The sequence below is a fragment of the Acomys minous genome (assembly GCF_964271855.1).
Source record: "Acomys minous genome assembly, chromosome: 11".
Lineage (NCBI taxonomy): Eukaryota > Metazoa > Chordata > Mammalia > Rodentia > Muridae > Acomys > Acomys minous.
In genome coordinates this window covers 111273595-111417773 of record NC_140492.1, presented here as the reverse complement: position 1 = coordinate 111417773, position 144179 = coordinate 111273595, and the positions used below count along the sequence as shown (strand labels likewise).

General features: G+C 46.4%; 1 protein-coding gene across 15 annotated transcripts; it reads right to left on the bottom strand.

Moving 5' to 3' along the window:
• Positions 1-37723: 37723 nt before the first annotated feature.
• On the bottom strand, positions 37724-135325 carry LOC311608128 (chondroitin sulfate proteoglycan 4-like). 15 transcript variants are annotated; one of them, XR_014782846.1, is made up of 15 exons: positions 135025-135325; positions 126629-126792; positions 122382-125951; positions 120236-120706; positions 117786-117962; positions 106850-107048; positions 102974-103105; positions 97829-97998; positions 86232-86415; positions 82467-84496; positions 73917-74128; positions 73249-73314; positions 72693-72840; positions 44640-44928; positions 43971-43987 (listed from the first exon to the last, which is right to left on the bottom strand). XR_014782846.1 is itself a non-coding variant. In XM_084800409.1 (12 exons), exons 1-12 carry the CDS (start codon positions 135101-135103, stop codon positions 56144-56146), a joined length of 7476 nt encoding a protein of 2491 aa, XP_084656535.1. In that variant the 5' UTR covers positions 135104-135325; the 3' UTR covers positions 55334-56143. The 15 variants fall into 15 exon arrangements, 4 of the variants coding, with proteins under 4 accessions (XP_084656535.1, XP_084656536.1, XP_084656538.1 ...); XR_014782844.1 differs by lacking the exons at positions 43971-43987; positions 44640-44928 and adding an exon at positions 37724-38523; XR_014782845.1 differs by lacking the exons at positions 43971-43987; positions 44640-44928 and adding an exon at positions 39941-41441.
• Positions 135326-144179: the final 8854 nt, after the last annotated feature.

The window sequence follows — 144179 nt, the reverse complement described above, 5'->3', positions numbered from 1 at the left end:
GAAATCATTCCAAAATGTCCTAGTGCCCATTGGACCAACCTTGGTATAAAATGTAGTTTTAGTTTCAAAGGTGAATTGCTGTGGAAATGAGGCTCAGTGGTAGAGTGCTTACCAAGCAGGTACAAAACTACGAGTTCTTTTTTGTTGTTGTTGTTGTTTTGTTTTGTTTTCTTGAGACAGGGTTTTTTTTTTCCTGTGTAGCCTTGGCTGTCCTGGACTCACTTCGTAGACCAGGCTGGCCTTGAACTCACAGAGATCTGCCTGCCTCTGACTCCCTGAGTACTAGGATTAAAGTCATGCACCACCATGCCAGGCTAAGGCTTTGAGTTCGATTCCCAGAATTAAAAAAAGAAAGAAAAAAGAAAGAAAGGAAGAAAGAAAGAAAGAAAGAAAGAAAGAAAGAAAGAAAGAAAGAAAGAAAGAAGTGTTATACTTTGCAGTTTTAAGTATCTGAGTGTGCCTGGATTTCAAGAATACAAAATAATGCTGAACTCAACATACATTTGGTCACCTTGACAGGGTCTGGTGGGCCTCACAATTTGCCTGAAGAGAGTGGTGGGAATAGAACCCCAGTAAATCATGTGACCACCAGTAAATGAGGAAAGGGCCCTCTTCAGTCGGGTGATCCTGCTTCTGGCCTCCTGTCTTCTTTCAGAGGCTGCCATTCAGGAAATAGTTTTGCTCTGGGAATGCCTCATATATTTGCTACTTGGAGAAAATACTTTTCTCCAAATGGTTTTAATTTTTTTTTAAAAAATGACACCCTTTTCTTGATTTCATGTGTATTTAATAGAGAGTAATGGTATGGGGGACATTGATCTAAACCATTATGTTTTTCTTTTTCCAATTCACTTCTTTTTTGTTTGGATCAACTACATTTTATTCCTCCACCTTTTTTTTTCATTAAATGGCTCACAATGTGGAGCCTTAATTTTTGCAAAATGTAATAGTTTGGCACCAAACATATTGTCTTGAATTGGATTTGACCATACTGGTCTCCTTATTGTTCTAATTTCTTATTTGTTTAGATGTTTTCTAAAGGTGGGTAGAATGCAACCAAGCTTGTATCTGTCTATCTGTCTGTCTATCTATCTATCTATCTACCTATTTATCTGTCTACTACTGAAACAGGGTCTCTTGAAGCCTTGGCTGTCCTGGAACTCACCATGTAGGCAAGGTTGACTTTGAACTTTTAATTCTCCTGTTTCTGCCTCAGAATGCTGGGGTTACAATCATGTACCATCACACCTGGTTTTTTGTGGTGCTGGGAACTGAACCAAGAGTTTCATGTATATATGTGAGGCCAGCGCCCTACAACAGAGCCACAGCTCAGCCTTTTTACCTTTTAAAGATGACTTTCATTATGTAATAGCTTCTTGCAAATTTTGAACAATCCAAACATTCCTTTAAATCATTTTTTACAATCAGGAAGCATCAGAGCTTGAACTGAGTGGAATCCTAATTATTCTCAAGGGCACAGGACGAAAGCTCCATTTGGCAAAGAGAAAAGGAAAGAGCTGGCCCAAGGACCCTGTCTAAGGCTCTTGTTTATGGAGGGCTCATGTCCACTAACAGGCTACAGAACTGTTTAGACTGTTAACGCTATAATATGTTGGAGGACAGAAGAGAGAAAATGAGCTAGGGCGTACTCACGATGCTCCCCAGTCCACACCCCTAGTCAAGTGACTTCAGAAGTTGACACTCCATCCATAACAATCAGTGAGGATTCCATTTACTGAATGAACCACGGTTTATTTGTCCACTCCCCTACTGTGTGGAGTGGATGATGAAGTTCTGAGTGCACGTGTGTTGTTGACATGACTGTCAAGGACCCCAGTGCTTCAGACAGGACGGGTGAGAATGGCAAGGCCTCCTCCCAGGTCATGGTCAGGAACTGCAACGGCCAAGTACGGGTGTTACCAACAATAGACCAGGCTGGCCTCGAACTCACAGCGATCCACCTGCCTCTGCCTCCCAAATGCACCACCACCGCCCTTAAAGCCTAGAAGAATTAGTTCTGTAACTTTGCTTTCCTTCGATGTTAAGTAGCCTGTTCTGGGCATTTTGAATCCCTGTGTAAGTTGAGAGGAGCTGACATCTTGACAATATTGAGAATTTCTGTCCAGGAACATGACATGGAATATGTCTCTATTTCTTAATTCAGAAATTATTTCATCCTCATTTTATAGCTTTCCTCATACAGATCTTGAGCACATCTATGTTAGATTTCATACCTAAATGTTTCCTGTGGGAGAGTGTTAATGTCATTGCAATGTGCTTTATATCAGACTCTACTTGCTCATTACCAGCAGGTGGGACGATTGATAGGCTTTGTGTTTTGTGACCTTGACGTAATTGGCCGTTAGTTCTCCTTTCTGTTGACTCCTTTGAACTTTCTACATTGACCGCCATGCTGCGTATGAACAATGGCAGCTTTGTACTTCCTCCATTTCACTTCCTGACTTACTTCGCTAGCTAGGATTTCTGGTGCAAAAGCTGAAAAGCAGGGTTGACAGGGGACGTTCTTGCCTTACGCCCGATCTTGGCAGAAGAGCTTCCATTTCCTCGGCGTTAAATATGATATTACCTTTAGGGTTCTTGCAGATGTTGTTTATTGAATAGGGAAGTTCTCCTCCATCCATATTTTGCTAAGGGTTTTTGTAGTGAATCGGTGTTGAAGTACGCCAAGCGCTTTCTCTGTATATACTGATGGGATCGTGTAACTTTTCCTTCTTAATGGATGTGATCCAATTCATTGATCTTTGAACATCAAAGTGGCCTTCATACTCAGGATAAAACCCACTTGGTCATGATGTCTAATTTTTTTTATATGTCGTTGGAATTTAAATACTTTTTAATAAAATTATTTATTTTATATGTATTTGCATTCATGAGAACTATTGGTCTATAGTTCTTTTTTCTATGTTCTGCAAGATACACACACACGCGCGCACGCACACACACACACACACACACACACACACACATCCAGGCCTGGTGTTTCTGTTTGGGAATGTCACTGTTGATTCAATTTCTCTAGCAGATCTAGGCTTGCTTGGATTGCCCATCTCATTTTGTCTGACTTTTGGCAGTTTTGCCGCTTTCAATGAGTTGGTCCATTTCATTTTGGTTATCAAATCTGTAGGTATCGCATCCACGGGCTTCCCTTTGTATCCTTCCCTATCTATAGACATGAAGTGATGTCTTCTCCATTTCTGATATGAGTGATTTATGTCATTTTATTTTTCTTAGCCTACATAAAGGCTTATTGATTTTGTTAATGCTTTTCAAACAATCTGCTTTTTGTTTGACTGTCTTTTCTATATTGATTTGTGGTTTTCAGTTTCACTGATTTCTGCTCTGACTCTCATTCCCTTTCTTCCAGTGAGTTTGTGTTGAATTCACTCTTGCTTTCTTCTTTCCTGAGATAGACATGGAGACTTCAGTGTCCAATCCTGTGAGTCCCTCAGCCCCATTTTTGCTACATTCCACTAATTTTGAAATGCACCTTATTTTAATTTAGTTCAAATTTATTTTTAATTTTCTCTTAGGATTCTTAATTTTGTCCATTTATTATATGTTGAATGGTTATTAATATTTAATATTAATATTAATAAAAACCAGCAGTTACTCCTTAACCAGATATATATCCAAATAACCACACAGAGAGGCCTAGAGCCTAGAGCACAAAGCTGTGCAATAATGACCCCATCCTAAACCTCCATGCTGGTATAGTTCCCCCACATTCAGATTCCCCACTTTATACTTGCTTTTCAATCATCTCCTAGGCCTGGTCCATTTCTCCTGATGTTTCCCAGTCTTCTCCTTGTGGCTCCATCCTGTCCTTCCTTCTCTCTCTCCTCCCCTCACTGGACTAGAATGCCCCTTCTTATTCTCTGTTATTGCTCAGCATTGACTAGTTGGCTTTTATTGGCAATACAGAGAACAAATGGTGACATGTTTACACAAACTTGAGACAGAAGATACTTAGAATAAACATCACAATGCCATGTCTGGATTGAAAACAGATAGTGGAGGAGAAAAAAATCATCATTTGAATGAACAAGGGTAAACTGTACATAGTCCACAAGAGCATTATGCCAACAATTATAGATACGTTGCTTATTCACTATGAATTTTGGTAAACTTTGACTTTTTATATTAGTTTCTTTTTTAATTACAATATAGTTATAGAGAAGACATTATATATTTTCTTTCCACATCAGTCAGGTGTGATTAGGTCCCATATGAGCTTGAGGAGAATGTGCATTTTGCCTTCAGTTAAATCTAGTTGCGTAGTACCGTTCAGTTCTACTAAGCCCTTCCTGACTTCAGTCTGCTGATTCTGTCCATCATTGATGAAGTCTCCAAACACCAAGGCAAATTCATCCCCGTCGTCTTGGCTCACACAGTCTCATGTTTTGATGCTGGTTGCTCTCACACGCCTTTAATCCTAGCACTCAAGAAGCAGAGGCAGGCGAATCGCTGTGAGTTCGAGGCCAGCCTTGTCTACAACGTGAGTCTAGGACAGCCAAGGCCACACAGAGAAACCCTGTCTCAAAAAACCAAAACAACAACAACAAAACCCAAAACAAAACAACAACAACAACAACAACAACAAAATAAAATAAAATAAAAGAATTGTCATCCCTTCTTGGACTGTTGACTCACTTAGGATGAACCTGCCTCTGCCCTGTAGGCTTCACTAGTGTATCAGGGTTTCCTGTTTTACCTCATTACAATGAGAAGGCCAGAGTGGCCTGAAGATGGATAATTCCTTTCTTCAGAGTGAAAAGCTAGAGGGGACCGTGACAAGTGTGACATAGAAGGCTCAGAGGGGTGGCATTTTTCTTTCCCTTCCCACATGTGGAAGACTTAATATAGGCAGAGTTGAGTATTTCCCTTCTCCTGGGTAGGGCAGACGCTGATAAAATTCCAGTCGGTTAGGCCCCAGGAAAATGGTTTCTACCCAGAGCAGGCTTTGTTCTGAGGAACAGAATGTGCATAGATACTTCAGCATGCTTCCCCCCTCACATCTCTCCTGGGCGTTAGACCACTGAGATTTTTCTCCAATCTTTTAGATGAGAGCCTGGTAGAATCTTGAAGTTTAACACTCACAAAAATGTAGCTACTGTTTCCTCAAGTTTTTAACTTTCATTTTGCCTACACCTGATCTATAGCAATTCACCAGTTACACCGCTCATGCTGACCTACTGAGCGTGTGAAAGTTTCCCCCTGTGGTTTTCTGTCATAGTCGAGGCCAGATTTTCTGTCTCTGCCTGGCTGTCTCCCATTGGGTGAGTGATGGCTTGCTTTGTAACTTCAGTTCTTTGAGGGAGGGGCTGAAACGTCCCCAGGGAGGAGGGGAACTGGGTTCACACCAAGGTTTGGTAAAATCCTGAGGGGATGGAGGAGGCGTGGGAGGAGAGACCCCAGCAAACGGTCTGCCTCAGACCAGTGTAGCTGCTGGGCTGCCAGGTTGGAAGTGTTTCTGGGTGTCAGCTGCTGACACAAAGGAACTAGAACGAAGGGCTGAGAAGGCCCATGGGGGGGGGGGGGGGAGGAGACATCTGTGTCCACTGCAACATTCAACTTCTTTGAAAGATCTGAGAAGAGTTTTGGGGTTTTCTGTCTGCTCACCTTAGTACTTATCTTATGAATGAAGCAATGGTGTCTAATTATCATTCACGCCAGCTTGGTATCCTGAAGCTACTCTGCTGAATAGATATCCATATTAATATCCATATTATAAGGCGAGTCATAATTCATCACACACACACACACACACACACACACACACACACACACACACACCAAGCACACACACAAGTGCATGAGGCAGTTGTATGCAGTGCAAATAACAGCCCCTTCCAGGTGGAGGGTGAGGCATCTGCGTACCTGACTTTCCCCTCAGGCATTCCGTTTTCTCTCAATGTAGAACACAGGCTATAAAAATCAGAGTTCTTTAGGTATGCCCTCTACCTTGACGGGGCTCTAATTCCTGTAGTCAGGACTCCCAGGAATGTGGTCCTTCTTTCTTTTTATTCCGTCATGGTTGAGATGAGGATGGTAGTAGTACACAGCATACGGATGCCTGTTTTTATTGCTGCGATAAAACACTCTGGCCAAGAGCGACTTGAGGAGGAAAGAGTTTGTTTTATCTTGCACTTCCAGTAATGGTTAATCTTTCATGGAAATCGGGGCAGGAACCTGGAGACAGGAACTGAAGTAGAGGCCCTGGCAGGGTGCTGCTTACTGCTTTCTTATATGCCTCGGGACCACCTGCCCAGCGGTGACGTCACTCTCAATGGCCTGGGCCCTCCCTCTGTCAGTCATTTATAGGCTTGCCCATAGGACAGTCTGGTGGGGGCATTTACTCAGTTGAGGCTCCCAAGTGACCCTAGATTGTGTCAGGTTGACATAAAACTAGCCTGCCTGCACAACGGCGTTTTATACTCCTTGCTAATGCGATGCCAGATGCTCTGAGGAGCGTAGGCTTTGGCAGGCAGAATGGAAAGACAGGTGGCACTGAAGAAAGAAAAAGTACCACAGCAGGAGCTAAGAGTTGCAGGATAACCAAAGTTAAGAATTTGGTTTAAAACACACTTCATTCTTTCATTTCCAGTTTGCTTAGGCTGGGCTCTGAGAACTCCAGAAAACCTCAGGAAAGCCCGGAATGCAGTGGAGAAAGGAGGAAACACTTATGGCTCCCTTTTCCTGTCACCTCCCGAGGAGGAGTCCAGAGCTTCACGGTGGACTTAACACCTCTTTTCTCCCGAGCTACGTCCTTGGCAGGGGCTGTGTAAACCCCTCTTCCACAAACAAAAGAAGCCAGGGCAGCCCGAGGAAAGTGAGGAGAATGCGTCCCTAAAACTGGAAGAGGATACAGCTCAAGGAGAAAATGGTCCCTCGTGAGAAATGCCGAAGCAATACAACTTGTGGAAGAGCGGGAAGGAAAAGGCCAGGAGGGCTGGGCAAGGGCGCAGCTTGGGGAGGAATTCAAGTTCAGTGAACCTGACTGAGTCCATGAAAGCAAAGAAGGATGAAAAACACTGGACGGGTGAAGAAAAGACAATAAGACCTATGGTCGAGAAGGCATGGACCGGTTGGCTCACTCCATCCTAACCCCACAACGGCATTAAGGGAAAGGACCTGGATCGTGCAAGATGATTACAGTTATTTTATTTTAATTTTGGCTGGCTCAAAGAATGTGCAGTTGAAGATGGCCTTGACTTCTCAATCCTCTTGTTCTACCACCCAGTGCTGGGATTACAGGCATGCGTCACCACACCCTGTTTTATGCGGTGCAGGCAGTGAGCGTGCCAGGCAAGCATTCCAACTGCACCGTGTCCTCCTGCCCACTATCGTTATTTCAAAAATGTAAATAGAATAAGTATACTATTATCCGCCTTCAGCTCTGTCTTTACAGCAAATTCAGAAGGTTCGGGAGCCTCCCTTGACCTTCTCAAATGATAGCCCACCAATGAGGAACAAGGAAAGAACCCACACAGACAATGATCCTGCTATAGAGAGAGCCTTGGGGGACAGAGCCACAGCCCGGGCATCCTCAGACTCAGGGTCAGTCCCCGCTTGGCCGAGATTCCTTGTTGAACCGAGGGCCACCCACCTAGGGTTCATAGGCCTTGCCTGGTGGTATACTGTGTGTGCCTTGATGCTCATTTCAGGGTGTGAATGTGATCCTCGAAGATAGGGAAGACCCTAAAGATGCTGTGCATCCATCCCTTGGTCCTCCCTGGCACATGGACCTGGATGCAGGCCTCTAACCTGCTTCATCCCCCATGTTTGCACATGTGCTTGCTGCCAAGCTGGGGCCACAGGGCAGTGCTCTCAGATCCGACACCAGGACATTCTACCTTCTTCTCTTTCCTTACAGGCTAACCCGGGGCCGAGGCAGCAGCTCTTCTGGGGTAGGAAGGATTGCCCTGCTAGACAGGAAGCTGGCACAGTGCTTGCAGCATGAGCTCAGGAAGGGCCTGGGCCTCCTGGCTGGAAAGTCTGAGGCTGGAGACTTGGACTAGGAGCCAGGAGCACTTTGGGAGAAGCTGCCAGTATCACTTACATACACACTTGGGGGAATTTCAGTTGTCCCCAAAGTACCTCTTAATTTGAAAACAATCAGGAAGCAGGTCAAAGGGACTCTCATCACTTGGCAAAGCATGGCTCTGTGTGGCCTTGGAGCACCCAGGCTGTGCTGCTACAGGCTCCAATTAGGTGTAAGAAATGGTTGCTGGTGGCTGGGGAAGGAGCCAAGCAACTCATCATCCCTGTCTAACCAACAGAAGGGGCTCCTTTGGCCCCAGGCACAGAAAGACCAAAGGCACCATTCATCAGACAGAGTTTTCCACGCAGGAGGGAGCCCACAGGTGCAGAGATAAATCTGCTCGCCCACGGCCCAAAATGATGTCATTGGGAAGGCTTCTGAAAGTAGGATGCGGGTGGCATAGCAAATCTGAGTGGCTGCATGGTGCTGAACAATTTCTGTGCATCTTCCCAGGCAGCAAGAGGAGGCCCAGAGCAGCTTTCCATGGGAACCGAAGACAGAGCTGTGTGGTTACCCTCTGCAGGCTGTCCCAGGGTCGGGTGGTGGTGGGGGGGGGCTCTTTGTCAGACAGCGGGGGTTCCTAGCTGTGTGAGAGTGGGTGGTTGTTTGAGATTTCAAACCCCAGAACCTTCAGCTGTAAAGATGAAAGATGATACTATATATCATATACAGTATCATTTATGTATCAATATAGGGAGATGACGGAAATGAATAAGACTATTCCGCTTTTGGGGAATGTCGGGCAGAGTTCAAAGCAGTTACGATCAGAAAGAAGTACATAAGTGACAAGCTGAGTATTGCCATCTGGCTGTGCCCAGCGCTAAGTCACTACCTGCTTGAGTTTTCAGCCTGTGCCTTGCTCTGAGGCTCGGTTTTACGGGCAGCATCTGAGTTATGAGGATGGAGATGACTCTGCACCTGTTAGACACTGTAAACAACATCTGCTCCGCACCGCTCATGAGGCACAGGCTGGTGAATAGCTTGCTCCTGAGGGTAGAGAGGGTGCAATCAATGAAGTTTCCAAAGCAAGTTGGGATTATAGGTGCATGTGGATATATTAAAATCATATTAAGAAAAAAAATAATAAAATCATATTAAGATCACTCATGTGCAGGTGTCAAAGGACCAGCAAGGAGAGAGTTCCTGACTTTCCCAGAGACTACAGTTTGGCCATGGCCCAAGTGATGATTAGCCAACTTGATGACCACTGTCTGTCTGTCTGTCCATTTGTTTGCTAGATCTTTATCAATTCACCACCCCACTCATCCACCTGGTCCTGGCTTCTTCAGCCACCGCTGCACCTCACTTTGGCACACTCAGCTCTGACCCTCTTCCAGCGGGGCTGGTTATTTGACCCCCACAGAGACACTTTCTGCATCTTTCAGCTTCTCCATTCCTCAGGCAGTTCTGTGTCCCCCTGAACCCTGCTGGAGCTTTACAGCAATTCTGTAAAAGAGACGTGGTGTACGTATAGCGATATATTCAGTGTGTGATGTTTGTGGGACTTGAGAGTTAGTATTCGTAACTAAGCCTGAATGAAGGACCTGTGTTTAGCTTGGAGAGAGGCAACAATTGGCAAATTGTTTCCCAGGAAACCACCATACCTTGTGAATGTACTGCTATTCACATGTTTTGACACAGTTGAAAGACACAGATGTGTTTGACTGACAGAGAACATCACGGCACTGACACTCTCTTAAGGCTCTGGGAAGCTTTGTCTAAAGTTTACCAAGAACATGGCATTTTGCAATGAGCCCAAGGGTTTTTACAATGCCAGGTGTTGCCATCAGCTGGTTTCACTGATGAAGCCAGGAGCCTTTACCTTTCCACGAGTTTCAGCAACTAGTTGGTGAAAGGAAGCCAGAGTTTAATCTCTGGATTCTTGACTCTCAACATATAGGCAGGCGTGTTCTTCAACAACTTTGTCAAGTGTCTTCTAAGCAAAAGTAGGAAAGGTGTAAATGTTAGAGGGAGACAGGAGGAAAAACCTGTAAATGTTGATGCTCCTTTAACGTAGAATTTCATGTCAGCATGGCTGACGGTGCTCTGTAGATCCATGGTGCTATCCCTCTTTTTCTGCCTTATGGAATAATTTGAGGTATCTTTAATGATCTTATAAAACTCACAAGTGAACCCATTTGGGCTTGGATTTAACTTTAGTTGGGATGATTTTAATTGTTTAATTTTCACTGCTTATTGAAAGATGTATTTTTAGTGTGTGCATATGGACACCTCTGGGTCTGGCCCTCATTACCCAGTATGTAATGCTAGTAAGAAGAGATGAAATCTTTAAGAAGTGGGACCCCTTGGAAATTGGGGGAGGGGATGCTGAAGGAAATACGAAGTCCCTGGCCATCTCTCTGCTTACTTCCTGGCCACCATGGAAAACTCCACCAGGTTTTCCACATCACCTTAGTACAGACCCAAAGCCGCAGAATGCGTCAACAGGCTGAAAGTTCTGAAATAAGATCCAGAAATTAACCCTTTTCCCCTCGTAAGTTGCCTTTCTTGGACATTTTGTCACTGTGTCTGAACGCTTACTAACACAACCATGTGGAAGGGCAGCCTCCCCGCTCCTCTGCCACGGCCCCGTGGGTGGGCTGTTCCACCAGGTGGCTCATTATTGACTCCTCCTCTTTGTCTACCATGTTCCTTGCTCTCGCCGTCCCTGTTTATATGGTGTCCCTTGCTCTCTTTTCATCTTGCCTCTGTCTCCAACATGGAGTCAAACGTCTTCCCATGCCCAAGGCAGGCCAGCTTTATGCTTATTGTTTGAAGTCTTATGGGCAACAAATACTTAAGCCCCCATGGTCCCTAGAACAAGTTTCTAAACAACAGCTTTCAAGTAATTAAACTTTGTTCGTGTCATTAGTTAAAGATCCCAGGTACTTTCTAAGTGTCTCCAGACACATAGTCTTCTTGACCTTCATGCGTCAAAAATTTAAAAAAGGGAGGGTTTTGTCTTTCAGGGCAAAGTCAAGGCAGAAACTAATGTCCATCTATCATCAGCTCAGGTCTGTTATGGCCAGTGTGAATGTCAGCACAAGCCCTACCAGAAACTCCGAGTTAGAGCATCTCCAGACAAAGGCTTCGAGGGCCACAGAAATTAGTTCCTGCTCACCATTGCTCTTGCTCTCACCTTCCTCCAGGGACTAGAAACCAATCCTCCAGATAAGATAGAGGAAGACGCATCTCTCCAAATCTGAGGGTTGCCTCTCTACCTCAGGTCCCTCCCTTCTGCTGCCCTTCTGTGTGGCCGCAAATATTTGCTGGCGTGACAGGCACAGCAGGGCCACACTCTCAGCTCAGGAGCTAGGGAAGGACCAGGCTCCACTGAGCACACTATGTTGGCAGGAAGGGGAAAGAGAATCAATCCCACTAGTGAGGAACTCTCAGACAGCAACACTTAGCCTAGGTGGCCAGAGAAAATGGTGTTGTCCTGAGTCTGTTAAATAAATGCATTTTGATCTTTCAAAATGCTCCCTGATCCCTGCCATCACAGGCACACACTTGAATTACATTGATATGCTTATTTTTACCTGAGGCAAGGCTCTTTTCAGAAAACTCTGCATCCCGCATCACCAGTGTGCAGAGCATCTCTAGAACCCTATCGAATGTACACTGAGGAGCCTGGCTGCCTTACCCCACAGGCAAGTTCTCTCTCTTTGCACTTTGACCTCATCCTTCCCTGGAACAACAGAAGCATGTGAAAGTAGGAAAATCTACCGTGTGTGTGTGTGTGTGTGTGTGTGTGTGTGTGTGTGTGTGTGTGTGTAACCCTAAAACCCTATGCTTTATTGAAGCCAGTAAAACAGGCCATAGTCAGTTAAATTTCTCCAATCCCCTTTTACTTTGACTTCTAAAACCAAAAACCATATCCAGCTCTCATTTTGCTAAAACCAAACACTAACCCAGCTCTCGTCTTACATGCCTGTTTTTTGTTATTGTTGTTGTTGTTGTTAAGAATAGACATTCCAGAATCTAGTGTTTGCCATAAAAACAAAACTTATTTGCAATACCAACAACAACAACAAAAAACCTAATGTCAACAAAATTACATTTAGATAGACCTAGAGAGAACAGGCAGGGAAGCATTAAGGTAGCTATCACAGCTGAAGTTCCTGACTGATGTAGCTGTGTGCATGTCTTTGAATGTAGGTTTATCTCATTAGACCCTACTGTCAGTGTTTGAGAGGGCTGGTAGAGCCACAGACCGAGAATTAGACTTCGATGCGATCAGCCCTTATAAAGTAACAGGTTTTTAGTCAGTGATTTGAGTTAGAGCAGCTTAATCCTATGGTGCACAAAAGAAATTAAGAGAGTTCCAGACACCTGTAATGACAGCACTAGAATCCGGGAGCACCAGCTGTAGGACACCCTCCAGGGCCACCAGCGTCATGTGACCCGCATCCCTAGTTTAGAGGCAGCCCTGCCATCCCCCCTGGCTGTTGGGGCTCCTGTAAGTAGAACCACCCACATTTGCTGAGAGAAGCGAGAAAGAGGTACACTCGGTTCTTAATAAGGTTTAAATGTCGTTGGGGACGGGCCATATGGCCAATGTTCTTCCATCTTGTCAGAGCCTAGGTTCTTATTTCTCCAACAGTCTGTCATTTACCAGAAACCAGCTGACCCTGTCATGGTTTGGCAGTTAGACACCTGTTGTGGTTTATTTTGGGGGACAGTCATTCTAAGACCCCCCCTAGCTCATAGTAAGAGCTACTCCTTTCTGGCTATAAACTAGCTTTTCCAGTAAGACTACTGGTAAAATCAGATTAAAGGCCAGCTGCCTGCAAGCAGCAGTTCCAGGAACTTTTTCCTGACTAGCCAGATCTTTTACAACTTCCCTTTCTCTCTGGAATCTCTTCCTCTTCTGTGATTATAGCAGCTGTAAAGGTAGACACCTGCTAGAGCATTCCAGAGTTAGGAATCCATAGCAACCCTTCCTTATGCAAATACCCATGCCCCTGTGCCTATAAAAACTCTGTGAAAATTTTCAATAAATGGGGCTTGATCAGAATCCAGACTTGCCCTCATTTCTTTGTGTCTCCTGTCTGACCCCCCCCCCCCACTTCTTTGCCCCCTCCACAGGTACCCATTGAAGACCCTGCAGGCCGAAACAAAATGCAAGCGTGTGTGTTTAAAGTATGCGTTGAGTATTTTCCGCAGTGAGAATTACGGGCAGCCACTAGATCCTCCCGCCTAACATATCTTGGCTCTTGGTGCTTTGGGTGTCAGGAAGTCACAGTCAAGGATGAGCAAAATTAGGGGATGAGACCGATGGGAAACGCTTGCACTGACACCTGGAGAAGTAATCATTAGGACATCTCCTGAGAGATTAGAAGACAGAACAAAGAAGCCCCTCCCCCTTAGATAAGATTCTCAAAGTCAGAAGACCCAAGAAGGTGGAAGGTCTAAATCCAAGTGAGGCGCAGACACTCACGTCCACAGAGGCGTGGGTGCCACTGGCTGGCTTGGGTAAGAGACTTAGCACACACAAGGCTGTGCAGGAGGTTTAGGAAGGATGTTCTTGAGACTGAGGAGAAGAAGGTGTAGGGTTGGCTGCAGCAAGAAGCTTTACAGTGTGGCTGAGTACCCCAATGGGACATGCAGTCAACTGTAGAGCAGTGGTTCTCAACCTGCGGTCTCCACTCCCATGGAGGCTGCATATCAGATATTTACATTACGGTTCTTTGTTGTTGTTGTTTTGTTTTTTGTTTGTTTGTTTTTTGTCTTTGTTTATCGAGACAGGGTTTCCCTGTGTAGCCTTGGCTGTCCTGGACTCCCTTTGTAGACCAGGTTGGCCTTGAACTCACGTAGATCTACTGCCTCTGCCTCCCGAGTGCTGGGATTAAAGGTGTGCACCGCTACGCCTGGCTTACATTCCAGTTCTTAACAGTAAGAAAATCACAGTTACGAAGAAGCAATAAAATTATTTTATGCTTGGGAGTCACCACGACATGAAGAACTGTATTAAAGGTTTGCAGCATTAGGAAGGCTGAGAACCACTGTTGTAGAAGGTGGCGTCATCTTCAGAGGAGCCTCGCATGGGGGGAAACAGGACAAAGATTTCATACTCTCGGGTCTATTAGTCATTGGATATGGGCCACCAGTGAAGAGAGACCTTAGCCTAGGCGCTCTCTTCATCTGAGGCAGAGAATGTGGTGGCTGATCGCTTGAGCTATCTCAGCTGTGTAAGGGATAAGAGTATCTTCCTCAAAGGAGGATCCAGGCTAACCACGACCACATCCGTCATAGCCCATTCATTGCAGTTCCCGACTCATTGTTTTGAACAGTTTCTTCAGGCAACTGCTCCAGGGTTCTAGCGGTCTCTCTCCCTAAATGAGCTTTAGTACAGGAAGGTTAATGAGATGAAAACACAGGCCAAACAAGTTCAGTTGGTCTTAGGGCCCAACTAATAAGCATTCTTTTCTTTTTTCTTTTCTTGAGGATTTCCCTGCCACTGACCTAGCATCCCTGCTGACTCAGTGGCTTACACAGACTCTGAAGAGTTGTGACCCTTCATTTGTTTCTTCTTTGTCAAAATTGGGGAAGGGCCACTTCAGTCCAGAAGGGACTCAGATGAATGACGCAGATGTCAAATACGTCCTCTGCGCCCCATCGTACAGCAACAGGGGTCAACCACTTGCCGAGGCAGTGACTCCTCTCTGTGCCTGCCTCTGCCTGGAAACAAGGAGCCTGCACCTCAGTCAGCCTATTACAGTTTCATGGGGCCCCTGAGCATAATCCCAGCAGTGCTGGACAATCTCCTACAGAGCGTGAAGGTAGAATTGTGAGGCTGTCCCAAGAAGGTAAGGGATGAGGATGTTACAGTCAGTGTTGATTGGTCATTGGATACCAGGCATCCAGGAAGTGCGTAGGATCTTAGTCAGGAGTTTCTTTTCAGCTGAGTCAATCCTTACAGAGGCAGATATCCCAAGGCAGCCAGTTGTGACTTCCCAACAGGCATAGGCCTTTCCTTCTTGAAAGGGCATCTGAGCTGTATATCACCATAGCTACTGTTTCTGTAGAAGTCAAGGTCAAATCCTGTGCTAGCTCTGTGTGGTTCTAAGAACTTAAATAAAACTTGTAAACTCTCAATAATGATGAATCTGATTTCCCATTTGGAATATAACCACATAGACGTAAGATTTTGTGTCACATTATGACACCAGTAGCAGACATTTTTTTTCTTTCTTTTCTTTTCTTTTTTAAAGTAAAACTGTAGAAATTGTTCAGCTTTCATCAACAATGATATTTACATTTTTTAAGTCCTTACTTTTTTTTTTTTAAACCAGAAAGAGGTTCAGCTTCAATGCCATCTTTGAGGATGAGATCATGAAAACCAGAGAAGCCAAGTGTTGTCTCAATGCAGGAGGCGATCGTTTTCAGGGAGCGGGGAGACAGTTCACATCCCCCTTGTAATTAGAGCCAGCACACAATCATTACATGAGAAAAGCCTCTTAGTGATAACAATGTAACCGAATCTGCCCACCGTGGGGTCATTTTCCTCCTCTGAAAGCGCCAACCACAATTAACATGGGAGAACTCTCAGAGTCAAGGTTACTCCAGCCCACACAAGAGGAGAGCTCTCCTCTTCGAGAACTAGTCACCCACAAATGGACCCTCATGACATAATTGGAATATAAAACTATTTCAGTGCCAGATTTATAGCTGTGAGGTCAATTTAAGCCAAGGAGATCTCATGTTCACAAACTGCTCTGTCTCCATTGCGACGCTGTGGTTTATAATAGAGCTATTATTAGCATCGACCGCATCTCTCTCTCTCTCTCTCTCTCTCTCTCTCTCTCTCTCTCTCTCTCTCTCTCTCTCTCTCACAGCTTCCCCACCTGCTGGAACCGACAGTGAGCTCCTCAGGCATGGAGCGTTCACTGTGGTCACTCTTCAGACCTCTCAACTAGCCCTCAAGCACTGCACAGTGTCACATCGCCTTCTCTGGGCATGGCTACTTCCTCAAGGAGACAGCGTAGATGGAGGGTAAGGACCTTGTCATGCCATTCCTAATGGGCCCCAGCACTAGAACCTTCTTCTAGACTAAGTGCTTCCTACATGTTTCTTGCTGGAATAATGATTTTATTTGACTTGGGTGAGAAATGATTCTTTTTTAATTTTAATTTTATTAATTTATTCAGATTACAACTCAATTGTTATCCCATCCCTTGTAACCTCCCATTCCTCCCTCCCTCCCGCCTTTACCCTATTCCCCTCCCTTAGGTCTAAGACCGAGGGGGACCTCCTCCCCCACTGTAAGGTCATAGGCTATCAAGTCTCATCTTGGTATCCTGCAGGGGAGGTGGTCAAATATGGGGCACCAGAGTTCATGTCAGGGACTCCCACGCTTGTGGAAGAAGCTGGACTGCCCTGGGTGTCTAGGAATGGGGGGAAGTCTGGCTTGTGGCTGCAGCTTGGTGGGACTGAGAGATGATTCTTATTGTTTCCCTAGCTCTTAGCACACTGCCTGGTCAAGAGTGGATGACAACTTTCATTTTGTCTGACTCAATAGGATCTACAACCATCTAAGAGAAACACCTCTGGGCCAGTCCATAAGGGAGTTACTAGATTGGGTTCATTGAGTGGAAAGACTTGCTCTAATTGTGGGTGGTGCAATGCCATGGGCTGGGGTCCTGGACTGAATAAAGAAGGGAAAAGTACTCATAGCTAGTGAGGTCGTGAGTCTTCAAGGAGGATTTGCTACTACCATTTTGCAGAACCAGCACAATTTGTTATCTTTATACCCACAGATAAGTGCAGCTATCACTCCTCATCAAAGAAGCTTCTCTCTACGGCAAGAGGAGACCATTACAGAAAACCACAACTGAATACAATGCAGAGATCACTGGACTGTGGGGAGCCCGGCACCTGTAGCACAGCCCCTGCCTATATCCATGGCTCAGGGAACAAAGAGCTGGAATACCAGGAAGTCTGCTGTGCAGCTGCCTCTCTTAGAAATGTTTGCAGAAAGAAGACCTGGATGATAATACCAACAGACATGCTAAGGTGGAAGGAGAAAATGCTCACACGGGGGAATTCCACCCCTAGACAAGAATTATAGGTAACCCCTATAGTAGCCCGAATTACCCCTTCCCAGGGCTTGAGCCCCACAATGGGTTATACAATGCTAAGTGGTCAGCCACAAAGCCATATCCACAGAAACAATGAAAGCAGACTCAGTAGGTTGTATTTACCTATTTGTGCACTATATATCTAAATAGATATATGACAACAGTAATAAGAGAGTAAGAGGTTATCAGTTTGAAGAATTGATGGGAAGAAACATGGGAGGGGCTAACAGGAAGAAAGGAAAAGGGGAAGCGATGTAATCTGGAGAAGGAGAGAGTGAGCTGGGCGTCAATATTCATTGCTCACTGCTTCCTGACTGCGGACAGGATGTGAACAGTCACCGTGTGCGCACACCTTCCCCACTGAGCTGAACTATCCCTTGAACTACATGGTAAAACGAAACTTTCCTTCCTCTGCTAAACTAATTTTGTCAGGTGTCTTGTTACAGCAATAAGAAACTTAAATAAGACAATTCCCTAAAAAAAAAACAAAACATTTTTTTAACTGAATGAAGAAGTGGATGAAAAGATAAACCATTAAATTAAAGCCCGGTTAAAAACACGGAGAAAGGAGAAAAGCATTATTAGCATATTTTTAACACAGAGGTACAGAAGACCCTGAATAGTTAGCGTGGCCCTTAGAATGACATTTCACAAAACCCTCAAACTGTGTTACAGAGCCATAGTAACCAAAGCAGCATGATAGAGCATGTGTGTGTGTGTGTGTGTGTGTGTGTGTGTGTGTGTGTGTGTGTACATATACATACACATACACACACAAATATATATGTATATATATTTATTTGTATCTGTGCAGAGGACCCAGAAATAAACACACCTAAGTTTTGGTAAACTCATCAAAAAGATACAACAGAGAAAAGACTGTCTTTTAAAACATATTGTGTTGGGAAAATGGGATGTCCAAACATGTAAAAGAATGAAATTAGAAGCCAGGCATGGTGGTGCACACCTTTAATCCCAGCACTCAGGAAGCAGAGGCAGGAGGATCGCTATGAGTTCAAGGCCAGTCTGGTCTACAAAGTGAGTCTAGGACAGCCAAGGCTACACAAAGAAACCCTGTCTCCAAAACAAAACAAAAAACCAAAAAACAAAGTAACAACAACAAAAAGAATGAATTAGAATGTCTCCTATCCTGGACACATACACAATTCAATTAAAAATGGATCAAAGCCATTAACATAAAACCTGATACTTTGAAGCTGCTACAGGAAAGCATAGGGAATATATATACTTGAAGAGACAGGTAGGCAATAACATTTTGAAAAAGACACAAATTGTTTAAGAATTGACAACTGACACATGGTGTTGCATAATTTAGGAAGCTTCTGTACCCCCAATGGACGCAACCACAGGAGCGAAGAGGCAGGGTGGGAAAAATAAACCACTGAAAAGCCATTATTTTGAACGCTTTTCTAAAAACTTTAGTAAAATACGCCACAGCCAGGGGAAACTTCTGACAGTCCCCGATGCACAGCAGTAAGCTGCATGAGCCTGCGTGCGCCCCAACTGCAGCGTCACAGGCACCAGGCAGCACTGGCAGCTTAGGATAGGTCTTCTGTCAGGGACCAGTGCACTGCCGGAAGTTGTGTGACCTTTGTCCTTATCTTCTGTTGCAGTTTTCTCATCTGCTAATGGTGTCACAATGGGGTTTTACTGCAGCCTGCAAACTTTTTTTTTTTTTTTGCTGGTTTAATAGCAACAGTAACAAACAGCTTTGATTTGCAGCCCTTGAATTCTAGGGATGCCAAATGTCCCTTCATAGCTTTGATTTTTTTATATTGATCATTGTTTATGCTTCTTTCATAAACGACTTACATTTTCCTTTGCCTGTATTTTCCCTCAGGGTACTCAGATTTTCCTTCTGACCATCAAACCTGTTTTCATTAACGATAAAGGCTGACGTGTGTGATGGCTAAAATTATGTTTTAGGTTTAAATTACTGTGCTTTAGAGATTCTATAAAACAAAACAACAAAACAAAATGCCTTTAATCTATAAACTTACTTGCCCAAGGATGGATAACTTCCTGGAAAGCTGGGGGCTGCTGATAACAAGTCATGTGTTTTCCCTTCAGTGGAGACACTTGGTTGTCCTAACTGCACAGATGTGCTTGATCACCGGTAAGTGGAAGGCACCTGGGAGGAAGTATGTCAGGATGTATGCTTGCCCCTGATTGGACGAAGCCAGGAAGTGCATAGGCCTGAGGGGTTTGCCTGTATTAGCTTCTCCTACCCCAATAAATCCCTGACTCTGGGAATCCCCGGTATGGACCTGGCCAGTATCTGTCATGCTGGCCAGCGTTTAATAAAGCTTGTTTCAAATTTGGCTCAAAGAGTGAGGTCTTATTTTCGCCTGGCAGGATTGAACACATGCTGTGAGCACGTAATGCAAGGTACTGCTTTAAAAACTGCGCTTTTCTTTTACATCTCAGAATGAAAGGGCAAGTATTATTATATCTATCTTAGATCTAGGGAAACTAATGCTTAGAGAGGCTAAGTGACTCTCAATAAGATCCCATAGCTAGACACAGTGGCAAATCCGGCCACTGTATCACCTCTGTATCACTGTGTATCACCGCTGACCAATGAGGGCGTGGCCAGGCAAGTGCTGCGCTTGCTCAGCTGTACCTAAGGCTAAGGCTCAGCTGGGGGTAGTCAGTTGGGTTGTTCTTCGTGAGCAACTGGGATAACTCAGACGTGGTCTTCAGCAACGGGAACCTTCCGCTCTTTGCTCTAGCCTCACCAGATTGCGGTTCCTAAATCTCTGCTCTTACCGTGCGGTTGCCAGCTCTGAAACCTTCCAAAGCTCTCCATGGCCGACTCAATAGGCCGCCTCAGCACTTCCGGCATCCTTCCTGTCCCGGATATGTGCGGCGCCTTCCTCCATTTTTCTTTACTTCTTCCTTAAACACTTACCAAGTGTGTCTGTAATGGGTCTCCACCCAGTACAGGAGTAAAAAGAGCAGCTGCCCTTGCCTTTGGGGGAACCTTCACTGTCTGAATGGCCATGTCCTCCCCACCGCCCCACACTTGAGTACCTACCTAGTGTCTCACTAGCTGCTAGCTCTAGCATTTCTTTGCCCGGGGCTTTTCTCACCTTGGATAAAGGGTTAGAAAAGTGTTTTATCTCTGCCAATATCATTTCAACCAATGACTGCAAAGTGCTAATTATTCTAACTTCCTCTTCCCTTAGAAGGGATAACTCTGAGGTTGGGGGGTTCTACACTGGATCCCAGAATTCCCCTGCAGAAGTTCCAACCAACTACACTTTGAATTGCCCAGGAAGGAATTTCCCTTTCCCCACCTCCACGCCCCCAATTTCCACATTCTTTACCAGAGTTTGCTAGGATTAACTTCAAAATAAACTACTAGTGCTTAGTGTGGCTTGGAGGGAACCCAAAATTAATTCCTCAGTGGCCTTGGACATTGTAGGAAAGCACAGATTTTGCACTAGGCTGACACGGGGTCTAAATCTTCTTCCTGCTTTGTAGACTAATCTGTGACCCTGCAGGGTTTATGAAGGGGACGACTTGGCCTTCAGTCCCATGTGAGGCTGAGATTGATAGGAGCACACAGATGTCCCCTGCGACAAATTTTGTCTTTTATAATTCCTTTCTCTTTATTCAAGCCCTCTCTTTGCCTGAAATGTTCTTCCACGCCATTTTTGCCCTTGGAAACCCCTTATTGGCCTCTGCATCCACCTTAGTATGAGCCTTTGAGTTTCAGGCTTCATTCCCCTACTGCCTGGGGCTCTGAATATTACACTCCGACAACCAGGCCCTGCCTTTAAACATCTTAAGTGTGAGTTATTAAAGAAAAAAAAATGGAGTGATTTTTTTTTCCTTTCCCAGGATCTCAAGACGTAAGGCAATCAGAAGGCAATCACCGGGCAACTTCTGCCAATGAACTGCTCTTCACCCAGACAAAGCCTGCCTCTGTGTTCTGTCCTGTCTTTTCTTGGGGGGTCCTGTTGGAAGGTGAGTGTTCTGAAAGCTTTATTCATGGCTGCAGCTCCTCTTTGAGGACTCTTCTCTGAGGAACAAGGAATCTGTTTGGCTATGGATGACGCCTGGGGCTGTTAAGGAAGCCGCCGTTAGACCCACCAGACTCCCTGCAGCTGACTTCCTGTGGTCCCCCTGCAGTTAAACATCCTCCTACAACCATGATAGGAGAAAGGGGAAGAGACATCTCAGGGCAGCCTGATGTCTTTTAATTTGTGTGATTTTTGTTGTTGTTGTTATTGTTGTTAACTTTGGCACTCGTCTTATGGAAATTGCATCTGTTCATAATATTACTTGTACACAAGGCTTGACTAATTGCCAAAGCCAGGAGGAAGTCTGGGTGCACAGCCCATGGCAGAGCTTAGAGGCAAGCACATTTGGCAGCTTCAACTCTTTTTTGAGAGTTAATCTCTTATTTCTGAATTGTGCATTTACATGTCTACTTCTTTCCTCATAGTGTCAAGACCAAATAATACCCCAGCCCAAAGTATCAAAATGTCACTTGTTCTCACGGCCCCGCCCCTCCTACACACAAGCGTCCCACTCCTTTATCACCTCATGTAGCTTTCCCATCATGTAGACGTTATCCACAGCTGAGTGTTCACATGACTATGGCTCCGTGAATACACATGCCACGGAACAGCTGCCTTGCACATTTTTGTCATTGCTTTACTGAGAAAAATCATCAGTTTTATTATTTGCTTGGCAAAGATCTAGGAATAGATGTGATCAGAAGTGTTGGAGTGTCCCTTCACAGGCTAAATATACCTCTGTTAACGTTGTCAATACATTGAATATCTTGTCAGTAGCAACTCAAGTATTCTCACCCAAGTCAAGGGCCTGACCTTCAGCTTCAGGCTGCGTGTTTGCTCTCCCTGTGTGTAAATGCCACCTTGAGATTCTCTCTTCACTGTAATCCCAAGGATTCTCGTAGCTCTCTTTCTGACCTTGACTGCTTGGCAGTATTATCATTGTTGTTCAGTTGACAGTTTGGCTAGATTTATACATTTCTCATAACTGTAAAGGCAATTTGCTGTTGTCCTTCAGCACCCCCTGAAAATGTTTAGGGTTCTAAAGCAGTTCCCTTAATGGAGCATTTACACAGGGCTGTTACTCTCTCTGGAAGCTGCTGGTAAGACACAGTCTCCTCTTTTCCCAGTGCTTTGAAATGCACTGATGCTGCCCCTTGCCATGGGGCCTACTGCTGCCCAACAGGCTTTCCCCATCGCCTTTCAATGTGGAGGGTTTTGTTGTTGTTGTTGCTGCTGTTTGCTTGTTTTTTTTTTTTAAACATTTATTTAGTTTTATTTTCTGTGCACTGGTGTTTTGCCTGCATGTGTGTCTGTGTGAGGGTATCAGATCATAGAGTTACAGACAGATGTAAGCTGCCATATGGGTGCTGGGATCTGAACCCAGGCCCTCTGGAAGAGCAGTCAGTGCTCTTAACCACTAAACCATCTCTCCAGGCCCTGTCAATGTGGAGTTTTGTGTTTCAAATCTTGTTCTATTTGTTAACTTCTTTCCTTTTCCTTTTTTTCTGGTCTATTTCTAGAGCCCCCTTTATTTAGATTTTGGATCGTCTAGATGGATTCTCTGATTTTCATGTTTCTTTACTGTTCTCACCAATGATTTTTTTTTTGTGGGGGGGTTGACATTTTTAATGAGTTTTGCATTTGTGTCATCAGCATTTTAATTTCTCCAAACTTGCATTTCTTCCATAATTAGCCTATGTTTTTGTGGTGTCTCTTGTTTGCTTCATGAATGTAGTAACCGGAGATGTGTCTCTGAGAATGACAGAGGGTCTTCAAGTTAGACGGCTCCCTTGTGTGGCTGCTGTCAGGAGACGCGAGACTCAAGGGGAAGAGACAAAGGGCTGTGTTACCCAAAGCAGCAGAAGTCAGAGCATCAGCATTTGTAGATGTTTGCTGAGCATCAACACCACAGAAGGACATGAAGAGGCCTAGGTGACATGGGGCCTGCGTGGGGAGTTAGTGCAGGAAAGGAGCTCCAAACTTGGGGAACCCAAACATTTTATAATAGAGGCAGCCTTTCCGACCTTTGTTCCAGAGCGAAGCAGTCCACTGTACATCAGATAAGTCCACCCTTCTCTGCAGGGGGACACACTTGCTGCGCCAATGCCTCAGACATACAACCACCCCTGGAGGGTTGAGGTCTCAAGGTGACAGACCCTCCAGAATTATCTGGGTGAGTACAGCTGTGATGAGTGAAATAAGACAGATGCAGATACCAAGTGCTATATGACCTCATTCATATGTATAATCTAAAATAGCCAAATCCACAGACAGTAGAGTGGAGGTGACCAGACGCCAGGGAAGAAGGAAAATGAGATGTTGGCCAAAGGGTGCAAAGTTTCAAAATAACAACTTTGGGGCCTCTAATGAGGATGTGCCAATTAGCTTGCTTGTGGTGGTCATTGCAAATATTAATGTATATGTATGCCTATTAATGTATATATTTGTTATGTAGAATTTGTAAAAACTGGAAAACGACACCATGGAGGAAGTAGGCTAGAAGTGGTCTGAGAACATGGATGCTCTGTTGAGTTGGAGTCAGTGACTGGATTTAAGGTTCATGAACTTGGAGGAGACACTGTATTTTTATTTGCACTGTTAGGAATGCAGCCATGTTCGCCAGTGTGCTGGTGGCTCCAATGACTGCCCGGTACTCACACGCCAGTGAAGTCTTACCTCACGTTTGTCCTGTGTGACCAATAGGACACCAGAGAAGTGATGCTCCTTACTTCTAAGACTCAGCTATGCTTTCTTTTTTCATTACTCACTTGGGGAAGCCAGTGGCCATGTCTAACATGGAAGAAGGAACTTGGGCCTATGGCCAACAGCTAGTGAGGAACTGTGTCCTTCCACGTGAATGATCTGGAAGCCATTCCTCCACTCTTCAGCTGACAATAGTCCTTGCCCACAGCTGGACTGCAATCGGATAGGTGACGCGGAGTTAAGCCACCTTGGAGTTCCAGACTATAGCAACTGGGACATTGCTCGACTATATCAGCAGCTAACATTGTCTGGGGCAGTAGATAACAAACAGCAGCCGTAGCTGCCTCTGTGACTTTGTCACTATAGAGATCACAGATCCTTTTTTGTTGGTTGCAAAGAGAATCAATTTATCTTTTGCATGTATCACTACTTTGATCAGAGTACAGATTAGTCTTAGTTTATTAATAAAGAGGAATATATATCACCTTATTAAAATGACAAGTGAATTTTTATGTAACCAATGTCTTTTATCTTTATGCACTTAGAGTTTTGCATTTGGTATGCATATTTTTGCATATCAAGTGAATTTTGATTACAATATGCATTTTTGCATATTACATGCAAAGGAGTCCACAAGCTTCACAAGAAAAGGCTAAGAACATTAGATTTGCAGGTCACGGTCTCTTCCTGTGTGAGGAACCAAAACACTTCCCAACGGTGTGGAGAGTTTCTGTACAGACTGAGATGTCAAGATCTCCCATGACCCCTCAGGGACACTTTCTACCTGAGCTGGGTGGGTTGGGAGCTTCCTTGGGAACAGTGGTTCCAGGAAAGGAAAAGCTCCCTCCGCCAGCAGCCTGGGCTGCTCTTGCATCTAACGTGGCCTTCCAGGCTGCCCTGCTTGACTGCCTTCTAGGCGTGAAGCCACCAGTGGAGCAGTGGAGCACAGAGGAATGAAGACAACCTGCTGATGGCCAGCGAGAGCCGGCAGAATGCACTAGCCGGACAGCAGGAGGAGGCACCCTTCCTTCCTCGGGCAGCCTAGAGGAAGAACCTCGGTGTGGGGTTCCCGTTTGGCATTTCCTCAGTGGAGGCCGTTGTTCTTCTCCCCTCCTTCCTCGGGAATCTGGGTCCCCGATGTCCACAGGCACCAGAACAGTCTCCAAAGCTCTCTCTGAGCCTCTCCGTCTTCCATTTCCCTGAGAGTTTATGCTCTTGAGTTAAGAGGTGCCAGGAGACAGACATTAAAGGCAGCTAGGAAATTTTGGCCCTCTTCCAGGCTCAGTCCCCTTTTGCAGATGCAAACATCAGGGCCAAGCTGGGTAAAGTGTACTGCTCCTGGGGTCAAACATCCTCCTTTGCCAAGATCCAGGCAAGAAGCTTGGTGCCCAGCCACAGTGGCCCTGGCAGACTGCTTGCCTAACAGGCTTGTTTTCTTAAGGTGGGATGCAGGGCTCAGCGCACAAAGAGTGTTGAAGGAAGAGCGAACACACCCAGCCACTCTGTCTGATATTTTTCCATTCTGTGAAATCTTTCTATACTTTTGCTCGAGGGAATGGGGGAGAAAATGGCCTCGGTGAGCCTCTGCATTTTAATTTTCTCTTTGTCAAAACAAATACTAGCTTGCCTCCCTGACCTTTCTTTTCCTCACTCCAAAACTTAAGAATGACTTAGCCAGGGCATGGTGGTGATCACCTTTAATCCCAGCACTCGGGAAGCAGAGGCAGGTGGATCGTTGTGAGTTCGAGGCCAGCCTGGTCTACAAAGCGAGTCCAGGACAGCCAAGGACAGTTCCCTTTTGTTTGCTTGCTTGCTTGCTTTGGTCCTAGGGATCCCAGACCCCTGCACTTGCTATATCAAGTACTATATCAAGGAGCTAGCTCCCTAGGTCCTACTTAAGATGTAAACCGATGCTGTACTCCCAACCCCTCCCCATTATGACTTCATCTGCTCAGGAGTAATGGGGAAGGTTGAGAAGTTGAATGTCTCACGGTGGATTTGTGACCATGATGAATTTGGAGGCTGAAAGGAGGGAGCCCCTTCTGGTGCCTCAGCTGGCCTTTTAGGTGTCTGAGGAAAACAGGGATATGTCCCTTCCTACTGTATCTCCACAGGCTGCAATGCTACTTGTGCACAAAGTGCATGAGGTAAGCCTTTGGTTGCTAAATGACTGCTGAATGACAGAGGCACAAAAGTTCCCTTCAGAGTGACCCTTGGTAGGGACACCACAGTTGCCCCTGTCTTCTCACTGACAGTTGAGATCCTAACTGATCCATGATAGCCTCATGATCACCATGCCTTTCTGGTACCAGAAATGGGGATCCAAGGAGGCTAGCGGGGTGCTGCATTGCATATGTGCACGTATCTGTGCTCTGTTGACCCACCCACTTTAGTCAGATTATAGGAGCTAGCCAGCTGTTGGACAGACAGAGGGAGCAGGCAGCCAGCTCCACAGCTGTGGTTTCAAGATTCCCAAAGCTGAGGGAGCACACGTTCTCCATCTCCACTGTCACACAGTCAAGTCTCAGTCTCCCACAAATAGGTAGCAGTTTTCAAAAGCTGCCCCTGGCCTGGGATTTTTCAATCAAGTATACTTCAAGCAAGCAAGCAAGCAAGTAAGCAGGCAAACACCCATAAAGCACCCCATTAGCAAGATGGTTTAGTGGGTAGAAGGGCTCGCTGCTGCTAACCCTGCTACGCTGAGTTCCATTTCTGGGACACACATAGCAGAAGGAAATAGTCAACTCCCACAAGTTTTCCCCTCACCTCCACGTGCATCCTGCTCATAAAAAATTTAATAAACACACACACAGAGGCCCACTATATAAGTACTTTAATATGCTTATATATTTTGAATTCTGAAGAGTTCTTATGAAAGTCAGACAGGGAAAACATTCTATCCCACCTTGTTTCCTTTTCCCCATCTCATCCTTGCATGCTAAGTTGATGAGCTCATAAATTGGGTACAGGAACACATTTTTGAATTTCTATAAAATCCTTGGAAGGTTATACCGGATGGAGCTGTGCAGCATTTTTAATTCCTGTGGCATGTTTGGAAGGGAAGGAAAAGCAGGAGACATATGCCACTAAGTCGTTTAAGATAGTGTGGTCTTGACAGTTGAGATGGAAAGGCATTGGCAGCCTGCTGTATTACACAAAGCGCTGAACATCATCTTGGAGAGTCAGAATTAACACGATAAATCTGCATGGCAGAGAGTCCATACCTTTGAAGAGTCCACACACAAATTATAAGGTGCACAGAAAAGGCTTATACAAGAAAGGACTCTAAAGCATGCAACTTTGGCATGAGCAAGAGCGAGTCTGGTGGAAGGAGAATGGGAAGAGTACAGAAGTGGGAAGCCCTGGGCTGGAGAGATGGCTCAGTGGTTAAGAGCACTGCCTGCTCTTCCAAAGGTCCTGAGTTCAATTCCCAGCAACCACATGGTGGCTCACAAACCATCTGTAATGTTATCTGATGCCCTCTTCTGGTGTGCAGGTGTACATGCAGGCAGAACACTGTATACATAATAATAATAAATAAATCTTTAAAGAAGAAGAGGAGGAGGAGGAGGAGGAGGAGGAGGAGGAGGAGGAGGAAAGCCGAGCACGAAAATGGATGGTGGTGGGCAGGAAGCCAACAACTACCCTGAACTCTCTCCTTTCTCGTCTCCCCTGCCAAAGAGTAAAGGAAGAGTTAATATTGTGGAAGAATAGTTTCTCAGGCAAGGCGGGAGGGGTGCCTGACCTAATTTCTTTTTCACTTTAAAATCCCTATCTTTACCTCCTTAAGTGGTTTTCCACATCCCTGCCTCCTTAATGACAATGAGGAGTGTCAAGATGAACTAAGGCCAGGAGAAGGCTCTCCACTGCTGTTTTGTGTTTCACCAGGAACCTAAACACAGCCTCGTGGCATCGACAAGCCACACAGTTCAGAGCAATGGTGCCTGGAAGGCACTGCCCAGCTCTCCCTCTCTTATCCTCCCAAATAACTGGTATTCTGGAGTTTGTACTTTCTTTGGCAATTAAAAAAAAAACTTTCCTGTTTTCTCTCTATCCATTATTTTATCTATTTTATTGCTGAATAACCCACCCCTCAGCCCCCTCCTCAGCGCCCCCCCCCACTTTAACTTACTTTAGCTACTGTTATTTTCTGACGATCTCTGTTTTACAATCGTCCCACATAGGACCTTACTGGCACTTTTACGGTTTCCTTCTTAACTCCTGCTTGAAACATATATAATATGTTAACATACATTATATGTGTGTTAGATGTATAAAATCCACGTGGGCATGCTTCACAGGAAACATCACCCCAGGCCCCATTGCTCACATCCTGTACTGGACCTTGGCCCCCCAAAGCTGGTTCAGCAATTGTCCTCTGACAGCAGATTCTATTTAAAGCAGCTGGAGCCGCATCCTGAGGATGGAATCTCTCTCTCCCCCTCTCTCAGCCTCTTCTGCTTGCTTGTTAGTAAGACGATGCACATGGCGAGGCTTTCAGAACTTTGAAGCATGCGCTGTGGGGGCAGCCCTTGATGCAGCGAGAGACATGTTTGCTCGTGCAGTCTTTGGACAGCAATTTACGGAGCTAGACCTTCTGTGTCAGGTACAGAAGATAGAGTGGGGAGAGGGTCGGGAGGGAGAGAGGAGAGAAAGAAGAGGGGACAGGAGGGAAAAGAAAAGAAGTGAATGGGAGAGAAAGGGGGATCACACAGTGCTTAATATCTTAGATTTGAGAACAGAACCAGTCAAATACTTATTTGACAGGCTGTAAAATTATTACTGGGCTCAAAGGCCCATTATACCATATAGTTGGGAATGGGCATGACACTGGTGTAACTAAGAACCAACGATGTGTAGGTGTTCACATCGTCAAAGCTAGGGATGGACAACAAGCCTGGGGGGAAGAAATCACCTGCCATGGCTCCTCAACTAAACCATACCGGTATTAAAGGCAAGGACTGGACATGGGAAACTTCCTCCAACAGACGCTGAATGGATGGTATTGCTTAGGAAACAATGTATGATGGGACTTCATTTACTCACACAATAATCCGGAGGTGTAGAGATGGTACTCTCTCGGACCTGCCCTTTGCGTGGGACTTCCCTCACTCAGGAGCTGGGATGCATGGAAGAGCATCCATCATCCCTCAAGGCCCAACACTCACTCTGTGTGTGATCTTTGGGGAGGAGCGTCCTTTCTTATGCTCCTTTGCCTTTCTTTAGGATGAAGTCTAGGGTAACAGGGACTCAATCCCACCTGGTGCCTCCTGATCCCGTGTGGCCGTGCCCTTGGAGAATAGGACCTGCACTGCCTGCTGCTGGATTCTTTCTCAGCTTAGTAAGGATCCATGGTTTTGCCTGTTGGCTTTGCAGGGCCTGTTACATCCATCCAGACTGTTTTCCCCAACTCTGATGGCACAGTTACAATACTCTAAGTCTAGTGGCCCTTAGAGTGACATCTGGTTCTTCCTGAGATTTGCCATCAAAGAGGAATCAGGAGATCCAGCTATGCTCTCTACATGCTCTATTGGGCTCCACCCGCTCTGGACTAAGCTGGCCTGCCCTTTGTTAGCCTGGGGCCCATCGCACAGAGGCTTGGCACTGCCTCCCTTTGTCTATCCATCAATCAGAAGGGTTCCACTTTTCCTCCCACCAGAGCCTCTTCCTGCCCAGGGAACACGCACGTCCCGTGGCAGGGAGTCTGTCTTTGCACTAAGTTGACCCCTGGGCATAGAGAAGTAGCTCCAAATAGGGTTCTTAGTCTGATGTAACCAATCCATTCTTTCACATAAGTGAATTTCAAATGTTTTTCAAAAAACTCTTATTCTTAAAGTCAGATGCCAACAAACCGGAAGTGTCAAAATTTAAAGAGATCAGTTTCTTAAAAGTTATGATTGCAAGCTACATGTATATTACATATCCCTCCCTCCACATCAAACTAGGCACCTTCATCAGCCGATTCGACAGTTATACTCTAGCAAATAGAAAAGAAACTTCTGCCCAAATTATACCTTATTCCAACTGCCTTGAGAGCTGACCGTCCTGGACCATTATTGGCTTATAAATATTAAAAGTGGACAAGTAGAGAGTCATCTGCTGTAAGATACTTGTCGGCTTCAATCCTGACAGACGGCTCTGTTGTTTAATACTACAGGGGACACTGTTTCCTTTTAAATGGAAACCCACTGGCTCTTACACCTTCCCAAGGTTGATGGAGCATGATCTAAAGATGAATCCAGATCATTCCGGTAGTAGCAGTCTCTCAAATCATACAGGAGCTCATGAACTCAAAGACTGCCTAAAAAAAAAAATCATGTTTACTGATTACTGTTTGGTGTATCTTTCCCCCCTTTCCCCCGCTGTATTGTATTGTGGGAGTAACCAGTGACTTTTTTTATTGGATTTGAGGTCCACTCCATGATATGGAACCCAGATCCGACACTACTTGTCGCGCCCTCCTGCCGGCAGGAACGACGCAGACACCAGGATCCTTCTCAATCGCGCTTTATTGGGAGCGCCCTTGAAGCTGAAGCGAAAGACCCCGAATGCCCGAGAGCATGCCGTTTAAATACAGTCCGTACGTGGCGTGTCAAAGTCTCATAGGCTGTAGTTGGATGCCTCATTAGCATACCCGCAGTGGAGAGGGCCGCACCTGAGTGCTTCATTTGCATGCCCCTGTTCGGGAGGGGTGCATTGAGAGGGCTTATATCTGCGCATGCACGGGAGTGGTAACGGTTGCCGCCATTATTGGGTGCGGCCGCGCCTTACAACTACTAAAGTGGCCAAACCCCCTAAGATTAAATAGGTTATGGGCGCTGGGCGAGAAGTGGGTTCTCGCTTCTTTTGCTAAATCATCACAGTGATACGATGACCCCGAGGGACATAAATGCTGCACTCATACCTAGCGCCTTGCTCAACCCTCGTCAGAGAAGCGTCTTCTTGCACAGAGATTCACAATAGGGCAAAGTAAAGACAGTAAAGTGACCTTGGAGCACTCAGCCCTAAACAGGATGTTTCTATCACACCCTTCCCCTCAAGCCTCTGAGTTCTATGTGGAAGAGGAAGTGCAAAGAGCCTGAGGTGGTTGGTGCATGACTCCAAGGAAGCAACATCTTCCTGTCATGACAAGATTGATACACGTGTTCTCTCACAAAGACTGTTACAGCACACACAAGACTTGTACAAGAGCAAGCCAAACAAAATCCCAGCGTGGAGAAGGAGACAGGGGTAGGAAGACCCACCCCTAACCAGGAAGCTACTAACGACTGGTGACTGCGGGAAGAGGGAAGGTCAGTTCTCTGCAAGGTGGCGCCATTGAGTATGGCAACCATGTAAGGCTAGGTCACCCGCTCAGGAGTAGCTGGACTAGGAAACTGAAGCTTCGTTTGTGAATGTATGTGTCCTTTTTGTGTTATTTAAGAGAGAGAAAGAACATGAAGTTGTAAGGGAAGGAGAGGAGTTGGAAGATAGAAAAACGTTATTAAATTGTGAAATTATTTAAAAAATGAAGACATAATAAGTGAGTACTCTGGTCAAAGAATCTAATCAGGACATTTCACAGCACGAGGAGAAGCTGGAGCTACACAGAAGTGTTAATTTGTGTAATGCTGCTCAGTCCTGCGCATTGCCCAGAGGCATTTGCCACACAGCCCAACTCACTCATTCTGGCCTTCCTACAGCAAGAGAGCTTGACTCTGAAATCGAAGTTGTAATGGAGTTAAGAGCTTCACGATAGTTCAATACCATCATTTCCTTTTGCAGCTGAACAAGCCAAGGCTTAGCAAGGTTAAGTGCTTCCTTAAGACCCACAGGCGGGGAGCAAGGTAGGAAAGTCAGCTTGGGTTCAGTCCTCCGACTGTTTCATTTCACAGCGTAGGCCACCAGTCCTCCTACGTAAAATGCGACTCTAATTTCTGCCACTCTAGGTCTCTTGTTGTTATTCCTACTTTTCTTTTTAATCTCTCTCTCTCTCTTTTTTTTTTAGAATGTCAGTGAACCAGAACCCAAACCCAGACAAAAGGCTAGGACACACTTCACACTCCCACCCATAGGAGTTGGCCCCTCGTCACCACCCGCCTATGAAGTCCTACTCTGTGTTATTGCTCCACACTGTCTGCTGCGCACTGATCAGAGCTTCAACACAAGTGGAGAAAGTCGAATCGCGCCGTGTTTGTTTGCCTAATGCTGCTCAGTCCTGGGCGTTGCCCAGAGGCATTTGCCACACAGTCCAACTGGGTCGCCTGCCTCACTCGTGTGCTGAGCAGACGCCCGCTGAACCTTGCGTACCCAAGATTGCTGTCTGAGCAAACAGGGCCTGTTTTTCAGGCCTGCTGAGCCAGGAATGATATTGTAGAAAATACCTTGATACCTGAAACTATTCGCCTGCCTTCTATTTCTCTCCCTACAGTAGTGTTTGTAATGATAGTTACAAATTTAAGATGTCAATGTTTGAAGCCGAATACCAAGAGGAAGCAGAGGAAGAGGAAGACGAAAGTATTTCCTTGTTTACATACTGTGAAAACCTTTATAGAAAGAAAGATTCTTCTGCCACCTGAACCTGCTTCCCATATTTTTATATGGGGGTCTATTTGCTTATTTGGTTTTTGACTGAGCAGGGCAGGCAGGTCCCATGTCTACGTTCTTGCTTTTCCTCCTAGACAGGCTGTCATCAGGGTACACCAGTGACTTTACTTAAAACATCACTTGTTGCTATGTCTACATTCCACGGAACTGAGATGAATTCCAGAGTCAATAATATGACACCATCCGCAGAACCCCATTGGTAAGCTCGGGCTGTCTTTGACCAGAGCTGCTTCTGTGACATTCCTGAAGCTTGCATGAGGTCCTCTGTCTGAAACCTCTTGCCATTATTCCACTAGCATGCTTCTTTGGAGCCTGAAGCAGAAGGTTCACACATTATGTCATACGTTAGAGAGGCTAAGCCCCAGAGTCACAGGGCCCATTTGCTACAGAATCCATACATTCTCAAAGAAGACTGAATCTAGAAAAGCGTGTGCCAAGGCACCCGAAAAGGAAGTGTTAATTGGCTTAGTCATAATCCACCTGCTAAACCACATGAGTCTCTCTGATGTCCACTTTCCAATCCCTGACTTATGTATTATGATAAGAACCAGTTACAATAACAGAGCACAGCCATCTAATAAGATGGGAGTCCAAACTAGTTTTAGATTTTGAGGTGGGAAGGGGGTTAGCGCCATGGGTCATGAGTGGTCCATCCACATGTGGTCCCAAGGGACAAATAGGCAGTGGCTTAGGAGTAAGAAGAGACTCTGCAGAGGGTGGGACAGCTGGTGCAATGCTTTCTCAAGGGAGCCTGTGTCCTGTCTCTTGTTCTGGTTCCCACAGTTAGCCTTGTTTCTGCTGAAAACAAGAAGCAAACTGCCCAAGTTACTGTACACAGCACACCCACAGCCACAGCCACAGCCACAGGACTAGGAACAGGTTACCAGAAAGAGGAAGAAACAATCTTCTCTCTGGAAAGTGTTTTATTTTAAAAGCCACAGGCCTGGTGTCTACTGAACAAAAAGAGAAAGAGTCTTTCTTCTCAAGCAACTCTGCACCTTTCAACTCAAAGAGGCTTCTGACATCACAGTTCAGATGGACACACAGATGATTCGGCTTCCTTGCCTTCAGCCTGGCCAGTGTTTCCTGGGAAGGAAATCCTTCCTTCATCGGCTCCATAAAACTCAAGGAGACAGGCAACAGCTACCTGCAAGTCTAAGAAGCTCTAAAGGACACTCAGCCATAAAGTGCCGTTCATAAGGCATGTTGGTGTTACTCTTGCTTTCAAAGCAGATTGCAGAATCAAAGCTCAGGGACATAGTTTTCCAGACCCTGGGCCACCGACAGCCTCAATGGTTAAACTCCACATAAGGAACCAGGTGTAGAAGCACAGAGATGTCATCTCTCATAATGGAGTCTATCTTTGAGAAGAAAACATAGGTGTGGTTATTAAGAAGAAAGAAGTTGCATATTGTTTACCAGGCTCAAGTCTAATGTGTTGGGTTAAAATTTTAGAAATGGTATTGGTATTAGAATTCTCAAATCATTTATTTGATACTGGGGGTGGTGGTGGTGGTGGTAAAATCAATAATAGCTCAGAGATTTTAAAATATATATCATTTGGGACAACCTGAGATTCACAAGTTTGGGGCAGTGAGAAAAATTTAAAAATTAAAAAAAAAATTTTTCATCTTTATATATCAGTGTGTGTCTCCTTGCTCTGTAACTCTTAAGTTACCGTCTCCAGAAATGTACTTAGAAATCCATTTGTAATTTACGAATGGAAGGTATTTTTAAGAATCGCCATCTGCTTCATAAAAATACCTTAATATTTAGAAACTAAATCATCTTCAAATTATGACTAAGTGCAGAGGATTTAGTGAATAACAGGCCGGTATTAAGTAAAAGTTGAGCAATTGCTTGTTCTAACTCTCTGTCTCTCTTTAGCATGCGCTAAAGAGGCGCTAAAGTTGAAAAGCTTTGCCTGAATACTTGTTATTGTAGTACTAATATTACAGAATTGATTAGCGTCATGTGCCCACATTCTTCTGCATTCAAATAATACAAAACAAAGAAGACATGGGTCTCTACCTTTAAGGAAAGTACTATAGGACAAACCTATAATCAATGCTAAACGACGAAATCAATTACAATGTAAGAGTTATAATTAGGGTTGGTGAGGTGACTCAGTTACAGCCCAGCCGCACCTGAGTGTGAGCCCCAGAGCCCAGATAGTAGAGAGAAAACTGCTGCTCCCACAAGCTGGGGCTGGAGAGATGGCTCAGCAGTCGAAAGCACTGGCTGCTCTTCCGGAAGACGCAGATTCCGTCCCCAGCACCCACACGGCAGCTCACAATTGCCCACAACTCCAGTTCCAGGGGGTCCGGCACCGTCACACAAGCGTACATGCAGGCAAAACACCCATGCACATGAAAAAAATTAGATAAATTGTTTTTTTAGCTTAAAGAGTTATAATAAGGTTATGTTTAAGATACTACAGGTAATTTCTAGGAATTGCACCTTAGGAAGTGAAAGTGGGGTTCTGAAGCTCCCCGTGTGGCGTGAAAATGCAGACAGCAGTTCACTTAGGGTTTTCATCTGACTTCTGACTTTAGATTAGCCACACGAACTTCCCAGCCCTACTGTCTGATGAATTAGCATGCAGGATTTGTATATCCTATTGGTCAACTGATCTTTTGATTGTTGACACCCTGTCTAGTGGCACCCTTAGCTATTTTCATCTCCAGCTTTCTGTTGATTTGTGTTGTCAAATAAATAAATAAAATCTTTTTATTTTTAAACTGTTGGTGTTGTGATATTTAAAGTATCTGAGCTTCTCTTTTGAAGGTAGGCTATAGTTGGATCTTTTTTTTTTTTTAAATAGAATCTATAAAATCTACCTTTAATTAGTGTGTTTATTCCATTTATAATTAGTGTGATGGGTGACATGGTTGAATTTAAATCTACTGGTTTTTTTTTCCTTTCTTTTGTCTCATTGATTTGTTGTGTCTTTTTTCTTCTTTCCTTTAGATTATATTTTAAAATAAATTTGTTTCATTCTATTTGTTAATTATGGTTACTTTAGAGCTCTTGTTATATATGTTTATTGTACATTTTCTCAAGTGAATCATATTCATATTTATGTAAGAACTTTACAAAATTATATTTCCATTTCTCCTATTCAAGCGTTTGTACCACGATTGTCACATAGTTCCTCCTATAAATGTCATAAAGTCTATAATAGATTTTAATTATTAAAAAAAACTCTAAAATCCCATGACAAATTATTACTCTTATCTCAAGTGGGTTATTTCTTAAAGATGTCTTATTAATAGAAAAAATTTTAGATTGAAAATTTTCAGCTTTTGTATGTGGGGAAATTTTACTTATTTTGGCTTCATTTTAAAGTTGTTTTTTTTTTTTTTAACAAGGTTAAAGAATACATACGTGGATGTGAAGGGACATGCTTGTAACCCAGCAGTGGAGAGGCTAAGGCAGGAAGTTCATGTCAGGTGGGCCACGTAAGAAGACACTGTCTTGAGGAATCAAACAATCAGAGTTTTGCTTTCAGTGTATGTTGAAAGTGCGTTCCTTTTCCTCTTTCTTTCAAGACTTTAAGATATTAGTCTACTCTGTCTTAGCTTGTACTTCTTCCAAAGAGAAATGTGGCCATTCCTTCGTTTCTGTGTTTACACCGCGCGTCTTTCTCTCTGGGAGCATCTATGACTTTAACTCCGTCAGTAGACCTGCATAATTTGATTTGTACTAGATGCAGATTTAGTTTCTTCCTGTTGCGTGTGTTTGAGCTTTGCTGAGGTTTCTAAATGTGTGAGTTTAGTTTTCGTCAAATTTGGGAAAATATTGACCAATATTGCTTCAAATGGCCCTTCATATGCCTGCCGCCACTCCTTGGCGGACCGCTTTCCTTTCGCGGCTGTTTGGTGGCTTGAGTTTTTCCCACAGTCCGACTATTGTGTGCTCATGTTTAGGCACTCTCTCCTGTCTGTGCTTTAGAGTGGGCGGGCGGGGCTGCCACCAGGTGCAGCAGTCGGCTAACGCGAACAACACTCCACTGGTCTCAGCCACATTGTTATAGTCTTCACCTCTAGGCCCTCGGTTCGCTTCTTTCGTATTTCCAGCTTGCTTAGCTTTTTCTCTTGGCTTCCTGAAACCATGAAATAAAACCATAGTGACAGTTTAAGCATTCTGTCCCGGTAATTCTATCTCTTGTCAGCCTTTTTTCTTGTTAGGATGGGTTACATTTTACTGTTTCTTTCCATATTTAGTCTTTAAAAAACAAAAAACAAAAAACTGAACACCGGACACTGATAACTTTACTATGTTGAGTACTCGGTATTTTTTTTTTTTTTATCCTTGTAAATGTGCTTGAACTTTTTCTGAATAAGGCCAAGCTTCTTGTGGGCAGTTTGAGCCTCCAGCTCTTGCTTTTAAGTATCATTAAGCTCAGTAGGAGCGCCATTTAACTTAAGGTCAATTTTCGCCCCATTATTGGAGCAGCATCCTTTATAAATCTAATTTTGTGCAAATTATGAGGTTTTTCATTCAGATTTGTTTGTATTCAGTGTGAGGACCGCCCTTTTCATTCTTCGGGGTAACTCTTTCCTTGGGCCTTGGGGTTTCTTCGCATGTGCACATTTACTGAATAGTCAAGGAGATGCTTGGGCCCCGTAGCTTTAAGTACCCCTGCGTAGCTGGAGTCCTTCCAGTGTTCTGCCTTGTAGGTGCCAGGCACCGTGAATTCCCTGGACTCCAGGCTCCATCTCTTCAGCTCAGCGAGACAGTTGGAACCTGCCTGGACCCTCCCACCCTGTGCTGCGGTCTAGGACATGTTCACTTACTTATGAAGAAGTGACGGGTAAAAAGTGAACTTAGGGAGACTTTAAAACAGTGCTTGTGTTTCAGAAGACACAGAAAGAAGACTCTGGAGTTAAAAATCAGAAAACCCATTGGAGTCGTGAATGTACATATGTAATATTGCAATACTAAAGAGAAAAATCAGTTCTCTGGGTTTCATTTCAACCTCCACTTGGGGCTGAATAAAGAAAGGATCAGCTCCCACACAGTTACCTATGATGTGCTATTGGGCTAAATATACACAGAAGTTTGTTCAGGCTTGAACTGCCACTGTGATAGCCGAAAGAAATAAAAACTAAAGGAATTAAAAGAACCTCAAAGAAATGCCATTTCACAAGGATTCCAAACACAAGAAACACACGCACGCACACACACATACACACACACACACACACACACACACACACACACAAAGAATAAACATTGCAAACAATTGCTTTTTGTATTTGACCATCTCGAAAAACAAAAAACAAAACAACAACAAACCAGAGATGATGATCTGCAATGCGCAGCCTGTGGTACATTAGTCCGTGGTGTCACTGTATCCAAACACCTATCAAAAGTGGAGGTGTCACAGTATTCTCAGCTCACTGTACGTTGGGCCAACTGTGAACTCGAGCTGCTGCTGTCCAAGTCTCTGTCACATGGCGGTTTGGGCCACCATCATATATAGCCTTTGTCAACCTGACACAAACTGGACTCACTTGGTCAGTGGGACCTCTGTTTAGGGATTGCCTTCGTAAGATGGGCCTGTAGGCAAGTCTGTGGGGGTAACGACTGGGGTAAGAGGCAGTCCACTGTGGGCAGCGCCATTCCTAGGCAGATAGTCCTGGGTTGCGTAAGACAGCAAGCTAAGCAAACCACAGAGAGCAAGCCGGTAAGCAGCACCCCCTTCTGGGTCTCTGCTTTAGTTCTATATCCAGGTTCCCGGGCGGACATCCTTCCGCGATGGACTGTGCCATGCAAGTGTAAGGTTAAATAAACACTCTCCTGCCTGTGCTGCTATAGGTCATGGTGTTTACCGCAGCCACAGAAGGTAACAGGCAGTGTCTGCACATTCGTGGAGAATGGTCTTCAGGAAAGTCTTCTCACTTCTCAAACTCTCTGCTGTCAGGCTTCTGTTGCTTTACTCACGACCGGGAGAGACTTCAAAGCCATCGCGTTTTCAGGTACATGTACATTTTGCTTGCTCATCTTTCCTCGTCACACCTGCTGGCCAGGGAGTAAACTGGATGGGAAGGAAGGTATATGAAGACACAGATGGGTTGTAGTAGTTGCCCTAAGGAGGAGGTGAGAGGTCTGGAGGATGGCAGCGTGTCAACTCCAAAGGCAGGAAGATCCGCGTTCACATCCTCAGCAACCAAGTGAAAACAAACAAACAAAAATCTGGGTACAGCTTCACCTGTCTAGCACTGGGGCAAGCGTGGTGGTAGAGACGGGTGCATCCTGAGAGGGTGCTGGCCAGCCAGTCTACTCAAACCGGCGAGCCTCCAGTTCCACAAGGGACACTGTCTCAAGGCAGTCAGTGGGGAGTGAGCGAGGAGGACGCCCCATATCCTATACCCTGCTTTGTCCTCCACATACACATGTATGGGCACACACTCACCGCATACACAAAACACATTCTCTCTCTCTCAATAAGTAAATAGTATTTTTAAAAGGATATATGGGAACCCTCGAATACCCTAGTCATTTCTTCATCTCCCTGACGCAGAGAGCGGGATTCCACCCTGCATTTATGCGTGTGACCAGATACAAGGTCCCTGACGCTGGACAGATGCCACAAATAACTGTCTGGGGGAGGAGGAAGAAGAGGAGGAGGAGGAGGAGGAGGAGGAGGAGGAGGAGGAGGAGGAGGAGGCCTCATTCGGGGCTGGGTGGGGTGATGTCCAGGAACGGAGTGAGCAAGCAGGGGCAGTGGCGATCTGACTTCAAAGCCCATAGCTTGTTTCGCTAACTCTGTGGGCTGGGTGGGAATGGCAGGCTGCTCCTTGGGTTAAGTGGGCCCCGTGTCTCATCCCTATTATAAGGAAATATGTACCGCTGGGAGAATCTTACCCCCTCATAAGACATTTTTAAAAAGTGGCTGGGATGATATGGTTAGGCTAGTAGGCGCCCTGCTAGCTTCAGATGTCAGGGTAGAGCATACTTATAAAATGACAGAGATTATTTCAACACACCAGTTTGGGCAAGAAGGAGTCTCCTTTTCCGTAGCGCACCGGCTAGACCAATCCCCCATCGCCTTTTAACCTGATCTGAAGTCACACAATAAAGAAAACCCCTTTCAAAGCTTGAGACAAACCTGGGCATGCTGAAAGCACAGTTGGGCCTGTTCCAGCCTTGTTAAGGAAGTAGGAAGATGAGGGGCCCTCCTTGGCGGCCTATAGGCCTGTTTCTGTTCTGTCTCCCACTAGGCTGGAGTTCTTTAGTCTGCTATTTAAGTCTCCCATCTATACTGCCCCCAGCGGCCTATTCAGTAACTGCAACTGTATCTTAAACAGTCGCCACTGAAATGAGATATCTCGAGCTGTGTATGGAAAACAACTTCAATAGAATGTTACAGTCAGAAACACATACAGTACAGTGCCGTTGTGACACGTTTTTAAAATAAACTTTGTGTAATTATGTGTGTTGTATTTACATATCATGAATAAATGTAAAGCAATAAAGAAAACCTTTTTGTAGTGCTTTCACATTCAATGACACTTCTTAATGTTCCAAGTGTTTAATGAGGGCATTTAGAACAGACAGCCAAGAACTAAAACTACTAGCAGATATTCATGTACCAGCCTGCCATATACTCAGATGCCAGCATTTGCCTTATTTTCTTTTATTCACAGTCAGAAAGTACTAGTATAGATACAACGTCCCTATCCCAGAGGTATTCACTCCCCAAGGCCAGCAAGCTTCTTTTCATGACTGTACATTTGAACTTTTATTATATCATATCATCGTCTCAATAAATGACATAGACTATTGCTTTATGTATTTGTGTAACAATTGGGAATTGTATCGTAAATGTCCCCCCAAAAACTGGCTGTTCTTGGTATGTTTTGAGACAGCATGGAATTGAGAGTATGTCCACCTGTTATGAGGCATGAAAAGGTTCTCCAAAGCTGTCTCACTAGTTAATAGCTCCACTGTTGTGGTATGAGCCCCGTTTTCCTATAAAATTACCCATATGCTTTAACATGATATCACTTCATTAGTTACGTGTTACTCGATGTTTTGGGGGTGCATTTAAAGACATTAAAACACGAACAACTAATTTTGCTGCACAAATATATTTCTATGTATTTGCTGCACAAATATATTTCTATATATATGATCAGTTTTGATTCACTACTCAGAGAGTTAGGCTTTTGGGAAATAAATTTTTTTTTATGAGACAAGAACATTAATAAAATTAACAACTCCTGAGTTTTGAGGAAAATGATAGAAGATGATCTGATAGGAAGCTAATGAGTACAGACTTCTTTATCTAATCTCTCTCTCTCTCTCTCTCTCTCTCTCTCTCTCTCTCTCTCTCTCTCTCTCCTGTTGTAATCACTTAGAGCTAGGCAATACATTGTATCCCAATCATAGAATTTGAAAATACGAAAAATATCTGGAGCCAAAAATATTTGGCACATACCTGTAATCCCCACAATTTACAAGGCAGAGGCAAGGGGAGCTCAAATTCAAGCCCAGCCCCAGCTACTTAGCAAGTTCCAGCTCACAGTGAGACCTACTCTCAAATTAACAAACAAACAAACAAACAAACAAACAAGACAGACATGCTGGCACTCTGGGGTACAGGACAGGTCAAATGTCCTAGGCTGCTGGCATCCAAGCACCCCTGTTGGCAGCTGACTGTTGGTGGTACCACCTCCTGAAAATGCCAGAAGGAATTCAGTTCACTTCAGGAAATTCTATGATGGGAGTCACCTGCGTCTCCCAAAGGGAATCGCAGTCTCATAGCTCAGAACCAAAGTTAGAGGCAATTCCTAGGTGTGCTCTGGAGCATGGATTCAACTGTGTGTGATTTCTCAAGTCTCTCCAAGTATGATGACCACATCTCGAGAGTCAGGGCTGAGTTTGTAGAAGAATATTTGGACTGGGTAAATATCCCTTACCCTCCTGAGGATGACACCGTTGTCAGAGCTCCTGGAAGGTAAACAGAAACACTTGCTGTTTCCTTACCTATGTGTTTCCCACAAATTGAAAATAAACCCGAAACACAGACCATAAAGAACATTTATAACCCATCAGCTTATTAATGTGCAATATTGGGGGGAAACGGCACTGATAAGTTTCAAGTTTCTCCTCAGTATGACTTTGGCGGCCTCAGAGACCCAGAGCCCTGAACAGCTTCGCTGCATTCAAGGGTTTCCTCTAGATCGGAATAGAGCTGGAGAAGGGAGTGAGTCTGCCTGGAGTGATCAATGACAGCGATGGAGCGACAGCTTCCCCATGCTGTCCATCATCCTCTCAGCATCAGTCCTGTGGTCTTCCTGGCACTCCCCAGCTGCTTTGTTTTTGCTGCGGCTCGTTTCTAAGATGACTGTAAACTACATACTTACAGTGCACACGGCACAAAGCAAGCGCCTCCATTCAAAAACGGAAGGATGAAGGCATAGAAAGAAAATATTAAAGTGAACAAATGCTGAAACCCTGAAACCCTGAAGACCAAACACCAAACCTTGAGTATCCAGTGCTTGTAGTGGTGGTAGCTGCTGCTGCTCCGGCTTGGTTACCCTTCCCCCACCCCTGTGCCCTCCCCCCCTAAAGCAACACAGGCTTTCTCTTGAGCCAGCTGCACTCTGTGCTGTGACAGTAATGCCCTGCTCAGCCCTTTAGGCACACAGAGGCCACTGTAAGCTGTGATAAAATGGGTCCAGGCTACATCTGAAGGTTGACTGCAGTGTAGGCGTCATCTTCACAGTTTCACGCTTCCAAACAGAGACTCTCACCTACTACAATTACCTGGCCTCAGTTTTTTCTTTCTTTCTTTTTTTTTTTTTTCTTTTTTGTAATCTTGGTGCAAGAGTCTGGGGACCACACTCATCACAAAAAGATTTTGCTTCCCCCCCGCCTTTCTACTCTCTGATGAGCATAGGCTTTCCAAACAAACTAAGGCTCACACTTATGGAACATTCCAAATGCCATAAACAGTCTCTTGGCAAATCTTTAGCCATGAGCCACTGTAAATTTTTGTTGCTGTTGTTTTTGTTCTTTTTTTTTGGGGGGGGGGGACAAGGTTTCTCTGTGTAGCCTTGGCTGCCCTAGACTCACTTTTCAGACCAGGCTGGCCTCGAGCTCACAGCGATTCACCTGCCTCTGCCTTTGGAGTGCTGGGATTAAAGGCATGCCGACAAGAGGGCACAGAGCCATTTGGCCTGAACTGAAAAACTCATGCTGAAGATGGTAGAGCAGAAAAATAAAAGAAGCCTGCTTCCATAACACTAAGGAACAGGAGCCAGCAACCTTTTTTGATGAAAGGACTATGTTTTGTGGACTGACTGGTCTTTGCTACAACTAGTCGATTCTGCCTTTTAGTGTGATGACCGTCACAGAGAATACGCAATCAGTGAGTTCTGGTATGTTTCAGCTCACATCCCACTGGGGTTTTATAGATAGGAAATAGGAATTTTTTTTGAGACAGAGTCCCCATGTGTCATGTGTCTCAGGTTGGCCTCCAACTTGCTTGGTTGCCAAGCTGCTTCTAATACCTTAACTTCTAATGCTTTGGCCTCTGCTTCATGAATGCAGCACATATGCCCCATGCATGCACCACACATGCACCATGCATGCACCACACATGCACCACCACCTTCCATTTACGCTATGCTGAGGGGTGAACCCAGGGCTTTGTACATGCGTGGTGAGCTCTCTACCAACTTAGCCACATCCGAACCCTGAAATGTGAATTTCTAATGACCTTCCTATGTCCCCCCCAAATTATACCACTTTTGCTTCACTGCTTTATTTCACTCTTTGCTGTAAGAGGGAGTGAACCCAGGGCCTTGAGCGTGCTAGGCAAGCACTCTACAACTCAGCCAGTTTTCACTGCTCTCTTTTCAACTGTTTAGAAATGATGGGCAATCCTTAGTTCTAAGGCTGTACCAAAGTAGACGGGTGACTGACTTTAGTTTGCTGTATGTTGGTTAGCCCAGTTGAGCACTATCCTGTCTCTGACAGCTTCGCCCTGGGCCTCATTTACAGGGAATAGCCATTTCTGTGTTGGTCTGGGTTAAGCTTGTGGTGACTCTGCAAAACTGGACATATTGATGCAACAGCTTTTGGGGACGCTCCGCCCATAAGCAATCCAGACCAACCCTGTCTGGGCTTTGGATAGTTCTCTGCCTTCAGTGGTTTTCTCCCTAAGCCTCAAAGCTGCACCTGTCATTGAGGATCTTTCTCGCACTACTAGAAGCTGGAAACAGAGAGTTTACTCACAAATGTTCATTGCAGTGGTCAGTGGTGCGGCTCAAGGCTCCTGGATTCTGCCCTACCATCAACACTGCATCCTCACCCAGACTTTTCTAGGATAGCCTGGTGTTGCTCCTGCCCTGTGTCATGGAGACCTTGCAGCTTTGGATCTACAGGACCGGCCCCTTCACACACTCCAGCAGTTCATAGATGGGGTGAGCTGACTCAGAGCCCTGGATCTGGGCCTGAGTGGTGATATCGCCTTACATGTGCACATGCATCTGTACACACAGAAACAGACAGACAGACAGACAGACAGACACACATACACCAAATAACTATACAAAAGGGTTACTTTGGATCTATACAGAATATCAGCACTTTCATAGTATCTAATATACAATAAAGACTGCTTATTCAGTCTTTATTGTTTACATTAATGCAACAGGACACCACTGGTCATTTCCATTACCCCGGTCCTTTGTAATAACAGAATAAACACTCTCTGGCTCTTAAAGAACCTGAGGACAGTCAGCTAATGTCTTCTACCTTGTGGATGGCACTTGACTATGAAGTAGCACTGTCAAAAGTGTCACTGTTAAGAGACACACCTTACCCTAAAATCAGCAATGAATCCGGCACATCTGTGCTGTGCAGTGAGGCATGGGCGGGCTGCAGTCCCAGCTCTGCTCTTGTTTGTTTGATAAAGACCCAGTATTGATTTACTCAGTGGGGGCTGCCAATACTTACCCTAAGGTAAACAGAACTGTGCATACAGAACGCTGGCCACCGCTCATTAAGAACCTAAAGTCCCAGGCACAAAGCTGGCTTTGCCCATTGGATGATGGCGTGGAAGAGCAGAGCAAAGATTCCAGATGACAATTACAGCCACGGTGCCAAGTCCTCAAACATAACCTTTTGCAAGACACTCACCTGGGTGTTTCCTTGGCTGTGAAACTCAACCATTCTTGAGTCAGTTTGCTAGAAAGCCACCACGGCCCAGCAGAAGAACACCAGGGAAATTTGTTCTGCTGTGCTCTCACACGCCTGATTCAAGCTAGCCTCCCTCTGATGGACGCATAGGGGTTGGGATGGCTGCCTGCCAAGGTCTGGCGGCTCCCTGGCAGCTCCAGCCTGGGCAGGCAAGGTATCACAGCTTAAAGGAAAAACAGGCCTCCTCTGTGAAGGCTATGAAAGTCTCACCAAAGAGCCTTTCTGCTGCCTGAGGAGGAAAGAAAAGGTAAAAGCAAAACCCAGTCAGTGGGACATAGTAAACACGCACAGTCTGTCCAACTCACCAACCCAGTTTGGCCAATTTAAAATTCCCCTTATGTAAATACCTAATAAATGACCAATAGGAGGATTTGTGTTTCCGTGAGCTACAGAGCTCTTATTTAGGGGCAGATTATTTTTTTAATTCAAACTTTTATTTTTATTTTTTCCTCCACATTCAGCAATTACTATCTGTGGCTGAATGTCTGTGGCCACATGCTCAGCTTCCTGTTTGTAAACGCTCCCTGTTTGCCGTGAGTCAGCAGTTTGTATTCCCACACAGAAGTGCAGCAAGCTGTGTCAAGGCCCAGGAGGTCCATGGGGGCTTTGTGAATGGCCTAAGAATGCTGGGCCTTCCAGTTGAAAGGACCCAACTTTCACACCAAGTAAATACACAGAGCTAAAATTAGTCAGTGAGTGGGGTTGGCAGTTTCTCACCTAGTTAAAGGCTGGACCACAGCCAGAAATGAACAAAGCCAGCCACTGTTTGATTCAGGTGTCAAAGACAGCTTTTAGTAAGGAGCAACTACTGCAATAGGAAAAAGGTATCTGTATAGAAATGTTCTGAGGGTTTCCTTCCTGGCTTGAGAGGAGACCAAGCAGTGTCTACCATCTTCTGTAGTCCCAATGATGAAGCAAAGTTCAGTTTCACCTAAGTGTCTGCTAAGGAACCAACGATTTACAGAGTGTGGGTGCCGGGTTACGATAAGAGTGTGGGTGCCCTCCCCCCCCCTTAAAAAGCAGTCACCTTGGAATGACTTCACTTCGCATGAGTGATGGTTTTGAAGAGACAGACATCCCTAACTTCTCAGCTGTGGCAGCTCAGGCCTTCAAGCATGCACTTGCTCCTGCGACAAGGCACAATGGGCACCCACTTTTAGATTTCTATGAGGAGTCCCCCAGTGCCGTAGTCTGCTGCCCAAATCCGCCACTACCTTACCTAGGTTCAGAGGGAGGAGAGTTAGTCACCATTTCCTCACAAGGGAGGAGGAAGGGCATGCTGTAGAAGACCTTGTGACACTGGCGACGTCACTGTGGTCTATGTTAGTCACTTGTGCATCACTGTGTCCCAAACCCGGCTGAAACAATTTCAGGGGGGAAAGACTAATTCTTTTCCTCTCAGTTTCACGGAACAGTCTGTCACAGTGGAGAAGGCAAGGTGGAGAGGCTCTTCTCGTCTTTGGTGGCCGGAGCATGGAGTAGCCGCTTGTTTGCACGGTAGCTGATCAGAAGGCAGAGAGAGCTAGAGACCGGGACAAGGCCTAGGCTACAGCCTCAAAGATCTACCTCTACTGACCCAGGTGAGCCAGCCTGGCTCCACCTCCGAATGGCTTTATAAGCTGGGAAGGGGGAGGGTGCTAAACACTCAAGCATCGGCCTGTGGGGACGTTCGAGATTTGAACAGTAACGTAGTTGGTCACTCTGGAAAACATAGCCAGTCGCTCCCCAGACTCTCAAGAAGAGAAGCATAAAGCACAGAATAATACACTGGAAGCAGTCACATGAAAGTTAGAGCGACGCGTTTGGGTAGTAGCTGCTGCGTTTAGCCCTATGTTAGCTGCTAACCCATGGACAGCATAGTTTAAGGACCTGCCCCTGGAGCTGGAAATAGATTTTAAATTTATTAAACTCTACACTGTAAGAGGCAGGCAGCTGAGAATGAATGGCCTGTCTCTCTATCCTTCTTTGTCCTCGGCCTCTCTTCCTCGAATGCAATTTGTCTCTTACCATTTTGTAAAATGTATGGCAAAAAAGAAAACAAAATATGGCCTACCTGTGTTAGCTGTGGGGGAAAAAAAAAAGGACCCGAGACAATCAACTTAAAAGGAGGAGGCATTACTTTTGGCCTGCGGTTACAAGGGCCGATGTGTCATCTTTACACACTGTTGTTCAGGGCTATAATAGAGCAAGCAACGGAGGAGCCGCTCTTTGTGTGACAGCTAGGAAGCCGAGAAGTGACAGAAATAGACTGAGGTTTTTATATCTGTTAGGCACTCTGCTTCAGTCTACCTACCTGTGATGTCATTGCTTACCTATCATGGGGGGGGGGCGGTGAGGGGATGCAGGGGGCGTGGCCCTGCCCAGGGCTATGTAAAAGGACAAACCCTCCACCTGGCCTCTCTCTACTCCCCCTTACTCAATCTCTCTCTCTACCTCCCTCTCTCTTCTTCTCACTCTTCCTCTGTCTCTGTCAGTCTCTCTCTCTCTCTCTCTCTCTCTCTCTCTCTCTCTCTCTGGGGTACCCCTCCCCCCTTTCCTTCTCACTCCATGCCGACTTAATAAACTCCTCTACGACGTAATATCTGACATCTGGTACCTTATTATCTTATTATCTGTTATCATTCTCTTATATTAATCATAAAAGTATCTCCTCCGAGGACACACACTCAGTGAGCTGACTTCCTTCTATTAGGCCCCACCTAGTCAAGGCTCCACTCAGTAGCACCACGGGCTGAAGACACGTGGGCCTCTGAAGGGACCTTCAACATCATAGCACTGCCTGAGGAGCTGAGGGAAGGAGAGACCTTCACAGCTGCTCTTTTTTTCTTTCTTTCTTTCTTTCTTTTTTTTTTTTTGAGGGGTTCAATACGTATTTCCAGTGATTCTATAGGGTAAGTGAAAGTCCTTACGAGTGTTTTAGGGAAAGCCACAATAAGGCAGCTTACCTAATGAAGTATAGTATGGCATTACGCATGGAGTCCACAGAGCCTTTCAACAACTCAAAACAGTTTGACCCAAACTGATTGAAATAGAGAGTGTGTCAAAGAATCTATGGGTCTTGTGCTGTTAGCTTAATAAAAGGTATTACTATACTTCATAGAAATAGGGAGAAGGAATGCATATACACATATGTAAACATACATATACATGCATACACAATCCACTGTATAGTACATACATTCACAGTTGGGTTAATAGGATAATAATAATAAAATTAAGATCAAAGAATACCCTTTCACAGAAGCTTCACTTCCTTCCTTACACAATTATTCTGCCTCTCATTAGTTCCTTCCATCCTGCCCTTTCCGGGTGATGCCACAGGCTGTACTGTGCCCCGGGGCCACCTCAGATCACCTCACTTTGGATGATGTCCTCTGGTGTAACAAGAGGCTTAGACTGAGGCAGGTTTGAACACTGAGTCCCCTTTGCAGCGGAGCACCAGGAAAAGGCAAGCACTGGAGCATTGCTTTTTGCAGGCCACTGAGCCACCCTTACTGCTAAAGGTCCCAGGCAGAGGTCCTCATTGGGCAAAACCTTTACTCCAGCCATCTACCAGAACTGCCTCTGTTCACTGCCAAGGCAGGTGACCTGTGAGTCACTGAATCCTCTGCAGCATGACCCCTCCTGCGGAGATTACAGGCAGCGTCTCAGTCACAGAATGAGCCTGGCCTATGAGATTAAAGGGACCACACAGGGCAGGTAGCAGCTTCCAGCTTTTTTGATGCTGTTCTTCATCATCCATATTAAATTCCTTCCAAAAAAGGGGGAGGGGGAGGGGTCTCCTCTCCGCTTCTGAGTAGCCTTATGCAGCTTTATGATGTGCCCTAACCTCCAGGCCTGCTTTGCAGCCCCAGTGAGAGAGAACAGGTAGGTTCGTCAAGACGATCTCTGTGCTTTCTTCCCTGTCCCCTTTGTATGAGGACAAGGACAACCTGAGAAAGGCGAATGTTGTTTGATATTAAAGACACTAGGTCAGGGTCAAGAGTAGGGGAAGAAATATGTTGAGCACAGAACCGTCACTCAAGTTGACCCACAAAACTAATGGCCTGTGACATAGACCAGGTGGATGGGTGAAGTCAGGAAGGGGTGTTGTCACCCTGCAGCTACCGGAGATGAGGTCAGAATCCAGGAAGGAGTGTTACTATTTATTAACTAGTTGTTAGACAATCACTTTCTATAGACTTTGACACAATGGTGAGTGCCAACTAAATTTTGTCTTTGTTAACCATGGCTTCTTTTTTTTTTTCAGTCCTCACAATGGAATACCATTGTCACAATAAGAAAATTATTATCGTTACTGGCAGTTTATAGATGGCATTAATAAGTCATTTGGCCTGTCCATGGTGATACAGCTGAGGTGTGGTAGAGTTGAAAATCCCCAAGTGTGTGTGTGACACACACACACACACACACACATTAGGTTTTACCTTATGTGGTAGCCAAGGGCAAGTCAATCCAAGTCTGGACTGACAGACAGTAAGGTAATCCTCAGCACTCTGTGGTCACTGCAACCCAGCCTTCTGAGCTTCTTACAAATTTTCTCACTACAGTCTGTTTTTGTTTATTTTTTCAACACAGGGGTTCTCTGTGTAGCTTTGGTTGTCCTAGACTAGCTTTTTAGACTACGCTGGCCTCGAACTCACAGCGATCCTGCTGCCTCTGCCTCCTAAGTGCTGGGATTACAGGCATATACCACTACACGCAGCTCTTCTCACTATAGTCTGAACTTTCATTTTTTGACAAAAGATTTACTTTCTCTGGATATCAATTTCATTGTATTTCACTTGCTCAAGAAAGTAATTTTTACACCTAGTCAAGCAATAATGACCCAAAGTATCAGGCAAGGTGGCACAGGTCTATAGTCCAGGCATTTAAGAGACTGAGGCAGGAAGATTATAAAATCATCCTAGGCTACATAGCGGGATCCTGTATCAAAAATAAAAAACAAAACAAAAATGGCCCAAGTAAGATTAGAGCCAAATATTGGAACTGTATAAAGACATAGGACAAGGCAGGCTGAACTATGGGATGGCAGAGGCCACTTCTGAATCTAATTACTGGTAAGTAGAAAAAGCCCCTTGAGTGGACTGGGGCTGGTCCAGTTCTTTTGTGTGATGCAGGCTTCCTCAGGACACTGCCTTGCTCTATCATAAAACTGTGAACAATGGGAAAATAAGAGTAATTCACTGGGAGGGGGGGGTGTTCTAATCTGATCCGAGACGTCCTTTGGGGGCTTTGGATTTTGCTCTCTGCTTGGACCACTCTCCACCCTCTCCTTCATTTGCTCACTGAACAATTCTGCATCAAAAGCTACCCTCCCAAGCAAAGCAAAGGTCAAACCACAACGGACCTGAAGCAATCTGGATAGCCACGTGACAAGCTCTTTGTTAGTAGGGTGATTTATCCCTCTAGAATGAGATGCACTCAGTGTCACATCAGTTTCCATTAAAGCGTTAACATGTTTCTTAAAAGGATGCAGCTTTCCAGCAGGACATCCGAAACTGGCTGCGGGATGGAAGTGTGTCACATGCAGTCCATCTGCTTCAGATTATGTTCTCCAAGGAGACAAATATCCAGCCCTCTGACTCCAAAAATATGTGTTGGTATTAGCCAAAAATACATTTGTTATTGGATTTATAAAAATGCAGGCCATGTGAAATATGTGGGGAGCATGCACTCTCATGAAAAAAATACTGACCAAAAGGAAAAAGAAAAAAAGGAAAAGAAAGAAGGAAAGAAGATATATCATGAGCCTCTATTTTTGAAATTGCATGACATTTAACACATGTAAAACTACATTTGAAAATTGTAGCTAGAGGCCATCTTGACAGAGTGACCATCAGGACAGGGACCCAAGCAGCAGCGTAGGCATCTCGGTTTCCTCTCCCAACACAAGTTGGCTTTTCCAGAGTCCTGTAGAGGAAGTGGCCAGGAGAAGCAGAGAGTGGAGGAAAAAGAAGATAACTTCTGGGAGAGCCTCGAAGGCAAAGAGAGGACAGAGGTGGAGCTCCAACTTCTTCACGACAAGACTGAAAGGGCAAGCCTACACTGACTGAGGACACAACACGACCGCTAGAGCCAAGACAAGCAGCGGCTGCTATGTGCAGGGCCAGACAAGGATCTGGTCACTGGTGACCACACACCTTCCCACAGCACGTGGCCCAGAGGATGTGCTCACTAGGCAGCAGCCAGCTCTCAGGTAACCCGGGTTCTCTCTTCACTCGTTGGCTTCTCTGTATCACAGGCAAAGGTGGACTGGGCATCTTGTCAGACCTCAGTTTACCAGCTTGGGAAAACAGTGTTCTTCTTAGGGCTGCTGAGAAGGTAAGACGGGTTGAGAGGGACTCTGAGTTCATTTCTTTAGTTAGGTTGAGAGTCCCACAACCTCAATGAGCCCAGGGAGGTGCCTAAAAGTAGAAAAGCCTAAATTGGCCAGGTGGTGCTGGTGCACGCCTTTAATCCCAACTCTTAGGAGGCAGAGGCAGGTGGATCTCTGTGAGTTCCAGGATAGCCTGGTCTACAGAGCAAGTTCCTGCATAGCCAAGGCTACACAGAGAAACCTTGTCTCAAAATACCAAAAAAAGGAAAGAGGAGGAATAGGAGGAGGAATAGGAAGAGGAGGAAGAGGAGGAGGAGGAAGAGGAGGAGGAAGAGGAGGAGGAGAAGGAAGAAGAAGAAGAAGAAGAAGAAGAAGAAGAAGAAAGAAGAAGAAGAAGAAGAAGAAGAAGAAGAAGAAGAAGAAGAAGAAGAAGAAGAAGAAGAAGAAGAAGAAGAAAAGCCTAAATGGAGTAAACACTGCTAACTCTTTCTCTTTTGTAACCACCCAGGACATGGCTGTTCCACAATCTGTTAGACAGAACCCAGAAGTAATATGGCAAATTTAGCACCTGAATACTAACCCGACATGGCTGGAAAGTCTGAGTGAAAGAGACACATTTTCTGTATTTCTGATAGTTTTATCCCTTTGGCTGCAATACTACAGGTTTTCATAAAGACATGATTAGAGAACTCTCAAAAAGAAGAACGCAAAGGGTGGCTAATTGACAACCCTAGCCCCGTCTGCAACCCCAGCTCTCCCTCACCATGCAATGCAAACAGAACAGCTCTTTCACCTAAGGCGCAATAGCAGCTCAGCTTGTAGGATGCATTTCCCAAAGCACATGTGTATTTTTTTACCTCTCAGTTGAATAATTAGAGTGTTTTAACAAGCAGAAGTCCAGACTTAAAGCTGCTTTCCAAAGGAGGGTACAAAGGAGTCTCCCCTACACCTCTCAGTGCAGGGGACCTAAGGACCAAGACAGCTAGCCCCAAACGGTGGCAATCTCACACCCACCATCACACGAAGCACCTGAGATATTTCTTTTTAAAAACTGAGAGCATTTACTTCAGTTGATCTCAGGTTTGGATTTGAAATCTACACAAATGTCTCTGTAGCAGAGAAGCAGAGAGTGGAGAGACATGAAACCAAGTCTCCCTGTTCCGAGGAAAAGACTGGGTAAAGTGTCTCACCACGAATACACACACACACATACACACACGTATACACATACACATACACATACACATATAGACACACACATACACACACACATATGCACACACATATAGACACACACACACACATACACATACACACACACATACACACACATACACACACATACACACACATACACACACACACATACGCACACACATATAGACACACACACACACACACACACACATACACATACACACACACACATTTGGCCTTCCCGTGTTTTTCTATAAATGCTAGGTCAGCTATATACAGGGTAGGAAGGAACTGGGTTCTTCCTGGCTCGGTCAAATGGTAAACACATGCATTTTCTTTACCACTTTCTGTTTCTGATCACTTTTGAAATACAGAGAAACTGAGGCAGTAGATTTTTGGGCCTGAGTGGCCAGTAATGCCACTCTGCTACCATTAATAAATAAAGCACAATTCAGTCAAATGTTTTTGCAGCACTTGGGGAGATCACGTGTATCCAAAAAGCTTGGGGCACTTACTAGAGCATCTGATCTCTTGGAATAGGGGCTGAAGAGATGGCTCAGTGGGTCATGAGTGCCAAATACTCTTCTCAAAAGACTGGAGTTGGTTCCTACCACCCATGTCGGCAGTTGACAATTGCCTGTAACTCTTGCTCCATGGCATCTGACAACTTCTTCTAGCCTCCTTGACCAGCTGCACACATGTGCACACACATGTACATACACACACACACACACACACATATAAATGACATAAATCTTTTTTAAAAACCCTCAGAATGGAAGGTTCAAGAATTTAAATTTGTACATACACATTAACATTTTATATCCACATTTTCACATGTTGTACCCTCCACACATGCACACTAAATACAGAGTGATGATCTCTTTCTTTCAGTCTGAGAATTGGTGTTACCACGCAGTATGCAAGTTTGCCCGATGAAAAGCTTTACAGGCGGCACAGCAGAAGCTGCCTCTGTCAGACACACTGAATAGGATTCTTCAGCAGAAGGACGGAACCTGCATGTGCAGCATCTGAAACACTGTCCTCCGTCTATATTACAGTAACAAACTGGTTTTCTTTGGTTTCTAGGTATAGCCTATGCTCAGACTACCTGGAGTTCTGAGGAGCTCAGTGGACCACAAGGAACAGAATGTCTGTTATACCCATAGGATATTCAAGACAGAGTGCGTTGTAATACGATGTGCTCATTCCATCACCTCACAGTAAGATCTACCAATATCAACTACTTGAAAATATGTGACAACCTGATTTCTATGCAATAGAGCAGTGGTTTTTTGTTTGTTTGTTTGTTTGGAGACATCTTGGCTTGTCATGGCTACATAGGCAGGGGAGGTGACACTGCCATTTAGTGGGTATAAACATCATACTATGCGTGGGACAGCTCCTTACATAAAGAATTTCACAACCTATAATATCAAGAGTGCACAGGCTGACGAATCTACATTAAAGTGCTCATCTGTGCATTAAGCCCTATATTTAATGGCACAAGGGAGCAGGAATGAGAAGAGGAAAATGTCAAACAAAGATGCCAAGGTTAGCTCCTGGAAAGCTCTGGAAAACTGAGGTTCCCATGTCAACATACTCTTGGTGGGGGACAAGGGTGCAGAGCTATTTTTGCCCCCTGCGCATGTCAGAGCCTGATGACACTGTCCCTGCTCCAGTTCTCTGTGTACAGACAAAGCAGGCTCCAGCACCGGCTTGATCTGCCTTCTGCTCCAGACCCAGACTGCTGGGGCAGAGAAGCCCAGAGACACTGTGAGAGGAAAACAGGAGCTCCGACCACAAAGCGGCAAGAGGGTCATCCACAGTAGGGCAGTTATTGCCTCACAAGTCTTTTGTGTCACCCCATCTTCTCTTAATAGAATTGAATACCACAGACCAGATAATTTATGAGGAATGAAGTTCATTTAGCTCATGGCTTTGAAAGTTGGGACGTTCAAGGTCCAGTGATTATAGCTATAAGGGCTTATATATATACATATGCATATATACATACGTATGTATGTATATCACAAGGGTTGTACGTGAAGAGACAGAACAAGTCAGAGAGAGGCTGCTTCAGTGTGGGAGCCATTTGGCTCTAACCTGTGAATACACTAATCCATTAATCCAGGTATACATTAATCCATTAATAACGGACTGGCCCACATGTCCCACCCTGCCCACCTCCAATCACCATGGCTCTATTCTCAAGTTTAATGACATGACTAGGGATTAAGCTCCCAATACAAGATGTTTGAAGGGCATATTGAAACCACAGCATTATGTCCCTCTCCCAATTATGTCTTTTTAGTATTCAAAATACATTCATCACCATCCCCGCAGAAGCCCTAAGTTTTAACTCATTCTAACACCAACTCAGAAGTCTAGACTTGCATGGCAGTCAGCTATGAGTAGGATTCCATGGATATGAGATAAATTTATCACAGCCTATGAAACCTAGCTATCTACTTCCAAAACATACAGGGTAGGCATTCCCAGTTGAGAAGAGAAGAGGTAAGAAGTGAGAAGCCTTATGTAAGTCCAAAACCCAACAGGAAAAGCCCACAGTAATGTTATTCAGCCGCCATTGGGTGGGTTGGTTCACACTCTGCTTTCTTGTGGACACGAACGGACAGACCTTCAGATCAAAGGTTCCAGGGCCCCATTTCTTGCTCGGTGCATCTTAGAGCACTCATAGTGAGGCCTGAGTCCCCAGCTCGAGGCCAGTTTCCTGGTCATACCAGGGGTGGTGTTACCGTTTAGCTCTTTTAGAATGAGACAGCTGGTATCAGATGGCAGTGGAGATGCGGGAGCTCCCCAGGCCTGTGATGATACCGAAAGTGCTACAGCTCCTTGGTGGAGCTGCTGTGCTAAGTGGGTCAAAGCCCAAGACTGGCTGGCAGGCAGGGGCTGGTGAGACACAGGGCCAGGCAGGTGCTTCACCGTGGTCAGCACAGAGCTGACAGTGGTGGGGCAGGTTCCAGCGGATGCCAAGGCAGTTCTGCCACCACTGCCTGCCCACCAGGAGCCCAGCAGTGGGTTCTTCCCCAGAATAAATGGAGTCTCAGACAATCATGGTGGAGGGATGGCAAGAAGCATGCCAGCCAGCCTTTATTTATAAACCTTGATAAGTGGGTTTCTGGGCACATGTGTCTTATTTGATTGGGCTAGGGTTGCCAGGATACTTAATCTACATGCAGCGGTACAATACCTCACTTACATGCTGTAGCACTGGGTCCTATCACAAGAAGGGAAATACAGTACTTTATTATCCTATGGGTGGGGGGAAAACTTCTAGGTATGGTTAAAGGTCCTTTGCTTAAAGCTGGGATCTCCTTAACATACGGTGGGTACTCTAGGAATCCCCAGGTGTTTGCTATCAGGAAAGAGTCAGGCCTGTAATCTTCCTTGAGGGCTATGTGACCTTTACAAGATCTGGGGTTACCAGATCAGGTGGCGTGAGAAAAAGGAGTCCACCATCATAAACCAAGAGCAAAATGGCTATCCGGAGATGTCAGACTTCAACTTTATCCAACCGCATTCCACACAGTAAGTATCAGGGCTTCACCCAAGAACCTTCCTTGACTCTACAGCCCAGTCCCCGAACACGGTGGTGTAATGGCTGGGCCCTCAGTACCTGGACAGCACCAAATGTATGGCTTTCCTGGGCTTGGTATGTATCTCAATTCTGGCAGTCTTGAGTGTTTTTTCCTTCGGCTCTCCCAGTTGAGTACTGCACACTGATAACTAGGGTTGTCAGGATACTTAACCTACATGCAACTCTAGGGGTTGGATGTCAGTCTTCCGGTGGCTCCACTAGGCATTTACCCTGGTGGGAGCTCTGGTCCAAGACCAGTCTCTTCTTGGGACTTGCCCAAGACATTCATGAATTCTCTGTGGCTCTTCTGTCTATGTTCTTACAGAATTAAGACCATATGGACATCATCAAAGTGTAGAGCTTATGTCCTCCAGCTTGGTGGCTTGAGTCACACTTGGGTCCCTTGGAGTCACATCTGGGGAAACTGGAGAACACAGCACAGAAACGGTAGTTTTGCCTTTGGTAGCTTTAGCAGCAAGTCCTTGGGGGACACCCAGAGCATGTCCCCCTCAAAACCGCTCTGTCCTCTGAAGCCTAAGGCCTATGATGGGAAGGGAAACCTCAGTGATGATTTCTAGGTCCCGTCTGTCGGCCTAATCTCCTTAGCAACCAGCTCCCCTTTGACTTTCCTAAAAGTGTCTCTGTTTCCCCGTGGCCAGACTGAGACTGTTCTTCAAAGGTTTCCACTTTGCCCATCTTTTAATCACGAAACTCTACCTTTTTGGGCATCACTTTGCTCCTCCACTTTTTCTGGAAGCAATCAGAAGTAGACGTGCAACAACAGCCTGGGTGCTTTGCTTATGAATTCCTTCTGTGCGATGTAAGTTCTACATTCTGGACAGTCCTAACCCACGGGCCAAGCTCACTGTAGCAGGCTCATAACAAGAGTGACCCTCGCCCCTGGTTTCAAGTCCTTTCTCCGCATTTATGTCTCAGGCCCTCCCCACAGTGACCTACACTGTTCATGTTTCTATTGTCATTATTGTGTCCGGATCCAGGCCAGACTCCTGGTCAGAACATGCCCTCCTGTAGTCTCTTCCGTAAAGAGAATGCCAAAGCCTGGGGAATCTCCAACTCCAGGTGCCTGGATTCCAGGACAGTAAAGCAACATTCTAACTTTTCCAAGGAAGTTCCTAGCTCCCAGGTTCCCAGGCTCCTTGGATAGCAGGAGGCTGCCAGTGCAACGCATCCTTCAAGCAGCACACACCTGCCTGAGAATTCCCCCTCTTCTCCTGCCACTAGGCCAGGGACCACTCACCCTTTCTCTAAGATAACTGAGACCTGCACCCCGCCCTGCTGGCCTGACCTTGCTTAGCTTCTGAGGTTTGGGGGGTGGGGGGCATTGGGGAAAGGAGAAGTGGATCTAAGGGAGAGGAGGGGTGTGGGGGACGGTCTGGGAGGGGGAGAGGGAAGGGAAACTGCAGTCCAGATATAATATATGAGAGAAGAGTTAATAAAAAAAGAAGGAAGGAAGGAAAGAAATATCTACACTTTCAGACATCCGCTGTCTTCTGAGCCGTTAAAGCTCCACTCCCAGCAATGGCAGCTTTATCCAGTCTGTTCCTTTAGATTTTTCCATTCTGTGAACATTACCCAGTTCCAAAACCATTGCACATTTTAAGGCATTTGCTGCCTAGTGAGCTTTCAGTGCCTGTAACTGGACACCGCAGACTGGTAAAGCTATAAACAATAACTTTTTATTCAGCTTATGGTTCTGGGGCCCTGGTGATCCAAGATCAAAGAATCTTTACACTCATGAGAGTTTTTCTGCAGAGTCTCAAGGTAGCACAAAGTGCTATGACATGCTGTGGTAAAGTAAACAAGGTCACTCGCTTCCTCTACCAGAAAGTTCACTGTAGGCATAAGGTTATTATGTAATTCAAATGCTCAACTCTGTTACCCCCTCCCCCATGTCTGGTTACAATCCTTGTTCTGAGACTCTCCTGTCTCAAGGTTGTGTAAACACTGCTCCCCAATTGTCCCCTGATATACCAATAAATCACCTTATAGCCAATTGCTCAGTGTGGGAGAGAATAGGGCTGCCAGCCAGGGGAGGAGGAGTTAGAGGAGGAAGTAGGGGATTCAGGTACGGGAGAGGTCCAAGAGAGATCAGAAGAAGGAGATAGAACAGCAGTCACTACAAAGTGCAAATGTCTCTGAGATGTACACTGGGAAGAAACCAAATTAGCGTAGAGAGTTAAGAATAGAGTAATAACTGCTCAGTTATTGTGTTGTGAAGCTTATTATTAAACAAATATAAGAGTCTCAAATATTTGTACGATAGATGAGTTAAGAGAGAAACAAACATAGTTATATAAAAATAACTTTTTTCTTTTCTTTTTTTGGGGGGATGGGGCGGGTTTCGAGACAGGGTTCCTCTGTGTAGCCTTGGCTGTCCAGGACTTGCTTTGTATACCAGGCTGGCCTCAAACTCACAGCGATCCGCTTGCCTCTGCCTCCCAAGTGCTGGGATTAAAGGCGTGCGTCACCATGCCCGGCCATATAAAAATAACTTTAACAGATCACTTTTAAAAACAAAACCACTTTCACAATAATCAACTGAGTCATCAATCTTTAACACTCCATTCATCAGAGCCCAAGCCCTCAAGACCTTGTTACTGCCCAAAGTACGCCTCTTCAGCATCTTTGTCTTTTTCTTTGCATTGCCACACTGTGTCCCCACTGCACACCTTTGCTCAAGAGCTCCTCTTCTTGTGCCAGGACCCATCCAGATTGGACAAAGGCCCCCTAACAACCTTCTTTTAACTCACTTATTCCACAAAGGTTCTATCTCCAAGCCTAGTCACGTTTGAGATACTGAGGATTAAGTGTCAACCATGATTAGGGGTAAAACAACTTAGCTGATAACAGGGACAGTCCCTAAAGCCATTTGCATCATTAGATGCCAGTGCCTAGTGGCTATGCATCAGATGCTTAATTGATTTTGAATAATATATATTTATATATGTTAATATTTATATGTTTATTATAGTCCTTATAATATTATATGTAATATCATATTATATATAACATTAACATACTTATATATGTTAATAATGACACACATATATGTTTTTGAATAATATATATAATAATACATACTTGAAGTATGTAGTGTGTGAAGAGTAAGCAACTTGAGCCCCACCCTCAGGAACCATGGTTGAGCCCAGAAGCATCTCAGAGTTACATCTTTGACTTACAATCAGAAGTAAAGAAAGGGCCGTGAGCCACATACATAGACTGGGAGGAGCCAGTGGTTCCTCTTGAACACTGCAAGCGTGGTCGTCTAGGGACACATGGAATTCATCTTTCCGCTGCTCACTAGCCAGCCCCGGGGCTTTTCCTTTAGAACGGTTTGACCTGATCTGTTCCAGTTCTGCAGGAAGTGACTTCCATAGAGCAAAAACACTTGGCCGAGACGCAGGAAGAGATGACACAATATTTTGACTCTAAGCTGTCCTATGTCAAAAGGCCGTTTATAGCTTTATGATTTGGTTAAAGAAGCTTCAGTTTAAGTTGAAAGCAACCAGATGTTACAGAGGGCTTATCCTGTACTGGAAATTCTTCTAAGGGGTTCGCATATAGTTTACTCTCACAAAAGCCAATGGGGCGAATACATTATTATCCCTACTTTATGGGTGAGGGATCAGAGGTGCAGGAGAGGGACTGGCTTACAAGAAGAGTATTATTCCTGAAGACCCTTCTGAGAATCTTAACCAGTGGTATTCGCAATAGGCTTTTTTGTTTGTTTGGGGTTTTGTTCAGAGTTTAGGATTGGCCAAGCGTTTGGTTTCTTTAAACTCGGTGTGTGGTATTTTTATTTGTGAGTTAATTAAGATGCAACAATTTTGTTTTTCATATCGATCTAGCCATTCACTGAATGCTTCCCATAGTTTTCCCACTCAGACCTCAAAGGCATTTTTTTTCTCTCCATTTCATGGGCGGATAAACGGGGCTCCAAGTTTGAGTGACATGAACATGATCCCAGATAGCCGAGGTGGTAGATCTCAGATTCAGAAGCTAGGCTCATTTCCCGTGCAGCTGACCAGAGGAAAGTTTCCTTTACATTCAAGTTAGAATTTCCAGGTGACAGGTGTCAGTTAGTGCTGCTCTCCAAGTACCTCTAGGAAAATAAGCAATGCGTTCTTTTCCCAGAACTACAAAATCCAAAGGGATGGGCACTGTGGCTGGTTATTTGTGTACTTTGTAGAATGCATGAGTCACAAGCCACTTTCTAGATTTTCTTTCTTTCCTTCTTTCTTTCTTTCCTTCTTTCTTTCTTTCCTTCTTTCTTTCTTTCTTTTTAGGCAAAGTCTTACCGCGTACTCCTGACTGGGCTGCCTTTGTCTCTTGAGTGCTGAAATTAAAGTCTCGCTAACACAGAATTTGCCATGTAAACCAAGCTGGCTTGGAACTCACAGAGACCCACCTGCCTCTGCCTCTAGAGTGCTGGGATCAAGGCCGTCACGATGTCTAGCTATTATTTAAAACAACAATATGATGGTCTAGTGCTATTCTACCCGATATGAAATATCAAATTAACATCTAATAATAACAGCGCATGCTCATGTAGGATCTGAGGAGACCAGAAAAAGCGCTGACTGGATCACTTGACACTGCAGAAACACGTGGTTGTGAGCTGCCGTGTGCCTGGGACTTCTCTTCTTGTTCTATTTATGAGCGATGCAAGAGTGTGTGGACTGAGATGCCAGATAGGAGGTGGGGAGAGATAGAAAGGTCTTTGTTTTTCATGTTTTTATGGAAGACTTGAGTAATCAGTTTATGTGCTTTCTTATATTAGTCATAGGGAAGCTGAGGGAAATAGATGCGAACAGTTTAGGACAGAGCTTCTCCAGCCAAAAACACTGGCTCAAAGCATTTGTTAAGGAAAGGTCTGTTGGTCAAAAGCAAGCAAGTTGCCTCAAACTTGGTGCCTAGGAGAGTGAAATACGTAGCAGCAGAAAGCAGGTGGTGGTTGCCAGAGGTTGGGGAGAGGGGACTTGGGTTGTTACCAGAGTTCTGGACTGGATGGTGAGGACTGGGCCACAGCAGCCCTCATTTACATAACGCCAAGCTGCTACCGTCCTGCTGAATTGCAGGATGGGCTGTCTTTTCTGCTTTGCAATGGACTTAGATTGAACAGTTTAACTAAAAGAAGTAAAGATACATGTGTTTGCTCTCACTGGCAGTTGATCTGGCCGAAGGGCGGCAGAGGCGGAGAGTGTCCCAGCTCTGTAGCTTCCTCACACCCAGAGCTGGGGGGGGGGGGGTGGAGAGGAAAAGAACTCCACCTTCTCCTCTTCCTCCGAACCCAAGGTTTCTCAAGTACAACACACTGGTGTTGATGCTCTAGGTGTTTCTCCATAGGTCAGTCCTGATGCGACATAGCCTTGCTACTTTAGTTGAACTCAGCTAGGCTTGGTGGCGAGCCCCTTTATCCACTGAGACAACTTGCTGGCCCTGTGGACATTGCCTGTACCAGCTGGAATGAGAGCAAGGAGAGACACACCAGGGAACAGATCCTGGAAATAGTCCTTCACCCAATTTCCACAGCTAGGCTTCTTTTTGACCACTGCTGACTTCCGTCCAACAAGCACTCTGCAGACCACAGCCTCCTATCCACACGCCTGGCATTCAATCCCTCCAGACAACTGGGTAACACTTCCAAATTGTCATTTTCTTTTTCTTTTTTCTTCAAATTTTCATTTTCTAAGCCTTCTAGGTTGTGATCAGTTTCTAACAATAAACCTGGCTGGGTGTGGTGGCAGTAGCCTTTAATCCCAGCACTCAGAAGGCAGAGACATGAGTTTGGGTTTGCACAGTAAGTGCTGGGCCAGCCAGGGCTACACAGTGAGGCCGTCTCAAAAAAAAAAAATTACACAAACAAGTAAGTACATATATAAATAAAACTGGGAAATTTCAACAATAATGAACTATGATGTGGCAAGTGGAACTAACTACTAAGTTCAGGATAGTTTTTCCATTTACTGCTCATAATGATTCTGGCTTCAATTACACACACACACACACACACACACACACACACACACACACACGCACGCACACGCATAAATTTGGAAATATGCTCAAATTAGCATCTCATGAATGTGTATACATCTATAATCTCTCTTCTTCTCTCGAAGACACTAAGGCAAATGAACGTATCCTAGGACAGTGTCAGTAGCCTGGGGGTCTGTTATCCTGTCCACTGATGTCTTCTAAGGGACACATTTGTGTCCCCATCCTGTGTGTGGGGCTCACTATTCATCTCCCACTGCAGAGCAGATGATGAAGAACTTTGGACTCTAAAAGCGCACACTATTTGTTATTGTCCTGATGGACAGCTTGTCTTTGTCCCGTAATGCCTGGAGCTGCAGTTGGGAGATGCTGGAGGCTGGGGCCTGAAGTGAAATAACGTTAAGCGTCACTCACTCCCGTGTCCCCTGGCTTTGGATCACCTGTATGTTGTTTTTATGTGGACTGGGTTTCCTCACGATGCAGAGGTGGGGTGTAAAGATCATTATCACAAAAGGAGGCTGCGTATGTCCGCGTCGCCCACCCCCCTCTTAGGTCATGTTACTGTTTCACAGTACTCTGTTAGCTGAGGTCACACAGCCCCAGACTCAAGGGAAAGAATGTCTCTCCTGGTGAGAGGCATGTCAGTAACACTGTAGCAACAACGTATGGGATGACGTAAACATGCCGGCTGGGAGCCTTTGGGTGACAGAACTGGACCTGTGACACATGTGGAGCTGATGTACATTTCCTACGGCATGATGGGTGAGTGGACCTGGGAGAAGAGGGTTCAATGGTTGCTAACAGCAGTGGTTCTCAACCTGTAGGTCGCAATCCTTTTGGGAGGGGGAGGAGGGGTTGCCAAATGACTCTTTCATGGGTGTCGCCTAACTAAGACCATCAGAATATCAGATAGTTACCATCCAGAAGAGTAGCAACATCACAGTTATGAAGGAGTAACGAAAATAAATGTATAGTTGGCGCTCACCGCAACGTGAGGAATGCAACGTGAGGAACCGTATTAAGACTTGCAGCCTTAGGAAGGTTGGGAGCCACTGCCTCAGGCCTTTGGGTGTGGCAGGAGAGCAAGCCGAGCTCTGGTTGCCAGGTTGCTGTCCCTCCAGCACCGGCAAAGGGAGACTGCTGACGTGGACCTAAAGCACCGTGTGAAGGCCTTCACAACTGCAGCACTTTCAAAAAGGGGTTAAAACCTCCTAACTGAGAGCAAGATGTGGGCAGTGCTGCAGCCCAGCGCCTCCCTTGGGCGTGTCCTGTTTGTTCACAAGTAGCCCTACCCTTGGGTTGAATATCTCCCACACACTCCACCCTGTTTCTATGGTGAATCTTGCTTTTCCGTCCTTAGCAGGACTTTCTCTGCCACCAGCACTTGACTAATTTTATTCAATAAGGTTGATGCTAATCTTCCTGGAAACAGAAGTCCTTCCCACTTGATTTTTCTACACATACTGCAACTTTCTGGTTTTATATCTTTCTATTTTTTCAAAATTACCCATATCCTTTGTGATACAGAGTTACACTTAAAAGATTTCTTCAGTGATTTTCCCCCCACAGCATTAAGGATGCTTCTGAGGTATAGTCTCAGCTGAGAAAACTAGCAGATGTGAACCACCTGTACGGAGAAGTGCCGGTAAGTGTTGAAGTGTTGAAAATGGCGTGAGTGAAGACCCTGGTAGCTTTGTCCTCTGAAGTTAGAGCACTTGTCTTGGCGCACAGCGCATGCGTTTCTAGGCATGCCCGTGGATCATTTCATTACGTCTCCAGCAACCACCGGGATTTTTAGGGTACTTGGGATTAGAAGCAACCCGAGGGGTCCACTGCCTCTCAAATCTCTCTTCCACTCTTGATGAAAAGCTAAAGAGCTCTTAGAGTGAAGAGCAATTTCTTCTCCTTGGTGCCTGCAGTGAAAAGTATAGTGCCATGGCTCATCCACAGAATGTGTTGGGGTCTCCTGAAGACGGTCATCTGAGCAGTGGGGACAATCTGGGGGAAATCAGATTGACAGTCTCCAGTTCCCTCCCCGTTTCTGGGAAACTTACAGGTCAGATTTCAGACCAGCCACATTCCACTGAGGAGGGTGAGGAGGCCAGCCTGAAGCCAGAAGTGGACGCATGTACAGCAGAAACAGCCAAGAGAGCTCATTTCCCAGGGGTTGGTCTTTTAGGAGCGAGGCGGAGAGGCTCCCAGTGGCCAGCTCACTGCACCCAGGCTGAGGCAGAAGGAACGTAAGAAAACTCTTGAGCCCAACTGCCAGGAACAGCTTGCTTGAACTTCAGTCCACCTTTCCGTTTTTGTGGGACTGAAAGAAATGCCAACCGGGGAAAGTTTCGGTTTTCACTCAGAATATGACGACGAAGCTGTGGACTTAGAGAAACTCTAGGAGGAAGTGGTCGAGGCTGCAATCCTGCATCTACAGTTTGCACAGCTGCAACAGGGAGTTTTCTGTGTGGCCTGCAGCTTGAGAAGAGGCGGGCAAGGCCTGACGTCAGCGCTGCTTCTGAGGATGAGCAGAGGTCCCACACCCTCTACCAGGACTCACAGATCCCCTTCCCACCCAACCCTGGTTTTCCAGAGCCTTCTGGGACGTTCCAGCTTTCTGCCTATGAAAGGCAAACCATGGCGCTGGCAGGGTGGAGGCTAGCGTTTGGGGCCTGCGTGACAGACATACCTCGCTGCAGGGCTGACGTGGACGGAGTTGAACAGACTTTGCAGCGGCTTGAGTTTTGGCATAAGGCTTACATTTCCATCTTTGCTTTGAGCTGATTTAGGAAGTCTCTCCCTCTCTCTTTCTCTCTCTCAAGTAGGAATGTATTTTAGATGTGTAAAGCCTGGGTACCAGACTCTCTTGGCCTAGTTCCTTTCAAACAAACTTTGAAAAACCACTCTGTGCTACTTGTGCCAACTTGTAGGCCACCCAAAATGTCTAGTTTCCAAAAACCTACCACTTGAAAAAAAAAAAGATTAGGCCCAAACATATTCAGTGTAGATTTTCATAGCAAGTGGATATGAATTCACTGGGATAAGTCGAGGACTGTTGCCACAGAACCTTGTTAGGGACATGAGTGTACGTTTGCCACCGTGGGCTCTCAGCTCCCACTCACTGCTTTTCTGTTATGGTTCTGCCTCTAATATTAGTTACTGCGTTTAATATTAGAAAATGATTTAATCTGTCAGGCGCTCCATTTCCTCTCTTGTAAAATGAAAAAGATAATTCCCTCAGCAAGTGGGGATGACAGTGTCAACGTGAATCGTGTGAGACAAATATGTTTAAATACTCGGGGGACAGATGGCTGGAGGCGGCCAGGGAACTACCAAGAGATGCGAAGACTTTAAACCTGATAGGACAGGTGGCTTCAAACTCCCCAGCTCTGTGGAGAAACAAAGACCCAACAAAGATGCAAAGGAAAGAGACTAAGGGGAAATAGCATTTTTAAAGGACTTGTATTTTATGGGGCTCGAATACTGAGGAGCGAAACCCCTTCTTACCTCTGTTCTCCCTCAGTTCAGTTCACTTTCTTCCCAGCACCTCATCATAAACAACTCTCGAAACCAGGGAGCTAGAAACAGAAGAGAGCAGTGCGTCTGTCTATAGACCGTGACTGATTTTGGGGTACATGGCTATCTGCCGCACTCTATCCTGGGCAACTCCACCACATCACTGCTACCTTTCACCACTGGGACCCAGTTTTCTGACCATTTCTCGTCATTGGTCCTTTGCCCCAGTCAAATTGGAATTTTGTCTATTGCTTGGAAATCACAGAGCTTTCCAGCACTGGGAAAGGTTAGGTAAAGGTGATGCAGATACGATGCACATACGATGCACATGTAAGGACAGGGGTGTGGGCTGGAGGCTCTGGTTTCTTATGAAAATACTACAACCCGAGTGGCTTAGATAAGAGAAAGTTCTTCTCCCCTGTTCTCAAGTTCAGCAATCAGGGTGCCAGTGGGGCTGGGTTCTAGGGAGGGTGCTTTTCCTGGGTTTGTAGACACCCACTTTCATACTGTATCCTCACTTGGCAGAGCGAATGAGAGAGAGCCCCAGGGAGAGCCCTCTGCTATGGGCACTAATCCATGAAGCAAGGGCTCCATCCTCAGGCCTACTTATTGCTGATTACGTCCCAAAGGCCTCATCTCAAAACACCAACGCACTGGCGGGGGTCGGGGGCAGGGGGGCTTTAAAATAGAATTTGAAGATCAAGGAGAGCAGCAGTTAGCTGTGTTTGGCAAGTATAAACAAAAGGAAAATTGAAAAGAGTCAAACAATCAATTAGTAAGTAAACTACAAATAAATGGCCATTATTATATGAAGAAATGTCATTCAAAATTTTGCACAAAGCAATGCAAATTCAGAAAAGCAAGGTTTACTGTAGCCTGTCAAAGTAATACGAATGGTGCCCATAGGCCAGGACAAGTCAGTCAGTCATTTAGGCTGGTTGATAACAATATAAATTCTTTTGCTCTCTCCATGAGATAATTGATTCATAGTTTGGAAACTTCACTGAATTTGTATTTTGATCTACTGCTTCTATTTATTCTAAAGGAACTGCAGCACAGCATAACAAACTTGTGCTGCAAGAAGGTATTTATAATATTATTCATCATAATTAAAAATTAATGTGAATAAACTAATGTGGTGGCTTGATTAAGAATGGCCCTTATAGGTTTCTATATCTGAATGCTTAGTTGTCAGGGAATGGCACTGCTTGAGAAGGATTATGCGGTGAGGCCTTGTTGGAGGAGGTGTGGCCTTGTTGGAGTGGGTGTGGCTTTGTTGGAGTGGGTGTGGCCTTGTTGGAGTGGGTGTGGCCTTGTTGGAGATTGTGAGTCACTTGGGGGGGAGGGTGGCTTTCAGGTTTCAAAAGCTCACACCAAGCCCAGTGTCGCTCTCCTTCTGCTGAGGATCCAGATATAGAACTCTCAGCTCCTTGTCCAGCACCATGTCCACCTGCATGCTGCCATGCTCCCCACCATGATGATAATGGGATAAGCCAGCCCCAGTGAAATGTTTTCTTTTATAATAGTTGCCATGGCCATGGTGTCTCTTCACAGCAACAGAACAGTGACTAAGACACCTCACGCACTAGTGGAGAATTGAAATGTAATATGTGGGTGATCTTCAAGGCACCAATCATCTTCAGCATTGAGTAAGGTGCAGACATCTGAAAAGATGAAGCAGATGCTATTGACACAGATGTCATCCTAACAATGTTAGGTGTGGTGGCATGTGCCTGTTAGCACATCATTCAGAAAGCAGAGGCAGGGGGATCACTGAAGTTCAAGGTTAACCTGATGTATATCTGGAGGTACGGAGTAAGCCCTTGTCTCAGAAAAACAGCAACAAAACAAATAATTATGGCTGTAGTGAAAAAAAAAATAAAGAAAATGCTCTAGTACCTTAAAATAAGATTAGAGTATGGAAGACTATGCGTCAAACTATTATAAAAATATGGAAAGCTATAATGTCAAACTGTTATATGTTAGAAAGATTTATACTTTTTAAAATTGTACTTTTCCTATTCTGTTTCTTCAAGTTAGTAACTAAATATATCAGAAATATATATTTTCAAAGTGGAATATAAGAAATAATGAAGTCTTTGCCACAGAGCATCTTTTGTTTTGTACGTGGGATGATGAACTTTTACCTCACCACACATTGTGACACAGACAGAAGCCCAGGGCTAGCTGTCTTGCTACTTGTGAAAACTGAGGTCATTCTCTTACTGGAATTTCTCACATTGTCTAGGTCATCAATAGCCGCAGACCCACTCTCTAACTGCCTCACATCCTGTCTCTTGACGAGTCCACATGCAATGAAACCACTAATGACAACTTTAAACAGCCTGTCTGAGGCTCCGTGAGGAACGCACGTGACACCGGGTGTGTCAGCGGCTGTCCACCCTCTAGTCTGTCTGAAATCAGTCACCATCAGCAGAAAAGGGCTCAGCCACCCAGCCTCTATCAGTGGCCCACACTGCGATAGGTGTACCAGGTTTAGTGCCAGGAAATCCAATGACATCGGAGCCAGTCAGCAAGAATTCAACAGTACTTCAAGGCTGGGGAGCCAAAACATCACATAGCTCCCCCACCACAGAACACAGACAAAAGTCCACCAGGAGATGCTCTGTCTTATTTCGGGGTCTTGTCTGGAGTCACAGTTGTACCCAGCAGGGGGAAGTGGCATGTGTTCAGTTGAGAGCCAGGTCCTGACAGGCCCACTGCAGGTGGAGACATAAGGTGGGGTCTTGAACAGAGGTTTCATAGAGAAGTAGCACTGGGTCTGTTCCTCCTGTCACTTTCTGGTGCACTTGTGAGAGGGGATGCAGCTGTGCTGAGGAAAGCCATGTGGCCATGGCCCGCCCATCCTTGGGAAGAGAACCAAGCTAGAGCACATGAGTGCTGCCTGACCTGGGCTTCTCTGAGTCCCCAGGGATGTCACTTCTTGCAGAGTGGAAGGGACATTCAACATCGAGCTGCAGTCTCTTCCAATATGGATAATTACATCTCTCTTGGTTTTTTTCAACAGAACACAGTGGTTAGGAACTCAAGGAACCAAACGGCTAAAGCTGAGGTCATAGCTCCAGTACTGTCAAGACATGTGTTCCTGGGCAGCAGAGGACAGAAGGTTTACTACAGAGTGGCCCCTGGGATCAGCTACTACGGAGATTAAAGGAACACCACAGGGTCTGGCAGTGGAAGTGGCTAGCTAGGTTGCCATCAGTCTCAGCAAAGCCAACCATGCAAGGACTGGGAAGCTGAGATGGACCTTGAGGATTTTATTCTAATGGCACAAGGGGGCTGAGCCTTGGTCCCTGTGTGGATTGATCATTGGGTGTGATACGTCTTAGGAAATAAGTATGTCCCTCTTCAACCAATATGAGTCCCATAACTGTGGTCTGTGTGATGGTCATACTCATGGCATCTGGGGCCATGTGTGCTTCCTTTTAGAAAGGGAATCCGAGCTGATCATTACAGCAGTTCCATTAGCTTACTATATATATGACCTTGAAAGCTTACTTTAGCCTCCTTATCTTTTACAAAGGAGAAGGCAGGTGCATTTATAGCAAGCTCTACATTGAGTGTTTGTCATCATTAAGTGAGAACACCTGTGTCGGGGCTTAAGCATGGAATGTGCCCACAGGCTTCTGTGTGAACACCTGGTCCTTAGAGGTGGAACTGTTTGGGGGAGGTTGTGGGATCTTTGGGACCCTAACCTTAGCTAGCAGACATGGCTCAGTGGGAGAGGGTCTGGGTAGGTAATACCTGTGTCTGGTTTCAGCCCAGGCTGTCTCTGCTGATCTGCATGCAAAACACGAACAAGCCACGTTCCAAGCATCTACCTGCCAGCCCCGCCCAGACTGATTCACTATGCCTGAAAACACTGTCATCGGCTGTGTGTTCAGAAACCATAAGGCACATAAATCCTTCTTTACAATGCACTGTTTTCCACTGGATGCCCTGCCACAGTGCTGAGAAACCACTCACAGTGAGCTGCAAGCCTTTCACTGAGCGCTTACTGAACACCAGGCACTGCTCAAAGTGGTAGTTTCTGGGTGCCCACCATGAGCTTCGTGAAAAAGACGATGCTGCCATTTGGGGAGTAAGTGGAATTATGCTGTGGCAACTTTACAGTAGACCAGAAAGGAGGCGTGGACCATGCTTGGGTCCCCAGAGGCCAAAATGCCTAACTCAAAGGGCCACATATTCCTCTTAAATATCACAACCAGAAAAGGCTCTAAGAGGCACTTTCTGTTACAAGTCTGTCCATGAGGTCCTTTTTAATGTAATTATATCGCACTGATATAATGGGGGACGGGGTGAAGATTTTTTTATCTCATATAAGGAATGGTAGTTAAACGTCCTGTCCTCTGAAATTTGTTCTTTAAATTCTGTTTTCTCCAAGGCTCATCTCTTCCTGAAGGCCCAGAAGGCATGCTGCTCGGGGAAGGACAAGAGGACAAGTGTGGCCTCACTAGCAGAGAAGCACTTGGGATGGGCTGTGTCATTCAGAACAACACTAGGGCTCATGGGGAAAGGTCTGGGTGGAGAACGTGGGATTCGTAGGAAATAAGGCAAAGGTTACATTGACATGACTCCTGTGTGTGTGTGTGTGTGTGTGTGTGTGTGTGTGTGTGTGTGTGTTTACATCTGTGCAGGTGTACATGTGAGTATGGAGGAAGGGTGTTGTATGTTCACATGCCTGAGGCTGGCCTTGGGTGTTGTTCCTCCGTACTGTCCTTCCTGCTTTTGAGACAGTGTCTCTCCCTAGCCTAGAACTCACCAGTTAAGCTAGCCTGACTAGCTAGAAAGCCCCAGAAATCCAACTGTCTCCTCAGTGCTGGAACTGCGAGTGAGTCATCACCCATAGCTTTTGGTTTATGTGGGCTCAGGGGATTAGATTTAGCTTGCACAGCAAACACTTTACCAACTGAGCTTTTTTTTCCCAGCCCCAGGAAAGACCGAATATTCTAATATTCACAGCTGAAGCTGTGCTGGTGACTAAATGGTTAACGGAATACTCCTGAAAGCCCAGAGTTTGTTGCTGGTGTCTTCCTCATAGCTGGAGCAACTTCCTGCCTCATCTTTTTAAAACAGAGATGACGATGATGAGGATGACTGTTTTCAGCTGACTTGCTCTTAGAGAGGAGGGTCCAGGTGTGCTCCGAACTAGCTAGCCAGTCACTGCCTGGACCTCACACTACGGGGCCACTCAAGTCACACAGCTTTTCTAGATCAGAGCACATGTGGCAGAAATCTGTTTTACACAGAAACCTCGGAGTATCCCCTTTCTTCTAGACTATGAACCCTGTTGTTCCTCTGTCCCAGCCCGACTCCTGACTTGCCACCCCCTGCCCGAGCCAGTCTCTCCCATCCTCCCATCCCTCCTTGATTAGCTGTGCCAGCCCCCTGAATGTTTTGCTTGAAGGTGAGCTGTGGTTTCCAATTCCACCCCAGCGCTCAGAAGAGATTTCTGACAACAGCTTCCTCGCGTTCAATGGACCGCGGCAACGGCAGCCTCAAAGAAGAAATCACTCTCATGAAAAGTGAACCTCACCCAGAAAGCAAAGTGGAATTCCCCCCCCCCCCATTGCACATGCACTCGAAAACTGTGGGGGACCTTCTTGGGTCCTTCAGGAGCTGCTCCTCAAAGCCCACTGTGGAAAAACAGGACCACCAGGGATCAGATGGGGCGGGGGTTTGTGAGGTAGACTCTGGGCTTCTAGACCTTGGAGAAAAGCTCAAGAAAGACAGGAGAAAAAAATGCTCCAGCCTTTCTCTCCTAAACAGTGTGAAAGGCAGACCCAAATGGGTCCTCTGTGGTTTACATAATTATACGCTTCTCCTCCTGTCCCTGTAATTCTAAAAGGATCTAGAGCTGCCCAGGGAAAGAGAATATGAGAAGAGAATATGTGGTGTGATGAAGAGAAAAAAAAAAAAGAATACAGTGACTCAACTCCCGTCAGGGAAGTGGGCCCCTCAGCTACAAAGCTGCTGTCTGTCTTGTGTGAGACACTTCCTGTATGCACCTCTGGCCATAATGCCTATTCTCCACCTGGCCCCTTCCCTGGGTGGGCTGGCAACAGACGCAGGCAGCCCCCTGAGTTCTGGATTGAGACAGGGAGTGAGAGCGTTTGCGAAGGGAGGAGCTTGCGGGGGAGGGGGAGGAGCTTGCGGGGGTGGGGGGAGGGGAAGGAGCTTCGGGGGTTGGGGGCAGAGGGGGAGGAGCTTGCGGGGGTTGGGGGCAGAGGGGGAGGAGCTTGGAGGGAGGAGCTTGCAGGGGGTGGGGGGAGAGGGGGAGGAGCTTGGGGGAAGATGAGAAGGAAGGGTAAAACTCGAGCATTAGTTCCCTGAGCCCCTCCCTCCTGTTCTTCGAGGTTGGCTGTCTCCTGTGAAAGCTGCAGCTGCTAGCAGCTGACCCAGAGAGCAAGCCTCCCTTGGCTCTCTCTGACAGAGGGGTTGCAATAACCTCCCACTGCTAACACACTTAACGTTCCCCAGCTCTGCTCACATCTCTACCAGGTCTCTTATTCCGTGTGCCCCAACTCCCCAGTTTGGATGCATCATGTTTCCTGCCATCAAACTCATTTTTATGATGGGCTGGGCCTGGGATCCAGTGTTTCTCAGACACCCTCAGTGTAATCCTGGAGAGGAAGCTAACACAGATCCAAACGCACCGACTTCCTCTCTAACTTGGAAACCACCTACGGGGGTCCACCTCCCTAAAGCCATATGTTCTCAGGGAGATCTCAGTGGCCTCTGGGCAAAGGGGAGCAGGGGGAAAAGGATGACACGAGGCCACAACCAAACTGTGAGTGGAGCAGCTCTACCTTGCCTGTTTTCACACATTTTAGAAAGCAAAGTCAAGATCCTGGAAAATGAAGAGGGGCCCCTGGACTTGTTGAGCAGAGGAATCTGCGTGTGGGCTTTGACACAAGTGCAGGCTCCTCCGCTGCTGTTTTAGGAGAAGGCACAGGAGGAGCACTCACTCTGCAGTGCCAGCCGGCCAGCCTCCCTCTTTCCAGAGCTGGCTCCTCCCTAGAATCCTGCTAAGGAGGAAGTGACTCCGCCTTACTCTTGGCTACACTGATGGACTCCAGGGGACGGCTGGCCCAGAAAGAATGAAGCAAAAGTCTGGGCCGAAAAACAGGAGTTTCCGTCTCTTGAGAATTTGGTCCAGATGGCTTTCAGCTGTCATTGCAGGACAGCACGCCCTGGGTTATCCAGAGCCATACAGCACAGGGTGAAGATAGCCAGGCCACAAGAGGCATCAGCATTTCAGGCTATGGGGAGGACAAAATGAAGCCAGTCCTCTGGCAAGGGAGTACAGCCCCCCACGCTCACTCACGTTCTCACGCACGGGCTCCGGCCTCAGTTTCCAATAGCTGTTCAGACCCTGCCATGCTGGGTGTTTCCTGCTATTCTGTGCTCTAAGAAACTCATTTGTATTTTTTCCCTCCGTCAGCAAATGTCCTTTTCTTGTACTATATTGAGGACTGCATAATAAAAAGAGAAGACAGGAATTATTTTGTTCAGGAAAATCCCCAAATAATACACGTCCAGGATAGGGTGGGCAAATATCACTTTAGCCAACTAGTTAAGGCTAATATTCCTATGTCACTTTAGCAACTAGTTGAGGCTAATATTGTCTTATATCACTTTAACCAACTAGTTAAGGTTAATATTCTTATATCACTTTAACCAACTAGTTAAGGCTAATGTTGTCTTATATTATTTTAACCAACTAGTTAAAGTTAATATTGTCATATCACTTTAATCAACTAGTTAAGGCTAATATTGTCTTATATCACTTTAATCAACTAGTTAAGGCCAATATTGTCTTATATCACTTTAATCAACTAGTTAAGGCTAGTATTGTCTTAGGTCACATGGGTATCACTCACCCAGTATCACGTCATGAGGGAACTTGGTCTGTGTGGTATTTCCTCCTCAAATCCATTATCTATAGTCTAATAATGAGAAAGTCCAGATCAAGACCAGAGAAGTATAGATCAAAGGACACTGTACAAAGCAGCTCATCAGTACTATTTATTTCAAGCCTGGGAAGAGACAGGATGACTAAGGAGAAATAGCCACCAAAAGGAACAGGTGTCTTAATTTAGATTTTAAACTGTAAAAGTGGTATGGTGGGAAAACTGGTGAAATCCAAATAACAGGTGCAGCTAGATAATAGTGTGCCAAGGGTAGGGATGGATATTTTGCTTTTTAATACTGGCATCATATTTATATAACATGTTATCTTAGAGCAAGTCATCAGGGTGTCTTTGCTGCCATGGCAAATTTGGAATTATTTTTAAGGACTACTAAGATTCTCATCGACTCTTTAGAAGCAGTAGAGAGCCAGTTTTGGGGGCGATGAAGGCAGGGACCATTGCTCAATCCACCCTACAGAACCGGTCCATCCAAGATGGCCTCCTTCATCCCAGGCTTCCCTTTCCATAACCAGCCATCATCCTATGCCATTGCCACCTCTGGAAACTCAGGGTTGCTTCTATTACTCCAATATTGCTACTTGTCATCAAAAGAGGTTGCAGACATCTCCTGTTTTTACCTGTCGCAGGCTTCTGTGTTCAGGAACAACTTATATATTAGCTGGAAGGAGGCTGGAACCTGGTCCTTGCTTTTATTCCTGAGTGGCAACTGCGCCTGGAAACGAAGGGATTCCCCAAACATAGAAAGGGGCTTCCAACGCTGGGTTGAAAAGGATGGATGTCCACAGCGGTGCATGAGGGGGCATCTAACTTGAACAGTCACACTGGACACCTCAGAGGAAAGAGATTGAAGATAGGCTGGTTTTATGAAAATAAATTAGAATTTAAAAACAGAGCAAGAGCATCTAGTCCCGCCCCCCTACCCCCTCACCCCCACCCCCACCCCCGTAGAAGGGGCAGGGTTCCTACAAATGGAAATAATTGCTTCATGTAAACATTATGTTTGAAAAGGCAGGCATGGCATATAAAAGGAAGGCTTCATTTGTGTGTGTGTGTGTGTGTGTGTGTGTGTGTGTGTGTGTATGTGTGTGTGTGTGTATGTGTGTGTGTGTATGTGTGTGTGTGTATGTGTGTGTGTGTGTGTATGTGTGTGTGTATGTGTGTATGTGTGTGTGTGTGTATGTGTGTGTGTGTGTGTGTGTGTATGTGTGTGTGTGTGTGTGTGTGTGTGTGTCTCCTATCACCCTTCAATGAGCCCTGAAACCTGTTTCCTGTTAGGGTCAGAGAGAATCCTTATACGTTTTCTGATCACATGTGCTTAATTAATGTGAGAGTAGCCTTAAAATGACCAGCCTTGGATACCAGTCAAATTTTCTTTCAAGCTGAAGGATCCCTGCCGCCGCCCCGGCCCCCACCCCCCATGCCCCACGCCCGCCCCACGCCCCTCTGCCCCCCCCACCCCCCGCCCCATGCTACCCTGTACAGTTTGGGCCTGAAGCCAAGACAGGCGAGTCTCTCTTTACTCACACCCCTCCCCAACTCATCCTAACCTCAGCTCCTTTCTGTAGACACAATTGGTAGACTGGGGAACAGAAAAGCTGCTTCCTGATTGGTGCTGACACAGGCTTAGACTCTGTGACCTCCTTCTGTCCATACTTAAGGCTGACTATCTGTGAGCACTTCCGGGTCTTCTGAAACCACATACATCTTCCATCCAGAATTTCTCTGTGGATTGAAGTTCTCTTGGTGGGGCAAGTGCAACTCTTTTCTGACCGGCCACTTTCTTTCTGCTCAGCCTCTAAGAATCTAGCAGCTCTACTGGTTTTTCTATGCATACGTCATAGGGTCTCTGTGTCCCTATGGATATCTTCTTAGACAGGACCTAAGTTGCCTTCTGGATACGCATCTTGGACACAGGGCACACTCATTAAAAGACCTGGCTTCCTGCTCGTTGCACAGCAGCAAATCAAACATTCAGTCCGTCTCTTACCTACCCCTTAGATCGTGCTCTCAGCCTCAGATGCACTAGAAACTCTTAAGTTCTCTATGGAGTCCTTTTCAAACTCGTGTCCCTAAGCTGGAAAACTGAAATAACACCCTGCCTTCTATCTGACCACAATAGGGTGAAGCTAAGCTCTCTCAACAGCAACAGAAACTACATAAAATATACAAATTCGTGGAAAATAAAAAACACACTACTTAATGATAATTAGATCAAGGAAGAAATCTAGAAGGAAATTTAAAAATTCCTAGGCTTGAGAGAAAATGACAACACAACACACCAAAATCTATGGGCACAATGAAGCATCCCTGAGAGGAACATTTACAGGGTTAAGAGGCCACACCAAAAATTTGAGGAATATCCAAATTAATAACTTAACTATATATCTTCAAGGCTTGGAAAAACAAGAATGGAACAGCAGATGGAAAAAAGGTAGCCAAGGTCCGGGCTGAAGTTAATGAAATAGAAACAAACAAAAGCAAGACAAGGACTCAATGAAATCAAGAGTTGGTTTTTAAAAAATGATTAACAAGACTGACAGACCCTTAGCTAAATTAACCAAAAGGAAGAGACAGAAAACTTGTAATAAGAAAAGAAGAGATGAAAATTGAGGTTTACAACAGACATCAATGCAACCCAGAGGACTGTAAAGACACACTTCCAAAGCCCTTATTCTACTAAATTGGGAATAAAAGAAATGGAAGAATTTATTAATATATGTGACAAATTTATATCCCCTATGGTTTAACTTACCAAAGTTATCAGCAATTAAGTTGACAGCATTAAAAAAATGTACTCAACCAAAAACGGCCCAGGCCTGAATGGATTTCTAGCAGCCCTTTAAAGAATCACTGAATCCAACACTTCCCAAATTATTTCATAAACTAGAACATTTCCAAATGCTTTAAAGCCGGCATCACACTGCTACCCAAAGCAGCGAAAGATACAATAAAACAGAAAGTTATAGACCCCACTCCCTGCAGAACATAAGGTAGCCTGGAGGGTCCTGGAGGGCCAGTGCATACCTTTGAGCACTTTCAGTGTGATCTCCATACCCTTCCCTAAGCTCAGTATCTTTCTGTCCAGTTTTAAAGTCTCCCCTTGTACCCTGGAACACCTCTGTGATTCTTAAAAATCACCAAACAGCTACACACAGGGCAGCATCGAGCATTCAGCCCAGGACTGTCTAGTACTGGTTCATTTATACCAGGTGCCTAATGAATACTGGTGGATCTCTGTGAATGCAAGCCTGGCCGGGGGGGGGGGGCATATGAGCTAGCCAACAGAACTCTCAAGAGAACATCTTAACCAAAGAACGCACCCTTCAGCATGCCACGGTGGCCCCGTGCCCACCTTCATCCCTGCAGCTCTTGTGCAGAACTGAACCCCACTTTAATTACAACAATTAAAAGACAAAAGAGTGTGATACACCCCTAAATTAAGGGCTATCACCTGACGCACAGCATCACCTTCCATCACCTCCAAATGTGTACATTTCAGCTCCAGAAATCTATAGAACCAGAGGGCACGGGAACCTTCCAACCCCACCTCACTAATGCCGCCCTGTGGAGACATGCATCTGGGTGTTTGAAGAGGGACCCCCCTAAAGGTCAGGGTTTGTCACAGCCTCTTGCTAGGAAAAGATATTTGTGGGCTGGGGTGGGGAGAGAAGCAAGGAAAAGAAAAGATAGGGGAAAGAACAAAACAAACAAACAAACAAACAACAACAAAAAAAACCCTGCTTCTAGCCCATCCCAGAATATCTTGTCGCTTAAGCAGAAATCAGCCATTCTTCTGCTCTTTGCCTCCAGAATGTATTTTCTCTCTTCCCAGACACTTGTTGATAAGTATGCGACTCATCGTGACAGAGTTGAAACTATTCAGTTATAGCCCCTCCTGTGGGAGGAGCCACTTCAACTGATTTTTTTCCATTCCCAGAACTTCAATTTCCAATGCTGAGTGGGGCTTTGCCAACTTTTTTTTTTTAATGCTTTCTTTGAGCCAGCACCAAGTGGTAGACATTGTTTCCTTTTAATTGACTCCATCTGCAAACCAGACTGTTCCAGAGCCTCTGGAAGGGAAGAAAAACCGTTACAAACTCTGTATTAATTACCCGATTAATCAATGGGCTTTGGCATCCGGATCTCACGCTGTCCTGGCTCTAGTGGGCATACTTGCAAACGAGGATGTGAGTTATTGCTTCAAGTGTCTCTTTACAACACGGGCATGAACCGCCTTTGTTCGGAGTTGCTAGATTAGCAGGAAAATGGGTTGAGGAGCAGACTCTGCATATGGCCAGGCTGGCAATCCTGGTTCCAGAGAGCTTATGGCTGAAGCCAGCAGACTCGGTGAGCCAAGGACATCTGGCTCTTCCTCAAAGAGCAGGCGTCGACCAGTCGAGGGAGAGAGAAACCCACTAGGGGCGCAGGCGTTCCTCTGCCTTGTGTGTGCCGTGTGCCGCACCGCTGGTCTGGGGGCTTGGGTTAGATCAGGGCCAAGAACAGTTCTGAGTTACACCTAGGTCAAATCAACCCCGGATCAGCACTCTTAATCTTTCTCCTTCCTAAAACGAAAATGCTAGAAAGGGGCAACTATATCAGCGAGAAGCCAGGAGACAGGAGAGTGGAGAGGTGACTTCTCAGCATTAGTCTAACAGCCCTGGCAGGAATGGGTATTGTAAGGAGACATTTGTGTCCCTCCTTTTAAACAACACACCCTCAGCAATTGGACATTTACCCAGGAAGCTCATGCTGGGAAAAAGGGAAAAGGGGGGGGGGAGAGAAAGGATGAATTTGGTGCTAGCCAGAGGGGAGCCTCTCTCCTAGAGAATGCTTACAGTTCTGACAACCAATTACAGAAGAGACTGGTCTCATAAACTCTGTGTGTGTGTGTGTGTGTGTGTGTGTGTGTGTGTGTGTGTGTGTGTGTGTGTGTGTCCATGCTGGGTGGTAGCTCCTGGCTTCTATTTGAACCTATACTTCATTCATGCCAGGGCCTAGAAGGTGGACTTGTAGAGCCACTGGACTTCCTGGTTTCCCTTCCTGACGTGGCCACACTGAATACATCTTTTCCTGCTTTTTCCTATTACTTTGTGTCCTTAATTGACATATTGAGAGCAGGTGACACCTTCCCACTTGTTAGGACTGCCAGGGCCCAGGCTCTGACCCCAACAGCTCCAGTAAATGTTACTTTCCATGGCCAGCAATAAAAGGCAAGGATGGAACGAAGGCATTAGTGGCCGTCTCTGTGCCCAAATGTGCCATGCTGCCATTAGGTCTGTATACTGTGAAACTGTTTCCAAAGCAGCAGTTAAAATTGTGCTGGGAGGGAAATGACCTGTTGGAGATTGGTCTAGTTGCTGCCCAAATGCGCAGACTCACGAACCCCAAAATGTTTGTAACCTTGCCTAGAACCTTGTTTCTGTTTGACCGATAAAAAGCCAACACACCTGGGCAGGACAAATGGGAGGCATGGCTTAGGTTTGAGGGCTTTTGGGAGAGTGGCTGGAAGAGCTCAGAGGAGAGACCAGAGGAGGAGACAGAAGGAAGGGCCTGCCACGCCATAAGTTAGGGGGAGGAAGACGCACATGGCTGGTGTGGATGGAGGATTTGACCCAAATGATGGTAATTAGCAAGTATTTGGGATTATGGATGGGAGGTAGCTTGCTAGTAATTATTAGAAGCAGATGGCATGGGATTGGGGCAGGGATCCCATACCTGGCCCCATATGGGATGTAGTTTAGGGGATTAATATCTGCCCTGTCCCAGGTTAACCAAAACTATTTTAAAATATAACAGGTGTCTGTGTTTCATGGATTGCTAGTGAGTTACAAAATGCTGCTGTAATAATATTATAGAGTTAATTATAACTATTATTAGGCCCTACTTATAAATTAACCACAAAGCAGTGACCCTTTGAGGGACAGGGGGAAGATGAGACCAAAAGCATTTTCCCATTCAAAAAAGTATATAAGATGCAACAGGCTTTGACCTTGCCTTTACCTTGTGATCGTCCCCGCCGCCCCTCCCCCACTGCCTCCCCCCACTGCCCCTGCCCCCACCCCCATCCCCGCACCTCCTGGATGTGTTCTAACTATTAATAGAAGGTATAATGTTTTCCTTTAAACAAAGAATGAACAGAAATGATTTGCCTGCCGGGTTTTGTTTGGTTTTTAACATATCCTTTAAGTAGAAACGACGTCACGTATGCCATTAGCCAGCGTCCAATTTACCGTGGCGTTTTCAGCCCCCGTCCCCATTGTTTTCAGCACACAGTTTTTTTTTGTTGTTGTTGTTGTTTTGTTTTTTGTTTTTTTGCCTAGACTTAATCCTTCATTGGGCATACAAGAAGCTGCTTCATGGTGACTCACCTGCCAGCAATACTGGCATCTGGTGCTGGATCCAGGTGAGTCTCTGTCTGGAGTAGGGACATGTTGAACACTTGGCCACAGCAGCGTACCTGGCCTCTACTGACTAAACGCAAAAGTCACCCTCCCTCCTCTCTCAGCCATTGTCAAATGCCCCAGGAAGCACCCTGGCCTTCACACATCCCTGTTCGCAGCCCATCCTCTTGTTAACAGGAACGCAGAAATCACTGTTTGCTAAACAGTGCTGACCCCTTGCTTGGACTCACAGGTAGTAAAGCGGGTTGAGTAAGGTTTTGCCGACCCCTCCATTTTGCATCTGGGTCAGATTCCTGCTTAGGTCTGCACATGGGCACGCTGACCACTCAAGCAGTGTCCAAACGCCAGTGAGGCTTTCCTTACCTGCCCCCTTTAAGGCAGAAGGCACATAATGGGAGCCCTAGGATATATTTTTTTAAGACAGGGTCTCACTATGTAGTCTTGGCTAGCGTTGAGCTCACAGAGATCAACATTTTTACAAGGTCCGGTTGCAGACTCCCAAGAAGATGCCTTAAACCTGCAGTCGCCTTGCATTCCAGGAACAACAGGCATCAGCCTCCAGCAGTAGCTACCATCTCATGGAAACCACAAAGTCCCCCTCAAGCAATAGGAACGCCTTGGAATCCGCTTGCAGACCCGGTCCTGAGATAAGGACCACACGCGCAGCCAGACTGCTTCTTTACACAGACCTCTCGTTCCCTGCTTTAGTTCTTCCTCTGTTTAAACCTATGAGACAGACTTGGGGGATGGTGCGAACCAGCCCCTTTGTCTGCCCTCCTCAGTCTGGCCATGCCAATGGAATCTTTCTCTGCCGCAGCATCTGTCTGCTCTTTAGTTTTGTTTCGTTACCGTTGTTGCTCTACATGTAGCCTAGGCTGGCCAGAGCTTTGCCACGTAGCCTAGGCTGGCCTCAAAACTGCAGCGACCCTCTCGCCGCCTCTGCCTTCCAAGTGCTGGGATTGCAGGCATATGCCACCGCACCCAGCTCTATTTACCTTTTTAGTTGGTGTACTGGGACAAATGGCTGAGCTTTCTCTACTGGGGACTCCCAGACTGGAGTCCTAAAACTGGTGCTATCTTTATCACTACAACACAGGCTCCAGACTTAAAAACACCATTCAACATGAAAAAGTGATGGCTCTCTATCTGAAAAAAAAAAAAACCATACCTTGGCGTCCCAGAGATTGCAATACCTAGAGAGTATTTTAATAGGCCCATCGCTGTCTGTTTATAGTCATTCTTTCCTCCTCCTCTCCATCCACAGTGGACCAGTGACCTCAGGAGAGATCATTAGTCACGAGGTCCCATCCCCACTGCTGGTGGTTGGTGGAAGGACAGAAAGGATGTGGTCTGGTTTAGGCAATAAGATATAAAAAGCAAATAAAACGAGGGGAAAGTCTCCTTGCGATAAAATAACTAGTACAAAATAAAGGTAGCTTCTTTAACAAGAAGCCACTGTGCTGTGTGATTCTGCCTTGAATATGTTCACTCTGCCGGATGTGCTGGCAGCCACCTCATAATTACAAGGAGCATGAGGATAGCAGAGCCTAGGGGACAAAAGAGCTTCCGCTCTTGATAATAATGAGTCCCAGAGCCAGCTTTGGAATGCTAATCTCCAGAAGGTTCAGTAATTGACATAATTCAACACACTTCTACTGCCTAAACCAAAGACTAGGAGACTGCATAATGCTTGGGCCAAATTCATGAGCTAAGAATTTCTTTCTTTCTTTTTACATTTTCTTAAAACAAGCTTTGTTTTAAGAAACAAAAGAAAAACAAATGACAGAGACCATGTGTGGGCTACAAACCTAAAATCTTTACTATGCTACTCTTCACAGAAAAACGTAAATCATATGTGCCTGCCTCAGTCTAAATCATTTGTGGGTGCACTGCAATTTGCACCTCAAGGCATTCTTAATATAAGTACTAAAAGCTTCATTTTACAGTTACAGACATTAATGTTGGCCAATGGTTTAAGTAGACAATTCAAATACAAAATTGTCTTTATTTCAACTTACTGTAAAGGGGTGCCAAACCAAGGCATCAAAAATTTAAAATATTAAAAAAAAAAAAAAGCTTTTAACACACATTTCTATACCTCGGAGCTTCAGATAGTATTTCTTGATTTTACAGATGGGAATAGACAACGATCCTTGATGAAATACAATGTATTTAATGACCATCCTCAAAGGAGGTCAGTTTGCCCTGCCGTGTGAACAAGGCATTTCCTGCATGAGGGAACCAAGCCTAGAAGAATCCACAGAAGAGAAGGATGACACATAAACATCACACAAACAAACTCACTGATGTAGCGGATGACATCCGTGGAGACAGATCCGGCACTTCCTGCTGACCCACTCAGAGTGAACCTTCCAGGAAAAGTGCCCAAGCCTTCCTCCTTTAACTCCAAGCCCCAGGTTAACGCCACGCCTTCCGGTAGGACCCTAGTGCTCTGTAGCACCCCAGTGCAGTTTCTTAACAGAAGCGTGTGTGTGGAGAATGCCAGGCCCAGAAAAAGCACCACTGCGGGAAGCCCAGGAATGCGGGGTTGGCCTCCCTCCATCCGATGCGCTTTCCTCCACCATTATAGCCCAGTGTGGATCTTAGCGCCGATACACAGCAAGCGGTCAACAAGAAAGAGATGGGGGAGGGGGGAGGAGAGGGGAAGAGAGGAAAGAGAGGAGAGAGGTGAAGGGGGAGAGGAGGGCGAAGGAAGGACGAGGGTGAGGTTGGGTGGGTGGGTGGGTGGGGGTTTCTCATTTATACCCAGTACTGGTTGTGTTTCAGTGCTGGGTTGGTTTGTCGACAGAGCTTGGCCATGTCAGGGTCCAGGTTCAGCCACGCCTCCCAAGGAGCGCATTTCTCTACAGGCTCCGCCCCTAGAGAGGCTGGCGGACCACACGGTGGGGGCCGAAACAGGCTGGTAGCATGGCAGCCATTGTTTCTAATAAGGGGTGTCACTGTGACCGTGGGGATGGCGCCAATCCTCTCTGCTCTACAGCGCGGCAACGGGGATTCGAGGTTGGTCTTTGGCTGGATAAGAGGTTTGTCCTCCTTTTGCCTCAGCAGCCAAACACACAGGGCCACCACAGTTACCATCAGGAGGAAGAACACCGCAGCCAAGGGTATGATGACCATCAGAGGGTAACCGCTCTCTCCGGGCTGCATGGCTCCCCCAGAAAGGGCTTTGGTGGCGGCATATGGCCACATGTCATCGGTGGGGAGGGCACTGCCATCCACGTTCGGTTCTTTGTCACCGAGCTGTCCCCAGGAATCTGTCCAGTGCCATCCGCTCTGGGTCAGATTCCCTGGAGTTTCTGTCTGTGTTATAATAGAAGCCGTAAGTTTTTCCTGAGAGAAAATGGAGGCCACAGGGCTCTCTCCAGTGACGAACAAAGGCACATCTGGTGTGAACGTTTGTAAAGGTAAGGGGTCTGGTGGCCCTATGGTAAAAGCCAGACAACCTGATGCTGGCTGCACATGGTCTGCACTGAGCAAGAAGGTGAAGGAGTCATTTAGGGTACAGGTGCCTGTTAGATTAGCAAACAGCTCAAGCACCAGCCGCCCTTGGTTGATGTCTGCCTGGGTGAACCGAGTGACCTCTTCCACCACAGGGCTGTCAACTGCTCTTCGAACAAGTTGTCCGTGCATGGGAGGCCGTATCACTTCAAATGCGGGGTCGCTATTAGTCCTCTCTGCAAGCTCGGTCGCATCTAGATCCTCTCTGCGCAGGCGGTGAGCCGCTCCGCTGGTGACTTTCAGGTTTGGTATAACCCGCAGTAGAGGCTGCACTCTGATGCCCAGTGTCTGTCCTGTCAGGTTGCTCTCTGTCGTAAACACTGAGAAGCACAGCTGATCTTCGGAGGCTGTGAGATTGGTCATGTGGTAAGAGAGCCTTCCAGAGTCCACATCCTCCTGCCCAAAGCTGGTGACCACCTGGCTTTCAATCAGCAAGTGGCCATTTTGGAGGGGTTGTGTTATCCTATAGATGATCCGGAGGCTCCTACCATTGGTCACCGCCGAAAGGTGGACACTAGTGACGGGGACAGTTGTCTGGCCTTGCGGGAGAAGCAGGTCTGTGAGGTTCACAAGAGTGATGGAGATGGGGGTGACATCCAGGTGGAAGAGCTTGTAGAGAGGGCGGTGTTCACCGTCAGTCACACTAAAATAAAACACTCCAGACGATGGGCCGCCATCTTGAATGAACCACACCTGAGCGTTATTGAGGTCGGCTTGTGTGAAGCGGTGAGCAGCAGTGTCTGGCTCATGAGCCATTGCTAAGAAGCCATTGCTAGGCTGACGGATGATCACGTACTGGATTTCGTTTGGAGGACTGTCTAGATCTTCTACGTTGAGGATTTCAGGCCCCACAACCGAGCGACTGCCCTGCAGGACCGTCCACCGGAGTCCTCTGGTCTTCAGTTCTGGAGGCTGGTCGTTCACCGGGGTGATGGTGATGTTGAATGCCTCTTCCAGAAAGCCAGCCTCTGGCTTACGGGCGGGCTCGCCCTTTGGGTTTGGCCAAACAGCAAAGGTAAAACTGTCAGCCAGTGACTCAGAGTCATCATGCAGATAGGTGACGCCAAATGCATTAACCGTGCGCTGGGAGAAGCTCGGTTTTCCTGTGGCAATGTTTCCTTCTCCGACCATAATGGTTCCATGGCGAGGGAGAGCCGTGACCTGGAAGCAGACTTCGTGGGAGGAACGCTGAGGCTGGGGTAGCTGAAGTAAGAGGTTGGAAGCATCTAGCTTAGACTGGTCGATGAGGACCTTACCTCCCTCCCTGAGAGAGGCGCCTGTGGAAACAGTTAAAGAACAAAGAGACATTTACTGGAGGCCGTGACGTTTCTCTCTCAAGTACACCTCTCAGTGGATTATTCTAAACACATAGGTCGCCCAAGCACCTAAATTAGCATACAAAAAAAAATAAAATTTAAACATAAACACACACATCCTTATGGAAACCAATACATAGGTCCCTCAAAAAAGAAAAACAACAACAACAACAACAACAACAAAGAACAAAAAACCTGAAACTCAAGCTATCATATAACCCAGCTGTACACTCTAGGGTGCATACTCAGAGAACTCTTGGCATTTCACAGAGTTAATGGCAGGTCTATATCTATTGCTGCCTTATTCACAGTAGACAGGAAGGGAGATCAGGCTAGACGCCCATCTATGGATCAAGAAAATGTGGTACATATAGACAGCGGAGTCATACACTGCCATAAGGGGGAAAGAAGGAGCGATGCCACTCAGGGGGGAAATGAATGCACGTGGAGATGATTTTCTTAGGCTAAATTCATGAAACTCAGGAAGATAAATGTCACACACGTGTGTGTGTGTGTGTGTATGTGTGTGTGTATGTGTATGTGTGTGTGTGTGTGTGTGTGTGTATGTATGTGTGTGTGTATGTGTATGTGTGTGTGTGTGTATGTGTGTGTGTGTGTGTGTGTGTGTGTGTGTGTGTATGTGTGTGTGTGTGGTATTGGAGGTCATGACAGTACAAAAGTGATCGCCTGAAGGGAGGTGGGATGTGGGGAGGACAGCACTGTACATGTGTCAGGAAGGCAGAGGTGGGAAGTAAACTGAGGCAAGAAGGCAACGGCTGGAGCATAGGAAAGGCGTAGGGAGGAAGTGGGGAGGAGACTGGTCGGGAAACACAAACAACCACTAAGGCAACATTTCAGGCAAGCAAGCTTTAAGACCCACACATCCACTTATAAGATGCTGATTTACTAACTTACCCATGGCTGATTTTCTCCTGCTATGGAGACAGGCACAGCTTTTAATAATTCTATTTCATTCACCATTTTCATTTCTATCAAGAGCTTTCAGCCACGGGGGTCATAAGGCTCCCGTTTGGAGGTTTAAAGAGAGTCTTTAAGGCTAAACTGCCGTTCCTCACCATTAGGCTCATGACAGGAAACACACAAGGGCGTACGAAGGAGTGACCACTGGCTGTAACTGTGTCCATCTTATTGCAGACGACAATATTGTGCGTGGCCACAAAGGAGGGTGGGTGGGTGTTGGAGTTGCTTTTATAGAACTGTGCTTGTTTCTCTTAGCTTATTTCTTAACCCGGCTATCACACAAATAATTGAGCCTCTTTTATAGTACAAGGCTTCACAACACAATCGTGAGCAGTTTAAGTCTGTTCTTAACCCTCTGTGCTATTTTGTCTTACTCCCAGCAAGCATCCCAGCCAAACTTATACTTTGTAGCTTTCCTGGGCTCCAGCTCCTTTCTCCTGGTCTTCCGGTCCTCGCCCCTGCTCATTGATTGGCTGTAAGCTGCTTTATTGACATAATCAGGGAGACAGTTGGGCAGCAGAGTTTATACAACATTTAGACAGTAAATTCTCAGAACAAAGTTTACAACAAAGCATGGGGGGTGGTGAGGGGTTAGTACTAGAAATCAGCATTTAAACCACACAATAACTTTATGCTTACAGGAGAAAACTCATTTCCGCTTTTTTTTTTCTCTTCTACTATAGACAAAGCAGTGCCCATAGCTTGGTGGCAGTACCTGTATTCGCAAGCAGCCTGCTTTGTCGGCCTGACTCATTCACTTCATATGAAATGGTAATCCGGAAATCCTCAGGGCCCAGTGCTGCAGGCGGGGAGGACGCTGTGAATGTGAAAGAGTCTTCTGAGGCCCACCCTGTCTTCTCAAGATCCACGTGCTGGTACAGTATCAGCCCTTTACTGACCTGGACGGAAGGATGAACAGTTAGGAGCCCCCTTCAGGGATAATACAAGGATCGACCCACGTTCTGATTGGAGGAGACATGCTCTTTACGGGACATACTGTGTCTGTGATCAAACTGCTTCATATGTTTGTGTAAAAGAAAAGAACATGGAAAATGTGGTGACTCCCTTTTCACATCTAGGAGAGTCTATTTCAAACCTGATCTAGTCACAGAAGAGAAGCACAGTGACCTGAGATGGCCATCCCCCTGAGATGAGGATCATCACCCTGACACAGCCATCACCCTGACACAGCCATCACCCTGACACGGCCATCACCCTGACACAGCCATCTCCCTGACACGGCCATCACCCTGACACGGCCATCACCCTGACACAGCCATCAACACCCTGACACAGCCATCAACACCCTGACACAGCCATCACCCTGACACAGCCATCACCCTGACACAGCCATCAACACCCTGACACAGCCATCACCCTGACACGGCCATCACCCTGACACAGCCATCAACACCCTGACACAGCCATCACCCTGACACAGCCATCACCCTGACACAGCCATCACCCTGACACAGCCATCAACACCCTGACACAGCCATCACCCTGACACAGCCATCACCCTGACACAGCCATCACCCTGACACAGCCATCAACACCCTGACACAGCCATCACCCTGACACGGCCATCACCCTGACACAGTCATCACCCTGACACGGCCATCACCCTGACACGGCCATCACCCTGACACGGCCATCACCCTGACACGGCCATCACCTTGACACAGCCATCACCCTGACACGGCCATCACCCTGACATGGCCATCACCCTGACACAGCCATCACCCTGACACAGCCATCACCCTGAGATGGCCATCACCCTCACGTATTTTTCACAGTGACCTGACATGGCCATCATCCTCATGTGTTTTTCTTACGGAAAGCGTAGACTAAGCCTCCTTACTTGACAGACAGCTTCAGCCGTTACTGGCTCGTACGGCAGGCCTTGTTTTATGTATCCGTGCTGCCCACTTTCTGCCCAACAGTCTCTCTGTGATCAAACCCTAGACATTACACAATCTCATCTATTAACACTTCAGGAAGTGTTCATACAATGTGACTTTCAAAAGCATACCTCAGTATCAACAGTATACCTCAGGGTTAAATACAACCAGTTCACAATGGCAAACATGCAGGCATATTTCTCTATCAACCTGTTAAAAAAAAAAAAAGCTAAAACGAAGACAAAACAAGGCAGCAATGGGTGCTGACCCCCCAGTGAAGTGCCACTGGGCCTGCATCTCACTGGACCTGTTTGACCACAGGTGGCAGATACCCACCTACTTTCTCTGCTGTGCTTGGCACAGCAGCTTAAGAAAGGGCTGTAACACTTTGGGTATCAGCAGCGGCTTGTGGAGCTCCCGAGTCTCCGCTGCCTTTTGGTACCAGCACCCTCATTCTAAAAGAGCTAAACTGTAACACTCTCTGGAAAACTCATTTTCCACCTCCCCCAGTGAGACCAGGCACCTGGCCTAGCACCCAGGCTTCGGGCTGTACCCCAGCACTCTAAGCTGCCCCCATGCAAGAAACAGGTCCTTGGGACCTTGTCCGGAAGCTAGCAGCACCAGGCAGGACCAGCTTGCCAGATGCGGAATCCAGGCCACCCGCCAGATGCCGAGCGACACTTTGTAAGGTAAATATTTTCCAGAACATGTTTGGAAAGCACAGTTCCAGTTGCTTTATAAGTATCTGCCCACCATATATAATGTTTATTTAAATAAACTGGTGTTTAATGAGCGAAGAATCTACTTTGAAACGGCTTTATAACATTTAATTGCCAAGTATATGCTTGTATCTTATTTTGCATAGAAATGAGGCAAATCGGGATGCTTCTTAGGTATGTATGCATTCAACAACAACACAGAAAACGCCTCTTATTAGAGCTCTACAGATTGCACCCCACAAAGCACTTTATATACTTCATTTAGTTTTGTTTTGCTTCAAGAAGCCTTTTATGTGCATTTGACAGACTGGGCAAAAGAAAAAAACTGAGGCCCTGCAAGTGGGGGAAGCCCAGTTCATACCTAGTTCTATACGACACCAGAACCCGTGCTGTTTCCACGACGTAAGGGTCGCATCCACGCTGTGGAACCCTGAGATTACAGACTACAAGGAAATTCATAAGATATGCTCTGCAACGCCAGGGGCCCAGTCATGGGGAGCGCTTGCTAAAACATATAACCAGGGCGAACAAATGCCACTTCGTTGTCTGGCCTGGCAGGGGCGATCAGTATTAAGGAGAACTTGGGTTGATTTGCAGTGCTTCTGAGGAATGTCTCATCCCACAGCCTGTGCTGACTATGCATTGCGATGTAAAGAAAGGCGGCACTGGGACCGGGGAGACGGCGTGTGGATCTGAGCTGGGGCGTCCACAGGAGAAGTCGGGAATGGTGCCATGCATTTGTAGCCCCCGTGCTGGAGGGGCAGAGGTATGTAGATCCCAGACATCCCAGACACTGGCCCCTTAGGCTAGCCAATCAGTGAGCCCAGGTTCAGTGAGAAACCCTGCCTCAGAGGATGAGATGGCGGACAGTAGAAGATGACAGTCAACATCCACCTCTGGCCTCCACACATGTATGCACGGTCACGTACATATACAGTCACCACGTGTGCGCACACTCATATACCACGCATGACAGCAATGAGGGAACATTCCAATTCTACACTGGTGTCTTTCTTTCTTTCTTTCTTTCTTTCTTTCTTTCTTTCTTTCTTATCATGTAGAAACATGTAAGTCTCTGGGAAGTAGAGGGTAGGATAGGAGAAAAAGGAAGTTGTTTTTGTTTTTCCCCCATTCGATCAATTCCTGACTGGAAGCCCCAAGGAGACCAGCTAACACTGTTCATAAACATGGAGGCAGAGAGCTGAGGGTCACGATTAGTGTCATCCACTGCACGGAGCTTGACTCCCCCTGACTCTCTAAAGATGCAATGCCTTCCCGGCCTCCCCCAGCTTGCCTGACCACAAGCATCCCTTGGCCTGTGGCCACAACACTCCAACCTCCTCCTCTGTGGTCAGTGAGCTTTTCCTCATCTGTCTATGTAAGTCTCCTTCTGCCTCCCTCTTGAAGAGACACATGTGACTGCACCTGAGGCCCGCCTAGATAAGCCACACCACTCTCCCAACCCTATGGCTGTTAACTGCATCTGCAAAGTTGGCCACAGAAGGGAGCATTCACTCACAAGTGCCCGAGACGAGGACCTGATATTTTCAGAGGCTCCTACACTAAATCGAGAAGCCCAGTGCTACCTTCTGCTCTTTCCTAGTTATAACCCTTCCTGTGGCCTCATTGATTTTTTTTTTTTTAAGATCTACATACTTGGAGTGGCATAAGTCCCTGAATGGCTGGGTTGGTCTCTGCAGCAACCTACTAGAAGGAAAGTCTCCTCAAGGATTCTGGAAGTGTAACTATTGCTTTCTCTCACATGGATGATTAAATCTTTGTTTTATATGTAAGAGTCTCTAGGGAGATCTTTATAATAATTATTTGGGTGTAGTATTCTCTTCCCAGTCTCTACCTAGAGATTTCCAAGCATTATCACTTAGGAATGTCTTTTCTGATCATGGCTACTAAGGAGAGTCGGCCACGCTTTAGGCAGCCCGTCCCCTGGAGATTCTGTAGCCATAGATGCCCTGTGCGGCCCGCATCTCTCATCTGTTGTGGGAATCTTGCCCAGCTGCCCTCTATAGCCATGATGGTGGTCCTGCTGGTGGAAAGGGATTTAGGTCCAGCGGGATGGATCCTAGGCTCTGGGAGCCATAGCCGTGAGAGAAGACATCTCGAAGGCTCTTAGTCACTCTTCTAGTTTGGTTTCTGTTGTCATGATAAAACGCTGACCAAAAGTAACACGGGAAACAAAGATTTTGTGTGGTTTTTAACATCCACGTTGCAAAGAGATTGTCTGGCTTACACTTCCACATCACAGGCTCTCATCAGAGGAGCCAGAGTTCAAGTCAGGAACTTCCTGGCTTGCTTCCTAAGGTTTGATCAGCCTAGGGGTGATACCACCCACAGTGGTCTGGGTCATCCACTCTACATCAGCCATCAATCAGGAAAATGCCTGACAAGCATGCCTACAGCCCAATGTTATGGAGGCATTTTCCCAACTGAGCTCCCCTCTTCTTAGGTGTTAGTTTGTGTCAAGTTGACAAGAACAAACCAGCAAAGCCGCTGTGTCTGCGGTATTGTGTTACAGCGGCCCCGAGAACTGACAGAGCATTGTTGACTACTCAAAGCCGTTCAGGCCAAGATCCATCAGCCAATTTTAAGTCTGAGCGCTGAATTGGTGGCCAAGTGACAATACAACAATCACTACACGTGGAAACCCCTCTCCACATAACTCAATTAAGTGTAATGCAAAACAAAATTGCTGAAAGGAAAACGCTGGTGAGAAACAACCACGCGTGACCAGGGTGACGGGTTGCCACTGGAGCAGTGAGTGCAAGGAGGCCGAGGATGAGTGAGGCAGGGGCATGGATGGTAGGAAGGCTGGGCCCTCCCTACTCAGCGGATTGAAAGACAAAAGCCTAATGAGACATTAAGCTGATTTTACCCTGTATTATATTATAATAAATTAATTTACTTTGGGAAATGTGTCTATAATTCTCTAAAATACATATATTACGAAAGCAATACGTTTGGGAGGAGGCATAATTAGACAACATTAATAACCCAGAATGGCCTTGTAATTTTGTAAATGTGGTCCTAGAAGACCATTATCTGCGCAGAGACCAAGACAGACGGCATCCGGCCCGCAACGGTACAAGAGCTGAGATGCAATTACTGCCTTTGTGGAAAAGAAAAGAGGCCGGCTGTTATAAGCCTCAGAGCCAGCACACGCTGCTGTTTTAACGACTCTCAATTATCTCAACAAGCACTGGAATGCAACTCACTCAATTAGCTGTGAGCTCGACTTGGAAGCCATCAGCTGTTTTGTGGGATCTGAGGTGTACTTCACTCATGGGTTCTTGGGAAGGGACAATAATGTCTCGAGGGTGAGGAGAGCTCCCATGCGGGTCAGTGTGATGGTTGCCTTCTCTGTGGATCTCCACCTTCTCATTCTACAGGACACGAGATACTCAGCAAAAGCTCAACCCACTTAGGATTTGATGCTGTAAGACAAGGTGGCCACTTGCTTATCTTGGTAGGCTGATATGACATGGATTGAAATAAATAGTGAACTTACTCTAGGCTAAGAAAATAATGTTGGGCAATGACCACAAATATTTCCTTGTGGTTATTTTGCCAGAGTATATTAAACATAATGCAGTTAAGATTTTTCATGAGCTACTTTCCCCGATAAGTACTGACTAAAAACGGCCATTTCTGTTTATCCATCACAAGAAAGAAAAGTCTATGTTTTATATGCAAATAATGCAGTACTTTTAATCTTTACCCCATACCCCTGAAAGGTAGAGAGCCAAGGACAAATTAATCTCCTCAGTTAAAGGGTAAAAGAGCACTCAGCCATCAACTAACTGCCTACAATGTCCCTATTGAATGCTTGGCAGCTCACTTGGCTACAACTGACTCTTGAGTAGAAAAAGCTGGTCTAGGAAGTCTACTTGTAATTAGCCATCTGGGAAGTTACACGAGGCTAAATAGTACAGAACTCTTCCTATGACAGAAATCACTTCCTGAGTGCTATCTTTTTTCATTTTCCTCCCCAGCACATTGAAGAAGCCTGATGAAAGCACACACGTGCTAATCCGGATCTTCACGGAGGATTTCAGAGAAAAGCATCTCACTCTGTTAAACCTCAAGCAAGGACTCCTGCACCGACTGAGCAAACCCCAGCACGAGAGCAATGCCTTCTGTCCTCTCCTCCACCAGCTCTGCCCGTCACCACCTTGCTTCCCAGATGTCCTAAAGTGGCTAGAGGGTACGTCTGAGCTACCATAGGATGACTGGGGACGCAACAGGGTACCGTTTGATAGAGGCTGTGCCAAACAAGCCTGCCATCCATTTGCAAGTGGAAAAGAAGGCAGTGTGTGTGGAAGGGGCAAAAAAGAAAGGTGACTTCCTTCCCTTTCTCAAGTCACAAGTAAAAAATGTTGATTTCTGGGCATAAGCTAACCAGGGTTGGAATGCTTTCAGTGTTGTTTGAAGCATGCATGTGGCATAGTGTGTGTTTGTGTGTGAGCACATACACATAAGTGTGTACATGCTTTACCCCATGCTTGTGTATGTAAAGGTCACAGTAGCATGTCCCACATCCTCTCTCTCTTTCCACATTATTGCCTTTTCAGATGGGTCTCTCACTGAACCAAAGCTTGCCATTTGGGCTAGGCTTACCAACAACGCACTCCCAGGAGCCACTGTCCCCGCCCTCTCAACGCTGGGGTTACATGGACACGCAGATCTACCTAGCCTTTTATGTGGCTGCTAGGGATGTGAACTCAGGCCCTCACACTTGCTCACATAGCAAGTACTTGTACGGCTTGAGCCATCCCCGCTATCCCTGGAATCCACCCAGATTAATGAGCATTTGCTGTCTTAATGGGTGATGCTCCTTTCTGTTTTGATAGATGTTTAACATTTTGCTGTTTAGTCATCTTGCTTTCATAAAAGCACATGCTATAGTTTGGATCTGAAATGTCCCTCAAAGCCGCACGTGTTTAGGTTTTGTTCCCTGGCGCTGGTGCCATTGGGATGCGTGGAACTCTGAAGAGGTAGAGAGAGCGTTGAGGGTAAGTTAGGTGACTGGGGATGCGCCTTTGAAAGAGATATTGCAGCCTTTGCCTTTGTGTCCCTTCCTGACCTTCAGGAGGGGAGTATTTCTCTACCTTGTGTTTCCTGCCAGGACGCCCTGCCTCTCACTCCTCAAAGCAAGTGACAGCTGAAAAGGGCCGAAGCTTCAGAAACTATGATGAGCCAAAATAATAAACCTGCTCTCCTCTACAACCATTCTTCTCAGATACATTGTCCCAGTACCAGAAAGCCCTTGAACAGTTTGTGTGTGTGTGTGTGTGTGTGTGTGTGTGTGTGTGTGTGTGTGTTGTATGTTTCAGAAAATAAGTCACACACTGAAACATCAAAGTAAACTATGACCCCAGAAAGAGCCAGGATTTGTATTTTGGGTTTTATCCTCCCACATTTTTCTTTGTATTCTTCCTCCTTCACAAACCACATTATCGACTTTCATTATGACGGTTGAGGTGGAAAGAAGTGACAGACATAGACATTTAACCCCATAAAAACTCTGAGACTTGTCAGCACTAGCCCTCGGCTGCCCCTTTCCTCCCAGCACACCCCTCTTGCTCTGGCCCAGGATGGAAAACTGGTCCATGAATGAGCCTTCTTATGTTTTTCTTATTCTCTCATCATCCCTGAGGGAAGTGCATTTGAGAACACCAGGAACTCTCTAAAGGAAACAATAAGTGGGTCACAAGGTGAAGCAAGTGTCACTCTCCTCTGATGACCTCATTGCATTCACTAAATGAGTGTAGCACATTAGGACAAACATCAGCCAATTCCAGTGTAGCAGAAAATTGCCTTCCCCTGGGAAACCTCTCTTAAATATGAGGAATAGAAAGGGACTTTTCACTTTTTTTTTTTAAGGACAAAAAAATACTAAGCAGAAGCCTTAGCTACCATCTAATGAGTGTTTGTGACCCTCAGGATGTCCGGTCACCTCACCGCCCATCTTGAATACCAGCTGGACTTTCTCAGTCATCCTGACGCCAGTTTGCAGCTCTCCTCATTGAAATTCTTCAGTGTGGGCCACTGAGAGTTACCTTAAGCAATTGCTCTGTGGTGATCACCTTCCCTATAGGGGGCAGCTAATGGAGACTGTGTGGCTGACCCCACTGATCCGCACACCCACCTGGACCATGCAGATAGGTCACATGACTACATCTAAGTTACCATGTGGCCTCCTGGAACAAGCTCCTGGCTGCTTTAAACTCATCCGCCCAAACTCCCCTTGGAAAAGTTGCTTGGAAACACTGGGTCCAACAGAAGCTTGGCCTTTTACTCTGTCTTCCTTCACTTGCTTCCTGACTTTCTATGCATATGGTCTTTGGGTGTGCCAGGTACCCCTAAGATGTATAAGTAACATGATATTTCTAGTTTGTGTCTCTCCTGATCACTGGAAGAATGTTTTCCATCTCAATGAGCCTCGTTGAGTGCAGGAAACAATGCTCCGCATTTTACACCCATTACTGTCTTATCTGCATTTAACCACTTAGGAGAAAGCCATGGCTAAGTTGACAGGATCCTGACCCTAGAATCCAGAGCCCTGGGCTCAAGTCCTGGCTGTGTGTACATGAGTGCTCTGAGTCTGCAGGTGGAGAACAAGAAGATGACAGATGGCCACGGACAGTGCAGGTAGAGAGGAACAAGATGACAGATGGCTACGGACAGTGCAGGTAGAGAGGAACAAGACCACAGATGGCCACGGACAGTGCAGGTGGAGAGGAACAAGACCACAGATGGCCACGGACAGTGCAGGTGGACAGGAACAAGACCACAGATGGCCACGGACAGTGCAGGTGGACAGGAACAAGACCACAGATGGCCACGGACAGTGCAGGTGGACAGGAACAAGATGACAACAGATGGCCATGGACAGTGCAGGTGGACAGGAACAAGACCACAGATGGCCATAGACAGTGCAGGTGGAGAGGAACAAGACCACAGATGGCCACGGACAGTGCAGGTGGACAGGAACAAGACCACAGATGGCCATAGACAGTGCAGGTGGAGAGGAACAAGACCACAGATGGCCACGGACAGTGCAGGTGGAGAGGAACAAGACCACAGATGGCCACGGACAGTGCAGGTGGAGAGGAACAAGACCACAGATGGCCACGGACAGTGCAGGTGGAGAGGAACAAGACCACAGATGGCCACGGACAGTGCTCCACACGTGGTGTACATGGATAGATTCCAATGGTTATTGCTATGATGCTTCCAATTTACATCTTTCCCATCAACAGCTATGTGATTTGCCGAGTCACAGAGGTGATCTAGAGCTCCTGGTTTTGTGCCAAGAAGCTTCTGCACACTCACAAGTAGTCACTAGTAGGTCTCTGATACCTAAATTATAAACTGCTCTCTACATACCACACAATAAAGGCACCAGAAGGCTGTTGTGTGGAAATTCTATGAACTATACATATATCTGAGATGATGTTTTAGGATTATGTCAGGGGTGTGCCTAGTGTACAAAGCCAGACACACAGCCTTTGTACACAGCCTTACAGACGATAAAAATAATTTCTTCTTTGTCCTTTCAGTCTAAGTATTTAACCAGACCTCTGGGATGGCGGGTGCATGGTCAGCGGAGGAGAGGATCATGGGAAGGAAGAGCCAAAGACTGCATCCCTCTGATCTGCAGAGTGAGACAGGGCATTTCCAGACTGTAGCCTGCCCACGTTTGCACAGGGAGCAGCAGTCTCAGATGCCCTTGGGCAGCACCGAGCCACCATACAACACTTCTCATACCTGCCAGTGCTGACACGTCCTTCCTATCTGTTCACAAAGGGGGAAGAAATCAGGAGGGATGGGAAAAACATTAACACCTGAAAGTAGCTGGATTTGATTCAACCAAGACTTTGCTTGCCGGGGGGACCTTACATTATTAGGCTTGGCGTGTTAATTTCCTATTTACAAACGTGTTCTATTTTTAAAGTGGTTTGTTTTCATTTTAAAAAAGCAGAAAGTACTCTTGGCTTCTGGTATCACACACAGTCTTCAGTGTGCATGTTAGTGCACTGTGGCATTTAGAACATTGTTCCAAATATTCAGCGCCTCTTCTGTGTATCTTATTTATCCACCATGCCGGCGACAGGCTACCTCATGTGGCCTCCTTAGGCCAGTGAAATGTGAACACAAATGACATTCTAGAGCACAGCAAAGTAGCCCCCTGCGCCACCATTGCCATCAGCACAGTGACCAGAGAGAGGCTGCCCCATTAGCTAGATCCCGAAGACAGAAGACACGAGAAAACAGACCGCGGCCAACCCCCGCCTGGTCACACAGCGCAAGTGGGAAGGGCATTATGGTTGTTATGAGAAGCCACTGGGACTTGAGGGTGTCTTGTCATCGCAGCAGAAACGACTTAATTCTAGCTACTACACTCACTAACACTTTTTTATCTTATTGATCTTAATCTAAAATACCACATATTTGTAATCAAGAGCTGTGAGAAACAATACTTTAAAATGCCCACAATCTTTAAGAATTGGGGCTACTTTTATAGGAGTCGTATCACTCTTGTTAGTATTCAAAAGGCAGACTGACCCCAGGCATGTTTTAATGCTTCTGGGCACATCTGAATTCCCCACACACAATGGAGCTTTTATCCTAAGTTTTGTGTTCTGGAAAAAAATCTGCGAGCCACAGGCATTGCACTTCTCCTTTCCAGTGTCACACTCAGAGCGCGTGCTGGCCTCCTGATCCACTCCCTCAAGCACACACAGACAAAGACAAATGAAAAGCAAAAATCACATCCACGCTGTCACACCACACAGGAAGAGCTCAAAGCTTAAGAACTCTCTATTTCCTCTAAACTTGATTTTGAGACTTAAGAAAGTTCTTCAGTTACACAAAGATATATAGCCAAATAAACCATCAGGCCCGGTGTTTCAGGACAAAAAGAGAATAGCGAATGACAAACCAAAGGAATGCTTAAAGACTTATATTTGGGAACATCACTTTTAGAAAATGAAATAACACATAAGCAAACACGTCTGGTCCACCCAATTCCTGGCTGGGAGGCAAAAATATTTTTTGGAAACCATGGATCTTGGACTCGGGTACCAGTGAGTTAGAAACACCCAGGGTATAAGTTCCACATACACACAAGAATATAATGTCATAGTGACTGTAAATATATACACACTTTGGACTTCCTCTTAAAGGGTCCTACTTAAAAAAAAAAGGTTTACTTGTTTTTATGTGTGTGTGTTTGTGTGTATCTGCATGTGTGTGTGTGTGTGTGTGTGCAGTGCATGTGTGTGTGCATGTGAGTGTAAGTACATGGCAGAGTCTCTTGGAGACGGAGCTACAGAATGTTGTGAGCCACTCGACATGGTGGGAATTGAACTTGGGTCTTCTGTGAGAGCAGTGCTTGTTCTCAACTGCCCAGCCACCTCTCCAGCTCCAAGTACTTAAAACAAACAAACAAACAAACAAACAAATAAACAAAACCTGGTTACTTTCAGAATTTAAATTAGCATAGTGTTTTCAGACACCTGTCTTTAGGTTGTGTTCCCTACAAAGAGTCCCATTTTAAATGGAATGCGGAGTTGCCTGGTTTAGCAGGATGAGGATAAAAGGAGGTGCCCTCCCCACTCAGACGTGGGGGCCCGGCCCGGCTCAGTGGCACAATACGGATGTCGGGGACTCACCAGATGTTGGGTAAAAACGGAAACGTCCTCCGTGTGGTTGTCCGGGTTCATCTTCAGCAGCCTCCCCAGTCGAGGGGAACTGACAACTGTAAATGTTACAGTTCTGTTTCCTGCCTTGTCGTCATTGGTCACAGCTCTCAGGTCATGAGGCGAAAGTGGCTTTGTGGAACCTAAAGTTAAAATATGCACATAACTACAAAAGACACAAAGGCGGCCAGTTCCTCAGACTCTGTAGACCTCTGAGAACTGCCAGGAGAGTGCACGGATAGGAGTGCGGACGGGAGGGGGGGGGTAGCTGTACTCCAAAACTGGGCAACAGGGGCCTAGCGAGGCCTGGAAGATCTTCTCGTAGGCGTGATTTGCACCTGAGCTACAATAAAAAACGAGCTCCTCAGGGCTGCTTCTCCATATCTGTTTGACTCCCTAGAGAAAAGAGTCCATGCCAAATAAGACCTCTGTGGCTCAGCCCTGTGTGTAAAGAAAACTCCGATTGTGAGGTGCTGGGAACACAAGAGACCGCTTCCTAGGAGGGTGGGTGTTGGCTCCTAAACAAATACAAGGCATCCCCTAGGCCTGTATCACAGGCCACGCAGAGGCCAGGCACCCCCTAGGCCTGTATCACAGGCCACGCAGAGGCCAGGCACCCCCTAGGCCTGTATCACAGGCCACGCAGAGGCCAGGCATCCCCTAGGCCTGTATCACAGGTCACGCAGAGGCCAGGCACCCCCTAGGCCTGTATCACAGGCCACGCAGAGGCCAGGCACCCCCTAGGCCTGTATCACAGGCCACGCAGAGGCCAGGCATCCCATAGGCCTGTATCACACGCAGAGGCCAGGGTTTGGGATGTTGAAGTACTCTGAACCCTGTCTCCTTCCTTTCAGTTCCGACGGGGGGGGGGGGGGCAGGTGGCCACTGATGCCATTTCCTCTTTATCGTGACCAGAGGCACAACTCAGGAGAGCGATCCTTTGTCGATGAACCTATAGGAACTTGCTTCTGTAGCATTACAGAAAGCCTTTCTGGGTTCCTTCCTCCAACATACAAAACCAACATTCCTTGAAAAAGAGCCAAGCACAATTTGGATAAACAAACAAACAAACAAAAAAAAAAAAACTGCAGCCCAATCCCACATGGCACCACTAAAGCGAAACAAATAAAATCTATGGTAGAATTCAATGTGAAAAACTGCTATAAAACATTTCCTTAGAGAATAAATCATAGAGAAGGAAACAGAATACATGTCAATTAAATATATATAACTACCTTCTGTGTGTACATATGCATATACACACATACACTCACATTATACATACATGTATGCAATAAAATTAGACACACTTAAACATTAAAATAAAATACAATACAAATATACTTTAAATAGATTACTTAGTTCACACACACACACACACACACACACACACACACACACACACACAATTTCATGTAGAAGTACAGTCCTTACAGTAACCGTGTTAAAAAACTGACATTCAAGTTTGGCAAAGTCTAGAAGCTACAGTTAGCCCTAAGGCATTCACATCCTATGTGTTCTAACAATTACTTGGCTTGCCGTGCAAATGTTATCAGTATGAAGCCGGAGCTGAGTGTCTAAAGGAGCCAGTGCAGAAACTTCCAAAGTCTAATGAGCCTTGAGCTATGAACCAAATGTGAATTCAAGTTCTTAAAGGTTTGATTTTGTTGTGTTGTTGTTGTTGTTGACAACTTTTGCCAGACTGCAGTACTTCCTCAACCAAAGAGATTAAAACAGGTAACAGTAACATTACTAAAGAATTGTTATGGCTATGAACTTGCTATGGTTTTGTCGTTATTGGTGTTTGTTTGTTTGTGCATGCCCACGTATATAAGTAATGCTTAGGAGACAAAATAAACATCTTCCCTGATGTCCTAGCTCAGGGAGCCAAAGTTGTATAATGAGGCCATCCTGGAATGCTGGGCTGCACATGGAGCCAGGCTACTTCATACAGGCTCTACACTTGGGACCGGAACTGCTACACTGCCTGTAGGGCTTAAGACTCTTGCTAGCTGTGTGACAATGGAACTTCCCAAGTCTCCATATATTTCACCTGCCAATGCCAACAGAGTCTCTCTGTGTGTAGCCTTGGCTGTCCTGGAACTTGCTGTGTAGACCAGGCTGGCCTCAAACTCAGTGATCCACCTGCCTCTGCCTCAAGTGCTGGGATTAAAGGCAGCCACCACCACTGCCTAGCCAAAAGTTGTGTTTCCATACATTATTTCATTTTAATTTTTAAGATAAAAACATGATGTAATTAAAAATGCTATAAATATGGGGCTGGAGAGATGGCTTAGAGGTTAAGAGCATTGGTTATTCTTCCAAAGGTCTGGAGTTCAATTCCCAGCAACCACATGGTGGCTCATAATCATCTATCTGGTGCCCTCTTCTGGCCTGCTAGCTACATTCAGGCTGAATACTGTATAAATAATAAATAAATATAATTTTAAAAATGCTATAAATATATGAACATAGAGTACCAGGGTCTGAGTGTCCAGCTTGTAATAGGAGTTGACTTTCTACTCCTACAACAGCTCTAAAGCAAACTACACTTCTACAAAAACCATAGGCCCTCCCGGTATTTTAGAATACAGAAGAAGTTCTGAACACACGGATCTGCAGTTGCTGACACTGGAGGGCCATCTTGCACCACACTTCTGAGGCAGGATGCAGTGTGCCTCCTCACGCTTACAGGGCATGGTGCAACAGGACGAAGGTGGGGACTTCCAAGGAAGATACAGAATGACATCTCCTGCCATCTTACAACTTCACACGCAGCAGCTGGGACAGAGCCTTCCGGTAACTGCTGAAGAAGCCATGCTGAGCAAGGTTCAGGTGGGTCCCTGGGTGGGGGACGAGGTGACAAGAGCCACAGGAATCATGCTCTTGCTAGGCACTTTAATATACAACTGGCACCCCCTGCTACTTGGGAAAGCTAACACAGGCCAACAGTGAGAACAGCGGGACCAGGGGACTCCTGCGGTCCACCTGACGTCTAGGACTTCTGATCCCACAGCTAGGAGGCTTCATCAAACACCACTCAAGAGAAATGGATTTGAAGATCCATCCTCCTTCTTCCTGGCTGAGAGCTAGAACAGGAAACAAGACAGTGGAGAGAGAGAGAGAGAGAGAGAGAGAGAGAGAGAGAGAGAGAGAGAGAGAGAGAGATGACTAAGAATATAACTGAGCTAATAGGCCAGAGAGGGTTTGCGAAAGTGAGGCCAACATCCGATCCCAGTAGTGAGCTTCTGAGACACACTTGGGGGGTGGGGGTGGGGGTGGGGGAGGGGGGTAGTGAGGGGCGGTGGTGGGTGTACCATAGCAGGTGTAAGGCTTGCTAGAAAACGAAACATTTATCAGGACTGTGGCCAATAATGCACACAAAGCTGTAAAAACCGTAAGTTTGACACAGTCTTCTGAAGGTTAAAAAAAAAAAAAGGAATTTGGCCGCTTTAATGTATTTTTTTCCCAGACATATTGATTCAGTAAAATATCCACCAGAAACCCAGACGTGTCTAAGCTAGAGCGGCCCCGCCCTTCCTCTAATACAACTGTCATTAATTATTAAGCCAGACCCTGCTGGTCTAGATGAAAGGTACTTAATCTTCTGCAGCAGCCAGAATTAGCCTAGTTTTGGAATTTTAAAAATAGATTACCACGTTTTTTCGATTACTAGGATGTAGCTGATTATTTATTTCTTAAGACACTAAATGCCTTCCTAATTGCCTTGGTTGTGGTGGTGGTGGTGGTGGTGGTGGGATTTATAGAGAACGGAAAAAAATAAAATTGTATAATATTAGAATCATAGGTGACGTATCCCTGGCTACATTTTGAAAGGTTTCTTTCCACAGGATTAGAAGCCTGAGGACAACTTAAAACTCGAAGATGCACATTTAAGGGCTGGGGATACAGCTCAGCACTAGCAGGCCCTAGACTTAACCCTCAGCACCACCGCCAGCATCACAGTGAAAGTTAACAAAAGCGGCTCCAGCAGTTACTGTGAAAGCAACTGCAGAGTGCCATTGTCCTTGGAGTCTCTTACAGCAGCAGGAGGGCTCGTTCTAACCCTCCCTGCCAATTCTGCACTTCCTCTTCAGGTCACAGAGCCCACAGGTACCTAGCTCCAAAGCACCAAGATGCTGGCACAATGTCCTTGCCATTGGGCACATCTTTCCCTTTCCTCAGAATGTTAAGTCAGAGGGGCTCACAGCTTCTTCTCCATCAGTCTGGCTAAGATTATCGGGAAGCTGCCGGCACTAACAGAAAACACTGGCAAAGCCCCGGGGGGGGGCTGCAGAGAAGCTTTCCATTCAAAAGCAGTTTGAAGAAAGTAAAAAGGAGATAGGGACGTGGCTCAGCTGGTGGAGCGTTTGCCTGGCATATACAAGGCCCCGAGTTCAGTTCCCAGCACCGCCATGTAAACAGGGCAGGGTGGTGCAAGCCTGTAATTTCAGTCCTTAGGAAGCAAGGGCAGGATGATTCAAGGTCATCCACACATAGTGAGTTCAAGGCCAGCCTGGGCTACTACGGAAGATGTATCTCTAAACAATAGAGATCTGGGGCCAGGAAGGTCTCTAGGAGAGAAGAAGGGAAATGCATCTGGACAGTAAAGACAGCCCCTTCCATGATTCCTTCCCATGGCTCTTTTCAGCCTTCCTTTTCTGGGAAAAAGGAAAAAGGAAAGACAGCAAAGTGCTGAGCGCCAGCCTTGCTGCTGTCAAATTTCTGCTGAGAATTCTGTGAGGGACGGGGGGAGGGGGGGGGACGGTGGTGGGGATGGGGGTGGGGTCAGTAGATGTTGCCAGACTCATTCTATAGTAAGAGACACTACTTTATGTCATACAAGTGGACTTTCTTCTTCTTCTTTATATTTTTTAAGATTTATTTATTTATAATGTATACAGTGTTCTGCCTGCCTGTTCCCCTGCAGGCCATAAGAGGGCACCAGATCTCATTCTAGATGGATGTGAACCACCATGTGGTTTCTGGGAATTGAACTCAGAACCTCTGGAAGAGCAGCTAGTGCCCTTAACCTCTGAGCCATCTCTCCAGCCCTGGACTTTCTAATTAGATAGGAAAACACTTGACCCAGCCCCAAACACTTGCTCAGCCTCTTACCTGGGAAGATGCTCAACCCTCTGTTGACTTCTAAGCTGATGATCAGGGCTCGGGCAGTGACACTAAAGATTTGTCGAGGTGCAAAATTCAAACCATCAGTAACCTGAAAATTAAAGCCTCCGGACATCGCTCCTTCGAAAGAAGAACATACACCGCTGGTCAGTTTGCCCATCCTGAAAACGCCACCCACCCTCACCCCGTTTCCTTCCATGGCCCCCTGAAAAGTAAGCCGCAGCAACTGTGTGAGGTGCTCGCTAACCACTGAGCTCACTGAATCTAATGCAGCTGCTTGCACATAACATCTGGATCTGTAACAGACAGCCTGCAAGGCTGGGGTCCCATAGACTGCATCACCCAGAGATGTCACAGCCTGCTCAGTTTGTGTACCGAGGCTTCATGATGGTCACACACTGATGAAATCACTTCTCGGAGTGTGTCCCTGACTTTAAGTGATGCTTGACTTGTGTTATTGACAAGCAGCAAAGTTAAGACATCAGTAAAGGGTGACACGCAGACTCTCTTGACCTCCGATACATTAGACAAAGTACAGATGTTACCACTGAGACATTTTGAAAAAATTTAAATATACATATCATTTGTATTTTATTATTTTAAAAAATCAATCCATATCAATAAAGAAATGCATGCCCATAGCCACACAAATAATTTTTGAAATTTTTGGTTAATAAGGAAAGGAAATGTTTAACATCTTGCAACTACTAAAAGCAGTTCCACTTTTAATGAGATATGCAGAAGAGAGAGTGGGAGGATTGCAGCTCAACCCTGCATAAAGAACCATAGGCAACCATATTTGACCATGTCCCCTGGATGGGGAGACCTGGTGACACTCAGAGGAAGGATAGCAGGCTACCAAGAAGAGACTTGATACCCTATGATCATATACAGGGGGAGGAGGTCCCCCTCAGTCACAGTCATAGGGGAGGGGAGTAAGGGGAAAATGGGAGGGAGGGAAGAATGGGAGGATACAAGGGATGGGATAACCATTGAGATGTAATATGAATAAATTAATAAAATATATTTAAAAAAATACAAAGAACCATAGGCAACTAAGGAATGCTGAGAGCTGGAGAGATAGCCTTTCCCAGGGGAGAGCACACTCACTCGCTATCCATACCAAACAGTCATCTCTGAAAACACATATACATATATGCAGGTAACAATGCAGGTAACAATGAAAAAAAGAGGCCATAATTTTTTAGGAGAATTGATAAGGGTATATGGGACGTTTGGGAGGTGAGGATGGGCTAGGGGGAAATTGAATAATTATTTTATAGACTCAAAACCTAAAAGAAATTGACTAACAAAATCTATCTCAAGCTAACATATTCTGAGAGTGAACGAGACAGGAAGGGAAAGACCAGGCCCTGCCTTCATTAAGGACCTGCAAGGAGCTCCCACTCCCGGCTTCTGTCAGAGACTAGTAAGACAGCAACGTGGAAAATCAACTTCTGTGCATCACTGAAACGGAGATGGGCCAGCATCGATCCCGTCCCCTGGGGTGCTTTACCAGTCTGAAGAACAAGGCTAAAGCAAGATGCGGGGAGAGGTGGCCACATCCCCAACACTCTTTGAAAATGTCCATCTAGCAGTAAATCAAAAGCCCACAGGCCCTTAGGAATGCGCTATGTAAAAATGTATCTTGGTTGCCCTAGGGGAAACAAACAAAGTGAGGGCTGAAGGGATGTGTGGTCAGACTGCAATTAGACACGGATACTCCCTTAATAACACAGATTGGCATGAGGGAGGTTGATGATTGATGTCTTTTAAGCCTTAGATAAGCAAAGCTTAGCTTCCTCATTAGGAGTCCCTGATTCCTCGGAAGAATGTTTACAGGTGGTAATTTTTTTTTTTTAAACCAGTCTATCATAGGTCACCACTAGAGACACAGAGAGGAACAGAACAAGTGTGCCTAACTCCTAACGGGGCTTGCAAACACACGCTTTGCATTTTGCTTTCTTTTCTAGAAACAGCTTTCTCAAAGTTGTACTTAATGAAAACACAAAATTAAAGAGAGAATGAACGAATGCCTCTGCCCCTAGGAGTTCTGGGAGTACCTTGAGAATCCAGAAATGAAATAGGGACGGAGCCAAACGGATCATATCGAATCAAATGCAGAATGTTATGCAGAGGAGCAAGTGAGTTCAAAGGAAGACAAGGAGAGAACGGAGCATGTAGGCCGACCTGTGGGTAATCTACGGCAGAGCTCTGAGTTTTCCCAAGGGCGCTGTCGGGAGGGCACGTGGACGGAGAGTACTTGGCTGCATCAAACAACTTAGGTCATTGTGTGGACTGGTACATTAAATTAGAGAGGAGCACGTCGAGCACTTTGCAAACGTAAGATGCTAAATGAGATTAATTAAACCTTTCGCCTTTGTTCGGGGCTGGTGATGGGCAGATGTACGGCTGAGCTCAGCAGCAGCCATCCGCAGCTGGGCCCCAGTTGCTTTGGGAGTTACCAGCTTGTCTCAATATCCATTTAGGAAACATAATGAATTAGTCCTCATGTTATCCTGGCTTCTACCCTCTCTTTCATCCCTTTTTTTTTTTTTTAAAGAAGTTATTTTTCTTTATCTGCTAAAAGCAAATATTGACCTGGTGGCTGCCAAGTCAATCAACCCAGAGAGCTAAGCGCTGTTTCCACCCTTCACTGCAGCCTGTAACCCCTGTCTTCTCGACGGCCACACCCTGCGGAGAAGAAAGACCAGTTTCAGGGTCAGGCCAGGAAGAGCCCTTCTGAGTCATAAGGTTTTTTTCATCTCAAAATGGAGTCATGACTATGCGGCTCAGAGGGCTGAGGAGAACTTGTGAGATGCCATGTTGGGTATGGCTGCGCCTAATGTGCTGCCTGACAAATGGAAGAGGTTTGGGAGAGTGCTGAAATAAATCTTTGCCGCCCCATCCCCCCCAGCTCTGACCACTACAAGACAGCACCCACATGCTCAACTGTTTTCAGATGCTTTGGGGAGCCTGCGTGTTAAGTGCACAGATCATCAGGACACCATCACCTGAATTTAGAAGGTGTCCTATTTTTCTTTCCTTAATAATATTTGCAAAGAATATAGTTTAAACTAGGAAAGATGAGATCTGCGCTTTCCTGGGTCATGCTTCTTCCGCAATGCCTTCTTCCAGCTGCTGCTGACCCTGGTCCTCTGACAAGGGCAGACTTGCAACAAAGCCAGGACACCCTGGCAGAGTTCCCCTGGGTCACCACTGCATCAGATTTCCAGCAAATGTTGTCAGTATCGATTCACTGGTAACTAACAGGGAGCAGAAAGAGCCTTCCAACCAACATCAGGGTCTCTCATGAGTGTAGTTACATTCATTCATTCAAGAGTACAACCCTTGTCCAAAAAAACTGCTTCGCTCGCTCACGTATCCTCAGCGTGTACAAAGTTATCACCTGGTGCATACCTGGTTCTATTTCTTAAGCACCTACTATGTTCCAGTCACTGTTTGAGGGGCTGAGGATACAGGAGACTCTGCCCTTCCTTAGGATGCTTATTGTGGCACTGTTGTGGGGAAAGGCGAAAACCAGCAGTTCCAATCTACACTAGTCTTCCAGACAGGGCAAGGTGGAGAGTCACAGAGAGATGCTATGACAGTTTGTCTGAGGAACAGGCTTTCATGGAAGGCAACTGGCCATCCATGGCCTTCTGAGTAAGCCTCAAGGGCTGCACAGGCAGGCTCTACTGCTTTTATTAGCTCTCCTAAACACGTCATTTTGAGAAAAAACACAGAACTTGGGAAGTTTCTATGTTCTGCGGCTTTCCAGTCAGCAGCTCTTAGGTATGACAGCCACACATCACTTGTTGCTCAAGACACATGTACGTGACACTGTTTTGCTCTGTGACTTACCAAAGTGCACAAACACGAGCTGGCCCTCATCAATTTGAGCCTGAGTGAAGTTCTGGATACTTCTGCCAGGAACGGACTTGAAGGCCAGATGTCCATTGCTGGGAGGGGTGACCCAGTAGACCAAGTCCTGTGGGGACGAATCCTCATCTTCTGCACACAGGTCATTTCTGGTCACCTCGGTGACAGAATTTGCCCACACCTTAAAGGGAAGAGAAGCAATTCCAGTGCACCTTCACAGTCAGGACCCTGGGCCCATGTGAAAAGATGAAAAAACATCAAAACAACAACAACGAAACCAATTCGCCAGAGGATTTCAGGAATGGAGTTACTTTTTAACACATATAGGTGTTTTGCCTGCAAGTATTTTTGTGCACCATCTACATGCGTGGTGCCTATGATTTAGATAAGAAGTTAACTAATAATTAGCTAATTATTTACTTATGGTTACAAAGCACCCTGTGTGCTGACCATATGCTAAATATACCACATGGATTCTCAGACAGTGCAGCATCTACTTTGTGAGCTTGGTTTGAGGGTCTCTACTCAGTTAAGTAGCTAATGGCCTCACCAGCTTTTAAACAGCCAAGGAGGAAAATGCACATTGCACATTTGTTAATCCCCTGACTCCTCCTGTCTAACATGAAAACAAGGGCCCAGTTTCTTTGTTCTTGTGCAGTTTGCTGTACTGATGGTTCACATCTGTAACCCTAGCTGAGAAACATGGCTGCTTGCCTCTTACTGTTATGGCATCGCCTAAGGACATGTGTGTGCGTGTGTGTATGTGTGTGTGTGTCTTGCTCTCTCTTACCCCCATCTCTTCCACACTTTGTGTGTTCAGATTTGTGTGTGTGTGTGTGCTCGTGTGCACGTGTGCACAGATGTGTATGCATGTTCATTTCATGCAGGTACACACACGTATGTATACATGTGTTGGCCAGAGGAAAACCTCAGGTATCTTTCTTCAGGTCAAGCACTTTATTTTTTTTTTTAGACAAAGTCTCACTGGGACCTGGGGCTCATGGATTAGGCTAACTGTCCAGAGTGCTCTGAGCACCTGCCCATCTTCACCGCTCTAGCACGGGGACCGTGGCTGGCCGACCGTTGTCTGTGGGTGCTGGGGACTGCAGTCAGGTCCTCACACTTGCGTGCCAAGCACTTTACTGACAATGCTTCCACATCTTAACCCAACAGTTCCCCAAATTTGTTGCTCATCCACCATGTGCCAGCAAATATTTTGGATGCTTGCACGTTAGCACCGACTAAAACAAAAGGAGCCATGCCTTTATGGGTGGGACCTGCACTTCAGCAGAGGGCACAAAAGAACCCAGAAGAGAGGCAACAGGCATAACAAGAAACGAACAATGTAGTGAGTTATAAAAAAAAAAAAATCACTGCACCAGGAAAAGGATGAAACCAGGTAGGGTTCTGGGATGTGGGATGTTAAAACAGGAGGGTCAAAGAGAAGCCATGCACATGTGTGCATATTCACGAGCGGGCGGGGGGGGGGGTAGAAGGAATGGTGGAGAGGTCACCACTTCACGGCAGGAAGAAACTAAGCAAGAGAAAGGAGAAGAGGTGACGTCTCAAGACACAAGAGACGGTAAAGCTTGCACTGTCAGAATGCTAGCTTGTCCTCCATGGCAAGGGCAGAATCCAAGTAGAGTCTTGACCTGGTGTACAAAATATCCAATCCACCTGGCTTTTATGTCACGACGATCTGTAGACACAGGGAGACCACTCAGTGGGTGACGACAGGAGGGGAGGCTTGGAGCCACAGCAGGACGGGAAGTGGTCCAGTTCTCGGTGTCTGCTGAAGGCCATGAGGACTTGGACATGAGAGGAAGGAAAGGCAGGGCACGGACAGCGCATTAGGGGCCTTGCCACTGAGAAGGAGACATTCCCCACCGTTGGAAGAGGCACAGCTTCATGCCGAGTGGACGAGAGAGATCTGTTGAGTCTAAATGATTTGAACCCTGAGTCTCATCATATGGAATCAGAATATTCTAGACTCAGGGACTCACAGGATGTGGTGGTTTGAATAACACTGGCCCCCATGCCCTCGTGTATTTCAATGCTTAATCACCAGGAAGTAGATGATAGGATTGGAAGGTGTGGCCTTGTCGGAGGAACTCTGTCACTGAGGGTGGGCGTTAAGGTTTCAAAAGTCAAGCCAGGCTGTCTCTGTTTCTCTCTGTGTACCTCACTGTTTCTCTCCTTCTGTCTCTCTGTCTCCCTCCCTCCCTCTCCCTCCCTCCCTCGTTCTCTCTCTCTTCTCCTCTTACACCCACCCTCCCACCCCCTCTCTGTGTCTCTGTCTCTCTCTTTCTGTGTATGTGTGTCTGTTTGTCTGTCTGTCTCTGTCTCTGTCTCTGTCTCTGTCTCTCTCTCTCTACTGCAGCTACTTCTCCAGCGCCATGCACGCCGCCATGCTTCCCGCCATGATGACAATGGACTAACCCTCTGAAACTGTGAGCCAGCCTCCAACTTAATGCTTTCTTTTGTAAGACTTGCCTTTGTTGTGGTGTCTCTTCACGGTGACTAAGACACAGGATATTTCAGTAACACCCAAAGCAAGCGGCTTTATCATTCACTGAGCTTTCACACCTCTGTCTATGTTTTCCTTACAGAACTATGTGCACACCCTGAAGCGAATGCCCCATCTTTACTCTTAGACTAGCACTGTACCTGCTTCTATGCTTTTTTAGCAGAGCATCTAAGACTTCACTCCATTCAATGGACACACTGCATGCTCAAAAGGAACAATTTTCCTCAGCAAAAGAAGCATTCTTTTTCCACAGTGACACTTCATGTCCCATGTCATCTAAACGTCACAGAAACAGAGTTTGGATGGGAGTTCAGAAGGCATGTAGGGTTTTTAAAAGTTTCATACCAAGCCTGATATCCAGACAATAAAAATCATTCAAATTCTACCTAAAGTTCCATCTACTGATAGCAGGGAAAATCCTCATTTGTGAATGATCCCTTAACTTTGTGAAAGTTGGCAGCTATGGTCATAAAATAATTGTACATTTAAAAAAATCCCCATGTGCGTGCGTACACACACACACACACACACACACACACACACACACACACACACACACACCAGAACTTACACATACAAGTTTGTGTTCCATTCTACAAGCCTACTGTGGTAGTCTGAATGAGCATGGCCCCATAGGCTCCTATGTTTGAATGCCTGGTCCCCAGTTGGTGGAACTGTGTGGGAAGGATTAGGAGGTGTGGCCTTGCTGGAGGAGGTGTGTCACTTAGGGAAGGTTGTGGGATTTTTAAAAGCCTACACCAGGCCAAGTTGCTTTGGTTTTTTTCCTCCAACTTGCAGATCAGATGTAAGCTCTTAGCTACCGCTCCAGTGCCATGCCTGCCCTGCATGCCATGCTCCCAGCCATAATGGCCTTGGGCTCACTCTCTAAAATTGTGAGCAAGCTCCCAATTAAATGTTTTCTTTTGTAAGTTTCCTTAGTCAAGGTGTCTCTTCACAGCAGTAGAAAAGCAACTAAGACAGTTACTTACTTGAAGACTAACACATGCCAAGAACAATAGCACTGCTCGAAATTCTAATTCTTGTGTTCAAATTATTATTATTATTATTTTTTTTTTTTTTGGTTTTTCGAGACAGGGTTTCTCTGTGTAGCCTTGACTGTCCTGGACTCACTTTGTAGACCAGGTTGGCCTCGAACTCACAGCAATTCGCCTGCCTCTGCCTCCCGAGTGCTGGGATTAAAGGCGTGCACCACCACGCCCGGCCCAAATTATTTTCTTTTCCAAAACCATTGGATTTTGTTTTTGTCCAATGACAACCAGGGTTCAAGTCACTGTCTTGGTATTTACTAGTATTTATTAAATAAAGATTATATAATAAGATAACATATATAATATAATAACCTAATATAAAAAAAGCATCCTCAGGTCCACATCTTTTAATTTCTCTTATTAGTAACAAGGAATAGTGGGATTATTGTGTATGTTGCACTTTGCACAACCTTACCTGAGACACAGCAGGCCTTTAGTAAACACTAGCTTTGTGTTGCCCGTTATCTTCATGAGATTAGGCTCTGAGGATGAGACATTATTGGATCTTGTCTTGTGGTGCTGGGTGGCAAAGCCAGGCTCGCAGGTGGTTTTGAACTGTGTAGTGTTGATGTTGGGAAACAAACTCCAGCCTTCGAGAGCAGCAAGTGCTCTATCTACTCAAGCCAGTGTGTGTGTGTGTGTATGTGTGCGTGTGTATGTGTGCGTGTGTATGTGTGCGTGTGTATGTGTGCGCATGCGTGTGTGCGCATGTGTGCATGTATGTGTGTGTATATGTGTATGTGTGTGCATGTGTGTGTATATGTATGTGTGTGTGCATGTGTGTGTATGTATGTGTGTGTATGTGTGTGCATGTGTGCGTGTGTGCGTGTGTGTATATGTGTGTATGTGTGTCAATGTGTGTGTGTGTATATGTGTGCGTGTGTATTTATGTGTGTGTGTGTGTTTAAACAGTACTCAAAAGTTGGCCCAGTTATGGCAATAGGACCAAGTCTACTTCCTACCACACACACTGGATATTTTGCTTAATTTCACAGCATCCATAACAGGATGAGGCATTCACCTGTTGACAACTGCAATTACTGGCCATTTCTCTCTCACCATTCAGAACACACTCACTGAAGACTTTATTTTAGCAGCAAGCTCTAAGGACATCAACTTTTCTATGTCTATTGGAAACACAAAATTAACTGCGTGTTCAAATTACTAGGTGTTAGGTTTAATTTAACTTGTTGGAAGGGTGCAGTTTCTATAAAATATATAAATTGGCCTGTTTAACAAAATTCCATGCCTACCAGTCTCAGGCTTCATATTTTTTAATCATTGCATGTGGCCTATTTTTATTTCTTCAGGAATAATAATTAATTTGGGAGTGTGCTACCATTTCTTTTCCTGTAAACTTGTAGACACTCATGTTTTTTCCAGTCAGGTATATGGCAGCGCTGTCGAAGCGGATTTCCCACTGCAGTTCCTCTATGGCTAAGCATTGCTTTCTGCCTTTCGCCTCTGGGATCTGCATACCATCTTCCAAAACAAATGGAAAACCTGTCACTTAAAACAAAAACCACCCTCGGGTCTTCATTTCTATTCACATCCAATTTAGTTCAATTTGCAGCCCCATTGCTTCAAGGGCAGCTTGGTTCAGTGCCCGGCACTGGGTCATAGCAACTTCAAATAGGGGAGAGAGGAGAGACAGCAACGACCTCAGACTCCAATTCAGATCTGAAAGTGATCCAAGGCTCAAGAAATAAGTATCTGAGAACAAGCAACGTGCCCCCGGGGCAGAACACCTAAGCTCGTCTCTGCTTGTGTAAGGAAGGCCTAGTAATGACCCAGCATCATCCAAGCTCTGACACCAACATTTCAAAACCCCAATCTTTGTTTCAGATTTCAGGTTTCAGGGGAGTTACGCTCTAACTAGCTGCCCTTCTGTGTGGTACCCCGTGACTGTGACTGACTTTTGTAGCCTTGACTCTCCCGCTGTGCCTGGCTCAAGTTCAATTCCCAGCACTGTACAAACATGCAAAGCCGAGCCAAGCCAAATAAACAGAAAAATAACTAAACGGTTCCTTTTTTTTGGGGGGGGGAGGGGTAAAAAAGAAGCCAAAGCATTATAGTATTATAGTACAGTATTTTGGAAAGTGGGAAAATGAAGCCCCCTTGTGGCCAGAATTTTATGTGTCCTATATAAAAAAGGATCACTGGCCATGCTTAAATACAAAAGCACTCTTAAGAATGGATTTCAGAGCAGAGGAGTCCCCTGGGATGCCCTAACCATGAGTCTGGTTTGTCCACGCACAAATGACCCCACTCACACCACCAAACACCCTGAGAGATGGCCCTGCAAGGCCTGCGGCTTAAAGTCTTGTCACTGCAGGAGAGCTACACCACAGGAACCTCTGAGGCAGAGAAGGCAGTGCTCAGACACTGGCTCTGAACCCCCACCCAGAGTCCAGAAAGCCATCGGGGACTCTGCTTTCTCCACTCCCACGTCCTTCTCCAGAGCAGCCTCTGGGTGGATACTCATGCCATCCACAGGCCCTGACAGGAGTAAGAGGGATAGGGCCAGATAAGATCACCTGAAGATGATATAAAATCTGGGTCACTGATGTGGCTCAGGAGGAAAAGGTGCTTGCTACCAAACCTGAGGAGCCGAGCATGACCCCTGGGACTTACATAGTGGAAGGAGAAAACCAGCTCCTTGCAAGTTGCCCTTTGACTTCAAGACTCACGCATGTGTGTATACCCCCTACCCCAAATAGATAAATGTGATGTAAACACACACACACACACACACACACACACACACACACACACACACACACACACACACAAATCTTAAGGCCTTGTGGGAGTCACACTTTGCCTTTTGTCCCTGAGTCTGTCTCCGTCTAAGTTTGTTATTTGGGGAAGTCATATCTACTGTCCCGCCCCACTGCTACTCTCTACAGCCAGTGCACGCAGCGCAGAAGTAGCCCACTTCTTCTAACCCTGACTCCCCCTCCACATTTAAGGTGTGCATATACCCGGGAAGCTGCCTACTCTTCCTACTTCCTCCGGAGCCCTGGGCTCCACTGTAACTGTGAAGGAGGAAGCAATAGTGTTCGGCTGTTAAGATCTCAAGCTCACAACCTGATTCTGCTACTTGCTATCTCCCTGAAGTGCCCTCCCTCTCCCCTCCCCCTCCCTATCTCGGCTAAGATTCTTCTGTGCTATAGATTCCTCATCTGTAAACACAAATGATACCCAATAGAGTTTGTTGAAGACTTATGTTACGCACTGAGCCCAATACCAGGCACAGACTAAATACACCGGAAGTATTAGCCACCTTGTAAGTGGGAAGGAAGTGGTCATAATCTTCACCAATGAGCTGCTCTGAAATGCAGAGAAGAAATGTCGTTGTCAGTAAATGTCACTAAATCTGGGGAGAAATGGCCTCATATCTGCTACTGGAAAATATACTCTTGCGGTTATTATTTTAATTTAGTGCATATGCTTTCCACATTTACTTCTAGAAAAGTGTTGACAGACGCAACGATTCTTTAATATTATTGGCACTTGATTCACGGAACTCCCTGCAATATGGCCAATACACTTAGTCTTTCCATGCTAATTTGTCATTGTTACCAGACAGTCTAGTGGGAAAGACAGAAATATTTTTAAAACAAAAAACACTGGGAGCAGAAAATAATAGTGTATCTCAGATTCCATGAACTGCCTAGACAGGCTTTCTAAGTTAAAAGGGCCAACTCCTGATGCTTCTTGGCTCCTTTTCTAGCTGAAATTGAGACTGATAATGGATATTATTACTGTGCTTTAAAATATCAATGCACAAGACGACATTGTTCTAAAACCTTCAGGCTGTCCCTCCCCCGGTCTCTCTGGTGTGTGTGTGTGTGTGTGTGTGTGTGTGTGTGTGTGTGTGTGTGTGTGTGTGTGTGTGTGTCCCCTCAACTCTACCTCCTTTACTTAAATTCTTGTTTGTTACCTTTCTTCCTTTGTTGTGACCATGACTTTGGATGACCACAGCAGTCCATAGAGTGAGATGGCCAGGCATAAAAGAAGATGCGTCCTGGTCACCATCCCAACCTGCTTTCTAGCTGGAAGGGCAACGAGCAGGCAGGGTTAACTCGGCTGGCAGAGCTGAAAGGACGACACGTCACAAGGAGACTTCAAAGCTGAGGACAACAGGCAGGCTTTGCCGCCTGGCAGACGGCGGACCGCTAATGTAGCAAAGAACCCTGACCATGTCTGTCCTGACAGTGTCTGTCTGTCCTGACAGTGTCTGTCCTGACAGTGTCTGTCCTGACAGTGTCTGTCTGTCCTGACAGTGTCTGTCCTGACCATCTGTCCTGACAGTGTCTGTCTGTCCTGACAGTGTCTGTCCTGACAGTGTCTGTCTTTCCTGACAGTGTCTATCCTGACAGTGTCTGTCCTGACAGTGTCTGTCCTGACTGTCTGTCCTGACAGTGTCTGTCCTGACTGTCTGTCCTGACAGTGTCTGTCCTGACTGTCTGTTCTGACAGTGTCTGTCTGTCCTGACAGTGTCTGCGCAGTGGCGTGCTGGTTATTCTAGGTTGGAATAACTTTGTCATGAGCCTATGGTGTCAGTCTCCAGGAGCTCAGGATTTAGCGATTTCAACAGATGATCTCCTAGACCTTGACTCGAGTCATAGAAGATGAAGTGTCAGGGCTGAGGTGATGGCTCCGTCAGTGAAGTGCATGCCACACACGCATGAGGGGCCTGAACAACCCATGGCACCTACATACAAAGACAGGCCTGTCTGGCATGTGCCTGCGATTCCAGCACTGGAGGCGAAGACAAGAGAATCCCCAGTGCTGACAGGCCAGGCGGCCAGGCTGGTCCGACTCCGAGCTCCAAGCCAGAGAAAGACTCTGCCTCAAAAAATGAGGAGAAGACGCGGTTGGAGAAGATACCCAGTGTTGATTTACATTCTACGTATACACGCCACACAAATGCACACAGACAACAGACAGACAGACAGACAGACAGGCAGGCAGGCAGGCAGGCAGGCAGACAGGCAGACAGACAGGTCACATTTTTCCAGAAACAGACAGAATAATGGAGGGGGCACTGCTTAGCCACATAAAAACATCCGGCTTTGCTAGCTTCATGGCTTGCAAGCCTTTCAATTACCCAAAGTAGTTAACATGTTTTACACACCAACTAGTGTATGTGTACGTGTGTGTGTGTGTGTGTGTTAGACACAGAATATTTTGGCATTACATATTCTGTTTCATTTAACACGTATTTAAAATACTGATGTAGGACCATAGGACCTGTTACCTCCAGACCACTCCCATTATAGGTAGCAGGAGTGTGGGCTCTGCTCGGACTCCCCAGGCTCAAATCCCACTTTTACTAACTATATGGCATTTGTCAAGTGACTTGACCTTTCATTGCCTCAAATATTTATTGTAACCCTCCTCTGATGATACGAATTAAGGAAAGAATTAAATGAGAAATCATTTAATCAGTTAAAGTTGAGCCTGACACATAACAGGGGGTGGGATTGGGGCTGGGGGGCAGAGGGCAGGTGGGGATGTGACTCGCAAATGCCGACTGCTGCCCAGTATTATCTCTGGAAACCAAAAGAACAACACAGCATCATGTTGATGGGTCCTTGTGCTCAGATATCAACTCTCAACACGGAGCTAATAGTTATCATCCTTTTTCTCGCACGAGATTTTGTCGGCACGCGCCAGGCTTACTTCAGCCTGCTCACCTTTGTTCTGGAACACTCCTGGGCTAGTAAGGCTCTTCCCTCTAATATGCATACAAATGAACCATCCAATCAGCCCACTCCTCAGGAGTGAACAGCAGACTCTGCTCCCTAGCGAGGTCCACTTATAAGCCTGGCCCTTGACTGGCACCTGGGGCTGCTAACCAATTTAATACACTGGCTCAGAACATTCCCCGAATGATAACCGGGACTCGCCGTATCTGAAACTGCAATGTTATCCATGTGACCGACTCCTGCTTTTCTCCTGGGAGTCTGGGATTTGGGTTCTTTACCAGGCAGAAGATGCCGGTCGACCTGACCACTCCCAAAGAACATCTTTGCCACTCGGCAGCTAGTGAGCTTTGTGGTAGAAGCCACTTTGCATGTGTTGTCACAACTCACAGGGCCAATTGGCTGTGTCCCGCGTGACCTCACTGGAAAAGCACTCCGGGGAGCTGACCTAGTTTCCTCTGGGCCCCACCCCGAGCGCTGCTTCTCTCTGGTGATTTTGCTTAACTTGTTTCCCTGAGATAAATCTTAGCCACAGCGTGACAAGTCCTGCCAGTCCCGCCTAGATGAGGCCTTGGTTCCCCTAGCACTCATGCCTCCATTAAAAAGTCCTGTCCTCGGAGAGGTCTCCCCTCTCTGACAGGAGGGTGTCATCCTGAGTGGTGGAGAGACTTGGCTACTCCTCCCTTAATGACTACACTCCTTGGGAGGGCTACAGGTATAGAAGGCAGGTCTCAGTGAGCATCCAGGAAGTGTAAACTTTTACAGCAGGGTTTAGCCACCATTGATAGCTACCATTTTTAAAAATTCATTCATATTACATCTCAATTGTTATCCCATCCCTTGTATCCTCCTGTTCCTCCCTCCCTCCTGCTTTCACCCTATTCCCCTCCCCTATGACTGTGACTGAGGGGGACCTCCTCCCCCTGTATATGCTCATAGGGTATCAATTCTCTTCTTGGTAGCCTGCTATCCTTCCTCTGAGTGCTACCGGGCCTCCCCATCCAGGGGACGTGGTCAAATATGGGGCACCAGAGTACATGTGAAAGTCAGACCCCACTCTCCACTCACTGTGGAGAATGTCTGGTCCATTGGCTAGATCTGGGTAGGGGACCATTTCTTTCAGTAGGCAACAGGTCTGTTCTTGGAGGACTCTCTACAAAGCAACTTCTGTGGAAACTGCTCCAGAAAAGCCTGGGTTGTGGGGGAGAGGGACAGATGTAACTGAAGACAGGAGTTCTAGAAGCTTCACCGGCCAATACATAGTGTTCTCGGGGAACAGGGTAAAGGCTGCAAAGAAAACTCAAACTTAAAGTTCCAAAGGCCTACGTATTTCCTCATGAAATGCAGAGGCCGAGGAACTCACCAAGCTGTGAGACAACAGAGGCACTAGGAAGCCTGCTCCCAGATCACACCACCTCCAATGGTACCACATGTTCAAACTGCAGCTGGCTTTGAACAAACGCAAGACTGGCTACCTAGACTAGCCCCTGGCGGGCTCCATGGTTGCCGGCACAGTGGGCCCATTGGTCCTGGAATGCTTTGCTATTTTACAATAGCATCAATATAAATCAGAGCCGATCTGGTTGCCCCAAAGTTCTTGTATTAAATCAAAAGCATGCAGCACTCACCTGGAGGATGTTATTGGCTGTTATCACTGGGGCCTCATCATTGACAGACTCAACAAACACAAAAAGGGTCCGAGGCCGACTCTGTTTTCCAAGCTCGGAGCTGTTTGCCAAGACGGTGAGACTGTCCAGCAGCTCCTCGCTGCCACTATGAACGTAGTGAATCAACTCCTGCTCCACCTGAAACCAAAACCAGACAAAAGCATCAGGAGGTCCTGAGCTATTTAAGAGTCAAAATAGAGTTGAACATAAGCAAACAAGCAAGCAGCATGCATTTAGTTCTCTCTGCTCTTGATTATGTATGTGATGCAACGTCCACTGTGACTCCCCTGCTATGGTGGGCCATAACCTGCAACTGTACACTGAAATAAACCCCTTTCTCTCTAAATCATGTTTTGTCAGGGTAATGTTTATCATAGCAACAGAAATGTCACTAAGACAACCTACTACCTCCTAATCTTAAGCCCTCACCTTCACAACAAAATCATAAGTCTCTTCACCTAATATGCATCTCCTGTGGATAGATTATCACAGAATATACACAGTCTAATTATTTTACCACAGAAGATCTCTTCCATAGTGATAAAGCAAATGTAAATATTTACTTTTATTCCCATTTTTATTTTGATTTTGAAATGGCCACTGGGTGATTTAGTTATTCATCTTTGATTTGTAGTAACCAAAATCCTCAGCAAATTCCTTTCCTCTACTGGAAACACGGAAGATGACCGCTCAGCACCAGACATCAGGAGAGGGTTTAAGCCGAATGGAAATTTACCTACAGTGAATATGACCCAAACACAACGGCAAGAACTCCCAATGCTCCAAAGGGCTTGCTGGAGCTCTGAACAAGTCTCTGAGGCTGTGCTTGCTTTGACAAAATTTAGCCAAAAATTTTAGCCGCTGAACTTTGCCCATCCTTGTGGTGCACTTCCTCTGAGCAGAGCCTTTTGATGTTACAGGGGTGTTCCTGACAAGGGTTGAAAGGTCCAGTTAGGGCCTCCAAGGAAAACCACGGCCTCTCACACAGGCACAATGAGAATTTCTTTGGAGTTCAGTGGGTAGAAGATTCCAAAATAACAGGCCTCACCTCAGATTCCTAGAATAACGCTGTTGGCTACTTGTGAATGGAGAGGGACTGATGACAAGATGAGAGGACTCAGGGGGAAAAGCTCTTAGAGACACCGACAGTGCGCACTTCTAGGACACTCTACCCGGAGAAATGCATCACTTCCCCCAAATTACACCCCCCACGAGGAATGCATCCCAAAATCTCATACCATTTAACGATATTTGGCTGAAAGCTGAGGAAAGGGTGTGTCCATTCCTAGCTTCTGAAAGCCAGAAAAATATCTGCTGATCTGACAGAGGTGCCGGCACTTTCTAGCTCCTGTTTCAGCTTTACTCATTTTTTTTCCTCTAGTACTAACCTTTATTCCATATGCTATGAATTTCACACATTTCTTGTCTCTCTGCCTCCCTCTTTCCCCTGGAGAGAAAATTCCACAAGGACAGGGGTGACTGTATGTTTGGTTCACTGCTATGTCCCCCTCACCCAGCTCTAGAAGCCCAGACACAAGATACTCACGAACTTATTTGTTTTGAGCATTTTTTGGTTTCTTTAAAAACACGGAAATATCATAGGAACATGTTGTTGTTGTTGTTTTTAATCCTAGGTGCTTTATAAGGGAGACCTCCTGGCTAATTTTCAAAGTTTAAATAAAATGGTGGAAATCATTCATTTATTCATGATAAGAAAGCAAAGTCTAACAATAAGACCAAAGCAAAAAAAAAAAAAAAAAAAAAGCAGAGAGCAACCTTGAGTTGACTTTGGTTATTTTATCTGCTCTCTGCGGGATGTATCCAGCCTGCTGATTACCAGGACTGAGTCACTCTGGACACTTGTGACCCATGTTTAGCATATAGTACATCCTCTGTAAAACACCTGGTGATTGGACAAAGGGATACATGAATGGAAAATCCTCACCAAAGATGAAATAGCCCAACGTTCCAGGTATCAGTGAGAGGGACAGGGCGCTCTTGTCAAGGTCCACAGTCAGGATGACACAGTCAAAAGTCAGAGTAGGAGAATGTGACAAAAGACCAAGCCCAGGGGAACCTGCTCTGGGAACAGTGCCGCACACTGCGTGCTCAACAGAGCCAGGACCTAATAGGAGTTCCTAAACTCAGGCCAGGGAAAAGAAAGGTTGAAGTGTTTTTAAACTACAAAGGTCCCTCCTGCTCAGGAAGCAGACACCACCATTGAAGATGCTTAGGCAACGTGAACATGCTCTCTGCAAGGATTCTGCAGACAGCTTTCCAGCACCTTGTGGAAAGCTGGCCTCCAAGGTCCCAATCACACCCACAGCCCGTTGAGTCTAAATGATAAAGCGCCCATCCCAGCCCGCCTCTGGCACAGCACACACTCAAATGCAGCAACTGAGACTGAGTACCTGCTTCCTGGAAAACTTCATTAGCTTTGCTCTCGGAAACCTCGAACTCTCAACATAGCCATGCCTCGGTGGTTCGAGGAGAACAAACTCACAGTCAAGACTCTCAAAATGCTCGCTTGGGATTTGGAGGTGGGCCGACAGAAGGGCTTCCGAGCCGCCTTCTTGAACTGTGAGATTCTGCACCTCCAGGGGTATCCACTTCGGGATGATGTCCAAAAGCATCTCCACTCTCCCGACAACCCGGGAGTCCTTCGTCATGTCTAGGGTGAAGTGGTCCTTTTGCTGGCCGGGAGCTGTCTGTACGTAAAGGACACAGCCCTCGTCGAGATTCTGCTGGGTGAAGGTCAGGGGGGACTTCCCATCTGCGTCCACGCTGACGTCCTCTGCTGTGGATTTTTGGAGGTACCCGTGCCTTGGTGGGGTTCTGACGATGAATACTGCCTCTGAAGGAATATCTCCTTCATGCCCAGCCTTGCGTTCACAAGCACAACAGGCAGACACAAGAGTAAAAGCATATGAAGGAAGAGCTGTTAGAATCATCTAAGCCATTGATGAACCAAACGGCTCCTCTTAACATCAGCAAGTTGCCTACATTACAAGCAGGGCTGTTACACAGCTTAAGGCCAGGACTGATCTGGGGGCCCATGCCAAGATTTGGAATATCATCCATCCTGGTCACAAAATCAATCAATCAATCAATCAATCAATCAATGTTAAGGAACTAATGGTCAGTGGCACTTGAGTAGCAATGAAATATTTGCACATACCATTAAAAACCCTGGATATTTTAAATAATGTAGGTAAAAGAATTACATCTTATAAGGAGAGGGCTGGAGCTTGTATAGCACCTAGCATGTGCAGGGCCATGGATTTGATCCCTCGCGCCACGGCAGGGGAATCATAGAGGAAAAAAAAAATCAAAGATGGTAGAAGGAAAAGTAATTGACTCACTAAATCTCACAATTGTAGGGGGAAGGGCTTTCTTCCCATCTTTAGTTCTACTTTCACTAGCTCAGCGTTTCCCATACTTTTTCATTTTATTGATTCAGCAAAGTCCCATTTCGGAACTGTATTTGCAATTCAATTACAGTCACAGGGGAGGACATGCCCCCTTGTGGTGAAACATATTACCTCTGTAAGCTCAAAGAAGAATTGTGAAAAGCTGGTGCCCTCTGTTCCCTTAGCCAAAACTCTCTATTTACTGAACTGATCGTAGCTCAGACTCGTCTCCGGCAGCTCCGGTTGCACCTGGAAGCTTGCCTCAAGCCCCCAAGGCAGAGTTAGGACAGCCTGCCTGTCAAAAAGTACAACTTGTGCATCCTGCACCCCACAGGAGATTCCTCTAAAACAGGAGCCTGGTCAAACTCCTCCACAGGACTGTGTTTCAATGCGTGGCTCTGCTCTCACCCTGGACCTACTCCGCTGGTCTAGACCAGTTTTATCCATCAGTTTCAGGGAACTGAAAGGAGGCCACATGGAGAAGTCAAGAGGAGACTGTGCAGTGGTGCCCTCTGCTGCTTGGAAAACGCTTTCTATGTCTGTTACTACTTCCTCCCTTCGTAGATTAACCCGTATCAACTGAAACGTTGCTAGTACTGCTGTTAGCAACAAATAAAAACAAAGATCCCTTCGTGTACCTTATACTTTGCCCCCTCAGTCCTAGTTCAGACTACACTAAGCAAGGGCACACACATGACTGCGAATGTAAACACGGCTTTCAAATAAGGCTGAACATTGCGCAGATTCTATTTCCAAGTGTCAGGAAACTGGTAGAATCAGACCGCAAACCTCCTAACTTTTCATCTCAGTGACACATAAATATGTATAGAAGTGTTCGTGAACACATACACACTATTCCCAGTGCCATGAAACACACACACACACACACACACACACACACAGAGAGAGAGAGAGAGAGAGAGAGAGAGAGAGAGACAGAGACACAGAGAGACAGAGACCGAGAGAGAGACAGAGAGACAGAGAGACAGAGAGGCAGAGAGACACAGAGAGAGAGCCAGACAGACAAAGAGTCAGACAGAGAGACAGAGAGACAGAGACGGGCAGAAATGGTATTCTTAGAAGCAAACGAACAGGCCCCTACTAGTCTAAGGCAGGTAGAATGCTCCGTGCTCTGGGCTTCCCTTACCTGGAGCCTTCCTCTACTCAGTTTTACTGTCTCCCCTTCCTCAACTATAAGGTTCTTGCTGTGCAGAATCTGAGTGTAGGGTTGGTGACCCTCCAAGGACACCTGAACACAGACGCTCACATCCAAGTAGGCGTCTTTAACATGCACTGTCAGGTTAAACATATCGAAGTTGCCGTCGCCACTGTGCCTGTAAATCACGTGTCCCTGCCTCAGGTCGTGCTGGGAAAATGAGTGAAACACGGAGTTGTTGACCAGGAGTTTGCCGTGTCTTGGCGGTTGCACGATGCGGAATTCAAACTCACGGTCTGTTCTGACGTCTTGGTTTGTGGTGACGCTCAGGTTGGCTGCTGTGAGGCAGCCGTCCATCCCCCTGCGCACAAGCAGCCCTGTGTTGTTGACTACGTGGAGGTAGGGCTCTGAGATGCTGACTTCGAGAAGGGACGACGTGTAATGGACGCCATCGGTCACAAACAGCAGGAACCGAGCGGAGTCTGGACCACCGTGGTGCCGGAAGAGCACGCGCCCTTCCCGTAGGTCCTCTTGTCTGAACTGGTAGAGCTTCTGAGTCGGCTCACCCGCTTTCACCAACTCTCCATTCGGTATGCCGCGCCGAGTGTACAGCAACTGGCCGTCATCGAAGTCTACGTCAGGGTCATGGTAACGGAGGTCAGCCAGTGTGAGTAAGCGCTGGCTGTCCCGCGCGACGTGAAAGACCTTCTCCACCACACGCACTGGCTTCTCGTCATTCTTCAGCTCAACAGAAACGCTGACTTTGATCTCTGTGGACGTGTGCTCGGGGTCAAGGCTCCTGACCCCTCCCTGCTGGCCCAGACCCATGGCAGAGGCCAAGACACAGAATTCATCGCACCGGGTCTCAGAATCATCATGGACATAGATCAGCCTTCCACGCACTATGTCTTCATCTGTGAACTCAGTGATGCTATCGCCACTTCCCAGGGAAGTGGAAGAGCTGGCCAACTTCAGTGCCCCGTGGTGGGGACCCTTGGTGACTTTGTACTGGAAGACATGATTGTCCAACGTTTGAACAAATAATTCTGATTTTGTAATGACTGTCCGTTCTCCTTCTTTTACAAACAACCCAGTGTTCGTTAAAATGAAATGCGCCTGCATCTTATCTGCTTTGAGGTTTATCTTGAAGAGATAATCTCTTGATTCTATGTGTTTTACAACAATTGAAAAGCTAAACGTATCCTGTGAGTCTCCCCCGGGCCTCTCCTGAGGTTCATAGCTTACCTTAGAGTCTGTAATGTTTTTTTGACTGAAAATCGAGCTTGTTTTAAGAACTTTATTGCCAAGTAGCAGTTTCCCTTTCTTAGGCGGAAGCAGTAATTTGAAACGTATATCCTGGTCGGCTACGTCCACACTCCCCGTTGCAGCCTGCAAGTGACCAGGCCCCAGTACTTTCTTATTAGCGCTGCTAATCTCTAGGGGAGTATTTTTCAGAAGTGTCAATTTTAGCCACTGCACAGTCACAGGGAACAGGAACTCTTTGCTTACTCTTCCTTCTACGCTAACTTTAAACTTGAAGTGATCCGTCACGTTTTCATGCTGTAGTTCTTTGGATGAACTACAGTATCGGATTCGACTCAGGCCAACAGAACGCTGAGAAAAGGCACTAACTTGTTTCCACTCCCCGTTGGATCCCTGATGCTGAATTTGCCCAAACAGAGGTGGAAGAGTGATCTCATAGCGAGTGTGCACCTCCTGCGGCCTACCATTCGCCTTCACGGATAAATCGCTCTGAGTGATGAGAGCGCAACCTCCTTGTGGCACCACCACACCAGCCCCGTCAGCCACTTCAAAGTCCCAGGGAACAGCCATCACCCGCAACACCGCGGTATTGCTAACCAGCTCACCATCAGTCGCTCTCAGAACAATCCGAGCATTTCGGCGACCCCTGTGCACGTAGAAAACGTGGCCGTCTTGTAAATCCGCGTGTGTGAAAACACTGATGGCTCGCCCAGGGTCCTTGGCACTTTCCAAAAAGCCAGCATCCGAGTTGAAGTTGCTAAGAACCGAAAAGCTGAGATGCCGAGAATCTGTGTCAGGGTCTAACGCCTGTATCACGCTGGGGGTCAGGCGTTGCTTAGTGTTCTCAAAGAGAAGCAAGGGTCCCTCTGGGAGCTTAAGGTATGGGGGGTCGTTCACTGGAAGGACAATGACGCACAAGACCCGTGGGACGGAATCCTGCAGCTGGGATGGCACTGCCTGGTTGCTACTGAAGAAGACCCAAAATGTAAAAGAATCTGTAGGTTCTTCTGAACCATCGTGGACATACCACACGCTCCCACGCCTCAAATCTAGCATGGTGAAAGTCCTCACCATTTCCCGTGCAGGCCAAACATCTACTTGAAGGAAGCCGTGGGTTGGCATTTCCTGTATTTTAAACACTATCTGAGAGCCATTGATGCCCAGATCCATAAAGTCCACGTTCACTTGTATATGCCTTTGTCCCAGCAAGGCTCGCCCGCCTTCTTGTACTTCCAAGTTATTCAAAACCAAAAAACTGCCACTTTGATTTGCCAGACAGGAACCAGCGGTGGGAACTGCAGGAGAAGGGGATGGCTCCGGCCGGGCCAGGTCTTCCGCCATCACAGAAGGGTTTGTTCCATGCGTAGCCTCACCGCTGCACCCAACAGAGATGTCTTTGGAAATAAGGGCATCCTTCAAGGCTCTGTCTTCTGAGTTGACTTCCAAGGCTCTCAGGCATCCTTTCAGAGAGATGCCTCGAGCAGATTTCCCAGGCACAGACACAAGTGCTAACCCCCGCACTGTCTTCCACATCCGGTCATCCAGGCCTCCCACGAACAGGGGGCCTTCAGACGCGAACCCTTGGCTCTGCAGAGGCAGTGCTGCCCTTACGCCTTGTCCATCTACCACGAGGTCCAGATGCCTCCCCGTGACTCTGAGTTGAACAGTGTGCCACCTGTTGTCGCTAACCGAGATGAACGATGAAAGCTGTGTTTTTGTTCCGCCCCTCCCTACGTGAGCCGTCAGTAGGCCCTCGCGGATCTCCAAGGCAACAAAATCACTTCCTCTACCAAGCTGAAACAGAAGCAAGGCTTGCGGGGTTCCTGTTCGCACAGCAAATCTCAGTAGCCCTGCCGCGTGGACCTCCCATCCTGGGAAGGCGACATAGGACCTAGAGCTGAAAAAGCTAATGGCCTCATCCTTCCCGGCAAAAAACGCATCGTCACATCCCAGTGACACCTCGTAAACCTTCTTAAAACCGGGGTAAGACCGAAGGGATGCCAGGATCTCCCTCTGGTTAAACACCACGCCCTTCATGCATCCTCGGAAGTTGGGGGTCTTTCTGTCCAGGTAAGGGACACTGAGTCCCCCACGACCTCCTACATAGATTCCATGGTGAAAGGTGAAGCTATGTGTCTCACCAGCCAGTTGGCCAGCTGTCTGGTGATGCCTGTCAACGACCAAGGACACGTTACCCTTGCCGTAGTACAGCACCACCGAGTGCCAAACCAAATTGTCTACGTGAAGTCTTTGCTCAGAAAGGAGGATTTCTTCGCCGGCACCCACATTTATTTTCACCTGAAAGAGACAAGAGCCATGATTAACGAACCTCATCAAGAATGTTCTCGTAGGATTTTATTGGGGCTATGGAGTTGCTGTGAATTAGCCCCACTAAAACCCATGGTGAGGCTTAAATCCCGACCCACCGGTGCTGAGGGGCACTGGGGCCTCAAATAAGCCATTAGGTTGTTAAGAGGGGGTCAGTGCAATGCCGTTCTGGAGAGTGAGTTCTCTTGGGGAAATGGACTGAGACATAAGAGGGGGTTGTTAGGGAGCAGGCTTGCCTCTTGCTCTTTTTCCTCCACCATGAGGCTTTCGCCAGAAGCCAAGCGGACTCTAGCATCATCCTTATACCCCAGAAATGAACCTATTGTCTCTTTCCTTTATAGATTACCCAGCCTCACGTTATTTTGTTATTGCAAAATAAAGGAAGGACAAAAGCCAGGGAAGGAGGGAGGGAGGGAGGGAGGGAGGGAGGGAAGAAATAAATTTGGGCATGAAAACCTCCTATAGTTATTGAAGTGGAAAAAAAAACCTTCAGAGTCAGAATATTTAAGACATGCTGGAAAAACTGGAGACAATCCCACCCTAAATAAATGGTATATCGCTTTATTCTAGTGAGAAACATTTTTTTTCTCTTTTTGTGTTCTCTAGTAACCGAGTGCTTAAGTATTTTAAATATTCTTTAAACATACCTGCAGTATTCCTGACAGAAGTTGTATCAGGCAGTAGTCAGTTTTTCCAGCTGCAAGAAAAAGTAGGCCTTGCGGCTTGCTAGTTTGAAATCTTAATTGGAGCGACAGCTCAGAGGAGGCTTCGGTGATGCTGAGCGCCACGTAGCTCTCGCCGTAAAAAGACGCTGTGGGGAAGAGATGCACAGGTCAGGATATTTGCTGTACGATGACTATGTTTTCTGTTCTCTTCCTCTTTACTGACTGACTCTGCTGAAGAAAGCCACCTTGCCAAAGGCCACGGCTGCCTCCTAGGGTGTCCCACAGGCCCTGAATAGATGTTCAAAGGCTCAGCTTTCTCTGACCCAAGTCAGGACAGCTCTGAGAGGTCTCCTCTTCATTAGAACCCTCCAAAGGAGCAGCCAAGGCTTTCACTGACACCGAACAGCAGCTCAGATTCCTCATCCACACAAGTCTGCCCTGTTGCCCTCTGCAGGGGCTGACTCCAAGCTCCGTTTAAGAAACTTCTTGAACGTTAAGTTCCATCTCAGGCTTACCTAGCGGGTCCCCTGAGACAGTGACTCTGGGAGGGATTTGATGCTGACCCACCCTCAACTGAAATGACACTTAGGGTGAGTGTGTCACTGTCACAATGGTTAGGGCCCAAGAACCCCCAGCAGTGATGCTAATGTTCCTCTGATCATGGACTGAGTAGTGAGAGACCATGTGCTAGTCTCGCTGTGGAACACTAAGCAATAAAAACCAGAAGACAAATACAACCGTGAGAACAGTGACATTGGGTCGTGAGTGACGAGACTGGAGTGTTATGAAAAGATACACTGGGAGAGGCCAGTACTGATCATGAACTACGACATATTCATCTCCTGCAGTGGGGCAGAGGAAGCTAAGACTCATTCCGAAGAACCAGTCATCGGAGTAGCCAACCTCAAAATGAGCTCGCACCAACGAGGCAAAGGCTCTGGTCGGATAAAAGCAGGACACTGCTGTGTGAAAACTAGGTATCTGGACTGGTGAAGTCAGGCATCTTGGCTCCTAGATGCCCTGTGCCCTCTGAGCCCACAGATGTGGGTTATTCTCTTACTAAAGCTAGCACCTCAGAGTTTGCAGAAGCGTTTCTTCCCAAGTGCTGTGGACCTCTAAGGATGGACCCTTTTGCTCCTGTCAGCAGCTAGGGCAAAGGGCAACTCTCAGCACAACCTGCCTGGGGTCATGGTCGGCTGGACATGGGATGGATAATACACATGCAAAGAGGGTGTCCATAGGATTACCTTGGGTGTCTCAATAAATACATGGCTGTAGTCTGTCTCTCGACCTCTCACTGTCTCTCTGTGTCTCTCTTGTCTTTTCTGTTTCTCTGTCTCTCTCTCACTCCACCCAGGCTTTCCCTGTGTAGCCCTTCCTGTTCTAGAACTAGCTCTGTAGACCACCCTGGCCTCAAACTCTGAAATCTACCTGCCTTTGCCTCCTAAGTGCTGGGACTAAAGGTGTATAGCACCATGCCAAGGTCAACAGTGGGTCTCTTTAACTCTGATATATATATATATGTATATATATGTGTATATATATATCTATATATATATACATACATACTGATATATGACATGAAAGTAGAAAGGAAATGGGGAAAAGGAAGGAGAGAAAGACAGGGGAGGAGAGAATGTGAGAAATACACAATATACATGTATAAAATTTTCCAATTAAATGTACCATTTTGTAAAAATGAATATATAATAAGTAAAGAAACACAAACAAAGACGGGTGTGGCAGCACAAGGAACTCAAAGGCTCAACAGCGGCAGAAACAAATTCTTACTAATGATCTGAACAGACACTCCTCAAAAGAAGAAATGAGACACATGAAAATGTTTGATGTGACAGGCGACTTGGAAAGTTCCAATTAAAAACCAGAACATCGTCATCTTACCCTAATTAGAACGACTGTCACCAAAACGGTAAACAAGCTGCGGTGCTAAGTACAGGCAGAAGTCAAGCAACTTTCGTAGGATGCCGACAGAGATGTAGATTAGGGCGGTCAGTATGAAAACAGTAAACCAGGTCCTACCATAAGACCCAGCCTTCTCTTCTCAGAGCAAACATCCAAAGGGATGTGCGGGAAAGCAAGGAAGGAGCTACACACACGCCCACGTTTTCTACAGAACCAGCTGAGATTAAAAACCATCAGCAGGCAAATGGATAAGTGAAGTCAGAAAACTGCAGATAACTGATGGATGATGGACAGAGATAACATTTAGATACACAATGCATTACTATTCAGCCATAAAATTAACTACAGCAAAACGGGTGGACGCAGGGAACACTGGGTTAGTGAGATAAGCGGATTCTCTCTCCTATGTGGAAGTCTTCTTTCTTTTGTCATTGTTAATATAGGAAGGGGGTGACTAGAAGCAGAGAGGTAGGAGGGTAACGGGAGACTGGAGACGGTCAGTACACACTGTAGGCACCTATAGCACACATGGCTGATGAGTAGTGAACAAAAATTACATGCAAGAAGTCAATCGGTGTCAGTAAGTATATTAATGAGTAAACTCATTGTTAGAATATAGAGCTAATGTCATTAAGATGAAGCAAGCCATCATGAACCTCCCACCCAGCTGAGTTTGCTCCTGCTGAACGCCCCGCACATCCCAACTCTGACAGGCGAGGAGGTTGTGTTGTTAAGTATTCAAAGCCAGGAAATGTTTTCTAAATCATAAGATCTCCTGCTGCGATGACAAAGTAACACTCACAAACAATATCCTTACATATTTTCCAACGTTTCACCTCTCTGGCACTAATCAATTCCAGTCCCAGCTGGCGGCCAGAAAATTCCATCGCCTCCAGAGAAAAACAAGGAAGTGGAACGTCTGGTTTGACAGTGAGAAGCCACTTGATGTCCTGGATTACCTTGGACTTGACCCCATCTTTTCAGCCTCTAAGAGAGGCCTCAGGATAACAGTAAGAACAAACAGGAAAGCAAGTGAAAACAGTTCCTGGAAGGGAAAGAGATGACCTGGGGGGGGGGGGGGGGCGGAGGCAAGGATGCAATGTCAGTCTCTAAAAAGGTCGAACAGGAAGTAAAGATGCTGTCCTAGTCCTGCGTGTGCTGAAACAAGAGCTCAAACGCTTAGTGCCAACCGGTGTTTGATAAGAAGGTAGCTAAAACACGGGGCTCCTGGAAAGCAAGGATTACGCTGACCTGCAAATTCCCCCTTGAGACGTTTAGTTATAGTTACCTTAGAATTGATTAGAACTCTTTCTTCCGAACTTCCATCCAAACTTTCTAGCTTTTGGTTTCATTTTGGTTTTTTGTTTGTTTTGTCTTGGGTTTGGCTTTGGCTTACTGTTTATTGTGTGCTTAGCTTGTGCCATGTATCGTCAGGAGCAGAAGGAAAAGGCTTAATCTAACAGCTCGCTGCTTATCTAACCTAAAAATGTGCCCCAAAGAGAAGCGTGCCCAGCTGGGCGGTGGTGGCGCACGCCTGTAATCCCAGCACTCGGGAGGCAGAGGCCGGCGGATCTCTGTGAGTTCGAGGCCAGCCTGGTCTACAAAGTGAGTCTAGGACAGACAAGGCTACACAGAGAAACACTACCAAAACAAAACACACACACACACACACACACACACACACACACACAGAGGGGGGGGGGAGGGAGGGAGGAGCATGCCCTTCAGTGGTGGGGACGGAAGAGTGGGAGCTGGAGTATGAGGGAGCAATCAAAGCAAAGCATGCCTTTCTCAGGTCCACAAAGGAACAAAGATTCCAAGGTAAACACAAGAGGCTGTTGTTGTCTTAATTACTTTTCTTTTTCTAGGAAAAAAAATACCCGGGGGGAAAGCAACGCAAAGGAGAAAGAAGGGATGGAGATATACGTCTCCCATCCTGGCAGAGAAGACATGGCCACAAGCAGTGACGGACACCGTGGTGGCTAGCTGGTCACACTGCAGCCACGCTCCGAATGCACAGAGCGAAAAGGAAGTAAGGCCAGGCCAGAAAGCCTCAAGGCCTGTCCCAAGAAACACAGCTCCTCCAGTGAGGCTCCGCCACAGCTTTGCCAAACAGCACCACCAGCTGAGGACCAGCTGCCTGAACAAAGGAGCCTGGCGGGGAGAGGTATGGGAGGGAAGCTGGGTGGAGTGAGGCATTTCACACTCAAAGCACAAGGGCTAATCAGGTGATCACAACTGCTATTGATTAGGGCACAGCTGAATCACTCAGCCTGGCTAAAGGACCCCAGTAGGGCTTCAGGCCAGACCTAGGAGATGGGACCTGAGGAAAGGAGAAAACAAAGAAAGTGACCGTACAAGGGACTGAAGGTCTTGCTTGGCTAACTGCCCTACATGAAGGGGATGGGACAGATATACCTGAAGCTGCAGCAACCTGAAGGGTGAAGGAGCCAATGGACAAGCGATGGAGGGGCTGCCTTCTCCACATGAAGGGGCAGCTAACGTGCCTTTACAACACGAGTGGCCTTGACAGCCACTCCTTTAATGGCCTTTATAAAGCCCTGCTTTTTAAAAATCTGTGCCACTGGTTATTATCTGGCCCCAGTGACATGCCACCCCAAATGGAATGTAAAATGCGGAGATCAAAAGCTTTGTTAGTCAGGCCACTCACTGCCTAGTTCTCAAGGCATAGAACAGATTCTGGCACACGTTAGACTCATTTATTAAGAGCGCCTCAGAAATCAGGACTCTACCAAAAGAGGGTTAGAAGGGAACCAGTTAGGGAAATGACACAACGAGGCTGTAACTCAGAAGGCAGCAGTACTGAAACACAGGCGCCAAGGGGCGCCAAGAAACAAAGTGAGCAGTGAGCGAGCTCAAGAGCGGGTAGGCAGCAGTGGGGGGGGGGGGGGGGAGGGGGGGGAAGAAGAGGCTGAAAGGCAATCCACGTCGAGATTTGGGGTTTGGATGAAACTTACTGAGATGGAGACCTGGGTGAAAAGACTTTTGTGCTTTGAGTTGTTGACGCACACACAAGCTTGGGAAGCAAACGAGCTTGTTAAGAAGGCTGGAGCCTATTATGTAAACAACGGGAAGCAATGCGTAGCTTACAGTGTGGAGAGCTGGGCGGGATTCTGTATTTTAGAGAAATGGGTCTAGAGGCTCTGTGAACTACGATATAACATAATTAAAGAAGTCCTTAGGAACATATTTCAGATCTACTTGTCACCGAAAATTAAAATGACTTTTCTATATTTTTAGTATCTGGGGCAATGTTATGTCTGGCCTTAGTTCGGATGTGGTCTGTACCCCCACAATGGTTCCTGCATTGGGGAAGCTGGCCTCTACAATGCCAAATAGATGACAGTAGCTTTAAAAGGTGGTGACTAGTGGGAGGTATCAGGTTACTTAAGGCATCACTCCCAGAAGAGATTACGATGGTTCTGAGGGAATCCTTGTTAGGTCTCTGGAGAGAAGTGTTCTAAAATGCAAGACTAGCTCCGCCCTGGACACGCTCTGGCTCCCCCTTGCCCTCCTGCAGGCTTCTGACACGAAGCCAGGTGCCATGATTCCCTCACCAGAGCCAGCACCAAAGTCACGAGCTAAAGAAACCTCTCTTTCCTTAAAGCAAACTCAGTCCCCCGGCTGTTTCCTTATAGCTATAAAAATTCTTCCAAACAACTCAAGATACACTTAAAAATATGCAAGCAGCAGCAGTGTGAAACAACGGGTCACCTGGCACATTACTTCTTGGACAAGCGCCCAGTTGGTCTTGTTAGAACGCAAAAAGAAAGTAGTCAAAATTAGAAATACTGAAAATAAATGAAAATAATCCACTGATAACATGGATCTAATGCATCCAGTCATCTTCAGAAAGTGGCCAGTGACAGTACTATGATTCACAGATAGAAAGGCCTGAGTCGTGTGCACCAACAGGGCTTCTACTAAAAAATATCTACTGCCAGACAAAGCCGGCTCCTGCTACGGTGACTTGCCAAGCTGACCAAGAACAGAGCTCACCCTGGACAACTCAATTGTTCAAGGAAACACCCTGGATTATACAAGGACACAAGAGGGAAGACTGAACTCAAATCATACACATGGGAACTCAGGGAAACAGCCTCAAGGCTGGAGGGATGGCTCAGCAGTTACAAGCATAAAGTGACCATCCAGAGGACCTGGGCTCAATTCCCAACATCCAACATACAGTTGTCTGTAACTCCAGCTCCAGTGGATCGAATCCCATCTTCTAGCCTCGTCTGACACCAGGCATACATGTGGTAAACATACGTGCACGCACGCAAAAAATACTCCGCATCTACTCATGACTGTGGGAACTTGGACCTGACTGGGGTGGGAAGGGAAAGAAGAAAAGACAGACAGACCAGCACACGGACAGAAAGCTGGGGTCAGATTGTCTGGGCTCTCTACTAGAGAAACCGTGGCTCGCAGAAGCTCAGTCAGTAGAGAGACGCAGTTATTGCACATAGCTGAACATGGAGGCAGAGTTATTCCAGGCAGATAAACAAGGAGGTGGGGTTTGCGGTATTAGCAGGAGTAGTCTCTGTACGGGGACTACTGTGGCCCAAATTGTGGAGGGGGTGGGTGGGCTGTGGTGGGCATTTTCAACACATGCACATATCAACATCCACACATGAGCCAAAGAAAGGCTTTACCATTCCCCTCTTAACCTCACCAAAGGGATAGGGGAAGCCTTTGCCATTCCTGTATGGATCTGAGGCGCTGGGGGGTCCTTGACATGGTGAAACCCAAGGGCTTCCTCTTCTCCTCATACACATAAAAATAAAATAATAATAATAAAAAAATATTCTTCCAAGTATCACGAAGTAGATTTTGGCCTACATTATGTGACATGCTGTCAAGGCCATGGATGAAGAACATGCATGGTAAAGTGCATGCTTTGGAATTCTTTGTTGAACAAAGAAGCCACACTCGGAAGCTAAAATGAATACACGCCCTACTGTCTCCTGCCCCGAGTTAACTGCATGGGAAGAGGAGCGGGAAGTAATGGACAGGAAAGGAAGGAAATGGATGTTTACTTCCCATTCTCAGCCGGCTGGCTAAGCAGTTGCTTTAGCTAAGTCTCTCTGACGTCTTGTTACCCTGGCAAATTTAAGGAGGCAAAAGCAAAACCCAGAGAAGGAACCGCGAAGAGTTTGAAGCCCCTGCCTCGCGGGGTCCTACGCCCCGAGCTTCTCATCGCCCCCACACTCTTACCAGCTCTCTGTCTGAGACCATCTGGGCTCTGTCAGAGGCCGCTCACTGCTCTTTGGGGTCACTCTCCTCTTCGACTCACACCTGTCCCTTCAGTCACAGCAGCCATGGGTCTCCAGCCCTTTGCCACACTCACCCTTGGAACCAGGCATAGAGAGGCAGCACAGCCTACAGATGAGGGTCTAGGAAATAAAGGCGAGGAAGGAAGAAAGAAGAAGAAGAAGGAGAAGAAAAGAAGAAGAGAAGAGGAGGAAGAGAGGAGGAGGAGGAAAAGGAGGAGGAGGAAGAGGAGGAGGAGGAGAGCTCTTCTAAGCAGCCTCCTCACCACCTGAACTAGAGGCAGAGTGATTCTTCAAGGGCCTAGGTGGCTCTTGGAGCTTTACTCTAAAGCTGCCAGTGACATCATGACGCAGTGATCCCGTGCGCGTCGCCGTGACAGTGTTGTTTGGCCAACCTGATAATGAACTGAAATCTTCAGAATCTCAATCAAATATTACAGGCATACAATGCCTGTGACTTAGAATTTCTTTTAGGTTAAAAGAAAAAAAAAAAGTCTGGAAGTCTTTTAAATTGAGGGTGGGAAGGCCCAGGAATTGGGGCTCAGTCTTGTAAAAGACTAAAGAACCACGTGCTTAGTAATCAGGAAGGTAGGCAAAACAAACAAACAAACAAACAAAAAACCGCCATGAAAAAAAACGAAAACACTTTTTGCATTTGGGCTCAGAAAAGTTAAGGTCCCTCTACGTCGGGGCTTAAGCGATAATGAGAAGCCAGGGCTCAAAGACAACCCCAGATGAACTGAAGACACCTCAACTCACTGCAGGTCGCACGCGACCAGATAGCTACAGGGTCGAACTTGAAAAGGACCAGCAGGGCCGCCCTCAATAGTCCGCCATTCCGCTGGTCAGATGGCCGACCTTAAAATTCCCCGGAGTTCGCGGGCGAGGAGGTGGGGCGCAGGCCCGGGCTGCGAGTTACAAGTGGTCGGCTGCAGGGAAGCCTGTGCGCAGGGCCGCACCGCGTCCTCCGCTTCGCCCAGCTCCGGGACGCACGCGGGGCCTGCGCGCGCCTGGGGTCCGGAGAGCCGCGTACCCCGCGTTCCCCACGCGCCCCGCCGTTTCCCCGGCCCGCGCTGCCCACGCAGGCTGCCCACCCTCTCCACGCAGCGCCCTCTGGCCTGGCTCGCCCTGGGCTGGAAAGGGAGGTTGGGGGACGCATACCTCCAAGCGCCCCGCGCGGCCCGCACAGCCCCAGGCAGGCGGTGAGCAGCACGAGGCTGCGGGCCCCGGGCCGCCCCATCCCGGCCGCGCCGAGCTCTACCTGCGCGGGCCGGTGCCCGCCCGCCGAGCGCCCCACAGCCTGGCGAGGGGCGGCGCCCCCGGCCGCGCGGCCCGACGGGGAGGGGCACTTTAGCAACCTGCAGCTGTTGCACGGGATCAGGGCGGGTCCGCCGCCAGGGTGAACTCAGAAAGGGCTAGATTGTGGGCTCCAACGCCACGCAGGCGACAGACGGGACAGGGGATTGGTGGCCCTCTCCCCGCTTGCAGATCTAAAGCTCAGTGTGTTTGAGCGGAGAAAGAGAGAGCTCTGGGCAGCAGGCTTGGCGGGGAGGCGGGGTCCCAGTCCCTAAGTTAAACCTTTGAATTTTTGGAGCAGCTACCAGTCAGAGTAATTAAGACCTAAGATTTGATACGCTACTCTCATTTCTTTCCTCGGGAGCCGTTATTATAATAATTCACAGAGAGGAGAAGCCCCCATACAAGTAGAGTCCAAGGAGATGGTTTGGCTGGAGGATTCCAGGGCTTTCCGAACCTGCTTCTTTCTCTGTGCTACGTTTTGCAATGCTGGAGCTTGTCAAAATGCCAGCTCTCCGGCTACCAGAACGGTCAATGTTAGTCCCTGCTTTGTCCGTAGTAAAACCAACGATGACTTCATTTCCCATCTGTTCCCTTTTTAGTTCCGTAATAAAGTGCTTTTTAAGCATAGAATCACATTTTGACCTTTTCTGCAGCCGAAAATCTGTGAGGCCACTGTTCCACTTCTAAGAAAACATGTTTTGTCTACCCAGCAGCCTTCCACGATCCTGGGAACCTCCCCCTCCACTGGGCACTCTACTGCCTACCCCACCATGTGTGGGAAACAGGAGTTGGCATCCACTTCTAAGAACCCCCCTCTGTCATGTGACAGGCTGTGGAGGGAGAGGCAAGGGGCGCTACTCATGACCGGAGGCGGGCCAGTCAGTTTCTAATCTGAAGATTTCCACAGAACGCATCTAAGGAGGGCGTGGGAGAAGAAACTATGGGTAGCTCCCATCTCTGACTTTTCCAGGAAGCTAGTGCACAGAACGAAGACGGGATGTAGAAAAGGGCCGTGGCCCCATCTGAGATTGGGACCTAGCATCTCCAGTCATCCCGGAAACCAGCTGTACTTTAATCCTTTCCGAGATGTTTTTGCATAAACCATCCAAGTCCATTTTTAACCGAATCTACCTGGAATTAGGTTCCATACTTATAACCAAAAGCAACCTGTCAACTCGAGCCCAGACACGGTAACTTTGGTTTGGGTTCTGTGGGTGTACTATTAGTGGCATTTCTGTCCCTAGGTGACAAAACATCTGACAAAAAACAAACAAACAAACAACAACAACAACAACAAAAAACCCCAAACAAACAAACACCAGCTTAAAGAAAGGAAAGCTGATTTGGCTCATGGCTTCAGAAATTTCCATCCGTGGTCAGTTGGTTCCAGATGTGAAGTGAAGAGACACACAGCAGTGGAAGGGCAAGGTGGAGAGAGCTGTTCCCTTCCTGGCAGCCAGGGAGCAGACAGCCCAAGGGAAACGTCTTAAGATAAAATACACCTTCAAAGCCATGCCCACTGACCCACTTCCCTCAATTAGGTCCCCACTTTCTAAGAGCCATTCAGCTATGAATTGGTCAGCAGATTAATCTTTCATGATCCAGTGTCAATCAACACAACCAACCAACCAAGGACCCAGCCTTCCACACAATGGGTGTTTTGGGGGCTGAAGTGGGAAGTACTTCATACAAACACCACGTCAGCAAAGCATGTATTTGCAAGCCCTGAGGCAAGCAGTAGACATCTAACTCCATTCCTGGGCGCGTGGAATTCTGCCCACAGCCTCTCTGTAGAGGCCCGCCCACATCCAGTTCTTCTGTGTCCTCTCTCCCCATCAGTACACGTTTACACATCAAGCAAGACATGGCCATTAACAGAATGAGCAGCCAAGTGGGGATCCGGCCAAAAAGAATTGCAGCTTCTAGTTCCTGGGCAGCCCTGCTGCTTTTTACCACTTGTTTTCCTACCCTTCGTGGCAGAACGTGAACAAAAGACAAACCCAGACCTTTGTTTCTTCCTTCTGAAGATCATGTTACGTATCTGGTCTTCCCAGCTTCAGCTTTCTGTGGAGGTTTGAATGACCATGGCTCCTACAGGTTCTTAGGGAGTGGCGCTATTAGGAGGTGTGGCTTTGCTAGAGGAAGTGTGTCACTGCGGATGGGTGGGGAGTGGGCTTTGAGGTTTCAGAAGTGCATCCTAGGCACAGCGGTTCACTCTTCTTCCTCCCAGCTGCCTGAGGATCTGATCTGTGCGTAGATCTGTGCCCCTCCTCCGGCACAATGTCTGCCATGTTTCCCGCCATGATAATTATGCACTAAACCTCTGCGCTGTAAGCCAGCCCCTCCCCCCAATTAAACATTATATTTTATAAGAGTTGTCGTGGCTATAACATCTCGTCAGAGCAATGAAGACCTAAGTAAAGCACTTCCTAAACGTTGCACTCAGAATGTAAGTTGATATTAGCCCAGGCTAGACCAAAGCTCTGGAGATAAAATTTGTAATCAGGTCTGGAACAGCCAAGAGGTCAGTTCAGCTCAGGATCTGTGGGCATGTCGAATTTCTCTCTGCAGGCTGATATCTGAGTCAGCCTAAAAGCACAAACAGCCTCCCACAGAGGCCTTAACAATGCCTTCCAGAAGGGTTTCTATTCCATTGTCATCTCTAAGAACACGGTATGGTACCCACAAAGGCCTACTACAAATGGTAGCTGGGATACTGGTCACTGCCATTGGTGTAGGACCTCGGAAGAATCACTAAGGAGTTCTCTTTGTCTCCTGGTCTAAACTGAAGATCCTATAAGGCTTATGATGTGGCTTTGCAGACTCAAGATTAAACATCGAACATCATGTTGTGCTTCGTGATGTGATTTCACCAAACACTACTATACCTGGGAGCCCAACCAGGGCTTATAGGGCCCCTTTGCCAGGCTCTAAGCATTCTTGGTCTTTTCTTTAGGGCTATTTTCTTTTCCTTCGATAGGCACAGCATATGCACAACTGAAGCCTAATCCTGTCACCATGTTAGTGACCTGCAGCATCCTCCAGCCACTCACAGCAATGCTGATTTTCTTGACGCTGAACTAGCTAGGAGTGGGGGAGCTCTAGCTCTGGTCCCAGATGTGTAGCAAGTCACATATACACCACATCAGCTTGTTTCCTTCCCTAAAAGATGAAAGGAATTGATTAAATAAATTCCCTTCAGGTTCAACATTTTATGATTCTAATTAGTTATCATTGGCACTGGGACCGCTGCACCATTTAATGAAGCCCCTTTAATTAGGGCATAGGGAAACATGAAATGCTTGGATTTCTTTACCCAAGCCAAGGAAGTGATTGCTAATAAACTCGGAGCTTTTAATTTAGAGGAAATTGTTAAAGTGTCGAAGAGCGAAGACAGGATTACCTCCCTGTAGAATGCCCTTTGTTCCTCTTTTTAAAATGACTTTCAATCCATTGTTTGTATCCTTCCCCCAGAGGGGAATGCAGTCTCCAGCCAACTTAGATGTCTCTAAGCTAAGGAGAGATTAAAATGTTCACAGTTTTTTTTTTTAATGAAAAAAAAAACCTATTGTCTATGGTGACTTTAAGTCTGTTTCTTTACAGCGTCTACTCAAGAAATCAACCCACATAAAGGCCGTTCAAATGTACGCATCCCAGCTGGCGATGGCTACAGGCTAGGATAAGAACTCTGACCAGCTCTACAGAGGAGATTTCAAGACAGATGCTTTGAGCAGAAGGAAAAAAAATGTTTTCCGGGTAGGAATGCTTCCTGCTCCCCCTTACCTGTGGGAGGATAAACTCTTTATAGGAGACTCAGCAGCTAATGACGTGGAAGCTGGGGGTAGATGAAATAGTAGAGAAGGGAGCTTAGAAAACCAGAAGTGGGAGCTGGAGAGACGGCTCAGAGGTTAAGGGCACTGGCTGCTCTCCCAGAGGTCCTGAGTTCAGTTCCCAGCAAGCACATGGTGGCTCATGACCATCTATAATGAGATCTGGTGCCCTCTTCTGGTGTGCAGGTGCACATGCAAGCAGAACGCTGTATACTTAATAAATAAATCTTTAAAAGAAAGAAAGAAAGAAAGAAAGAAAGAAAGAAAGAAAGAAAGAAAGCCAGAGGTGACCCAAAGAGGTGCAGCCACCTGCACTCATGCAACACAAAGGGTTCTGGACTCTCTCCTCACAGAGAGCTGTCAGGAGTAACCCAGCTGGAAAGCTCTCTGCCTGTGTTGTGATGTGCATCCTAGGAAGCCTATTTTTATTCTCCTCAGACAGAACAACCGATGAGAGATAGAAGAAACAATTCCATCCAAGTACAGCTTAGCGAACTGATGAGTTGACCAAGGTGACTTAAGGAGAATAGGTGACACAGTAACTGCACCAACAAGAACGCCTTCGCCCAGAGAGGATGACTGGTGAAAGCCATGTCACTGGGGCCCACTGAAGCTTTCCCGTGTCCCACAGTGGTCGCTTAATGTTTATATGGCTGTGGAGAGGGACATCGGGGTCTCATGAGTTTCTTGAAATGCTTCCTTCTCAAACACACTTCCCTAAAGAAAGCAGCTTCAGAGGAAGGCAGTTGTGTCATTATTTAGGGAAGTGGCGTGTGTGTGTGTGTGTGTGTGTGTGTGTGTGTGTGTGTGTGTGTGTGTTTATAGGCATAAGGTTATTGTATAATTCAAACGCTGATTTCTGTACCCCACCTATATCTGGTTGCAATCCCTGTTCTGAGACTCTCCTGTCTCAATGTTGTATAAACCCTGCTCCCCAGTTGTTCCCTCGCATGCCAATGAAGCAGCTTACAGCCAATCGCAGAGCAGGGGAAAGAATAGGGTTGGATTTCCTGCCAGCCAGGGGAGGAGAGTGAGAAGAGGAAATAGAGGATTCAGCCAAGAGATTGAGGCAGGGGAGACGTCCAGGAGGGGCCAGGAGAGAGCTCAGCAAGGAAAGCCACAAAGCACAAGTATCTCTGGGATGCAAGCTGGGAGGGAGCCAACTTATCATAGAAGGTCAAGAACAGAATAATAATTGCTCGGTTATTGTGCTGTGAGGTTATTATTGAACAAAAAGAGTCTTGATTGTTCGTGTGATGTCTGGGTTAAGAGAGGAACAGAGAAACAAACATGGCTTTGTAAAAATAACATTAACAGTGTTTGTATGCTCCTCAGACTCTGATTATATGGGTGATGAGAGATTTAAACCCAAGCTCCATGATTTGTCAAAGCAAGTTGCTTAACCTTCAAGAACCAGCTCTGCTATCTGAAACGTGGTGGTGTCCCAAAGTTAAGTGAGATCATCCAAATGGTATGTTGACGCATGGTGTCTTGGTTGGGGTTCTGTTGCTGTGATGAAACACCATGACCAAAGCAACTTGGGGGAGGAAAGGGTTAATTCTGCTCTCCTTTACCTGTAGGAGGATAAACTCCTGCAGAGCAGGAACCTGGAGGCAGGAGCTGATGCAGAGGCCATGGAGGAGTGCTGGTTCCTGGCTTGCTCCCCATGGCTTGCTCAGCCCGCTTTCTTATAGCTCTCAGGACCACCTGCCCGGGGGCAACACCACCTACAATGTCTGGGCCCTCCCTTATTGATCACTAATTAAAACTATGCCCTATAGCTGAACATTATGGGGGCGTTTTCTCAATGGAGGCTCCCTCCTCTCACATGACTCTGGCTTGAGTCAGATTGACATAAAACTTGCCAGTAACAAGCAGCATTTCTGACAGTTGTTCCTGGTCCCCGCCCTGACTTCTAAAGGGATGGACTATAGTCTATAAGATGAAACAAACCCTTTGCTCCCTTCAGTTGCTTCTAGTCAGAGTGTTTTTGGTCACTTTTTTATGGGAACAGAAAGGAAGCTAGAACACTGACTGAGTTTTCTCTCCAGCCTCTTAAGAAGGTTATTTACAGAAAGAGATAGTCATAGGTTTTAAGTCTTCCCAGAAAACTGGCATGTAGAGACAGACATAGGAGAAGGGGGTCAGAAATCAGCCGGCAATGGGAGAGAGAGAGAGAGAGAGAGAGAGAGAGAGAGAGAGAGAGAGAGAGAGAGAAGAGAAGAAAAAAGAAAGCGAGAGGAGAGAGAGAAGAGAGAGAGGAGAGAGAAGAGAGAGAGGAGAGAGGAGAGAGAGGAGAGAGAGGGAGAAGAGAAGAAAAAAGAAAGCGAGAGGAGAGAGAAGAGAGAGAGGAGAGAGAGAAAGAGAGGAGAGAGAAGAGAGGAGAGAGAGGAGAGAGAGAGAAGAGAGAGAGGAGAGAGAAGAGAGGAGAGAGAGGAGAGAGAGAGAGAGAGAGAGAGAGAGAGAGAGAGAGAGAGAGAGAGAGAGAAAGCGTGGAAGTGGAGGGTGTGTTACACACTTGAGGAATTTTGCCTCAGAGGCCTCCCTGCCTCACCTGATTGTAGCTTCTGGTTCTGCTGTCTGTGGTGAATAGTTTCCCGCTGAAGGAATGCAAAAAATGTTGCTATCATATGGCTTCATAGCTTTATAGAGGTCAAACCACCGCTGGCATTCCCAAGGCGCTAGTCCTCAAAATGGAATGGTCCCTGCTCTCTCTGCCAGTTCTGACATTCCATGAAGCCTTGAACCACCGGGCCACTGCGCCTGAACCTTTAAAGATTAGCCTTCGCGTTAGCACAGCGCACACAAAGGTGACTCTTGTCAGAGCCGAGATGGGAATTCTCATAATCGTCCCCTAACTAGTAAATTCTCAGCTTCAGACCACCCTATGTCTGTATGTCTCAGGACTGAGTCTCTCCCAGGCTGGAATGCGAAGCCACACACCATGTGATGAGAACCCACACAGCCCGCCTGAACGGTGGGCTTTCTCCACAAACCTACTCGTGAGGTTTGCACGGAGCTCCCACACAGAGGGGTCCTGTGCTGAGTCCCAAAGCTCCTGTGTAGCTTATGGCCGTTTTAACTATGAGAACTTCTCTGTAATGGGAAAACCAGACGTTGTCACCAGCACCCTCCCCTGCGGAGTAGAGACACAACACCAACAGGCACCAGGCCTCGTTAGGGAAAAGAAGCATTTGCGCTGAACGAGCATTTTAACACAAAGCTGCCTTCTGGTTAAAGAAATGTAAGAAGCCACACAAGACTATTTTAGGCTTTCTTGGAAATACAAAATAGACTCGAAATGGTTGAGCGCTACTTTCTGAAGAACCATTTATCCCTGGTTTGCCTTTCCCTTCTACAACCCACACATATGACTAAACCCTGCAATCCGGTGAGTACCAGAGAGAACACCCCTCGGCCATGCCCCACCCCCACTCCATCCCCGCTCCCCCACCCGCATCCCTACCCTCACCCTCACCCCCGCCCGCCCAGCCCCACGCCCCACGCCCCAGCCCCAGCCCCAGCCGCCAGCCTTTGCACTCTAGACATTTCTGAGCCCCGCGGGCTTTTCCACAGCCCTTCACCCATCCGCTGGTGATCAGTGTGTCTCTGGTGCCACCTGCTGGAAGTATTCCCCTTTCCTGCAGGGGGAGAGCAAGGGGAGTCAGAGACCGGGAGAAATCCAGCGTAGATTGTGAATGCTCAGCAACGCAGGAAGGTTTCCTGAGAGGCAGAACAAGAGAAAGATGAGGACTACTAACGCCAATTGAAGGACAGAGGCATCCTAGATGAGAGCAGCCTCCTTCGCTCAGCGGGGAGACTGAAACGACACGCCCACAACGGACAGGCCGCTAAGAGGAAAGGCCAGGTGCAGTGACCGCTTCAAGAGTTAGGGTTTGGTGCTCACTTCGGTAGCACATACACGGAAATTGGACCGATACAGAGATTAGCATGGTCCCTGCGAAAGGATGACGCGCAAACTCATGAAGCGGTCCGTGTTTCTTCTACTGCCTGCCTTGGATCACTCCCCGCCTCCCGCCTCCCGCCCCCCACGCCCCGTCTGGTCTGGCCTCAGTGGAGGAGGATTCACTTGTTACTGATGTGACTTGACTTGACAGGGTGGGTTGGCATGGGTGGTGGTGGGGCTGTGGAGAGGGGAGCCCTTTTCTGAGGAGAAAGGGAGGGAGGAAATGGAAAAGAGGGTGGGAGAGCCGGACAGGGAGGAGAAGAGGGGGTGTCTGGGATCGGATGTAAAGTGAAAAAATAAAAACATCAACATAATAAAAAAGAAAAGAGAAACGGGGTAATATAGGAATATAATATGGAAAATATATAGAAATAATAGGAGAGAAGGATAGATTATTGAATATGCTCTTCAACTATAAAACTATTGTTATTCTCAAATATTTTTAATTCATTGGTACAGAAATAAGGTTATTTTTGATACATGGGTATAAAATTTTATATATTGATTCAACGTTAAGGTTTTTTTTTTTTTAATACACATGTGTATGTATGTTTCTACTCCGGTCCGAGGTATTAGACATATACAACTCATTTATAAATGTAAGGTTTGCTTCCTGTCCTGTTAAAAGCTGCTATTACAAACTGTTTAGGATAATTAACTTCTACAAGTTAATGGTTAATCCACCATACTCATGGTCTTGCAGGTATTAGCCTCGTTTTTCACAGAAATATACATCCTAGGTTGAACAGATAGTAAATATCTATGAACAAGCAATATTTGCCTATTCAGATTTAATATAGAAGATACATAGATGATAGGTACGATTGCACACTATGTAAATACAAATGTAAATAGATAGATGGTCTTCAAAAGCTTGAGACACCTACAGAATATGGCATTTAAAGATTTTTTTATTTTTTAAATATTTATTTATTTATTATTTATACAGTATTCTGTCTACATGTGAGCCAGCAGGCCAGAAGAGGGCACCAGATCTCATTATAGATGGTTATGATCTACCATGTGGTTGCTGGGAATTGAACTCAGGCCCTTTGAAAGAGCAGCTAATGGTCTTAATCTCTGAGCCATCTCTCCAGTCCAAAATATTTTTATTAATTTAAAGTCTTTTTTATTTGAAACATGTCAGCTCCTGGCAACTTCCCAGTCTACTTCAATGAAGAGGATGAGGATCATAAATTCTCCTTTTGGAGATAGCTTCA

What these genes read in the sequence shown, in the direction of transcription:
- LOC311608128 (XM_084800409.1), bottom strand. Translation starts at nt 135,103, where the DNA reads ATGGGGCGGCCCGGGGCCCGCAGCCTCGTGCTGCTCACCGCCTGCCTG. An exon ending in TTCTGTCAGGAATACTGCAG is followed by an intron (nt 125,952 to 126,628) that starts GTATGTTTAAAG and finishes TGTCTCTTTCAG; the next exon opens with GTGAAAATAAATGTGGGTGC. An exon ending in CCGTTTTTACCCAACATCTG is followed by an intron (nt 86,416 to 97,828) that starts GTGAGTCCCCGA and finishes CCTTCCGTCCAG; the next exon opens with GTCAGTAAAGGGCTGATACT.